This window comes from Stenella coeruleoalba, assembly GCF_951394435.1.
Source record: "Stenella coeruleoalba genome assembly, chromosome: 1".
Lineage (NCBI taxonomy): Eukaryota > Metazoa > Chordata > Mammalia > Artiodactyla > Delphinidae > Stenella > Stenella coeruleoalba.
In genome coordinates this window covers 102,603,482-102,726,319 of record NC_137169.1, presented here as the reverse complement: position 1 = coordinate 102,726,319, position 122,838 = coordinate 102,603,482, and the positions used below count along the sequence as shown (strand labels likewise).

Below are 122,838 nucleotides of genomic sequence, written 5' to 3'. Positions count from 1 at the left end.
TTGGGGAGAAACAGTCCAGCATGGATAATGACACACCAGCTGTGCCCTCCTTCTGGAGTAAAGTTTGAGGCTGGTGTGAAGGGAGAAGAAGGTGCATTCAGAAAAGGCCGGTTTTCTTTAGGTCCTTGGAGATCTGGTATGATTCTAATAGGCAGAGAAGAGAGAAGAAAGGACATTCCACTAGGGAGGAATGAAATGTATAAAGGTACCGAGGCAGGGATGTACAGGCTGTATTTAGGGAACAATTAAAGGGCAGTTTACCTAGAATGGCAATTTCAAACTACCTCTCCAGGCCGTTAACCATAATATCAGTGGGGCTTGAAGTACAAGAATTTTTTCACCATTGCAGTTGGAGAAGGCGTGGGTCACCCCCCAGGCACCAAAATTTACTGTATCGGTTAGTTATTGCTGTATAACAAATAGAAAACTTCGGTGGCATACAACAGTAAAGATTTTTTATTTTTGTTCACAAGCCTATGGGGTCAGCTGATGGGAGCTGGATGGTCTAGGATGGCCTTAGCTTGGATCCCTCTGACAGCCCTCGAAAAGGCTAGCCTGGGCACATTTTCACAGTGATGTCAGGGGTCCAAAAGGACTGGGGGAAACACATCAGTACTTTTTAAAGCTTCTACTTGCACCATGACTGCATGCCTTCTACAAGCATCCCTCAGATGAAAGCAAGACACATGGCCAAGTCCAAAAGCAAGAGATGGGTTAATGGACTCCATCTCTTTAGTGAAGGGAACAGCAAAGTGGCAAGGCAAAAGGAGAGGTAGAGAACGGGGGCCATCAATGCAATCAATCTGCTACGTGCACTGAAAAGAGAATTATTTTAGAAATAAGCATTGACCACAGAGACAATCATTGGCAATACTACAGAGGACGCTGTATTCCTGAAATACATACAACTAAGTAAATGCTATGCAAGTTCTCCTTCTTGGCTGTTGCCAAGTTTTTTTTTTCTTTCTATTTTAGTGGCTCCATTTCTGCCAGAATTTAACATTGACAGGGTGATGTCGCTTCTTTTCTGGAGGGGAAAAAAAGAAGCTTTCTGTTATCAAGGGGAAAAGAAAAAAAGAAGAAAGAAAAAAATAGAGCCAGTGAGAGAGACAGTTATTCTATTACCTTGGGAACCACTGCAGTGCATTGCAATTTTATCGGTTGAAAGGAATGTAAAAATAGAGTTCCTGATTCAGATGGAGGGAGAAGGCCAGTGCTGGACAAAGCAACACAAGGATGTACTAAAGAAAAAAAATCCTTTCTGAAGTTCCTAGAAGATTAATGAAAAGTGATGTCTTTTTTTCAGGTTCGACATGCTCAAATATTAATTCCATAAAATTATAGAAATTGCAAGTATCGTGGATTCCTAAGCATTCAGGCCCAAGAAATATTTAAACGGGTACCTTTTACATGTCAGGTTCTGTGCAAGGCATTTTCACATATGCACTGTTATAGAATAACTCACATCACTATGTGATAGGTATTACTAATACCATTTTACAGGTGAGAAAACTGAGGCTCAGAGGAATCAACTAACCTAGCCAAGACTGTATGGCTAGGAAATGGGTGCATTCTATGGCTGCCTTCTTACTTGTGGCTCAGTGCTCTTTCTATTCGCTTGCCATTCGCAAGCTTTCAGAAGGCAGAATGTGTAGGACAGTGAGTGACTGCAGGATGGAAAAGAAAACCCCGAAGGGGTCAGCAGGAAGCTGATCAGGATTTTGCCCCTTTTTCTACCCGAGCTCCTATAATTCAGGTCAAAGTGATCGATACCCCACAGGTGTGGGACTTGCCAAGGTGTAAGGAAGCCCTGGGGCTAAGCCTCGTTTCTCTATGTATGGAACACCAAGCAGTGACACCACAGGAAGGGATCACAGCGAGCTCAGTCAATCCCTCATAGAACAGTGGAAGAAACGGCGTCCTCAAGCGGGCCTGGTTACAACTTGGCCCACCAAGCTGTACTTCCCACCAGCCTGGCTGTACCAGGAGCTGACAGTTAGTTAACCAAGGCTAAGAGCTTTTCCACGTGTGTGGTAACTCCTCCTGTCTGTGGGGAAAAGCCTGAACTAGATTCCTGTGGGCAGAGGCAAAGGCCAGAGCATGGGAAGAGGGGTGGAGAAGGAGGTGGGGACTAGAGGATGGTGGCAGCAGAGAAGAGCAACAGATGGGATTCCCGGGCCATTTGCTGTTTCCGAATACTCCCTTGGGAAGAGCTACTTCTTAAATTCCCTATTAGGGAGCGGCTGACAACGAACTCTGATTTTAAAAAAAGGAAGGGAGGGCTCAGAATAGGTCCCAAAGAAAAGAAGGAAGGAGAATAGGAAGTTCGCTTTACCTGGGCTTCGGGTACGGGTGAACCCCTGAGATACAGTTGCCCCCTCATGGCCTCCTTGGCCCATAAAGCAGCTCAGGTGCCTCCTACCCTATTAAATAGCCACATTTTCACCCTAGTTTCAAACCGGCCCCTCTTCCTTCCCCTCTTCAAATGTGGGACAGTTTCCCAGTGTTCTGTATCCTGCTTGGTTTCCTAACTTGCTGGTACTTCGGCCCACCACGATCTGGGCTTGGTTCTACCCAAACATCCAAGGTCACAGCGGCGGACACTGCTCAGCTCTCCCTTGATTTGGTCCTTCTGGGGCACAAGGGAGGACCGACCGTTGGCAAATCTGCTTGGAATTCTTTACTACCACCTCTGATACCACGCTCTGGCCGGGATTTTCTCTCTCCCCTTTGGAAGTTCCTTCTCAGTCGTCTTCTCGGTGGACCCCTTCTCCAGGCTCCTGTCATCAGCCCTTTGCTCCCCTCGCTGCTTCTGCCTCTCATGCCCCACCTGTATAAGGACAATCACCAATCTGTCTCCACCCGCAACTTCTCCCTTAAGCTCCAGGCCAATTATCTAGCTGTGTCGAACGTTCCCACTTGAAGGTCCTGCAGAAAACTTAAATTGCGTCCAAAGCTGAGATCACTGTTTCCTTCTTCACTGGTATTTTCCACCGTGGTGACTGCACCAGCATCCACCCAGACCCACGGCTGGCCTCCACACTCCATATCTAGTTATAAAGTCCTACCAGTTTTTCCTAAAATCCTTAATGAATGCATTCTACCTGCTGCTGTCGCAATTGAGAGCTGCGATTTTTTCACCTGGATTAATGCAGTTCAGTTCATCTTCCAACCTTGTCTGCACCCCGGCCCCTTCCACCAGAGTAATCTAAAGTGCAAACAGAGCCATGCACTGTCCTGATTAAAGGTTTTCAATGGCTCCCCCAAACTTCTAGACGATCAAGTCCAAACTCCTTGACTTGACCTTTACGAGCTGACCCTTGAGAACTCTCTCCTACCACCTCACCCTTCAGACACAGAACCTCTGTATTTCTCTGAGCGTATCTTACCATCCTCTCTCTTTAACTTTGTATATGCTATCCCCTCTGCTTAGAGCCCGCTCTACCTGGTATATGCCTATTCATTAAAAAAGTTTTAAATCTAGGTTTGCACCTCCTATGCGAAACCTTTCTTGACACCTTAGAAAGTTCACCATTCCCTCTTCTATCTCTGTCAGTGAACTCCTATAATTTTACTTACTATATGTAATAAAGTGACTTATTTACATGCCTCCCTCTCCTGCAAGACCATGAATTTCCTAAGGGCAGGGGCCAGTTCTTACTCATCTTTCTATCTCTTCAAAAAATACTGAATGGCTAAAATAGTCAGGCACTGTAGCTGGTATAGTGATTTAGAACATGTACAGACTTTGGAGTCAGAAAGACCTGCATTCAAATCTCGAGCAAATTAGTTTCTTTAAGTCTCAATTTCCTCATCTATAAGAATAGGGACAGTAACAGTAGAAACTCATAATTAGAGCTGTTAGTTGATCAATTAACAGAAAAGTCAGGTGAAGACAGGAATCATAAAAAGACACTTAAATTTCTTAACAGTTTTATTTTCACCTCAATCATATACATATATATTTGTTCACCGATCTCTTAACACAGGCCCAGGTCTTTCCTTTGAGTATAGGTCTGTTGTCTGGAGTCTCCTCACTTTTTTGCATAAAGCAAACCTATGTCTTTTGCTACAACTTTCAGGTTTGTTTTATTTTTATTTATTTATTTATTTATTTTGCGGTACGCGGGCCTCTCACTGTTGTGGCCTCTCCCGTCGCGGAGCACAGGCTCCGGACACGCAGGCTCATCGGCCATGGCTCACGGGCCCAGCCGCTCTGAGGCATGTGGGATCTTCCCGGACCGGGGCACGCACCCTTGTCCCCTGCATCGGCAGGCAGACTCTCAAGCACTGCGCCACCAGGGAAGCCCTGTTTTATTTTTTATTTTATTTTTTGAAGTCTTTATTGAATTTGTTACGATTTTGCTTCTGTTTACGTGTATTTATATTTGCTGAATGAAAACTGTGGTGTGTGCTTCGGTGAATGGAATTTCAGGGTCTCCCTGTGCACAGCCAGTGGGCGAAGGTCACCTTAAATGACTCTTTCTTCCCATTTGTCTGTCGATCCCCAAACCAGTTGCTTTTTTCCAGTTGCTTCCCGGGTGCCTGTACATAGTTCTTCTTTTTATCAGAGCACTCTCCTGTGTTCTGCTTTAACAGACAACGGCTGTATGAGGAAGACAGTATAAACAGAAAACTGGATTTCTATGGCCTAGGTTTTGTGCATACAGAAACTGCATGGTATTTAAATTATTGTTCGCCTCCAATGATGTATGCAGTTTCTTTAAAAACAAACCCAAAAAATGTCTTAAAAAAAACATTGCTTCTGTTTTATGTTTTGGTTTTTCTGTCATGAGGCATGTGGGATCTTAGCTCCCCGACTAGGGACTGGACCCACACCCCCTGCACTGGAAGGTAAAGTCTTAACTACTGGACCGCCAGGGAAGTCCCCCAACTTTCAGGTCTGATTTCCTTAAAATGGAGTAAGAATTTTAAAAACACTTGTGAAGCCAATGGAGTACAGATCCTCCCATGTTTTTATGATTTGTCTCCCCTCAATCTTTTATAGTTGTTTTGCCTGGACCTAAACTGATAGCATTTAAAAAACAAAAAAAGCGATTTGCCTTTATCTAGTCCAGAGAATTCATCTTATTGTATCAACGCCTCTTTCTTTGGCACTCATATTTCATTGGTTTACATAATATTCAATGAAATGATGTAATCATAGTAACCAGTACTGGTGGCACAAATAGGCTGGAGAATAAACAGAACAGAGAGGACCCAGATGAGCATCACCCCCCCGCCCCCCAACCCCAGTGGAGCTGAGCCACCCAGGTGTATAAGCCCCCAAGCAGTGAGTATATTAATCATGTCATTTTGTTTCTGGTTTTTGATGTTTTGACACCTAGGATCTTGCTGATCCTGGAGAGACTGCCCCTCCCAAGGCTGGCCAGTTCCTAGAGAAAGGAAATCATTCCGAGTTGTCTGTAAGCACGCCTTCCATGTGCAAACCAACCAATCTGGAGTCCACACACCCTCCACCCCCTCCATCAGGCTCTCATGCTCAGGACCACTGTTCCCTGCTCTGATCACCCCAAGGCCAGGAACCAGATGTGTTGGCGGGGTGGGGGAGAGGGGAATAGCTGGTGTATTAAGAATATGCGGATTATGACCTGCTGAACGAGGAGGCACCAGCCACCCACATGGGGTCAGCAAGTAGCTCCCTCAGCATCTGAACTCCCACCCGGAGGAAGTGAAACCCCCGGGTCCTTTTGATTGAAGTTGCAATTTCAATAAACTTACACAAAGTCACAAGATTTGTTACTTACAGATCCCAGAAACCAGGGTCGGGGTTGCCACTGAGCAGGGGGAAGGGCAGTGCTCCGATGTCCCAGGTGTCCAGCAAGCAGGAGATAAAAAGCAGGGTAACAAGCACCTATTACATATAACATGGTTGGGGCAGAGGCTGCAGGCTCAACTCAAAATGGTTATTTTAAAAGGTGCCCCAGGAAAAGCAAAGTGGGAACTTGGGGTGGGAATCCTAAGCTCAGGTCCTCATCTAAATGTCCAGGCTCTGGCTGTGAGCAGGGCTATTATACTGTAAAATCCTAGGCAGCAACTCAAAATAGCTGTTTTCTCATCACACCAGATAACTAGGGATACTCCCTATGCCCCAGAACCTGCTGAAATTATCCAAACTAGTCAATCCTAAGCCTGCTTACCCTAAGTTGCCCATTCCTTCCTGTGAAAACCCCAACAAAGACTATTACCCATGCTTCACCCTTGCTCCCTCTGCTGCCTGAGGGACCCTGGTGCTTTCCCGTGTGGCCCCCTTTTGTGTGGCATGACCCTCCCTCTTGGGATCTGTGAGTGTAACAAACTGTCTTTTCAATGGCAGTCATCTCTCGATCTGCTGGCCCTGCCTCACCTAAATAATAATAAAACCTGTATTTTTTTTTTTTTTTTTTTTTTTGCGGTACGCAGGCCTCTGTTGTGGCCTCTCCCGCTGCGGAGCACAGGCTCCGGACACGCAGGCTCAGCGGCCATGGCTCACGGGCCCAGCCGCTCCGCAGCATGTGGGATCTTCCCGGACCGGGGCACGAACCCGCATCCCCTGCAATGGCAGGCGGACTCTCAACCACTGCGCCACCAGGGAAGCCCTAAAACCTGTATTTTAAAGCAGTGTGCTACACACACTGGTCTGTGGGTAAGAGGACATGGAGTGGCTGTTACTTGGAAGATCTAGTTACATGAAGAGCCGGTAAGAGGTCTTCTGCTGTAGTCACCTCAGGGTGACCTGAGGCACTTGCCCAGGTGTACGGCACATCTAAGCATCTTAGTGTTAGTTAGCTATTATCACAGTGGTGAGGGGTCCCTGCCCTCGGGGCACTTGCAGACAACCAGAGCATCTGTCAGGGGTTCCTCTCCTAGCCTAGAGGGGCAGAAAAGGCTCCCTGGGACCTGAAGGAGAAGTAGGAGTTGGAACAGGTGGAAAGAGGGTTCTAGAACGAGCAAACAGCAGGTGCGAAGGCCTCTAGGAAAGGACATAAGTGGCAGGTTTTCTGTGCTTAGCACAATGCCTAGGCCACAGGAGGTGTGCAAGCAAATTTCTGTTTTACTTTTAATATAAACCGAGGCAGGAACAGGCTCAGCAATAGGTATGGGACTGCTAAAGACCAGCTCTGACTGTGTCAGCCTTTTGATGTGAACAGAGTCCTCCATCTTCATGGAGAAGTGTGTAGTGTCGGCCTATTCTCCCGGCAGAACGTTAACGGTGCATTTATACACCGCCAGTCGCTTCTATCATGCCTGGATCAGGGCCAAGGTTACGAACCGGGACACAGACCCAGCCCCTGAAGACCTCGCGAGTGAGGTGGTCCCTGCCCGGGACACACATGGGGAAGCCCAGCCGAGGCTGAGCGGCTGCTCCAGGGGCCAGCAGGGAGGTGGGGTTCCCGGCACTTCCTCCTGTGCAAGTCCCTGTAGCCAGCGGCCTGGGGAAAAAGCACTGTTTTTATATAATACGGGGACTAGCACCTTCTGGCCTAGTTCGGCTGCAGACCGGGTCACGAGTCAGAAAAGCCGTTCTGTCCCAGGCACGATATGGTCACAGAACTTGGGTGCGTTTCCTCATCTGCAGAGAGGAACAACCTCTAACTTCTCTCTTTCCTGACAGGAGTCCTATAAGGTCATGGGAATTCACAGAAAGACCAAGAGACCATCCATCAGCGACAGGATCCTAGCCCTCACCTTTCCACTTGCTGGGAATCTCAATACTGATCCTGTTAAATCCATTTCTTCTTTTCTCTTTGGAATATCTACAATGTTTTCATAGGATTCCAAGAGATCAGAAGGTGCCCGAGCTGCAACGGGAATTCAGTCACAGTCCTTCATGCGGAGGAGATAAAAGGGTAACAGAGGCGGAGATCAAGTGCCTCACACAACTTCAATTTAAATTAAACTTCGTTTAATGAAATAAAAAACAAATGGTGCATTGCATAATATTTTGTGGTCACAGTATAAAACAATACAATTAGTTCATATAACATTGGATATGGACAAAAATACACAGGACCCTTTCTTTGTCTACGTAAAATTCAGCAGATCCGTATGTGCCACACTAAAAAAGAAAGAAAGTCAACTTTTTTCTCCTAGTTATCTGCACACAATATTTATCACTGAGAATTTGGTCAAACAGCGGAGGAGAACTTACCCAAATCCTATAGTTCCCTTCTTCCTCTGTTGTCATCGGTGAAGCTAAAAAAAGTTTCTGAAAGTAGCAAGTTGTGTAGTATTGCTTATTTTTCCTGCTAGAGAGGCTCAGTCTTTGGCTCACAGATGTCAGTGACAAAATCATGGCTGCAGGCAGTCTGCAAAGCAAGAAGCAAGAGCCACCAGGGAAAACAGACAAGGGTCTGGGCAGGAGGGGCCACCTTAACGAGGATCTTAGGGAAAGCCACGTGGATAGGAGGGGAGAAAACACACACATAAATAAACTTCTAAATTAAGATTTAAATCCAGTTGGTGAGTCAGAGTTCCACCGTCCCATGAAAAACCTGAAAAGTTGTTAAAAAGTCAGAGCTTGGATTTTCTTTTTTTAAAAAAGTGAAAAGTGTATGTAAACATTATAAAGTAAACAACTGAAAGTAATTTTGAGGCTTCTATCGGAACATAGCTCAGGCTCCTTCTGGGGATATGTTTATGATTAGAAAATTAAAAAAAGCCAAACTTTTTATCGTTTGTGTTAAGCGGTGCAATTTCATCTGTGTGAATCGTGGCTGCGTCCTTCCATTCATACCAGTGCTTCTGGCAGGAACCTTTTCCAGAAGAGCATTTAGGGGGCCCTATTTGGTACAACAACCGAGTACGTCTCGCACTTTGAACGGGACACACATTCCAGCCAGTTTATGCCCCTAGAAGGAAGGAGGCCCTTGGTACAATGCCCTGGGATTTCTCCCCACTTTGTACCAGCTCAGTGGACAGAGGGTGGGGCTAGGGGGGCGGTCAATGCCTTCACAACCCCAGCCTTGAACTGCAACAGCAGTCTGAAAGGAAAAGGTACAGTGTGTGAGCACGTGTTACCTTTCCTGCCAATAAGTGTCAGTTGTGGCCCATCCGTGGTTTTACGTACACCTGGGGCCACCTGGTCACGTCCAAAGCCAAGTACCCTTTCCTCCTACCAAGGGCCTGTACTACAACAATCCTGAATCTTCTTTTAGGAGGCATGATAACTGCAAGGGCTCGAAGGGCACTGGCTGTTCCTAACACAGCACCTGTTTCTATTTCCTGTTTGCACAATCACCTGTGACCCACCTCCTCTGGAGTGGCCCAGTTAGGAAATGACATGCAGGAAACACCCAAATCTAGTGCCATCAAGGCCTCCATCCCTTCCTCTAGTCATCCGTGCTCTGGTGGGGCGGACCTGCTGCCCGTGTTCCCGCCACAGATGCTAGGCCTGGAATTCACTTGTGCTGCTTCCATTAGTGCAAAATCTAGTTTCTATCACGTGAGTGGTCCCCTCTGTGGGCAAAACCAAAAGGAAAAAATTCGGTGGAAACTTGCCTCCTGGGGGTGACTTGATGATAAGTGCAGAACGAATCGTGGGTGACAGAGGGAGGGAAGTGGAGGGGAAGGAAGATGGTGAGCCCGAGGAGTTGGCTGTCTGGCCCATTGTGACAAAGAGCTGCACATGAATGGCCATCATTTTGTATTACTTTATTGCTCAAAACAAATGGATCTTTTTCCCCTTTGGAAGACAGAGCAGTATTAGATCCTTCAGAGCCAGGATAAAAGCACAGAGGATTGCAATGTGGGGCGTGAGTCACCAGTGAGCCTCAGGAAACCCCACTGAGATGCTTCCGAAAAGCCAGCGCTGTGCAGGGGCAGACACTTCGGGGGGGCGGAAGATCTCTTTGGGTCCGTTGTCCTTCTGGTATGAGTGATCAGGCGAAACGGACTGTTCTCAGATCTACTTTGTAGGCTGTTCACATGGCAATATAAATTGCTGGGTTTCCTTTGTGTTCCTCATAGGAAAGCAAACATACCACAAAGTATACCCTTTCTCACTAACCCCCTGCAAGGGATTTTAAAAAGACTTGAAGGACTGAAAAGGTCATAGAAAATGCACGGTTCTTCCAGGTAATTTCTGATTCCGTGAAGTCAGTCTTGCAAGCAGCAATTCACCTCCACATTAAGGAGCCCACTCAGCCCACGAAGGATGTGGGGTGTCCGTGGTTCCCCCTGCAGACGCACAATGCCTTTGCCTCTCACAAAGGGCGGGACAGAGAATAGAGGTGGCTTCTTCCGCCTGACACACCCCTGGCACCACTGACCCTCCGGGCACGAGCTCCAGACATCTAACTCCCAGGATCCCCCTTCTGCAATCCCCAGGGCCCCCTGAGGCATGGTGGCCTCCGAACTACGGAAGTGACTGTCTGTTCCTTTCCTTGTCCCCAACCTCCTCTTCCTTGCAGGCCTTCTTACTGCCCTGGACAGAGGTGGCTGTGCATTTTTCTTCATACGCATTCTTAAGGCTAAGGTGGCAAGATAAGGTGCTTGGTGGAGAGCCAAATTCTCAATTCCAGGGCCATTTCAGCACTCGCACATAAAGTAGATACGAAAGAAATGGAAAGGGGGCAGAGAAGCAAAAAACCCAACCAGAACAAAATGCATCTGGGCTCGATAGGAAGTTACGGACTGCAGGTTTAGATTTCAAATGTGGTCTAAACCCCCTGAAAATAGGGGGTGGGGGAGGGTAGTAAAAGCCACACATTAGCCTTCGGCACTGGTCTGTGTTGTCCCTCGGCAGGGGTGGAGGGTCGCCTTTAGCAGCTCTCTCAGCACGTGCCTCCGACTCAGAAGCCGGCCCTTCCGTTCTCACCCGAGACAAAGAACTCTGAACGCCTTCACCCCTTCCTCACCACAACCCCTCGAAACAAAAGGTAGGAACACACACAAGCCAGAGATCTATAAACCAGTAGGAGAAAAAAATTAGACAGAGGTTAACCATTAAAAAGCCGCCGTCGGGAAAACACACACTCGATTGTTCTATCAGAAAGTGCTGTGGGAAGAAGAGCCGTGTGCTGGTAAACATGTCCGCGCTCAGAACTTGACATGCAGAAAAGAGAGAGCGCCGAGTCCCACCTGAGATTAGAGAGGACTGGTTTTTAGTGTAACACACATCACGTTAAAAGATCACTGTCCTCTTCTCGCCCAAACTGCTCCTCGAACGTCCCTGCATCCCGGCCTTTCCCGGCACCGGCTAGTCCATCTCCATGGACATGAGCCGGCGGCGCTCCCGCCTGGTCTCCTGGACCTCCTTCTTACAGCACCAGTGCGAGCTGCAGTACCCGATGAGGCAGGACAGGAGCCCGATGACCGTGGACAGGCCGACGCCGATCAGCAGCGGGTACTTGAAGGCGTTCAACACTGGGAGGGAAAGACCAGAGGCAACGGGTCAGTGATGCGAGGCGGGCCTCGGAGAAGTCCGCCGCCTCCCCTCTCCATCGCCACGGCGTCTCCACCGGGGATCTGACCTCGTGCATCCTGTACCCGGCACCTGGCGTGGTGCTTGAGACAAGAGCAGCTCGGCCATACGTGTCCAAAAAATGAGCAAATGTCTCCCCACCCAGTTCTGTGCGGGAAGGCAGCAGAAAGCCAGAAAAAAAAAAAAAAAAAAAGATTCTCCTTCAATGTCTTTGAATGTCAACTTGCTTTTTAGGGTTTTGGCAGGAGATTGATTTTTAAAAGTCAGTATAAGGGCACCACACATTCGGTAGCAGATGCATCCTTAAAAAAACCATACATAAATCAATTCTATGCATCAGATAACTGAAGTGTACTAGGGGAGCTATTTTAAGTAACACTATAGTAAATTATCTAGCAAAGTGAATAATCACTCCCTACTTGTTTAGTAAATCTGGGTTTTCATATGGAGTGACTGCAAGCAAGACATTTCTAAGAGGCAAATATGGTATAAATGACTCAGTTGCGGGAATGTACAAACACTGTTTAGATCCCACACCCTTAAATCCCACGTCCCCGTCCCCCAAAGTACCAGCACGCCTTGGGTGGAGGCTGGCACTGTGGTTGTTTGCCTGACATTTAATACAACAGCCCCAGGAGAGATTATTATCCCATTCAACAAGAGAGGAAACGAAGGATTAGAAAGGCTAAGTCACCTGTGGAAGAGCTGGGGTTCCAATTCCAGTCTCCGCCAAACTGACACAGCATCAGGGGAACACACTCAAAGGCTCCTACTTAATCCTTGGTGGTACCTGGACTTGAATTCTCTCCATGACTGTTTTCAGTTAACGTTTACTCTGACACTTTTTGCAGAGAAGACATGTTTCTCGTTAACCAAGGAACAACTGCCCACACTCTGAGAGGCCAGGGAGCAGAGGCGTGGGAAGGGGGCCCACTGACCATGGCGCTTTAGGCTGACTGTGGTGGTCGGTGTAGGCCAAGGCTGGGAGCTCCCCCTCCCATCCAGGAGAAACCCCCTTTACCAAGAAGCAGAACCAGTAGGAGGACAAGAGGGGCAGGAACCCACCTGCAGCCCCTCCTAGAGACCTGGACCCACTCTCCTGATCTGGTCTCTGCCCCTGCCTGGTGGTATCCGTGCCAACCCGAGGACACAGCAAAGTGGGTGTGTACAGAATTTAGAGAAAGCATCAAAAATCTTTCCAGTAAGTCTTAAAAATCATTTCCCAGTGGTAGCTCCAGCACACATGATACCAAAGCTGGGAAAACAGCAAGGGCTGTGTGTGCTCTTTCTGGGTACAGGCCCGGGCCAGGCTAGAGAGAAAGCAGGCACATTCCTCACAGGGTGGGAACCTGGATCCCGTCAGCGGCAGCAGAGCGTGGAGAGAAGACATTCCCCAAACACCAAGAGGGTTACTTGCGTGTCATTCTTACCATCCATCTTCACAGTTATAAAGATGGGCTTGGACTGGATCTCTGCCTCTTTCTGCCAGGAACCGGTGGGTGACTTCACCCACGGAGTCACGGAACAGTAGTAGTTGCCAAAGTCCTGGTCCTCGGAGCCATGCACTTGCAGCAAGAACTCTAGCACGCTCACGCGCTCCAGGCTGAGGTCGCTCTTCCAGTCCCTCTGGGCCGTGTTCACAATCCCCTTCCGATCCAGGGACGACAGGAGGACGGGAGCCTTGTCCAGGCCGAAGGAGTGCACCGCAAACCAGGTCACGTCAAAGGCCATGTCGTCTATGGATGACCAAGCCAAAACACTGGGGTCAGTGCCACAGGCAGAAGTACCAAGTACGGCTAACATGCCTGTAACCTGACTGTGGGCCAGCACGGCCCTACGTGCCTTGGGTCTCCCCAGATCCTCTCAACAACACCCCATGATGAAGGTACTGTCACACTTCCCGCTCTGTGGCGGGACCGAATAACTGAGGTCACACAGCAAGGAAGTCACAGAGCACGTGGCTTAACCCAAGAGTCTAGCTCCGGAATGCACCCTCTTCACCACGCCACTGCCCCTACCCAGATGAAGGAGCACAGCCTCAAACTGTCTCCTCCAGAGAACACGGGATGAAAGGCTGGTGGTGTGTGGTGACATTGAACGCTCTGTCTCCCAAAGAAAGCAGGGTCCTTTGGCATTTTAGGCAGAAGAACCCACGACAGGAAGGACACGAAAGTCATAAGGAATGACCTGAACATAAAGTGAATCGTACAAAATGGAGAGTTGTAAACAGTTTAGATTTTATTGTTCACTGTGATTTTTTTTTCCCCCTGAAGTGCTTAAGTTCAAAACAAGAGGAAAAAAATGTCAAGCTGAGAAAATTGAACACAGTTTAACAGTCCCAGAGAGTAATGCTGTGGAATCGTAAAGTACTCTGCAAAATTAAGATTCTAACAGCCTCACATAAATTAATATGGGCATAAGAGAAAGACGGCTTTGGCACAAGTGGTAGTTCTCATAGAACGTGGAAATAGAGTGCACATCCTAAACCTCTGACCTCTTCTTTTGACTGCTACCAAGTGATACCAGCTGTGTCAGGTCTGAGAGTCACCCAGCAAGCAAGAAAGGACTGGGAGGCCACAAACACTGCTTTATCTTACAACCGCTTGACGGGGCTTTCTGTACACATGTTAAGTAACATAATTTTTGTTAAACAAAAAGTAACATCCGGGCTTCCCTGGTGGCGCAGTGGTTGAGAGTCCGCCTGCCGATGCAGGGGACACGGGTTCGTGCCCCAGTCCGGGAGGGTCCTGCATGCCGCGGAGCGGCTGGGCCCGTGAGCCATGGCCGCTGAGCCTGCGCGCCCGGAGCCTGTGCTCCGCAATGGGAGAGGTCACAACAGTGCAAGGCCCGCATACCGCCAAAAAAAAAAAAAAAAAAAAAAAATATTAGTGTATTTTAGTAAAAATACACTAATAACCTCAAAAAGCATATTATAAGGCAAATAAATTACATTCAGATTCTTACATATTAAAAAAAGAATATAAGCAAAACTAGAAGCAGGAATTTTTTTTTTGGGCCACATCACATGGCTCGCGGGATCTTAGTTCCCCAAACCAGGGATCGAACCCTGCAGTGGAAACGTGGAGTCCTAACCACTGGACAGCCAGGGAATTCCCCAAAAGCAAGAATTTCTAAAAAATTATTCAAATGGTAGCTCCTTTTCAACTCAGTCTAAAAATGTTAAGGGCCACAGGCAAATCTCAACTCTACATGTGATGTCAGCCCTCTACTCTGAGGCACCAAAATATCATTTTTTCCTCCCCATCGACCCGCCGTGGCCCTTGACACAACATTTGATTGTTCCGAGGGTGAGGGTCATCTCTTGCAAGAAGACCAACACCCTGGGGGCAGAGGGAGTGAGGTCAACGTCCTCACACCCTCACAGTGCTCAGGCAGAGTGGGCCCCCAGATCACTCCCAGGTCCTCAGTGAAAACTAGCTCAGTGTCGCTGTCACCTGCAGGCGCCGGGTGGTTACTGAAGGCAAAGAGTCACAGCTGTGTCCCCATTACTTGTGTCCGGACTCTAACCCCAGTCCCGCTGTGCCGTACAGTGCGGTGGCCAGGCTGCAGGGTCAGGCTACCCGGGCTAGAATCCCAGCACTGGCTCTTGTTAGCCTAGTGACCTGGGTGAGTCACTTAAGTTCCCTGTGACTTAGTTTCCTTATCTGGAAAAGGAAATTACAATAGCACCCATAGTTAGTTAGCTTTATAAAATGCTTAGAACGGCACCTGGAATATAGTAAGCACTCAATAATAGTTGGCCACCATGAACATCCTTACCGCCACAGTTCAACATACACGGTCTGTACTAAGAGATGCTGTAACAGGAAGGGTACTGCCGCCTGCAGCAGATGCTCGTGCTGCTCTGCCCCAAACAGCTGGATCGCTGGGCCCCCAGATGCTGCAGGTGCCGGCTGCTAAGCTCTCACACCGGTACCCTTCTCCAGAGGACTGGCCTTAGCTGACAGAAGCCACCTCCCGGAGAGCCACCCCTGGAGGTGAAGAAACACTACCCCTCCCCAGCCATTCACTGTGGATAATGACTGACAAACTGGGGTGGTGGGGATATAAAAGCCCAGTTCCTTAGCTCAAGGAGGTCACACTCTGTGGTGCAACCCATGTTCTGGAGCTCCCCACAGGGAGTTAGACTTGTTTTGAAGATCTTTGCCTGGCTTCCTTCCCTGCTCTATCCTGACTCCCTCACTCCCTCGTTGTTGCCTCCTGAGGGCACATCTTCAATTAATCACTCGCACGCTTGTCTCAGGCTTTGCTTCTAGGGAACCTGACCTAAGACACCACCTCTAAAGGGCCGTGGTCTCCCCCTGCCCCTCCCCCTGCCTTGGCACTCGGCCCACTTGGGCCACATGTCCTTTCCGGAAGAGAATTCCTTCACAGCCCACAGGATGCGAGAGGAAAAACGAAATTACGACCTGTGTTTAATTATTCAGAATCTTCCACCCATGCAGTCTAAGAGTGCAAAGTTCTGGAAAATTGTGATCTGCAAGATAACAGCTACCTATAGCTTCTGCAATTACACTGGAGGGAAAGACTTATATTAAGGGCACAGCTGGTGACCCATCAATTTCCTGAGAAAGAGCATTTAAATGATTTATTTTTGTATATCTCTATAAATGAGCTTTTAAAATTTTAAAAAAAATTTATAAATGAGCTTTAAGGGTAAAAATGGTATTACATTATTCCAACTTTTGAAAAGGATCTCCCCTCCCGGTGAGAAAAGGATCTCACCGCCCCCTCCCGGCAGTCTCCACAGATGTGGTGGCTCAAACAAGACCTAGAGGCTCCTCCTTCCTAAGCCCCAGGACAGAGCTGACCCCTCTGTTGTTTTGGATGCGTGTTTTTCTTTGCCTTTCCTTACATCTTCCACAAACTCTTCTCCTTTTTCCTACCTCTAAAGCTCAACCACGTTCAAGTCCCCTATGAGAGTCAATTTCGGTATCAATCAACTCGTCCAGGGGTCAGTAAACTACAGCCTGCAGGTCCAATCCAGCCTACCGCCTGTTTTTGTAAATAAAGTTTCACTGGAACACAGCCAGGCCCATCTGTTTACATTGCTCTCTTCGGCTGCTCTCTCTCTACAACAGCAGAGTACAGTAGCTGCTGTAGAGATCATCTGGCCCACAGCGCCAAAAATACTTTCTACCTGGGCCCTTTACAGAAAAGGTTTGCTGACCCTGAACTAGCCACACCTGAACCTTCAACTGGAGTCCCTGCAGTAGCCAGACCTCAGGGGGTGGCGGCCCGAGCCCCTCTGCTGTTGGTCACACCAGATCCAATACAGCCCACCCTCACTTTGCTGACAGCCTGCCCTTAACACAGAATGTAGATCTGCTTCCAGTTTCCACCCCAGGGCCACACATCCCGTGGTCTCTGCACAGAACTTAGTGAACCCTGCACAATTTGGCCTTTTTGAGGCACAGATCTGTGTGAGGCCACGGCTCTGCTTATGATGGGGTGGGCAGTACAAAGACACCCAAGGTCAGAGCATGGGCATCCCCCAGGCGGTGAGTCAGGGTATCCACGGGTGCTTTAGGAGAAGGCAGAGGTGGCTACAGTCCTGCTCAGCAACAGAGACACACCTACATGCATTTAATGTTCTTTCAAACCCTGAGGGTCTACGAGTGAGAAGAACAGCACCGGGTACTAAGGGGGCCAAGGAGAAAAAGTGTAAGGCTGCTGGCCCACAACTGTTAGGTATCCTGTTGGCAGTACTAGTATTCTCTGCAAAGAAAAGATTTACAAAGATTTCCTAAGAATTTAAACTACAATAGCTCCCCGTGGTTACTGGCTACTCATTTCCTCTGCTCTGTATTTCTTCAGAGTGTTAATCGCTATCTGATATTATATCATATGGTGATTTCTTTCTTGTTTGTCTCCTTAACTAGGCTGCAAGCTCTATGAGGGCAGACATGGTGCATTTTGATCACTCCTCTATTTCCGGCAACTAGAACAGCACCTGTTTATAGGAGTTCACTAAATAGCTGAATGAATGGATGAATGAATGAAAGACAAAAAGCGAGGGAGCCAGACTCTGCCAGTGGGCTGCAAACGAGATTGAATCAGCCCCCGAAGTGGCCACTAGATCACCCTGAGAACACATTCAAATGTGTGGTTGTGTTTCCAAATCGTCAAACAGTTGCATCCATTAAACACCTACTGAATACTGCCGAGCTAGGCAGTTTGGGAATAAACAGCCAATCCAATCCCTGACCTCCACATCTGTGTAACATAGTGGTGATGATATGAGAAACACTTACAAAAAGAAATACGGGGAAGGGGAAGGATGGAGAAAAGTACCTGGATCCAGGGCTGCTCCTTCAACAGTGATGATACAAAACAATTTGATGAGATCTCCCCGGATGACTGATGGCGCGTCCGAGTGCACAGAGGCATTAAATATAGGACCTGGAAGAAAGCAATGCCACTTCGTGATCCTCTTTCACACTTCTGTTTAAATCCTGTTCTTGGTGTGCAAATGGGCATCTAAATGTGGGATCCCCTTCCTTGGAACTGAGCTAGAAATTCACAAAATAGGTGTCCTAAGATTGCTTTCCTTCTATTCAGAGAGACATGTGCATTAAGTATATGAGCTTCATCTTAAGATTACAACCATGGTCTCATTTGAAGGCCACCCACCTCCCATCCTGGTACAGCCTGGGCTGTTTCTAGCTGCACATGGTTCACTTCCAGGCCAGAGTGGCTCAGATGCCAGAGGGTTCAGGACTAAATCAGGGATGCTTTTGGTCCCGAAAGAGTGAGCAGCCTCATTGTATTGGGTGCTGGCGACGGGCCCTGCTATTAAGAGGCTGAAATCCAGTAATGCCAACAATGACGACATTTCTATAAAGCATGGTGGGAGCACTGAAGGCGATTCATTCCAATCTGCTGTGAGAAACTGAGGAAACATGGAAACTCCTTTTAAAAACTACCCAGGGACTTCCCTGGTGGCGCAGTGGTTAAGAATCCACCTGCCAATGCAGGGAACACGGGTTCAAGCCCTGGCCTGGGAAGATCCCGCATGCTGCGGAGCAACTAAGCCCATGCCACAACTAATGAGCCTGCGAGCCACCACTACTGAGCCCGTGTGCCACAACTACTGAAGCCCGCGAGCCTAGAGCCTGTGCTCCGCAACAAGAGAAGCCACTGCAATGAGAAGCCCGTGCATCGCAACGAAGAGTAGCCCCCACTCGCCGCACCCAGAGAAAGCCCGGGCACAGCAACAAAGACCCAACGCAGCCAAAAATAAAAATAAAAAATAAATAAGTTTACAAAAATAAATAAATAAACATAAAAACTACTCAGATAGGATCTGTCTTGCATACCTTTCTGAAACTCTCCCTTGATACCCAGTTTACTTTTATAAAAGACCCCTTTCCTTCTTCCAAAGGCCAGAGGATGTTTCTACACAAACCATGCTGACTCCTCATTGTATCATTGACTCACAGCAAGGCAGAGTTGTTCCAAGTTTCTAAGTTGTAAGGCAATGAGCCTATGCATGAGCAAGAAAATGTGAAGAATTAAGTCAAAAGAATTTAGGGCTAGAAGTTAATAATATTTACCATAGAGTCAGTTGGATGCATTTGAATGTAGGCATAATTATTATTGTGCTATTTCATAACTAGGCACAAATAAATGACTTAATAAATTAAAAAAAAATAGGTATGCCTTGTATGCAAGAAATCTGCAGCTCCGATCCCCTCCTTAGGCAGAGAGAAGGGCTAGGTACTGCATTCTGTTTTTAACCCCTTTACAGCTCACTTTTAGGTGACAGTGTTACATAGCTTTAGGCCAATCTGATCCTAAGAGCTTAATATTTACCATATGCCAATTCCTAATGTCTAGGAATAGGCAAACCTGAAGAAGATTCCAGAACACCAAAGCTAGGGGATTTCCCTTGGGTTTTCTGGAAAGCAAAGATAGATGGCCCTGGACAATGATTCTGAAACTCACTAGAAGCTAAGAATACAGGTGTAACTACCTTTAAAATCAGATTACCAGAAAGGAAAAGGTACTTTTTGTTTTAACATCCAAAAGAAATGACTGTGAGAAAGAGAGTAAAAGGTCATATGAACCAATGAGGCAAAAAATTGAAAAGACTATACTTTCATTTCAACGTGAGTAGTAAGATGAATTCATCAGATGGCTTTCTTAACACCGAGTCCATGAGTAATCCGTGTTTTGCTGGGAGCAGGGTGAAGGTCGGGTGTAGAACATGGAAACCTTAAGGCATTAGGCAGCCCTGGGCAGGTTCTGCCGAGTACTCAGATTCAGTCTAGGGCATGGAGAACGTAACAGAATGGCAGTCCCAGGACATGGGGAAAGGGATGAAAGCAAAAAGGACAAGGAAACTTTACCTACTTCTAGACATCACATCCTTCAATTAACTCGGCTCAGCCATGGTTCCCTCAGGTCCTTACCACCCTGGATTTGCTCTGTTTATAGCAGTGAGGTGGGAGAGGATTAAGCCAGTTGCTCTGAGTTGGCTCAGTGGTAATGACTGGGGGGACTTCATGCCATATATGGTCATCCATGAGGACAGGTTAGTAGCGACCATGGTGAGCAATGGGGACTGAATTTTTTTTCTCTGACTAGAAATTTCATGGTTATAAATAGAACTATACTATGGGGCTTTCTTAAAGTATCCAGACCCCTTCTAAGAGAACACAAGATAATAAAACACAAGGAGATCCTCATAATGGATTTAGGTTCTTATTTACTTAATTTGAAACAGCAGAGAAATTTGGACATATTTCCTTTACCTTATTTGGACAAATTTCCTTACCTAATTTGGACAAATTTCACTTTCTTTATATTTCCAAAAAAAATCCAAAATGCCTTCTAGGTCACAAGTTACTGTTCTCATTTCCCCTCATGGCCGTGGGAACAACAGAGCATTTGTGCCATGCTCACCATGCAGACAAGGACCAGGGAAAAAGCCTGCATTGTGAACTATTCACAGTAGTGGATTTCCTTCGAACGAAATGAACAACTCACTGTTAATGTGGGTCATTATCCCAGGCTTAGAAATATTTTTATTATGGTCAATTTCTGTGGTAATGCTGTTTTCTTGAGGGGATGTGTCTGGTTAACTTCACAGATGACAAACTACAGCACAGATAATTTAAGTGAACAACCAGAGTCACTACATGTCCCTGGATTCCTAGTCGGCAGAGTACATGGACCACTTAGCATTTAAACACAAACATTGACACAAACCATGCTCCAACTCTCGCCCCTAACAAAAGGTTGTAAATGACAGTATTTTTGTGAAAGCCAAAACTACAGACTGTCGGCATGTCCATCAACAGGATAATGGTTAACCAAATTCTAGCAAGTGTAGTCATTAAAGTTGGTATTTACCTAGAATTTTTTATAACACGGAAAATGCTTATCTTATAATGGTGGGGGAGGGCAGAAAGCAGTTCATAAAATTGCATATACAGCCTGATTTCAAAGTTATGAAGAAAACGTGCAAGGGAAAAATTCTAGGAAGACGAATACCACCAATTAACAGTCTCTGGTAAGATTATGGGTGATTCTTCTGTGTATTTTACTGTATTTTCAAACTTCTCTGTTAAGGAGAAAAACTTTATTATTCTTCTTTTAAAAGGCCAAAGTCCTTCACATCATCACATTTAAACCATATTATTCCTCCTCATACTTTGAATCAGTAGAAGTTACAACTCAGTAGGACCCCTTGGGGAACACAGTCCGCGTACCAAGAGGCAAGTGTCCTGAAAGCAGAGGACAGAGAGGTGGACACCAGGAAGGATCTCTTCGTTACATGCGTTTTACCGTGTGCTGCTAATTTTTAGGAAGTAAAGGCTCTCAGTATCAAGCCAATGTTTCCTTGGAGCTATTCGGGGCTACGGCATTGTGCTGGGTGCTGGATTTGATGGCAGCTTCTCTTAATTAAACTGTGAACTGGCCATGACAACTCCGTGGATTAAACAAAGCAAAAACCTGAGGCAGTCTATTCAACCTGTAAGCTACAGTGATTTCATCTGTTATGTGGAGATTTAAAGAACTGAGAAATAGATTCAATTCCCATTCCTCACCTAGAAATACATACGAAAGATTTTATGTCTCCCCTCTTTCTAAACACAGTTTTAAAGAAACATCAAATAACGAATGTAAAACAAATTGGAATAAAATCCTATAGGCAATAAAACAGATACACAGATAAAGGGCAAAAACCACACATAGTCATCTGAATCTCAATAGTCACAGAAAAAGCGTTTGACAACACCCAACACTTCATCGTGATAAAAACGCTCAACAGATTAGGAATGAAAGAAAACTTCCTCAACTCAATATTTGGTGTCTATGAAAAACCCACAGTGACCATGATACTTAAGGGTAAAAGATACTTCACGGGGAAAGTTCCCCCTAAGATCAGGAACAAGAAAAGGATGTCCACTTGTGTCACTACTATTCACCACTGTACTAGATTCTAGCCAGGGCAATTAGGCAAGAAAAATAATTAGAAGGCATTTAGTAAAACTGAATAGAAGAAATAAAACCATCTCTATTTGTATCAATAGATCACATGATCCTATATTTAAAAAGCCTAAGTAGGCCGGGGGGAAGATGGCGGAAGAGTAAGACGCGGAGATCACCTTCCTCCCCACAGATACATCAGAAATACATCTACACGTGGAACAACTCCTACAGAACACCTACTGAACGCTGGCAGAAGACCTCAGACCTCCCAAAAGGCAAGAAACTCCCCACGTACCTGGGTAGGGCAAAAGAAAAAAGAATAAACAGAGACAAAAGGATAGGGACGGGACCTGCACCAGTGGGAGGGAGCTGTGAAGGAGGAAAGGTTTCCACACACTAGAAGCCCCTTTGTGAGCGGAGACTGTGGGTGGCGGAGGGGGGGGAGCTTCGGGGCCGCGGAGGAGAGCGCAGCAACAGGGGTGCGGAGGGCAAAGCGGAGAGATTCCAGCACAGAGGATCGGTGCCGACCAGCACTAACCAGCCCGAGAGGCTTGTCTGCTCACCCGCCGGGGCGGGCGGGGCTGGGAGTTGAGGCTCAGGCTTCGGTCGGAGCGCCGGGAGAGGACTGGGGTTGGCGGCATGAACACAGCCTGCAGGGGGTTAGTGCACCACGGCTAGCTGGGAGGGAGCCCGGGAAAAGTCTGGACCTGCCGAAGAGGCAAGAGACTTTTTCTTCCCTCTTTGTTTCCTGGTGCGCGAGGAGAGGGGATTAAGAGCGCTGCTTAAAGGAGCTCCAGAGACGGGCGCGAGCTGCGGCTAAAAGCGCGGACCCCAGAGACGGGCATGAGACGCTAAGGCTGCTGCTGCCGCCACCAAGAAGCCTGTGTGCGAGCACAGGTCACGCTCCACATCCCCCTTCCGGGGAGCCTGTGCAGCCCGCCACTGCCGGGGTCCCGGGATCCAGGGACAACCCCCCCGGGAGAACGCACGGTGCACCTCAGGCTGGCGCAACGTCATGCTGGCCTCTGCCGCCGCAGGCTCGTCCCACATCGTGCCCCTCCCTCCCCCCGGCCTGAGTGAGCCAGAGCCCCCGAATCAGCGGCCCCTTTAACCCCGTCCTGTCTGAGCGAAGAACAGACGCCCTCCGGAGACCTACACGCAGAGGCGGGGCCAAACCCAAAGCTGAGCCCCTGGGAGCTGTGCGAACAAAGAAGAGAAAGGGAAATCTCTCCCAGCAGCCTCAGAAGCAGCGGATTAAAGCTTCACAATAAACTTGATGTACCCTGCATCTGTGGAATACATGAATAGACAACGAATCATCCCAAATTGAGGAGGTGGACTTTGAGAGCAAGATTTATGATTTTTTCCCCTTTTCCTCTTTTTGTGAGTGTGTATATGTATGCTTCTGTGTGAGATTTTGTCTGTATAGCTTTGCTTTCACCATTTGTCCTAGGGGTCTATCCGTCCGATTTATTGTTTTTTTTTTTTTACTATTTAAAAAAATTTTTCTTAATAATTATTTTTTATTTTATCTTACTTTATTTTCTTTTCTTTTATCTTCTTTCTACTTTTTCTCCCTTTTATTCTGAGCCGTGTGGATGAAAGGCTCTTGGTGCTGCAGCCAGGAGTCAGTGCTGTCTGTGCCTCTGAGGTGGGAGAGCGAACTTCAGGACACTGGTCCACAAGAGACCTCCCAGCTCCATGTAATATCAAAGGGTGAAAATCTCCCAGAGATCTCCATCTCAACACCAGCACCCAGCTTCACTCAATGACCAGCAAGCTACAGTGCTGAACACCCTATGCCAAACAACTAGCAAGACAGGAATACAACCCCACCCATTAGCAGAGAGGCTGCCTAAAATCATAATAAGTCTACAGACACCCCAAAACACACCACCAGACGTGGACCTGCCCACCAGAAAGACAAGATCCAGCCTCATCCACCAGAACACAGGCACTAGTCCCCTCCACCAGGAAGCCTACACAACCCACTGAACCAACTTTAGCCACTGGGGACAGACACCAAAAACAATGGGAACTACGAACCTGCAGTCTGCAAAAAGGAGACACCAAACACAGTAAGATAAGCAAAATGAGAAGACAGAGAAACACACAGCAGATGAAGGAGCAAGATAAAAACCCACAAGACCTAACTAATGAATAGGAAGTAGGCAGTCTACCTGAAAAAGAATTCAGAATAATGATAGTAAAGATGATCCAAAATCTTGGAAATAGAATAGAGAAAATGCAAGAAACATTTAACAAGGACCTAGAAGAACTAAAGTTGAAACAAACAACGATGAACAATACAATAAATGAAATTAAAAATACTCTAGAAGGGATCAATAGCAGAATAAATGAGGCAGAAGAACGGATAAGTGACCTGGAAGATAAAATAGTGGAAATAACTACTGCAGAGCAGAATAAAGAAAAAAGAATGAAGAGAACTGAGGACAGTCTCAGAGACCTCTGGGACAACATTAAACGCACCAACATTCGAATTATAGGGGTTCCAGAAGAAGAAGAGAAAAAGAAAGAGACTGAGAAAATATTTGAAGAGATTATAGTTGAAAACTTCCCTAATATGGGAAAGGAAATAGTTAATCAAGTCCAGGAAGCACAGAGAGTCCCATACAGGATAAATCCAAGGAGAAACACGCCAAGACCCATATTAATCAACATGTCAAAAATTAAATACAAAGAAAACATATTAAAAGCAGCAAGGGAAAAACAACAAATAACACACAAGGCAATCCCCATAAAGTTAACAGCTCTTCTTTCAGCAGAAACTCTGCAAGCCAGAAGGGACTGGCAGGACATATTTAAAGTGATGAAGGAGAAAAACCTACAACCAAGATTACTCTACCCAGCAAGGATCTCATTCAGATTTGATAGAGAAATCAAAAGCTTTACAGACAAACAAAAGCTGAGAGAGTTCAGCACCACCAAACCAGCTTTACAACAAATACTAAAGGATCTTCTCTAGGGAAGAAACACAAGAGAAGGAAAAGACCTACAATAACAAACCCAAAACAATTAAGAAAATGGGAATAGGAACATACATATCGATAATTACCTTAAATGTAAATGGATTAAATGCTCCCACCAAAAGACACAGATCGGCTGAATGGATATAAAAACAAGACACATATATATGCTGTCTACAAGAGACCCACTTCAGACCTAGAGACACATACAGACTGAAAGTGAGGGGATGGAAAAAGATATTCCATGCAAATGGAAACCAAAAGAAAGCTGGAGTAGCAATTCTCATATCAGACAAAATAGACTATAAAATAAAGACTATTAGAAGAGACAAAGAAGGACACTACATAATGATCAAGGGGTTGATCCAAGAAGAAGATATAACAATTGTAAATATTTATGCACCCAACATAGGAGCACCTCAATACATAACGCAAATACTAACAGCCATAAAAGGGGAAATCGACAGTAACACAATCATAGAAGGGACTTTACCACCCCACTTTCACCAATGGACAGATCATCCAAAATGAAAATAAATAAGGAAACACAAGCTTTAAATGATACATTAAAAAAGATGGACTTAGTTGATATTTATAGGCCCTTCCATCCAAAAACAACAGAACACACATTTTTTTCAAGTGCTCATGGAACATTCTCCAGGAGAGATCATATCTCAGGTCACAAATCAAGCCTTGGTAAATTTAAGAAAATTGATATTGTATCAAGTATCTTTTCCAACCACAACGCTATGAGACTAGTTATCAATTACAGGAAAAGATCTGTAAAAAATACAAACACATGGAGGCTAAACAATACACTACTTAATAACGAAGTGATCACTGAAGAAATCAAAGAGGAAATAAAAAAATACCTAGAAACAAATGACAATGGAGACACGACAATCCAAAACCTATGGGATGCAGCAAAAGCAGTTCTAAGAGGGAAGTTTATAGCAATACAATCCTACCTTAAGAAACAGGAAACATCTCAAATAAACAACCTAAACTTGCACCTAAAGCAATTAGAGAAAGAAGAACAAAAAAACCCCAAAGTTAGCAGAAGGAAAGAAATCATAAAGATCAGATCAGAAATAAATGAAAAAGAAATGAAGGAAACGAAAGCAAAGATCAATAAAACTAAAAGCTGGTTCTTTGAGAAGATAAACAAAATTGATAAACCATTAGCCAGACTCATCAAGAAAAAAAGGGAGAAGACTCAAATCAATAGAATCAGAAATGAAAAAGGAGAAATAACAACTGACACTGCAGAGATACAAAAGATCATGAGAGATTACTACAAGCAACTCTATGCCAATAAAATGGACAACCTGGAGGAAATGGACAAATTCTTAGAAATGCACACACAACCTGCCAAAACTGAATCAGGAAGAAATAGAAAATATGAACAGACCAATCACAAGCACTGAAATTGAAACTGTGATTAAAATCTTCCAACAAACAAAAGCCCAGGACCAGATGGCTTCACAGGCGAATTCTACCAAACATTTAGAGAAGAGCTAACACCTATCCTTCTCAAACTCTTCCAAAATGTAGCAGAGGGAGGAACACTCCCAAACTCATTCTATGAGGCCACCATCACCCTGATACCAAAACCAGACAAGGACATCACAAAGAAAGAAAACTACAGGCCAATATCACTGATGAACATAGATGCAAAACTCCTCAACAAAATACTAGCAAACAGAATCCAACAGCACATGAAGAGGATCATACGTCATGATCAAGTGGGGTTTATTCCAGGAATGCAAAGATTCTTCAATATATGCAAATCAATCAATGTGATACACCATAGTAACAAATTAAAGGAGAAAAACCATATGGTCATCTCAATAGATGCAGAGAAAGCTTTCGAGAAAATTCAACACCCATTTATGATAAAAACCCTCCAGAAAGTAGGCATAGAGGGAACTTTCCTCAACATAATAAAGGCCATATATGACAAACCCACAGCCAACATCGTCCTCAATGGTGAAAAACTGAAAGCATTTCCACTAAGATCAGGGTCAAGACAAGGTTGCCCACTCTCACCACTCTTATTCAACATAGTTTTGGAAGTTTTAGCCACAGCAATCAGAGAAGAAAAGGCAATAAAAGGAATCCAAATCGGAAAAGAAGAAGTAAAGCTGTCACTGTTTGCAGATGACATGATACTACACATAGAGAATCCTAAAGATGCTACCAGACAACTACTAGAGCTAATCAATGAATTTGGTAAAGTAGCAGGGTACAAAATTAATGCACAGAAATCTCTGGCATTCCTATACACTAATGATGAAAAATCTGAAAGTGAAATCAAGAAAACACTCCCATTTACCACTGCAACAAAAAGAATAAAATATCTAGGAATATGGAGACAAAAGACCTGTATGCAGAAAAGACAAGGAGACAAAAGACCTGTATGCAGAAAATTATAAGACAATGATGAAAGAAATTAAAGATGATACAAATAGATGGAGAGATATACCATGTTCTTGGATTAGAAGAATGAACATTGTGAAAATGACTCTACTACCCAAAGCAATCTACAGATTCAATGCAATCCCTATCAAACTACCACTAGCATTTTTCACAGAACTAGAACAAAAAATTTCACAATTTGTATAGAAACACAAAAGACCCCGAATAGCCAAAGCAATCTTGAGAACAAAAAACAGAGCTGGAGGAATCAGGCTCCCTGACTTCAGACTATACTACAAATCTACAGTAATCAAGACAGTATGGTACTGGCACAAAAACAGAAACATAGATCAATGGAACCGGATAGAAAGCCCAGAGATAAACCCACGCACATATGGCCACCTTATCTTTGATAAAGGAGGCAGGAATGTACAGTGGAGAAAGGACAGCTTCTTCAATAAGTGGTGCTGGGAAAACTGGACAGCTATATGTAAAAGTATGAGATTAGAACACTCCGTAACACCATACACAAAAATAATCTCAAAATGGATTAAAGACCTAAATGTAAGGCCAGGAACTATCAAACTCTTAGAGGAAAACATAGGCAGAACCCTCTTTGACATAAATCAAAGCAAGATCCTTTTTGACCCACCTCCTAGAGAAATGGAAATAAAAATAAAAATAAACAAATGGGACCTAATGAAACTTCAAAGGTTTTGCACAGCAAAGGAAACCATAAACAAGACCAAAAGACAACTCTCAGAATGGGAGAAAATATTTGCAAATGAAGCAACTGACAAAGGATTAATCTCCAAAATTTACAAGCAGCTCATGCAGCTCAATAACAAAAAAACAAACAACCCAATCCAAAAATGGGCAGAAGACCTAAATAGACATTTTTCCAAAGAAGATATACAGACTGCCAACAAACACATGAAAGAATGCTCAACATCATTAATCATTAGAGCAATGCAAATCAAAACTAAAATGAGATATTATCTCACACTGGTCAGAATGGCCATCATCAAAAAATCTAGAAACAGGGGCTTCCCTGGTGGCGTAGTGGTTGAGAATCTGCCTGCCAATGCAGGGGACACGGGTTCGAGCACTTGTCTGGGAAGATCCCACATGCCCTGGAGCAACTAGGCCCGTGAGCCACAATTACTGAGCCTGCGCGTCTGGAGCCTGTGCTCCGCAACAAGATAGGCTGCAATAGTGAGAGGCCTGCGCACCGCGATGAAGAGTGGCCCCCACTTGCCGCAACTAGAGAAAGCCCTGGCACAGAAATGAAGACCCAACACAGCCATAAATAAATAAATAAATAAATAAATAAATAAATAATTTTAAAATATCTAGAAACAATAAATGCTGGAGAGGGTGTGGAGAAAAGGGAACCCTCTTGCACTGCTGGTGGGAATGTGAATTGGTACAGCCACTATGGAGAACAGTATGGAGGTTCCTTAAAAAACTACAAATAGAACTACCATATGACCCAGCAATCCCACTACTGGGCATATACCCTGAGCAAACCATAATTCAAAAAGAGTCATGTACCAAAATGTTCACTGCAGCTCTATTTACAATAGCCAGGAGATGGAAACAACCTAAGTGTCCATCATCGGATGAATGGATAAAGAAGATGTGACACATATATGCAATGGAATATTACTCAGCCATAAAAAGAAATGAAACTGAGTTATTTGTAGTGAGGTGGATGGACCTAGAGTCTGTCATACAGAGTGAAGTAAGTCAGAAAGAGAAAGACAAATACTGTATGCTAACACATATATATGGAATCTAAGAAAAAAAGAAAATGTCATGAAGAACCTAGGGGTAAGATGGGAATAAAGACACAGACCTGCTAGAGAATGGACTTGAGGATATGGGGAGGGGGAAGGGTAAGCTGGGACAAAGTGAGAGAGTGGCATGGACATATATACACTACCAAATGTAAAACAGATAGCTAGTGGGAAGCAGCCGCATAGCACAGGGAGATCAACTTGGTGCTTTGTGACCACCTAGAGGGGTGGGATAGGTAGGGTGGGAGGGAGGGAGATGCAAGAGGAAAGACATATGGGAACATATGTATAACTGATTCACTTTGTTATAAAAAAAAAAGAATACAATTACTTTTTATTAAAAAAAAATGACCACACAAACAGTGTCCTCTGGGCTGATGGGACTCACTATGTTTAAAAACACTGATTAGGGGACTTCCCTGGTGGCACAGTGGTTAAGAATCCACCTGCCAATGCAGGGCACACGGGTTTGAGTCCTGGTCCGGAAGATCCCATACGCCACGGAGCATCTATGCCCGTGCGCCACAACTACTGAGCCTGCGCTGTAGAGCCCACGAGCCACAACTACTGAAGCCCACGAGCCTAGAGCCTGTGCTCTGCAACAAGGGAAGCCACCACAATGAGAAACCCTCACACCGCAACAAAGAGTAGCCCCTGCTCGCCGCAACTAGAGAAAGCCTGTGTGCAGAAATGAAGACACAATGCAGCCAAAAATAAATAAATAAATTTATATTAAAAAAACCCACAAGTACTAGTACTTCTAAAGAAATGTTTCAACTCCACTATAGGAGGAAGACTCCATCTAAATCTGGAGCAGACACGTGATGACTTGAGAATTTCTGAAATACCTGTCTACCTTTGAAAGAAGCATAAAATTTTAAACTCTCAAGATCGGAAAGAATGTAATGGTCAAATACTGTGACCAATCAGCTTGTGTTTTAAGTCCTTCTCTCTATATTCGCCAAATGTCACCACCAGCCTATGAATCACGCCTCTGATGATAAGAAACTTGCTTCTTCCTCAAGCTTTAAGTGCTACACAGTCATTCCTTATAACGACCAACTTGAATCCAAGACTTTTTCTGTATTACAAGTGTTGTATTCATATTTGTATTCTTAGGACCTAGTAAAACATAGGAACACAAGTGCTCAGTGAAGTTGGTTTTATCAAATTGAAAAAATTTCCTTAGGTCATATATTACATTGCAGTCTAGTTAATTGTGCACAAATTTTATTTTCCCAGCTGGATTGTAAACTCTGTGAGGAATGACATCTTGTTTTATACATCTTTGTATCCTCCGCATCCCCTAGTATGGTATTACGCACATAGAATGTCCCAAATAACTATTTGTTGAATTTAAAATGTGAATGAATGAATGAATAACTGAATGAATAAATCTTATTACTAAGCCATTTTCAGGGACATAGTTTTATACTGCTCTTCAAAGCTAAGGACAAACACTTATATTCCATTTCTAAGGCTTAAAAGAATGACTTCAGTTACAATTTTCTTATACCTAGAAGTTTCTACACAAAGAAGCCTATTAGATTATGGAAGAATACTGGTACTTACTCCTTGTTAATTTTTTTTTTTTGCATTTTTTAAAATTGAAGTATAGTTGATTCACAATATTGTGAGTTTCAGGTGTACAACAAAGTGATTCAGTTATATATGTTTTCTTCAGATTATTTTCCATTATAGGTTATTACAAAATATTGAATGTAGTTCCCTATGCTATATAATAAATCATTGTTGCTTATCTATTTTATGTATAGTATCAATAGTTTGTATCTATTAATTGTATACTCCTAATTTATCCCTCCCCCTCTCCCTTTCCTCCTTGGTAAACATAAGTTTATTTTCTATGTCTGTGAGTCTGTTTCTGTTTTATATATAGATTCATTTGTATTATTTTTTAGATTCCACATATAAATGATATCATAAAAAAAAAAGCCTAAGTAGTCAACAACAACAAAAAACTATTAGAACTAATAAACAAGTGCAGCAAGGTTGGAGGATACAAGACCAATTTATAAAAGTCGATTGTGTTTCTATACACTTGCAATGAACAAATTGAAAAGGAAATTAGGAAAGCAATTAATTTATGATAGCATCAAAAAGAATAAAATACCTAGGATAAATTTAATGAAAGAAGTTCAACATCTGTACATTGAAAACTACAAACATCACTGACAGCAATTTTAAAAGATCCAAATAAATGGAAAGACATCTCATGCTCATGGATTAGAAAACAATATTGTTAAACAGTAATACTCTCCAAACTGATCTACAGATTCAACACAATCCCTATCAAGGTCCCAGCTGTCTTTTCTGCAGAAATTAATGAACTGATCCTAAAATTCATCTGGAAATGCAAGGGACCCAGAATAGCCAAAACAATTTTGAAAAAGAACAAAGCTGGAAGGCTCACACTGATTTCAAAACTTGCTAGAAAGCTACAGCAATTTAACAATGTGGTTCTGGTATAGGAAAAGACATAAGGATCAACAGAATAGAACTGAGAGTCCAGAAATAAACTCTTATATTCATGGTTAAATGATTTTTGACAAGTGTACCAAGACAAGTCAATGGGGGAAAGAACAGACTTTTCAACAAATGGTGCCAGGACAACTAGGTATTCCCATGCAAAAGAATAAAGCTGAATCCTTTCTTCATACCACACACAAAAATTAACTCAAAATGGATCATAGCCCTTAATGTAAGAGCTAAAACTGTAGAACTCTTAAAGGAAACCATAGGTGTAAATCTTCACGACCTTGGGTTAGGCAATGTTTTCTTAGATATGACACCAAAAACACAAGCAACAAAAAGAAAAAATAGATAAATTGGACTTCATCAAAATTAAAAACTTGGGTGCTTCAAAGGACACAATTAAGAAAGTGAAAAGACTACAGAGTAGGAGAAGATATTTTCAAATCACATATGTTGTTAAGGGACTTTTGTATTCAAACTATGAAAAGCTCTACTAGCCAACAATAAAAAGACAAATCAATTTAAAAATGGGCGAATGGTTTGAATAGACATTTCTCCAGAGAGGATACACATATGACCAATAACTATATGAAAAGCTGCTAATCATCAACAGTCATTAAGGAAACGCAAATTAAAACCACAATGAAATACTACTTCACATCCACTAGGTTGGCTATAATAAAAATGATGGAAAATAATAACTAGTGAGAATGTAGAGAAACTGGAACCCTTACACACTGCTGGTGGGAATGTAAAATGGTGCAGCTGGTTTGGAAAACAATTTGGCAGTTCCTCAAAGAATTAAAGAGAGTTACCATATGATCCAGCATCACTCCTAGGTGAGAAATGAAAACTTATGTCCACACAAAAACTTGTACGCTAATGTTTATGTCAGCATATTATTATTCATAATCGCCAAAAGGTGGAAACAATCTAAAGGTCTATCAACTGATGAAGAGCTAAACAAAGTGTGGTATATCCTCACACTGGAATATTATTCAGCCATAAAAAGGAATGAAGGATTGATACATGATATAATGTGATGGACCTTGAAAAGATTTTGCTAAGCAAAAAAGTCAGTCACAAAAGCCCACGTATATGCTTCAAATCATATGAAATGTCCAAAAAGGCAAATCTATAAAGATACAAAGGAGATTAGTGGTTGCCAGGGGCTAGGAATAGAAAGTAGAGGGCGTGACTACTAACGGGTACAGAATTTGCTTTCTGGAGTGATTATAAAGTTCTAGAATTAGATACTACTGATGGTTGTACAATATATATCTGTGAATATACTGAAAACCACTGAATTGACACTTTAAATGGGTGAAATTTATGGTATGTTAACCATATCTCAATAAAGCTATTATTAGAAAACAAACAAGCAGATAGATACACAACAAAAGAAGCGTGTGTTTCCTCTGCTCTTTCCAAATCTAAGGGTTTAAATCAATATTTACTCTTAATTAATCTACACATTTAGAGATTATTAGATGCCAGAAGATTTTTTCATTATACACTATAAAAACTTACAATAATACAAAATATTAATAGAAAACAAACTTTACTAAGGTATAGTTTACCTTTAATATAAACGGTAATAATTAAATTCAACAAATATCTTGCATTCATTGTATTGATCAGTTAATACCTGAATCTTTACAGGTGAGTATGAATTTACTATTCAGAAACTTCTAACTGGAACCCAAGGCACATTTAGTGAAAACATTCAGTATTAAACTCAAAAGTGATGATCCTTCACTTTGATATTCTAAATAAGATTGGGAATCAAAAACTTTTAAATCTCTACCTGCTGAAACACAGATACACACACAGATTTGTCAAAGGAGCTTAATCAATTTCACAGATGAACATTTCCATTTCAGAATATGTATGTATGCTATTAAAAAAAAGTGGAACTTTCCATCTTCTGGCATAAAAACATTTTACTTACCAAAGATAAAATCATTCAGAATGGACACCAAAATGCTCATTTTAATTAACCCTCCCATAGGTGAACACCACTAATAGTTATTCTTAAAAAAACAGGTTGACAGATATATTCACCCATACCACCACAGCTCTGGAGACTGGACTAATTGGAAATATTTTTCTAGTCCAAAAGCAAGGTAAAGCATAGCCCAAAAGGTTGGGATACTCATCCCCTGTATGGAAATACTGCTCTGATAAGTTGGGCCAAGAACAGTACCCATCACCTTCAGTCCTAGGGACCTCAAAGAGTGAAAGCCACAGGCTGGGTAAGACTTGGGTCTTAGCTTTGAATCTTCCACTCTTGGCAAGTCATTTAACCCCTCTGGAGGCTCAATTCCTTCTTATCTTTATACTCCATCCACCATGTTCCTTGAAGGATTTGATATAGGTGTGTGTCAGCTGATCTATTTTTAAAAATGAGGGTAGTATGTTCACATAAAAACTTGTACACAAATGTTCACAGCAGCAGTATTCATAATAGTCAAGAATTGGACACACTCAAATGTCCATTAGCTGATGAATGGATAAATAAAAATGTGGTATATCCGCACAATGGAATATTATTCAGTCATAAAAATGATGTGCTAATGAGAATTTATTTTGCGTTAAACGCTACAGTACAAAAAGAAGGGGATATGTGGTTTTTTGGTGTTTGATTTTCTTAAAAAACAGTAAGTAGTATTTGTAGTTGTGAGTTACATAGGTTTATGTGGAGAGAGCACAGTTTGCTATAGCCACCAAAAAAAAAAAAAAAAAAAATTGTCTTCCCAACACGTCCCAAGCACTTTGGGATTCCTAAACTTATTTTCTGATATAGAAAATATGATATTTACTGGCATTTTTTTGCACTTCTCAAGACAAAAATGGCATTAAGTAAAAGTTACATGTAAATTTGATTCACAGGTACTTAAACACTTAAAAGCTGCAACTGAAAGAAAAGGTCCCCAATATTCAAATAATTATATTTTCTTTTTCTGACTACATTATGGAGTTTATACCTCATTTATTTCATATATGTTTTCTTTAAAGCACTGTTCCTTTTGACATTAAAGTTTTCATTGTACTACATTTTTCATGTAACACAAAATCCAGGACTGCATTTTACAGTGCTTTTTCCCTCACACTGCTGCTTAAAAAAACAGCTAGCACTGTGAATTTATAACATGTCAAAGATGACACAGAAACTACATTTATTTTTGTTCTTTTTAAAACGCTGTGAGCAACATTTATCAAGATATTGTGTTAAAAAAAAAAAAAAAAGATATTGTGTTAAAGTACTGGCATTCTCTAGGTACTAAATAAAAGGCTGCAACTCTCTAACATTAAAGTATATATATGTATACATATGCATATATATATAGCAACAAAAAATTAAAAATAAATTTAAAAAAACAATGAAGTACTGATACATGTTGCAACATGGATAACTCTTGAAAACATCATACTAAAGTGAAAAACGAGGGGATGCAGCAAAAGCAGTTCTAAGAGGGAAGTTTACAGCAATACAATCCTACCTCAAGAAACAAGAAACATCTCAAATAAACAATCTAACCTTACACCTGAAGCAATTAGAGAAACAAGAACAAAAAAACCCCGGGCTTCCCTGGTGGCGCAGTGGTTGAGAGTCTGCCTGCCGATGCAGGTGACACGGGTTCGTGCCCCGGTCCGGGAAGATCCCACATGCTGCGGAGTGGCTGGGCCCATGAGCCATGGCTGCTGAGCCTGTGCGTCCAGAGCCTGTGCTCCGCAACGGGAGAGGCCACAACAGTGAGAGACCCGCGTACCGCAAAAAAAAAAAAAAAAAAAAAAAAACCCAAAGTTAGCAGAAGGAAAGAAATCATAAAGATCAGATCAGAAATAAATGAAAAAGAAATGAAGGAAACAATAGCAAAGATCAATAAAACTAAAAGCTGGTTCTTTGAGAAGATAAACAAAATTGATAAACCATTAGTCAGACTTATCAAGAAAAAAAGGGAGAAAACTCAAATCAATAGAATTAGAAATGAAAAAGGAGAACAACTGACACTGCAGAAATACAAAGGATCATGAGAGACTACTACAAACAACTATATGCCAATAAAATGGACAACCTGGAAGAAAGGGAGAAATTCTTAGAAAAACACAACCTTCCGAGACTGAACCAGGAAGAAATAGAAAATATAAACAGACAAATCACAAGCACTGAAGTTGAAACTGTGATTAAAAATCTTCCAACAAGGGCTTCCCTGGTGGCACAGTGGTTGAGAGTCCGCCTGCCGGTGCAGGGGACACGGGTTCGTGCCCTGGTCCAGGAAGATCCCACATGCTGCGGAGTGGCTGGGCCGGTGAGCCATGGCCACTGAGCCTGCGTGTCTGGAGCCTGTGCTCCACAACGGGAGAGGCCCGTGTACCACAAAAAAAAAAAAAAAAAAATCTTCCAACAAACAAAAGCCCAGGACCAGATGGCTTCACAGGTGAATTCTATCAAACATTCAGAGAAGAGCTAACATCTATCCTTCTCAAACTCTTCCAAAATATAGCAGAGGGAGGAACACTCCCAAACTCATTCTACGAGACTACCATCACCCTGATACCAAAACCAGACAAAGACATCACAAAGAAAGAAAACTACAGGCCAATATCACTGATGAACATAGATGCAAAAATCCTCAACAAAATACTAGCAAACAGAATCTAACAGCACATTAAAAGGATCATACACGATGATCAAGTGAGGTTTATCCCAGGAATGCAAGGTTTCTTCAATATACGCAAATCAATCAATGTGATAAACCATAGTAACAAATTGAAGGAGAAAAACCATATGATCATCTCAATAGATGCAGAAAAAGCTTTTGACAAAATTCAACACCCATTTATGATAAAAACCCTCCACTAAGTTGGCACAGAGGGAACTTACCTCAACATAATAAGGGCCATATATGAGAAACCCACTCTCAATGGTGAAAAACTGAAACCATTTCCTCAAAGATCAGGAAGAAGACAAGGTTGTCCAGTCTCACCACTATTTGAAATTTTTCTTGTTTCTTGATGTAGGCTTGTATTGCTATAAACTTCTCTCTTAGAACCGCTTTTGCTGCATCCCATAGGTTTTGGATCGTTATGTTTTCATTGTCATTTGTCTCTAGGTATTTTTTGATTTCCTCTTTGATTTCGTCAGTGATCTCTTGCTTATTTAGTAATGCACTGTTTAGCTTCCATGTGTTTGTATTTTTTACGTTTTTTTTTCCCTGTAACTGATTTCTAATCTCATAGTGTTGTGGTCTGAAAAGATGCTTGATATGATTTCAATTTTCTTAAATTTATGGAGGCTTGATTTGTGACCTAAGATGTGATCTATCCTGGAGAATGTTCCGTGTGCACTTGAGAACAAAATGTAATCTGCTGTTTTTGGATGGAATGTCCTATAAATATCAATTAAATCTATCTGGTCTATTGTGTCATTTAAAGCTTCTGTTTCCTTATTTATTTTCATTTTGGATGATCTGTCCATTGGTGTAAGTGAGGTGTTAAAGTCCCCCAGTATTATTGTGTTACTGTCGATTTCCTCTTTTATAGCTGCTAGCAGTTGCCTTGCGTATTGAGATACTCCTATGTTCGGAGCATATATATTTATGATGTTATATCTTCTTCTTGGATTGATCCCTTGATCATTATGTAGTATCCTTCCTTATCTCTTATAACATTCTTTATTTTAAAGTCTATTTTATCTGATATGAGTATTGCTACTCCGGCTTTCTTTTGATTTACATTTGCATGAAGTATCTTTTTCCATCCCCTCACTTTCAGCCTGAATGTGTCCCTAGGTCTGAAGTGGGTCTCTTGTAGACAGCATATATATGGGTCTTGTTTCTGTATCCATTCAGCGAGCCTCTGTCTTTTGGTTGGAGCATTTAACCGTTCATATTTAAGGTAATTATTGATATGTATGTTCCTATTACCATTTTCTTAATTGTTATGGGTTTGTTTTTGTAGGTCTTTTTCTTCCCTTGTGTTTCCCACTTAGAGAAGTTCCTTTAGCATTTGTTGTAGAGCTGGTTTGGTGGTGCTGAATTCTCTTAGCTTTTGCTTGTCTGTAAAGCTTTTGATTTCTCCATCGAATCTGAATGAGATCCTTGCCGCCTAGAGTAACCTTGGTTGTAGGTTCTTGCCTTTCATCACTTTAAATATATCATGCCACTCCCTTCTGGCTTGTAGAGTTTCTGCTGAGAAATCAGCTGTTAACCTTATGGGAGTTCCCTTGTATGTTATTTGTCATTTTTCCCTTGCTGCTTTCAATAGTTTTTCTTTGTCTTTAATTTTTATCAATTTGATTACTATGTGTCTTGGCCTGTTTCTCCTTGGGTTTATCCTGTATGGGACTCTCTGTGCTCCCTGGACTTGGGTGGCTATTTCCCTTTCCATGTTAGGGAAGTTTTTGACTATAATCTCTTCAAATATTTTCTCAGTCCTTTCTCTCTTTCTTCTCCTTCTGAGACCCCTATAATGCGAATGTTGTTGTGTTTAATGTTGTCCCAGAGGTCTCTTAGGCTGTCTTCATTTCTTTCCATTCTTTTTTCTTTATTCTGTTCCACAGCAGTGAATTCCACCATTCTGTCTTCCAGGCCACTTATCCGTTCTTCTGCCTCAGTTATTCTGCTACTGATTCCTTCTAGTGTAGTTTTCATTTCAGTTTTTGTATTGTTCATCTCTGTTTGTTTGCTCTTTAATTCTTCTAGGTCTTTGTTAAACATTTCTTGCACCTTCTCGATCTTGGCCTCCGTTCTTTTTCCGAGGTCCTGCATCATCTTCACTATCATTATTCTGAATTCTTTTTCTCCACTTCATTTAATTGTTTTTCTGGGGTTTTATCTTGTTCCTTAATCTGGTACATAGCCCTCTGCCTTTTCATCTTGTCTATGTTTCTGTGAATGTGGTTTTTGTTCCACAGGCTGCAGGATTGTAGTTCTTCTTGCTTCTGCTGTCTGCCCTCTGGTGGATGAGGCTATTTCCACTCTCACCACTATTATTCAGCATAGTTTTGGAAGTTTTAGCCACAGCAATCAGAGAAGAAAAAGAAATAAAAGGAATCCAAATTGGAAAAGAAGAAATAAAGCTGTCACTGTTTGCAGATAACATGATACTATACATAGAGAATCCTAAAGATGCTACAAGAAAACTACTAGAGCTAATCAATGAATTTGGTAAAGTAGCAGGATACAAAATTAATGCACAGAAATCTCTTGCATTCCTATACATTAATGATGAAAAATCTGGAAGAGAGATTAAGGAAACACTCCCATTTACCACTGCAACAAAAAGAATAAAACACCTAGGAATAAACTTACCTAAGGAGACAAAAGACCTATATACAGAAAACTATAAGACACTGATGAAAGAAATTAAAGATGATACAAACACATGGAGCGATACACCATGTTCTTGGATTGGAAGAATCAACATTGTGAAAATGACTATACTACCCAAAGCAATCTACAGATTCAATGCAATCCCTATTAAACTACCAATGGCATTTTTCACAGAACTAGAACAAAAAATTTCACAATTTGTATAGAAACACAAAAGACCCCGAATAGCCAAAGCAATGTTGAGAAAGAAAAACAGAGCTCGAGGAATCAGGCTCCCAAACTCCAGACTATACGACAAAGCTACAGTAATCAAGACAATATGGTACTGGCACAAAACCAGAAATATAGATCAACGGAACAGGATAGAAAGCCCAGAGATAAACCCACGCACATATGGTCACCTTATTTCTTTTTATTTATTATTTTTTTTTGCAGTACGCGGGCCTCTCATTGTTGTGGCCTCTCCCGTTGCGGAGCACAGGCTCCCGATGCGCAGGCTCAGCGGCCATGGCTCACGGGCCCAGCTGCTCCGCGGCATGTGGGATCCTCCCGGACCGGGGCACGAACCCGTGTCCCCTGCATCGGCAGGCGGACTCTCAACCACTGCGCCACCAGGGAAGCCCTGGTCACCTTATTTTTGATAAAGCAGGCCAGAATATACAATGGAGAAAAGACAGCCTCTTCAATAAGTGGTGCTGGGAAAACTGAACAGCTACATATTAAAGAATGAAATTAGAACACTCCCTAACACCATACACAAAAATAATCTCAAAATGGATTAAAGACCTAAATGTAAGGCCAGAAACTATCAAGCTCTTAGAGGAAAACATAGGCAGAACACTCTGACATAAATCACAGCAAGATCCTTTTTGACCCACCTCCTAGAGAAATGGAAATAAAAACAAAAATAAACAAATGGGACCTAATGAAACTTACAAGCTTTTGCACAGCAAAGGAAAACATAAACAAGATGAAAAGACAATCCTCAGAATGGGAGAAAATATTTGCAAAGGAAGCAACTGACAGAGGATTAATCTCCAAAATGTACAAGCAGCTCATGCAGCTCAACATCTAAAAAATAAACAACCCGATCAAAAAAATGGGCAGAAGACCTAAATAGACATTTCTCCAAAGAAGATATACAGATTGCCAACAAACACATGAAAGGATGCTCAACATCACTAATCATTAGAGACATGCAAATCAAAACTACAATGAGGTATCACCTCACACCGGTCAGTGTGGCCAACATCAAAACATCTACAAACAATAAATGCTGGAGAGGGTGTGGAGAAAAGGGAACACTCTTGCACTGTTGGTGGGAATGTAAATTGATACAGTCACTATGGAGAACACTGGAGGTTCCTTAAAAAACTAAAAATAGAACTACCATACGACCCAGCAATCCCACTGCTGGGCATATACCCTGAGAAAACCATAATTCAGAAAGAGTCATGTACCACAATATTCATTGCAGCTCTATTTACAATAGCCAGGACATGGAAGCAACCTAAGTGTCCATCGACAGACGAATGGATAAAGACGACGTGGCACATATATACAATGGAATATTACTCAGCCATAAAAGGAAATGAAACTGAGTTATTTGTAGTGAGGTGGATGGACCTAGAGACTGTCATACAGAGTGAAGTAAGTCAGAAAGAGAAAAAGCAATACCATAAGCTAACACATACATATGGAATCTAAAAAAAAGAACCTAGGGACAGGTCAGGAATAAAGACGGAGACATAGAGAATGGACTCTAGGACACGGGGAGGGGGAAGGGTGAGTTGGGATGAAGTGAGAGAGTGGCATGGACATATATACACTACCAAATGTAAAATAGCTAGCTAGTGGGAAGCAGTCACATAGCACAAGGAGATCAGCTAGGTGCTTTGTGACCACCTAGAGGGGTGGATAGGGAGTGTGGAAGGGAGACGCAAGAGGGAGGAGATATGGGGATGTATGTATATGTATAGCTGATCACTTTGTTGTAAAGCAGAAACTAACACATCTAACACATTGTAAAGCAATTATACTCCAATAAAGATGTTAAAGAAAATAAAAAATAAAGTGAGAAAAGCCAGACACAAAGGTTACATATTACATTCCATTTACGTGAAATGTCCAGAATACGCAAGTTTCTAGAGACAGAAAGGAGATTAGTGGTTGCCAGGGGGTAGGAGGTTGGGGAGCTAAAGGGTGTCAGCTAAGGGTGCAGGTTTCTATTGGTTGTCATGAAAATGTTCTACAATTAACTGTGGTGATGGTTGCACAACTCTGTGACTATACTGAAAACCACTGAACTATATATTTAAATGGATAAATTGTATGGCATGTGAATTATATTTCAGTAAAATTGTTTAAAAACATGAAGCCATTGGATCAAAACCCTAGGGCCCCTTCCAGCTCAATCTAGGATTCAACAGGGTTCCCTGCTCACCTGAGGTTTGGAAGTCTATCTCAATAGGATTGGAGAGACTGGTTGCTGCTTCTCGCCACAGGCTGCCCCTAACAGGAGACCAGGCTGTCACCATGCAGCGGTATAGCCCTGCATCCGAGACCTGAGTCTGGTACATTCGATAGCGAAATTCATCTTCCTGCACTTTCTCTAACACAACGCCGTCCACCCGCGATGCATCTGTCCAGTTCTCCAGCTTCACCACAGAATCCTGGTCCAGGGAGATGATGTACTTGGTTTCGTTAGGACTGGAGAGGTCCCCAACAGGCTTCTCAGCCATGATGAGAACCGAGTAGCGTGGCGATTTAATATTTTTGGAAGACACTTTGCAAGTCATCTCAAATGTATTTCCAGCAGCAAAGAAAGGCTTGGGCTGCCTTGCCTTCACCACAAGCACGGAATCTGCAATGAAGTACCAGAAAGACATGATTTCTAACAGGATTAGGTAAATGGATATGCATCTGAAAGCACAATGTCAGGGAAATAGGAATTTATTTGCAAATTGCCGCACAGTAGCGTTTAAGAAAATCTGGAAACTCAGAAAAGTAATCACGTGTGTCAGTGAGCAGGCTGAAATCCACCACGCTGGAAGAGGCAGAGCAGTCTGATTCGATTCAATGGGTGTGAGGGAAGAGGGGATGGATGGGTGAGAATTTGTTTTTAAGGATTTTCAAGTCCTTGAGAAGTTTCACCCAGAGAGAGGATTTGGGAAGCTGCTGGTGCCCCCAAGGGTGTGAGGGAAAACTCGCTTCTAGTGAACTGGGGAAGACAGGGCTCTGGGCAATGCCATTTGCCTCTCCCTTCTGAGGCTCCACTGGGTTCAGGGAAAGTACACTTAGCCTAACCAGCCTGCTTGGAAGAGCAGAGCAAGGGAGCAATGGGTTCTCTCTGTTTCATCATATGATGGTAACATTATAAAACAGATTATTACTAAAGTGACTGGAGCTTACACTTGTAGATCCAGTCATTTCCACAGAGATGCTATATTAACATTTTGAACCAGTGTCCAGGGCTACTAACTTAAAGTGTGTGACTCCCTGCCTCTCCGTCAAAAAAAAATAATCCCTAAGCATATACACATTAGAATTCATCTGTATTATAACAGCTCAGTGTCAGGCACTTGGAAGGTACTTAAATATTTGTTGAACGGATGGATAAATGAATTAAACACAACTCTTTTATCCTTTAATGAGATAATTCTATAACCCATCTGGTACCAAACAAAATTTTTATGTTGGGGTTATTTTGGGAATAGTTGTTCCAAACCTATCAGGAGGACATGTATGTTACGGCGTCTCTCCAGAACCACTGATTCCTGAGGTTCCACTGAGCCATTCACATTCTTTCTTGGAGTTTAAATTTGTGAGATTAGAAGAGATCACTAAAGGTTAGACAAAAAGAAAAGTCCAAGGACTATGTCCTCAGGTATCTAATGTCCGAGGATCAGGAAAATGAACAGAAATCAGCAAAGGAGGCTGAGAAGAAGACTTACGAGGTTGGAGAAAAGCCCAGAGGGTAGTATCCCACAAGCCAAGGAAAAGCCAAAGTATTTCCAAGAAGAGGGAATGATCAACTGTGTTAAGTCCTGCTAAGTCAAGTAAGATGACTAACAACTGGACTTTGCAATATGTCAATCACTAGTCATCTTAACAGCTGGGGCAAAAGCCAGATTAGAGCAGAATAGAGAACAGGAAGAGAGAAAATAGAGACACCGAGGACAAACGAATCAAATTCTTTGCCTATCAAAGGAAAGGAACAGAAATGAGTGGGCAAGGGGTATGGGGAACAGACAGATGGAGGGGGAAGCAAGACCAAGATTAGTTTAGCTTTAATTTAAAAAAAAAAAAAAACTCACAACAAGAGATCTAAAATAGGCCAGTGGGAAACAATGGGAGTGATGTAGAAAGATAGGTGTGTTTACAGGATAGGTTGTTTGGAACTGAGAGGATGGAGAGCTCTCAGTCATCAGAAGTGAGATGTCTAGTGTAGGGTGTGAGCTTGGGAGTGAATAACCAAATAGGACAGAGGTCATAATGACTAGAAAGGAGGGCAGGGGCCTGAGAATGAAAGGTTTCTCAACCTTAGGTGCAGCTGGGAACCACCTTGGGAGCATCTGACAATTCCAATGCCCAGATTACACGGAACCTCAGGCCAGTTAAGACAGAACCTCTTGTGGGACTCAAGCATCAGTAGTTTTTAAAGCTCCTCAGGTGATTCCAATGTGCAGCCAATGTGCCCCAGCGCCCATACGGATAGTGAAGCTAGCAAGACAGCAGGAAAAGCAGAGAGCAGCTGCGAGACAAAACTGAGCATCTTCAAAGAATGCGCGAGGAGGACCCAGGAGTTGACAGGTGACGGCAATGAGAGGAGGTGGAATGATCTGATCACAGGAGATGTGAAGTCGGGTGTTTTTAGGGAGGAGGGAAAAGAGCCTGGAGGCTGCAGTGAGGGACGAGGAGGGCACCTGACTCATCTAGGCCCGGTTACGCTGTGGGAGGAAAACACCACCACTCAGGAAGGCTCCAGGGGAAATGGTGTCCTTGGGGAGAGCGAGGTGGGTCATGTTTACTGTGAGGAAGAGAAAGGACTATTCAGAGATGAGGTCAGGAAGCAGGAGATTTTGCCAAGCTCTAGAGGGCCCTGTTTGGGGTTTGGGGATCTCAGAGGCGTGGCAATGAGGCGACAGAAGCCATGTGGTGGGCTGTACGGTGCTTCACATCCAGGGCATGAAGGAGGACCCGGGAGGCCTGGCCTTCCTGCAGTGACGGACTAGACCAGGGATAAAAGACTTGACAAGTCTGACATCCCAAGGCACACAGGGCTCTGAGCATTCGGAAGGATACACATCAAAGAAACTGTTTCCCTTAAGTTCTTGTCAGCTCTCCCCAGGAACACTCTCTCTGAATGGGTGACTGACCTCTCCGGGGCAGGTGCAGTGGCCCGGGGCTGCCCGCTCATTCTGGGGCATCTGAAATGTGCCTGCAACCAGCGGGAACTCATGGACCTGGATACACTCTCAGAGGCGTGTGCAAAGTTTGGCTTCAGATCACCCAGTGGGGCCATAGGTCGATGGCGTACACCAGGCACCCTGTGAGCTCCTACAAGATGATCTCCTACCACCGACCAAGCCCCAGCCCTCTTGTTAGACTTACCCTTCTCAACGTCGTCATCGTAAAGGGGTTCGTGCTGAGGATAAGAGGCACAGTCACTGGAGTGTGAATTTCTTGGATCCCTAGTGTACATGGAAACCTGCAGAGTGACTGTGCATCTGAAAATGCACAGTGGGATGACTTAAGCCAAAACAAAACAAAAATGTTCATGAACAAGAAGGAAGTGCCTACCTTCTGATGCCCAAAATATGCTGACAGGTTTGGAGAAGACGTCCTTGCTCTTCACCCAGCTGTTGTTACGCTGTTTGGTCCAGGCAGACACAACACAGTAGTAACTGCCCCTGTCCTCCTCTGTAGTCCTTTGGATTCGGAAATTGAACGTGTCTGTACGCTCCTTAGAAAAAATGAAGTCTCCATCCTGGGCCCGTTGCTTGCTCCTCTCTCCATACTTCAGCGTCCAGTCCCCGTTCATGACTGCGAGGAGCTCGCTGGCCACTACGTCATCGCTGCGCCGGTTCACCCTGTGGTACCAGGACACCGTGAAACGGACACTCGCCTCGGTGCTCTCCACATTCACTATCCGGCATTCCAGCTCGGTGAGGTCGTCTGAGAACTCAGGGACCTTAGAAGCATTCAGGTACACCTGATAGTCTGGTTCTGAAAGAGAGAGAGGGGCCAGGATTAAAAAAAAAAAAAAAATCAAATCAGACAGAGCAATTTACCAAGAATTAGCAAAAGGAACAAGATAAGCACTATTGTTGTCCTGACAATTAAATGCCCATTCTATTCGCTACAGTGATAGAAATGGAAGTCTTCATGTTGTATGGGAAGGATCCTCTGAGTGTCTGTTACCGCAAAACCTTGCACAACTGCAAAACCTTGCAAAACCCACTGTCCCCCCTCAAGAAAACCTCCCAAGGCCAGAAGCCAAATGTCCCCACTCAGAGTCTTGAACTTTCCAGAGGGTGAGGCCAGCTGTTAGTTTCCCCAGGAAGTTGGAGTCTTCTGAGAAGAATCTCTTAAGAAGTTTGGTGTCCATGCTCTACCAAGACGTTCTCTGGCATGCCAAGCAGTGCCCACAGACCTCCAAAGCCCCCACTGGCACAGCACTGGAAAACCCAACCTCAGAGTACATTCTAGCTCTTGAGGCCAGTCAACCCACCGTGTCGTGGGTTCCTGCCATCCTTGGCTTTGACCCAAAGGCAAGGCCCTCAGGTCATCATTCCTCCTGTGGACGGCCATCCTCCAACTCCCCAAACGGTATTTTTTTCACTGACACACGTAACTCTCCCATTCAATTCTGCCAACCTTGAAGGCAGCTCACTGTGATCCTGGCTCCAGTAAAGCCCGCTCACTATGACCATCCTGCTTTCTGCCAGGTGTAAATTCTGATGAGGGAGGGAAGGAAGCCAGCGAGTGCTCTCCTAGTGTCCCCACTGCCACTGTCTCAGTCCTGTTATTTTTCACTTGTATAGAACCCCTCCTCCTGTGAGGTTCACTGTTTGCATTTAATCCATTTCTGCAACTCCACATTTCAAAGCCTCCCAGGAACTGGTATGAGGACCCCCTTCACTGCTTCCTTTCTTCTACCAATACCTCCTCTGCATGTCACATCTAATTATCTGAAGTTCTCCAGTCACTGCAGTCTTGCACCACTGGGTGACCTGTTAGCGGTGGCCTCTCCTCTTGACTGCCCTGCAAACTTGCTCTCATTCTTCAGTGTCACCCCCTCTGCGCCCCCTTCCTGGACACCCTTTCTCTGTGTTCCCATAAACTGTGTAGGTACTGTTGTAAAGCAGTTACTACTCCTTGCTTGAAGGTCTTGTCCCTAAGGTTCAAACATACAGCCGTGTATAGAGTAGTCACTCAATAAATGTTTGCTGCCTTGATACTAAGACTTTTGGAAAAAAGCTACATTTTTCTCCTGTAGCGCTTTGCCTGCTAGGAGACAAATGATTCTACCTAAACAGAATTTTCCATTTGCCAACACTGTATTCACATCACCTCCATCAAACAGTTTAGTTTTATTTAACGTTGCTTTTATTTATGACTCATAAATTATAAACTGCTGAGGTCAAGGAACTGTTGTTTTGTGATTTATACTTCTAACGAAATGTATAACATCATGACTTCCCCAAGAATGACTCAGTGGCCAGGAAATGGAAAGAACTCAAACTCCTAATTCCCTCAAACGTCATCTTCACAAGCATTTAATTGCAAGTGAGCCTGGACCCTGTTCCATAAAAAGCTGAACCAGGGCTTCCCTGGTGGCGCAGTGGTTGAGAGTCCGCCTGCCGATGCAGGGGACACGGGTTCGTGCCCCGGTCCGGGAAGATCCCACATGCCGCGGAGCGGCTGGGCCCGTGAGCCATGGCCGCTGGACCTGCGCGTCCAAAGCCTGTGCTCCGCAACGGGAGAGGCCACGACAGTGAGAGGCCCGCCTACCGCTAAAAAAAAAAAAAAAAAAAAAGTTGAAGCAGCGCAGCTCTGCCAGCTGATGGGAGAATGTCCTCAGTGATGTGGACATTACAGAGAAATATGCTAGAATGTCATCTGCGACCTCGTTTCACAGGTGAAGGTGCCAAAGATATACAGCTTGGGGGTTTCCTGGCCCTGGGCAGCGTGCCAACACACACGCTGCCTCTCCAGTGACTGCTGACTGTGGAACAAACACTGAAATGTATTTACACCATCACACGCCTAAGACGAGGTATTCCCAGCTTAGCCCGCATCCAGGGTTTCAGACCCTTTCCTCATGTGGGACTTCAGCACAGCAGCTAGAGTGAGGACAAGGACAACCAAGTTCATGTAATGTGGAAAGGACAGACTTGAACTGGTTGTGCGCACAGCAAGACTGCCCTCCTCAGTCCTGTCAGGACCAAACGGGAACACCAGACCATCAAGAGTCCAGCAGCTCGCTCCATTCCGAGCACAACGCGGAGACCCTTCGCATGTGTCACATTAACCTGAACAACAAACTGTGAAGCAGGAAAGAGCAGTGGTGAGGAGCCAGGGGTCTGGAAGTCAGACTGTATTTGAATCCTGGCTCTGCCTTCACTTGCTGTGTGACCTTGGGCAGATTACTTAATCTCTCTGGTGCCTCATCTGTAAAAATGGGGAGAATAACAGTAACCACCTCACAATGTTATCATGAGGATTAACAGTTAAAATAATACACGTGAAAGTGCTTAGACTGGTGCCTGGTCCGTGTATGTGTGGTGGGGGTGTGGGGGGTGTACTGGCAGAGGTGTGTGCGGAGTGAGGTGAATTGGGTTGTGAATGTGTTATTCTTGAGATGCAATGGAAACACCAAGTCAAGATGCTAAGGTCACAGCTCTGTGCCAGTGTTTGAACCTGGAGTCTAAGAAAGAGCTGGGGCCAAAGCAGGGGAACAGACAGACACACACACACACACACACACACACACACACACACACACACACACACACACACACACACACACACACACACACACACACACACACACAGCTGAAACCTCACTCCAAACACACACAGCTGGCTCCTCCTCCTAACTTTCCAACTGCTACTCCTGGTACCACAGCCCACCGTTCACTCTCCCAGTCCCCCCTCTTGAAAGGTGTACCATATCCCACTCTCTTCAGACGGTGCCTAAGTCTCACCATTCTCCCTCCTCAGCGTCTCTTCCACTTCTCACATTCCAGGCCTCACACACAGTAGGTGCTCTATAAATATCTGTGCATAGAAGTGAAAACCTCACGACCACCATTCCCGTCCTGGCCCTCTGCCACCAGCCAAGACTATTATAATAACCTTCCGACCTGCCTCTAGGCTCACACCACCACCAGGTCATCTGTTCAAGAAGCTTCCCAGTAGGTGGCTTTTCTCTCACCTACTGAGTGAAGAACACTCTCCCCAGCCTGGCATTCAAGGCCCTGCAGAGTGTGAGTCTAAGCCCTCTGTCCAGCTCCACCGCCCATTGCCCTCTTGTACACGCTCTAGACTCCGTGCCGGTGGCGCCTGTTACCACTCCCTCATCACCTCCTCTGCTTCCTCCCGCCTGTTGCCTCTGCCTCAGCGCCCGGGACACCTGCTCAGTAAGGCGCTGAGTAAATGACTGAGCCGATTCCCCCCTTCTACTCCCTCCTCTCCCCCTTGACGGATCTGTTTAAATCTATGTATCCAAATGCGGAGAAAGGAGAGTACAGGGGTTGCAGTGCATGTGCATCTAGTTACAGGAATGCCAGCTCGGCAGAAGCGCAAAATCTCTTCATTGACTGGTTTGTCTCCTTGTTCTCTGTTAAAACTAAATCTTAGGCCCGCAAAAGGAGGATCCTAATGCAAAAACAAACACGTGGATTCTTGTGGACTTACAAGGCATAAGTTCCAGGGATTTAAAGGATGTGCAAAGGTCATCTGAACGATCCCCCAGCCTTGGAGGTCGCCTTCGGACTTACACTCCTAGAAGAGACATGACTCCACTACGTCAGAATGGTAGGCGTGTGAGTGGGTGCCTATTTCTTTTATGTTTTGGTGCATGTATGGAAATCTTCCTTTATTGTTGTTTCACAATTTTAAAACTTGTTGCCAGAGGCTGGGCATACTCCTCAAGGTCCGTCGTGCACAGACCTCTTCAGGTAGCCTCTCCTACTGAACAGGAAGCCTCCTGTGAACTCACCAGCCTGTCCCAACTCTCCTTCTTATTCAGCAAACATTCAGAGACCCTACCACCCGCCAGGTTCCCTGCTCTCTGAGGACTTTACTTGAACATTGCCTTGAACTTCAGTTACAGGTCTGTCTGCCTCATGGACCTTCTATAGGGCTCTTCTCAGGGTCTGGGACCCACTGTTTGATTCATCTGTGTGTGCTATGTATGCAGTGCCTTGTACATAAAAGACATTAACACACTTGCTGAACTGGACTAAATTTAATATTTTGCATAAAAATGCTCATTTTCAGCATAAGTGTTACACGACTGATTACTGCTATATTCTGCTTGATCTCATCAAGAAATCATCTAAGAATGTAATAGTGGTTATGTTTAAAAACTGCTTATCAGTTAAAGATGCATACTAAAGTATTTAATGGCAAAATGACATGATGTCTGGGATGTGTTTTACATTCTTCCAGAAGGAAAAGAAAAGAGGGGGCAGGGGAAAGAAAGAGAGAGAGAGAGTGTATGTACGTGTGTGTGTCTAGGGGAGGGAGAGAGGTGAAATAAGATTAGCAAAATACTGATAACTGTTGAAGCTGGTGGTTTGTTCTACTTCTGGGTAAATTTCTACTCCAAAAGTTTAACACAAACAAACAACCCGCCCACAGCGTAAGCCCTTTTACAGAATACTGAGGCCAGTCTAAGGCACGACATCACTAACCTTCCAAGAAACAGGGATCTCTCCCTAATCTAGCTCCCAGGACGACCTGCTCATTTACACACCACCTCCTGCAGCTGCGGCCTCCCATACTGTAAGCCCCACCGAGAAAGACTTTGTTTTCTGATTATGGGTCATTAAACGCCTTTGTTATAACTTCCGAAACAATGAAAATGTTCCGAATCATTGGCTAATTTGTAAAAGCAGATATTTTGTGCCTACCACATGCAGGGACCTGAACCGGGGGATTTCACAGATTACCTCATTTATTCACTCTCACGACAATTCTGTAAGGAAGGTACAAGGATACTAATAACTGGCATTTACGGAGGGCTTCCTGTATGCCAGGGACCAGGCCATACACTTTCCTTGCATGCTGGTTTAATCTTCAGAACAACCTTATATGATAGATACCATTTTCACGTACTTTTCCTAAACCAAACCAAACCAAACCAAACCAAAACCGAAATCAAAGCCCAAAGGAGGTTAAGTTCAAAGACGAAGATCTTGCACAGCGCGTGGGGGGTGGGGGAGCAGAATCATAGGAGAGGCTTTGGCTCCGTGGCCTGGCTCCCACTAGGGCCGAATTGCACAACCTCATTACACACCCAGTTATTCATGCTTCTCAAAGCCAGCTCCATCCCAGAAGACAAGAGGGATGATAACAGCTGAGGCACTGATCCTGAACTGTGTACAACAGGGCCATGTTCTAATGCCCCCTTTGAAGTTTAGTTAACTTGGGGGAGCTAATTAGATGAACAGGCTGCAAGCACGAGTCAGAAGAAACAGGAGGAAGAGGGCCCTTTTTTCTACCGATGCCAGTTTTATTACCCTGAACTGGGCAGGTACTTTAGATGCAGCTGAGCGAGTTGACTAATTGTCAGAGTTGCCACTATCATCACTGGTATACCACAATTAAATATTCTCTGGGGGGCTTCCCTGGTGGCGCAGTGGTTGAGAGTCCGCCTGCCCATGCAGGGGACGCGGGTTCGTGCCCCGGTCCGGGAGGATCCCACATGCCGCGGAGCGGCTGGGCCCGTGAGCCATGGCCGCTGAGCCTGCGCGTCCGGAGCCTGTGCTCCGCAACGGGAGAGGCCACGACAGTGAGAGGCCCGCGTACCGCAAAAAAAAAGAAAAAAAAATTCTGCAGATCTAAATCTTATCTTCTGTAGACGGCAAAGAACGCTCAAGTCTCTACCAAGTACTTAGCAGATTAACAGCTCCTTTTAAAGAAAAATAATTACCTTCCTCGCTGGCACAGGGCTGGAAGAGGGGACGGTCCGCAAGTGGGGAAGAATGCAAATCAGGTGCCTCAGCCCGAGTAGCACCGCTCGGCTCTGCCGTTTCCTGCTCCTGTATCTGAAGCCCGTGGAACCCTCTCCAATTAACACCACAGCAGTCTAGGACTCCGGGCAGAGAACTCAACCATGAACTGATTAGTATCCAACTCTTGCCAAGGGCTCATTTAAGACATCTGATAGCAGAGAGAGATGGCTTCACATGCAGATTAGCCAGCCATTCCTCCCGATTCTCCGTAGTTTTCGCCATATACTAAATTGGATCGACACAAAGCGACATTCGTCCTCCACAGTAACTCAGCCTCTTACAAAAACTCCTTCACACACTTAAGATTTATGCCTTCAGCTTTTATGGGGAGTGGATATAAGAAACATCCATTTGAACAATCACTCAGAGCGTTTGTAAAAGAACAGTTGAAAGCACTGTCCATTATGCTATCGAATGCCCCTTAAATAAAACAAGCGCATGATAAATTCAGCGCCAAGAAAAAGTTTGTCTCTCTTTTGTTTGTTTTCCATCATCAGAGGAGGGCTGTATAATCCCCTCTCTTTTGCCTCAACTCTCCAAAACTTCAGAGGCAAATTCAGTGCTCAAATGCAGTCACTAATCCACCCCAACCATCTTGCAATACCTATTCTTTGATTTTTTTTTTTTACCCCTTTTGATCTTGATTTTATTTTTGTGCCTCCTGCTTTAAATTGGACTTCGTTTTGCAACCCAACTTAAATCTTTTTGCCTTCAAAAGTAGGGCATCCATCCTAAGTAAAGAGATTTTTTTCTTACCCTCTAAAAAATTATAGTCCTCCCAGCTGCTACAAGTGCTCCTGGACTTGACAGACCCATTCACGTCATTGCCCTGATGTCTCTGGTTAACACGATGGAACGTGAGAAGACCCCAATCAGCTTCAATCCCTCATCTACTCAGTGCACCCAAGCAAATGAGGACAAGAACGACCCAGCTTTTAGGACTCTATGCTTTAGAGTTTCAGGAGTGAAGCTGATCCCCAAAGCCAAACCGTTTCCACATAGGATGACAATACTCGGGACAGACTCCCCTCAAGATGAAAATACTTGGGACAGACTTGACCTAGGGCCATAATTCTGTCCAAGCCATTCTAAACATTTCTTTGGAAATAAAAGGAACAAGCATTAACCGCTGCATAGATTCTACTTTCCAAAGATGATGCAGTAACGTTTCCCATCTCACATGTCCTTTTTGAAATGTGACCTTGCTGGTCTCCCATTAAGAGATGGGGTCTCTTTCTCTATCCCCTTGAACTTGGACAGACTCTGTGATGGCTCTGACCAATAGAAGACAGCGGAGGTGCACTGTACCAGTCCCAGGGACAGCTTTCAACTAGCCAGGCACTTCTACTTCCTGCGTCCTGGCAGCCAGCCGCCACGTAAGAAGAATGACTGTCCTGAGAAGACGGCGCCATGAGAAACCCAAGCCACATGGACAGGGCCTGGATGAGACACCACATGGGGACAGAGAGAGATGCCCTGGAACGTGGTGACAAGTGCATGAGAAAGCCATCTGGAAGGGGATCCCCAGCCCTAGCTGTCCCAGCTGTCACCATGTGCATCAGAGATGAACCCCATTGAGTTCTTCCCTAATTCCTGACCCTCAAAATTGTGAGCAAAATGAAAATCAGTGGTTTTCAGGTGGGGATTGGGACAGTGCCTCACTCGCACTGTTTGCAGGGATCAAATATTTAATGCGTGCAAAGCCCTTGGCCTAGTCCCTGGCACGCAGTAAGTGTTGAGTACACAGTAGTTATTATGTTTAATATGTCAGGTAGCAAAATTGAGCATTTTGTGTAATACCTGCACAGGGAACTGGCTTTCTCAAGAGCTCTTCTGTGACAACATTCCACAGTCACGCAACGTAAGATGACCTATCTAAATAGACCACTTCCTGTCTTATTGCCACCTCTCAGTTAGCCTCAGCAGGCCCCAATTTACATGTGGCATGGTATCCACGTGCATACGCAGACACGTTGTAGATCTAGAGCGAATCACACAGTGTCAAGCCAGGCCTGACCACTGCTGAGCGGAGAATCCAATTGGGAGGTCCTGGAGAAAAAGCCTACTGCTGTACTCAGGCCCAACTCGCCTCCTGACAACTGTCCAGGGAGCTGTAATGGTATGAGGCACAGGCACAGGGAAGGAGGAGAGATTTAAGGGGAAGACAGGAGAAGAATACCACTTACACTCCTGACAGGTTTGCCCATGTGCAGTACCTCTGAATGTTCTGAGCTGAACTTATTGCTTTCTTTGCAATTCTTCTTCTCCTATGCACATATGTTAACATATCCATGTGTTGGCGCTGGTTTATCTACCCATCAGGCCAGTGTTTACTGAGTGCCCATTACGTGCAAAGAACTGGGAGAGATGCGGGGTCTGGGGCCTTAGATCAGCCAGGGAAAAGCACACTGACAGCTTTCGCAACAACCGTGTTGGATCCTCAGAATAATAACCAAACCTTTTCCCACAATTTAGTCTCTTTATTTCTTCCCACTCTCTGGAGAACACAGCCACCAACAAATCCCTTCCAGCTAAAAGAGCCCATTCCCTCCCCGAGTTCCCCTCCTGCTTCCTGACAGTCTCAGCATCTCTCCCCCGGGGTAGGCTGGGATCAGCGCGTGAGGACTTCAAAGAGGCCGTCTAAGTCGGTGGGGGAGGGGTGCGGAACATCCGCGCTGGGATCTGACAGCACCGCACAAGGCACTGAGGACCAGGGCTGTGAGACACATTCAGCTCCGGGGCTGAAAACTCTTCTTCTGGTGCTGACAACATCTGTTTTATTTTGAAGGTTGCTAAGGAGAGTTCTAGCTGGGCTAACGTTGTTCCAGTTCAGTACTTCATGATGAGTTTCTCGCACGGGGTTCAGAAGGCAGGAATAAAAGCTCGCCAGATGAACCCGCTCCTTTCACTTTGCAGATATTAAAGAATCACTTTGCTACCAGGGATGACTAACACCCCGCCTGGTCTCGCTCAGAATTGGACGGACCCTCTGCTTACTCTCTTATGACTCGTCTTCTCCCTGCCCCCTCTGTCCCCACTTGCCAACTCCCCATCTTTGCCAAATAACAGCTTATTAGGAAGAAACAGACAGTGAATGTGCCACTAGCCCAGGAGAAGATTTCACTGCAGAGACAAGGAAGAGCTGAGAAATGAGTTGGGGCTCACGGCGGGGGGACGTTTAGCATTAGACAAAGGAGGAAATGATTTCCGAGCCTTTGAAGATCTGTTTTACCTCCTAATAGAGCAATGCCAAACGCCTTCATGCGGGCTCGGAACAGTCAGGGGACAGTAGAGAGACCAAGCTCAAAACAGGGAAGAGGCTAACAGGCAGGCCTGTCTCCATCTTTGCAGTAATGGACTTGGGAAGCGAAGCACTCCACACTCCACCCGGCCCCATCCTGCCTAAGTCCACTTGCGATTAATTACAAGATAGTAACAAAATTAGGAAAAGTCGGCCCTGGAGGGCAAGCATTCAGGAAAATAAGAGATGGGGAAGGTGAGCCTGGTAAAAAAAGAAGAGGGTGTGACAATGACCTTCACATATATGACAAGTAACAATGACATGGGTGGCAAGGAGGGCAACAGTTGAGGGCCACTCTGCTCCTCCCTTGGGAATCGGACGTGAGGAGAGAGCCCTCCAAAAGAGCAGGGGAAGCAGGAAGCCCCCTGGATTTAACTGGTATCTGTAAAAAAAAAAAAAATTCATTTGGGCCTTCCAGGGCATTCGGTGAAAAAAACGTGTTCCATTAACTAAAGGAATTCTTTTTCTTCCCTGGGCTTTAGAAAAGCCCCAGCTCCTGCCAGAGAGTACCTAGGAGTCTAGGCAAAGGAAAGGGAGAATGGCAGTGTTCTCCCTCCAACAGAGATCTATTTCAAAGAGCCATTCAGCAGGGCCCCCGACCCTGCAAATCTCGACAACAAAAGGAATATATATCCTCTCAGAGGAGGGTACTGAGACAACTGAGGCCACGTTATCTAAACATTTCCCTTGCCTGCCAGATTCTATTTCAGCCAGTTTGGCTTTCTCCCCCAGCTTGGGATCTATGCAGGAGAGAGTATGCTTGTCCTGATATCAAGAAGGCCCAAGCAGTGCAGAACACGCAGCTCCCTTACTCCTCTCCGTATCCCAGAGGAGGGATTAAGCCAGAGAGGTGAAGAGCCAGCCCTCCGAACCACTCACCTAGCCAGGTCACAGCCACAGCACCTGGGGCCGACATGGCCTCTGCCACCTTGTGCCAGCTCCTGTTGTGCCCGGGTGTCCAGAGCGCCACGTGGCAGAAATAGTAGCCAGCGTTTTCTTTGCTGACATCTCGAACCAGTAAATGGTAGGAGCGCGCATCCACGTGACTCAAGGCCATGTGAGGAGAGCTGTGCACCAGGGAATCATGGTCCAGCCGAGCCAACACATGGGGGCCGGGCAAGGTGCTGTCAGGCGTCCTGCTGAAGTACCACGTCACCGCGGGTCGGACGTCGTCCGCTCGGTCCGTTGTAATGTTGCAGGTCAGGTCCAGCTCCTTTCCTTCAGCCACAGACACATTCCTGGCCACAGCGGCTCGAAGCACTGGAAAATTGAAAACAAGGACATCTAGATAATCTCCATCGTATCTGCTGCTTCCACCCCCGTCCCCTTAGATCATCTCTTTTTACCTTCTTATTTGCAACATTCAAGTTAGAAGGCTTTGTACAGTTTTGAGTGCTTGAGAAATGTACTGAATAAATGAATGAAACATACCATATTTCTTTTTCTTTCATTAAAACAATAACAGGCACTTATATATATATGCTTACTCTATGCCAGGCACTCTTCTGAGTGCTTTATAAATTTCATCTTCAAAACGACCCTACGAGGTAGTACAATTATCATCTCCATTTTACTGGTAAGGCAGCTGAAGCACAGAGAAGTTAACTAACGTGCCCAAGGTGCCACAGCTAATAGGTAACAGAGCTAAGATTCAAATCCCGGCTGTCTGCCTCTAGGGACGCTGCTCTTAAGTGTTACACTATTATCACGTACACTATCATTTTGAAAACAAGTCTGCTGAACATTACAAGGCTAAAATTATACTTTCTCCATATGCACGACAGGCCTTGGGTGACTTTCAGAGAAAAGACAGCTCAGCTCTGGCCGGGACATATTATCAGTTGGGGGCCAGGAGCTGGAGGGTAGGAAGTGAGGGTGAAACCATCTTCTGGGTAAAAGGGGGCAGGGAGGATCCTAAACAGAAGGACTGGGAAAGTGAAACCAGACAATATGCCTGACGAGTCAAGTCTTCCAAAGGCTATGCACTTAGAGCATCATTTATTCTGGTCCACACACCCGCCTTAAAGTCAAGAGTAAAGCATATATTCTAAAACCAAACCACAATGATTTCTGGATTACCCATGCCACTGCCCTCTCTGTGTGGATAGTTAAAAGTAGACTATATTTAGACGAAGCACTGAAGGATCTGGTGTCACGGTCTCCAGGCAGATGTGGTTTCAGCATTCCCCTGTCAAAGCTTTTTACACGGAAACATTTTAGTTTATTCAAGGGATTTTGTGCAAAGAAGTTGAACATCTGTAATCAGAGTAGAAAAACATGCAACACGTGCTAATGCTCTAGGAACAACTGCTTAGATGATAACTAGCTGACACCTCCCAGGGGATTCAAGTGAACGCACAGCAAGGTCCTGGTCTTCCAGCAGGAGTCACTCAGCACCAGCTGCGGTCCCGGGTCAGCTCAGCGACAAAGGCTGTCACTCAGTTCAGAAAAGACGCAACGCCAAAACCCATGCCCTTTGGAGTAAATGACTTTCATATAAATATTTCCAAAGGCTGATGATATTTCCAACAAGTGTTTCAGGCCAAGTTCAACATCTGCCTTGATGAAGGCAGAAAATGAGGTGGGCATAGTATTAGAAAAAGGAATTTGAAGTCTAATTTCTCACCTCCACCCACCTTCTTCCACATTCCTCCTCCTCCTTCAACCTTTAAACGAGCCAAAAATAATAAGAGATATCTTTTGAGGGGAGTCAGTATGGAAACTGCTGCTCCGAGCCTGTGCTGCGGTTTGAACCTCCCCACGTACAAACCGTGGTCAGGGATCCCAGAATACTGCCAGAGTCCCTCTGTGCCGGCCACCACTACTGGCGGTAAAAGAAGGCTCAGGAGGGAGCCAGCTGAGGAAAGAAGAAGTGGGCAATATGCAGCTGTGGACAGTATGCATGGAGAAGACAGATTCTTGCGTTTAGAAATACTGGCAGAAACATCTCTTTAGCAGTATAGTTCACTTTCTAATTTCTTTTCCCTGCAAGTGGCTAAAAATCTTGTCACATCACTAAGCATAGTTGTCACATGTTCTATGGGATTGGAGGGTTCACTACTGGGACAGGATGAAGCACGGTGAAGGGAAAAAAAGAATCAGTTCTAAGGACTCGTCATGCAAGAGGGGACCTCAGACTAAGCCTGGAGTGATGCAGGTTTTCTCCTACTGGATGTAACTGAACCTATAAATTAGACACCAACATCTGCATCAACCAGACCACTCCTAATATAGGGGGGTTTACTGCCACCTACATGACCTACAGCCCCACCATTTAAGTAGCTCTGTGCCATTTATCATAACAATGCCATAAGAATACTTAAGAAGCTAGCTATGGACAACATTCGTAGCAGCACTATTTACAATAGCCAAGATATGGAAGCAACCTAAGGGTCCATCAACAGAAGAATGATTAAAGAAGATGTGGTGTACAAATACAATGGATTATTACTCAGCTGCAAAAAAGAATGAAATAATGCCATGTGCAACAAAACCTGTAGGGTATTATCCTTAGTGAAGTCAGTCAGGCAGAAAAAGACAAATAGTGCATGTTTTCACTTATATGTGGACTTTAAAAAATGAAACAAACGAATCAATATAACAGAACAAAAACAGACTCACAGGTACAGAGAACAAATCAGTGGTTACCAGTGGAGAGAGGGGGAGGGGGTGGGGCAAGATAGAGGAAGGGGATCAAGAGGTACAACTACTAAGTATAAAATAAGTAAGATACAGGATGTAGTACACAGCACGGGAAATATAGCCAATGTTTTATAACTTTAATGGAGTAAAATCTATAAAACTATTGAATCACTATGTTGTACACTTGAAACTAACATACTATTGTAAATCAACTACACTTTAATTTAAAAAAAAAAAGCTAGCTGTGGAGAATGCAGGTGCTGAAAATGAGAAAGACCATCACTCTAGTGTGGTGGTTCTTAACCTGGGGTCCACAAAGAGAATTTAAGGAATCTGTGACATGGACGGGAAAAACAAATTGTCTTTGTTTTACTAACCTCTACGGGAAATATAGCAGCTCCTCTCATTATGAAACTAAGCAACAAACCAGTGTAGTAGTATCTGTCCCTGGGACCTTGTTCCCAATAGACATCACAGATATTTTCACATCACCTGACAATTGTTGCAGACATCTTAACATATCATTTATATTCATCACTTATCAGAAATTACAGTAGTTGTTAGGCCTGCCACTATATCTTATTATTTAATGCAATAATAAAATATTATATTATTATATAACAAATTTGTCTTAAAATATTTTGATTACTCTTCAATGTAATTGTTTTCCTTTGTCATCCTCCACATGGATTTTATGAATTAAAACATATTAACTCTGAGAAAAGGTTTGTGAGCTTCAAAGGACTGTCAAAGACGCCCATGGCACAAAAAGCTACGAGCCCTCAGGCTCAGGTGAGAGCCAGATGCTACCGCCTGCCTAATAGACGCAGGGTGTTCAAGTCTTATAACTATACTCTGGGTTTTGTGGCTTGTTTGAAACGAAAAAAAAAAAAAAAACCTTTACAACTGAAATTCTTGTATGAAAAAATAATTCTCTGCCAAGCTGAAATTCTTAACCCTCCTGCCCCGTTAAAATAGTTGTTCGATGCAAGCTGAATATCTGTGGTTTCTTAGGTCAGATTCCTGGCAGATCACTTCCGAAAAGGCAGGTGACCTGAATCCATCCGGAAAGTGATTTCTGCAGCCAGGAGAACCAAGACTGAGTGTGACCTGCAGCCCCTCTTGTCGGCAAGAGCACCTCCAACCTCACTGACGGCCACTGTCACTCAGTGGCCAGTCAGCGCTGCTTTTCCCAAATCCAGCTCCTGTGTTGTGGTGTAAACGCAGGGTAGAGTGCTCAGGACAATGCAGCTTGCAGAGGAAAAACACTCCCCGTGTGTATCGTTTCCTGCTTTCCTTCCAACCTCAGCAACAGAGCGACCACACACTCTTGTTTATAGTCAGGAAATGAGTCCAGCCAAGGTCTTCCCAGTTTACAGAACAGGGGGCAGCAGCAACAGCAGCAGAGTACTCTGAGATCTGGAGATGTCAGACTCTCAGCAAACCAAGTCTATCCAACCATCCACAGCAGTGACATCACCCTGAGATGGGCTCTTTTCACCTTCTCTCTGCCAAGCCAGAAGCTCCATGAGGCCTGGGAACGATCCTTAAGCATCTCTGACCCCAGAGCCCAGGACAGAACTGAGCACACAGTAGGTTCTCTACTGATGCCTGTTGGAAACTGGCCTGTTTTTCTTTCCTATTTGTTTTTCTTTTATTTTTATGGGTTTCCGAAAATGTATTTTGCATTTCCTTAATTACTTCTCTTGCAGGAGTAAGAAGGGTTTTGTTTGTTGTTTTTGAAAAGGCTCGTTCACAGATGACAAAAACTTCTTGCATATAGACCCCACAGCTGAATGCTTCTGGGGTATGTGGCATAGAGGACATAAGAAGAGGCCCAGCCCTAGGGAATCCCTCACCTACAAGGGGATGTCACATCTGAGGGGACCTGAAAGGCAGGTCTAGAGGACCCAAGTCAGACGAGAGGTTTGGGGATGAGCCAGACGCGTCCCCAACAGCTGTGGGGAAGGGCAGATCCAGAGATCTAGGAAACACTAAACAAAATGAAGCCAAGGGAGCGGGCTGGGGGCAGCTCCACCCCAAAGCCCCTCTGACCACCAGGCCGGACCTCTCCTGGCACTTAAAAGGACTTAATCTTTCAGTCACAAAATACTCAAAGTATCTTATGCAACCTGCAGCTTCCCAGGGGTCTCGGCATTTGACACAAAACAAATGCATCCTCCCCAAACCATTAACACCACCCTACTCCGTCACCCGTCAACGCGAGGCCTCCCAGGAGGAGCAGAAATCTTGTCAGAGAAGAAAAAGGCTCCCGGCCGAGTTCTTTACACCACATTGCCCTGAATAACATACAGTCTAAAACATGCAATTTCCAGAAGCTCACCTGTTGGCTGGATCACCACGGTGCCCACATCCACGGCTTTTTCTTGAATTTCTTGCCAGTTACCCTGCTCTCCGATCCACTCGCTGACGATGCACCGGTAGGAACCCTGGTCGGAGGCCAGGGCCCGGGACACAGAGAGGCGGTACCCGTCGCTCCCCACGGTGTCCAGGCGCACGTCCCCGCTGCGGTAGCGCTGCTCGTAGCCGGGGCCGGGCCGCAACCTGCCCTCGTGGGTCAAGGAGAGGATGCTCCGGCGGGCGGGGCCGCGCCACACCTCCCAAATCAGCGCCAGGTGCGTGTGCAGCGGCGACGAGGTGGAGGCCGAACAGCGCAGCTCGAAGGGCTCGCCCTCGCGCAGGCTGGGGCCCGGCGAGGGCTGCGGGCCGGCGGCCACGCGCAGAGCATCCGGCAGCACTGCAGGGAGAAAGCGGAGCCGTCAGCACACCGCCACCCCTGCCACTGCGCAAGTGCCCAGCACCGTCCGGGGCTTGCGGCGCAATTTCCTCCTCCCCTCCCCTGTTCTAAAGCCCAGATGGGCACGGCTGCCCATTGCGCTTCATCTATGATCTCAACTTTCTGACTTGAAAAAAGAGGAGACACTAATAAGACCCCTGGCTAGAACGAGGTGGTGCAAATTCCCTTCTGGGAGCTGTGCCTTGGAGGTCTACTTCTGCCACCCTTAGGCAAGTCACTTTACCCCTCCGTGCCTCGTTTTCCTCAACTCTAAAAAGGGATGACAACGAGACCTATCTCCGGAAGTTGACTGAGAATTAAACCAGTTATAAGGGAAGGTGCCCAGGACGGTGCTTGGCACTCAGCAATTACAATCAAATAACCAGCCGCTACTGTCCAACACTCCATTGTTAGGACACAGGCTAGAGTAGAGAACCAGGGGTATCTTCTAGGAGTTAAGGCAGTGTAATCCGCAAAGCACAAAAGCACAGGAGAGCTTCCTGTGCCTTGAGGCCTGGGGAATGTCTAAGAATGACTAGAGTGAGCAGCGGGTATCTGCAGGGTAGGAACCCATCCAGGAAAACTGACGCCTCAGCTATTTAACTATTAGGACCCACTGGGGAAAAGCTGGGCTCTTCCATAGTCTAGAAAAAGGGGGCCTGAGATCAGGGAAGTGTCGGTGACTGCTCTTGAGGAAGGGAAGCCACACGTGAAGTAACCAGCGAGGAGGTCCCTACCAAAGGGCAGGGACGACCTCTCAGGCTTGCCTACCGGCTGGCTGAGAGAATCCCCAAACACCACTGTGCATCATCTCCTTGGGTTTTCCTGCCATCCCACACTCAGAAACGAATTCAGTGTCCTTGAGAAGGGACTACTCTAAATAACAGAAAAAAAAAACTGCTACATGTTTAGAAGGACACATCACAAAGACCTATCTCTTGCAAATGAATACAATGACCTTCTACTATACACATCAGTCTGTGAGTCCAGCTAACATGACTCAGTTCCCAAGACCAGTTATCCCTGAGGCCATGGATATATAGTTTGAAGAACCATGAAGCTGAAGGCCAGAGAGACACTAGACCATGCATGGCAGCCACGAGAGGCTCCACTTGCGGCCCGGCCCGGCCAGCCAGTCTCTTTCACGGCCATCCATCTGCTTTCCTGACCCCAGGAAAGCCTCTTCTTACTCCTGTCTTTCAAAGACTGGAGAACAAACAGAAAGATACTGGGCAGTGGGGGCGGAGGGGTAGGTTCCCCCCTGCTGCCTCCAACTCCTCAAGATGAGAATTACACATGGAGACGAGGGTGCATCTGACCTAGTGGAGGTGTACCGTGTGTGTGATGGCTACAAAAGCAATGCATTATTTAACTCCAACGCAAGAATGTCTTACGGGACTTTTTTCTCAAAAACATATTTGGATTTTGTAGAGGAATGAGAAGAGGTAATGGAAGAGGTAGATTGGACATTTTAATACCTGCATAATGGGCATGGCCGTTTTATTCCCTCATGAGTCTAATGGGGGAACAGTATCTGGACAATATGGTAGCAGTCCATAAATCATTACAGAAGGAATGAATGCCTGAACCAACCCCTTCTTTCTATATCATCATGTACATCTTCTGCTTTCCTGATCATTAATTACACTACTACTCTGATATAATTCTTTTTGGAACAAGGCAGGATACACATAAATGCATACTTAAGTAATAATAATAACAACACTAAAAATGTTTCTATTTTGCTAGCCCCAAATTAAAATTGTTTGCTCTTGCCCATTTACTAATTAGCTGTATGATTTTAGGCAAGTCATTAACCTATGCTCTTCCATTTCCTCATGTGTAAATTTGGGAAATACCCTGCCCTCTCTTCTTCATTGGGTTGAGAATTGAATTAATCAAACAGAACTTGGAAAATGAAAAAACAAACAAACCCAAACATTCCAGATACATAAGGTGTGATTACTTGCACAGCCAGGCCAATAAGGTTGCAGTGACCACATCACTCTTTCTCCACATATGACCCCTACAACTTCTAAATCATGAAGGGTACAAAGAAAGACATGAGCTTTTAAGTATCTGTTAGTCCCATAAACCTGAACATCGGTGTCATCATGACCGTCACCTCCTCGTCCCTAACCTGACTGTTTACTATGGCATTGCTCTGAGGCTTTACATGTCCTAACTCACCTCGACCTTTACAGAAGGTTTTCCAGAGGAGGAAGCTGAGGCATGGGACATGCCCACGGCCACAGAGCTGACACGTGGGAGAGCGAGCCATGGGACTTACTGAGCGCAGGCAACCTGGCTCACAGCTGGGGTCGCCATCACATACCACCCTGCCTCAACTCACCAGCCACGGGAGGGCTCACAATCACAATGGAGTGAAGAGAAAGGGCCCTCAGAGGCCACCCGGCCCATCCTCTGCCTTTAATCAGGTAAGACATTATTCCTCCATCGGACAGAGGTGGCAACAGAGACCCAGAGGACTTCAGTTTCTGGCACAGTCCCGCACAGCTGAGTGGCAGAGGAAAGTCCGGTCCTCCAGTGCAGCAACCCCGCCCCCCGTGAGGATGTACCTTTAACTTGCACTGTATCCTCATAGTTGCCCTGGACGGTGGCATCCGTGCTGGGGGTGGAACACTTGTAGTGGCCTTGGTCTGAGGGCTGGACGTTCTTTATGTGCAGTTCCACGGCGTCGTTGGCCGTCCGCCGCAGCACGATGTCACCCCTCTGCAGGCGCTCACGGTACAGCTGGGCGGGGAAGCCCACCTCCCAAGTGCTGGCGAGCTCCACGAAGCTGCTGCCCGAGGCCAAGAAGCTCCAGTCAAAGTTCTGCTCGCTGGGGCCGTCGTAGTCGCTGACGTTGCAGGGGATGACCAGTTCAGTGCCCACCACCCGCACCAGACTCCCCGCGGGGACCCTCACCACACGCCCTCGACAAAGAGCTGCAACAACAAGAGGTGAAAGGCAGGGCTTGAATCCAATAAGGTCTTCCCAGTATAAATGTGGTAAAACTGTGGGCGCTCTGGCTCCCAGGCACATGGTGGAAACGTGACATCGACCAGCTGGGGAAATGTGACACTGACCGGCGTGCTGCCAGTGTCTGTGCAGAAGAAGGCTGAGCCCACCCCAAGGACCCCAAGCCAGGAATACCCCCCTGCGGTGAGTACCTCTCATGCAACCGTCTCCTAGGATATCCAGGGAGGAAGAGAAGCACTAAAAGTAGGCTAACCATGAACTTGAATAGCTTTCTCCCTCCTGTTACTATTTAACCTACTGTGATCACTCAACATAAGGCAGAAATACTTTAGGTTTTGTGTGAAAGAAAAGGACACAGCTAATCAAGTATTTACATTTCTTCCCACCCAATGTCAACATTCTTCCCTAGAGACCACCCCCGGGGGCTCCTGAGATCTGATTTACAACGATGGCTGCCAATTTTTAAATCCTAGAGCAGCCTGCTGATAAAATGATTTAACTCTGGTTATCTGACATTGCCTATAAATTAATTTTAAAATATGACGACTCTACCAAGTATTAATTTTCTATTTTCTGGCTCATTTCCTTCTCTCTACTCTTCACCCTGATCTAAATTCAGAAAGAGGATAGGGAAGCACAAAGGGAGACAGTGCCTGCTCTGGCTGGTTGCTGGGCGTTGGGAGGAATGCAGCGGCTTACTGGGGATGAGAGGCCTGGTGGACAAAGCCTAGAGTTCACTGGCATTCCCTGCCCCAAGTGCAGACCTCACAGGCCTCTGGGATGGCCCTTAGGGACCGTCACCTGTGTGTCCTTTAAGATCGCTTCTTTGGGGGTGGGATAGGGAGGGTGGGAGAGAGGGAGATGCAAGAGGGAAGAGATATGGGAACATATGTATATGTATAACTGATTCACTTTGTTATGAAGCAGAAACTAACACACCATTGTAAAGCAATTATACTCCAATAAAGATGTAAAAAAAAAAAAAAGATTGCTTCTTTGCAATGAACTTCAGCACATTTTTTTGCAGTGTGTTTATTATCTGTGTTAGCATTTCAATTCAGACCAAATGAACTTGCACGGCTCTTTCCTGATGTTCTATGAATAGGTACAGCATTAAGAGATACAGGAGAAAGCATGGGCTCTGAAATCAAGGAGACAAGTTTAAACTGAGAGACCTCTCTTAGCTTTGGCTTCCTCTACTATAAAATGAGGAAAGAAGGAGTCACTGAGTTGATGAAATAAAATGGCCAGCTGAGACTCTGCCATGTAGGAAGAGCTCGATAAAATGGAACCTCTATTATTTATTTTCAGTTCTGTGTTTCTGTCATTTGTTACGGGTTGAATTGTGTCTCCCTACCACCACCCCCCACATTCATATGCTGAAGTCCTAGCCCCCAGCACCTCAGAATGTGATCTTATTTGGGAATAGGGTTGTTGCAGATGTAATGAGCTAAACTGTAATGAGGTCATACTGGAGTAGGGTGGGCCCCTAATCCAACGACCAGTATCCTTAAAAGGGGGGAAATTTGGACAGAGACAAGCACTCAGGGAGAGTGCCATGTGAATATCAAGGCAGAGATTGGGATGATATGTCTATGATCTAAGGAATGCCCTGCACCCCCGGTCCCGGGAATGCACACTGGGGCTGAAACAAGGTCAGAGTCCTCCTTGCTCATTTTTGCTGAAGCTGCAGGAAGACACTTTCACCTCCTTTGGAATCAGGGTACTGCAGAGCTGCTTCGCTCTGAAGCTGCATGTGGGCAGCCCTCCTGACCAGGTGAGGGAGCCGTCTACAGCAGAAGAGACCCAGGTCAACACTGGGACCAAAGAGGTGCAGAGAATGTGCCCTCATGACTAGATGGCATCATCTGAGCCACTAGATCTGCCATACCTTCTAAATCATTCCATATGCACACACACATACACACAAACGAACACATATGCACATGTGCACACACTCACACACACACACATACACGCACACGTCTTCCCCTGGACATTTCAATTCCTTGCAATTCTACTCACACCCACTTATATTCCTTAGGATAATTTCTGTCACTGGAAACTCAGGGCACTGAAATAATACCCAGCAAGCAGCGAGGTCATCATCACTACATTTCAAAGGAAACAGGCCATCCTTTTTACATTTAATTTCAGAGATGACTGGATAATTCTGACTCTCCCAAAGAGACCCTTCAGAAGGAAACTTCAGGACTTCCCTGGTGGCGCAGTGGATAAGACTCTGCGCTCCCAATGCAGGGGGCCAGGGTTCAATCCCTGGCCAGGGAACTAGATCCCACATGCATGCTGCAACTAAGAGTTCCCATGACACAACTAAGGAGCCCGTGTGCTGCAACTAAGACCTGGTGCAACCTAATAAATAAATAAATAAATATTTTTTAAAAAGAAGAAGAAGAAGAAGGAAGCTTCATGGTGGAGACCCGTAAGAGGGAGCACAGCCTAACGCTTATCCTCCTTGAGCCCAGTTTCCATCTGTGAAATGGAGACGCACCCTTGGGGCTGTGTAAGGATTAACTGAGCCACAGAGCACTCACAACAGTGCCCTGCACGCAGTAAGGGTCTGCGGTTACCTGCTTTGCAGGCCGCCTCTAGAATACACCTGATCACAATCATTCACTTTGCTTCCTTGACAGGTTTACAAAGGAATTTCCTAACATGTAAACCTTTGCAATTTCTAGCCCTTGTCAAGAAGTTCACCAGGGTTAACAACCGGCTCAACGGGGCCCTTCGGCATGAGGCTACCTTCCTTGTAAGGTGTCTGTCTTTATTCTTAGTGAGTGGAGCTCAGCAAACTGAGCCAGCTGCTTGTGTCAGCTCTCCAGTCCTGCTTCCACAGTCACCCAAATCATCTTTTTAACGCACAAATCATATGTCACTTCACTGGTCAGAAGTATCTCATGGTTCCTCATCACCTACAGGATACACTCTATCTTCCAGACCCCCCACTGCGATGCCCCTGGTTCATGCCACCTTCCCTCTCACCTGAATTATTGCAACAGCCTCCCAACTGGCTGCCTGCCTTCCCTCTGCTCTTGCCCTCCACTCTCAACACAGCCAAGCCATCTTTTAAAAATTTAAGTGCATTACATCCTTACTCTGCTCAAAGCTTTCCAATCACTCCCCATGTCACTCAGATAAAAGCCAAGTCCTCACAGAGGCCACCAAGACCTCACAGGACCTGGCCCTCTTTTCTTCTCCAAGCTCCTCCCTCCACTGCACTCCAGCCGTGCTTTCCTCCTAAGACTCTTGAGCAGACAGACCTATTCCAACCTAGGGCTTCTGCACATTTTCTCGGTCCGGAGCACTCTCAGACGTAAACCCCGCTCCATCACCAGCTTCACATTTCATTCTAGTGTCGCCTTATTAGTGAGGCCTTTCTTGACCACTTAAAATTGTACACACCCACCCTCATTCTTGCCAAATTTTCTTCTTATCACTTACCACTAATATTCTTTACGTGTATCCCTATAGTTTTACTATTATTTATTATCTGCCATCTCCCACCAGGATGCAAGGTCTAAATGAGCAGTGATTTTTATCTGTTTTGTTCACTGCTGAATGCCAGTGCCTGCCTAGAACTGGGCCTGGTACATAGTAGTTGTTCAATAAATACTTGCTAAATAAATGAACGAATAGAAGACACACAAGATCCTTCATAGTCTGGTCCATGGCTACCATTCCAGCTTCATCAGCTACCATTCTCCCAGCCCTTAGTCCTTAGACTTCAACAAAACAAATGGCCCTTCAAGTCTCTGCAAATGCCATGCTCTCTTGGGCCTCACAGCCTCTGCTTCTGTGCTTCCTTCATCTGGAATGCCCTCCCGGCAATCTCTCAGCCTCTTGCAAGAAGCAGCTGTAGCACCACCTCCTGTGGGAAGGCTTCCCCATCTCCCCTGGGGTCACTTAGGCACTCCTGCCTCAACTCAACCTGCAGAAGTACCTTCGACTCAGGCTATATTACAGTGCCACTGGAAAAAGCCAAGCAGATAGGAACAGATGCTTGAAAGATCAAATTCTAATCTAAAAAAAATATAAACCCGAGCAGTGCCGTACATGCAGAACTGGGATGGCCCCTCATCTGTGCAAAGCAAGATTCTGAAGTTTAGTTAACAGAATTTCAATTTGCTACCAGCAGTCTGCTATCTAGCACATATTTCCTTTAATATTGTTAAATAACAGCTAATGATATTTAAAAAATAAACACAACTTGTAAAACATAGAGCATATGGCTCTTTCCAAATCAAAAAGAATATCTGCAAAGCCACACATTACCGATTTTAGTTGAAACCTCTTGTAACAGTTGACTAAGGGGAAAAAAACAAAAATTTTCCTCTGGTTTTCCAAATTCTACCGGTATTTCAAATGAAGAGTCCCAAACACTTTGGCACCTGAACTGTGTTAGGTTAGCTTTCTATAAAAATGTCTTTACTAAGAAACAATTTAAATTTGTTTTCAGGGGTCAATATAAGAAACCATTATATGAAAAGCATTTCTTTATTAGTTTTAAAAGGACTATTGAGGCCACTATTGTGTTGTTCAATGACGCAAGAATCCATACGACAAAAGTCTCTTAAAATTTAGTACCAGAAAAAAAATACCAGTTGATGGACCATTGTGTGTTCTTTCCCCAGCAAACAAGAACTATATAGGCGTCTCTCACAACCCAAGTACCTTTGATACTCAACACAAATTAGGGTACCTTAATAGCACATTTTGTGCAGTATATTAAGGCACTGATGCTAAACCTCTCTCTCATAATCCCAATTACTAAGTGGCCCAGCACCACATCACCATGCCCTGGTGATGCCCAGACCCTCTTAGATAGGTCTCAGAACCCTGCACTGCTTCCTAATTCCTGTTTTTAAAATTTCTGCCTAAACCTACCAAAACAAAGTAAAACAAAGAACACACAAACAACCCTGAATACAACTGTTACTGCTTCATCACCTCTTTTACCCGTATTCCAACTTCCAAGTCCTGTTTTCCCCAACATATATAAAATTCATGTGTCCTTTTGTACCTTAGCTTCAAGGAAGTCTAGTACGAAATATGATGGTGAAATATGGAAACCATTCACAATCTAAATTTCTAATGATTATCTCTCTCCTCTACCTCTACACCTTCCTGTGCCTTCTCTGTCACCCTTGTACTTTTGATTTCTTTACCCTTAGTTTAAGGTTTATTGCATGTACGTGTGTATTTCACTGTAAATTGCCTCAGATATGTTTTTCGGGAGGAGGGGAGATAAGTGAGGTATAAATTTCAAAAGACTAATAATGGAGATGAGATACTTTCTGCTATGATGGACTAGCTTGTATCAGATCAACTCCCTGCCCTCTGCCCCCACCCCAGAACAACTACAAAAGATGGACAAAACACAAGAAACAGATCATTGAATGCACTGGTGATCGATCCAGGTATCCGGGACTAAGGGGCCAAGATCACAGAAACACCCCAAGGTGGGCCTGACAATATGCACTGCTTTTTCTCTTCAACTATTTGCCAATTTTAAGTTGTGCAGTAAAAGGTAGTAGTTCAGAACTGCCAGTGCCTCATGGGGCCAAGAAGACAGCAACTGAAGTTCAGGGCCATTAAGAAAGTCATAGTCTAAAACAAGCAAACAAACACAAAAAGAAAGTCATAGGCTGAGGTGGGGGGAGTTGGTGGGGGAACATTGGTAAGTGTCCGAGAAGTTAAACAGAAAATAAATATTAAGAGGTTAAGCAAATTTTTCGACCATCTCACAGTACTGGGGAAACAAAAATTGGAATTCCGAGTTTACAAAAGACGGTGGACAATAGTAAACACCCCAGACTGAATTACAGCCCTGGAAAGGGCTATGCCTTTGGAGTAAGAGCAAAGCTGAACAAACAACCAGCTCTCAAGAATACTGAAATCTTGTCTCAAAACATCTCAATTCCTCACTGGATTACAGTGAGCTTCTCTTACTGTATTAGCCTGCTAGAAAGAAAAATAAAAAAATAAAACGTAAATCTTCTTGTGAAGAAGATAACATCACACAGAGCCTCTACAATTTTTCAATATTCAATCAAAACCTACCAGACGTTCCGTACAGCACCAAATGACTGAAAACAAAAGACAACAACCCAGACAATAGAAACAGATGCACAGGGATCCAGATATTGGTGTTATCACACGTGGACTTTAAAATAACTATGATTAATTTATTAAAGAAATAGACAACAGGATTTCACTTCTTAACTTTATTAAAATAATCAGATTAAAATCCTAGGACTAAAAAAAAAAATCTAAAATTAAGAACTCAATAAATGGGTTTGATATCAGATTAGATGCAACATTAGTCAGTATAAGATATCCAAACTGAAGCACAGGGTGTAAAAAAGATGAAAAATGCAGAAAAGAGTCTAAGAGACACATGAGAGATGATAAAAAGGTCAAACACGTGTAACAGAGTCCCAGGATGAGAAGGAATATGATAGAATTAGAATTAATTTCTGAAGAAATAATGGTTAAGGTATTTCTTAAACCGACAAAAGACGTCATGCCACAGATTCAAGAAGTACTATATATCTAAAGCAGCACAAATACAAAGAAAACCACACCTAGGTGCATCATTGTAAAACTGCTAAAGGCACGGAAGGGAGCAAGAATTCAATGATACCTGACTTTCAATAGAAACAATGCTCTTAAGACAATGGAATGACATCTTTTTTTTTTTTAATATTTATTTTATTTATTTATTTACTTGGTTGTACCGGGTCTTAGTTGCAGCATGTGGGCTCCTCAGTTGAGGCATGCAGGCTCCTTAGTTGTGGCATGCGAACTCTTAGTTGCGGCATGCACGTGGGATCTAGTTCCCTGACCAGGGATCAAACCCGGGCCCCCTGCACTGGGAGCGGGGAGTCTTAACCACTGCACCACCAGGGAAGTCCCTGGAATGACATCTTTAAAGCGATGAAAGAAAGTAACTACCAACAGCGAATTCTACACAGAAAAGATATCGCTAACAAAGGAAAGCAAAATCAATATGCTTTCAATCAACTCTCAATCAGGGAAAGAGAATTAATAAAAAGAAATGCTAACGAAATACCAAAATGATATACTAAAGGGAGTTCTTCAAATAGGAGGAAGATGACCCCAGATGGAATCATGGAAATGTAGGGAGGCATAAAGAGCAACAGAAAGGGTAACTGTGTGGGTAAATCTACTGAATGGTGACTATGTAATACAATATTAGTAATGTCTTCTGGAATTTAAAATATATGCATAATTAAAACATATGACAACAACAGCACAGAAAGCAAGGGAAAGAGTGAAATAAATGGAGCCTAAATGTTTTCTAAGGTCTTGCATTTGATAAAAGGACCATCAGTAGACACTAATAAGTCGACAATGTATGTTCTAAACTCTAGAATAACCATAAAAATGAGAGAGTGGATAACAAACTAATGAGAGGGGGACAATAAAAAATACTTGATTAATCAAAGAATCTGTAATTTCAGCTAAAATCATATAAGCTTTTCTCAAGTATTTACTTTGTAATGTGTTCACTTTGATTCATCATCAAATTTCTCTCCACAACGCTAGGATAGAGTAAGAGGAGGAATAATAACGTACTGCATCTCTCTTATATGCCAGACCACCCCTATCACAGAACCAAGGAAACTGAGACTCAGAGAAGTTAAATAACTTGCTGAAGGTCATAACAGCTATGAAGTGAGGGACTCAACCCAGGTTTATCTGGCCCATGCACTGCACTGTCAAGGCAAAGATGGGCTGGGCTGGTTTTGTCTTCAACTGCATTGTTGATACTAACCATATTCTGTTGATTTTGTCTTTGCTCTGAGTAGGAAGAAGCAACGGCTTGAAATTCCCTATAAAATACTTCCAATTCTCCACGGGCAATGTGAACCAGATAGGTAACAAAGTAACCAAAATGAGTTACTAAGGGAAGAAATATATATTCTTGGCATGAACTAGAGGAGAGACATCCCGTTTTTAGAGAAACGGGATTGTTAAAAATAACTTCCAGTTTCTTCAAAAATTTTTTTCTGATAGACTGCCTTCATTATTTTAAGTGATACTAACTCTACATCTCACACTTTCATGTTCAAAAAAGGTGAAGAGAACTTCATTCTAAAAACATATGGGAAGGACTTTTGGAAGCCCACCTCTCTGACTTTTCAGCGGTGCACATAATTAACATGCAAGAGGTAATTGTTTCCAGATTCCTATTTGCCTACCTCTGAAGTCCTCCAGAAAATAATTAAATGCCTTCAACTTTCTTCCATCATGTAGAATGGATGGAGATAGGCAAGAAAAGTCGGGCAAGTTTTTCAGTGCAATTATTCCTGCAATGTTTATTTCAACAAGCACTATTGGCAACCACGAGGAATCATTAAGAGAGACAAGCTAATGAAGATGAAACTGTATTTATCCACCCTCTTCCACCTCCTTATGAGATCCATGGGAAATAGATTTTATTCCCTGGGTTATCATCAATATTATTCTAAATCAAGGCCTGTAGAGTACAGCAGATCTGCAAAGGATTTTTGCAATTGTTCCTATTATTGCTCCAATTTTATCACCTCACCGAGCTGCCTAGAAGCAAACAATCTGATTTTACAAACGGAGCCATTTGTAAGATAAGTATTGTAAGTTACTGAATCCAGTAGAACAGGCAGAACGGAAATACCGAAACCGAAGAGCTTGTGGTATTTCACTCTGCCTTGTAAAATGACAGCTAAATCCCCCTTCTCCAGTCCTTACAAGGCCTTTAAGAGAGACCAGGGGCCTATGGATTTCTATACGAAGTTCCCAGTCCACACGTGATTTAGAAGTGAATACACAAGAAGGTTAAACCTGTAAACTCTCACAGAGCCTTTATTGCAGTATCTGACTTAACGAATGCAAAACCTTTGTCTCCTCTGCTGGACTGCCGCTGAGAGGTCTGGCAGGAAGGGATCATGCCGGCTTTCATCTAGACAGTCCCTAAGTGATGAAAATGCAGCAATGTACACATTAAACAAGTTACAGCCAGCAGAGAATGTGTAATGAAGTCACATATGGCAGTACTTCAAAATCCCATCCAAACGCCAATAAGGTTCTACTAGAGCGGGCCTTAGAATCATTTTTTAAAAAAAGGTTCAGCTAAGACCTCAGAGAGATAAACTAGACAAATGCAGTATGACTCATTTAACAAACAACTACTGAGTAAGAAGCCCTCGTGCTGGATGATATGTGAGAGAGGAAGGTAAATCAGCCTTGGACCTTCTTTTAAGGGACTTACGGTATGTTGAGTCATAAGGGGCACGTGAAAACTCTAACAGGAGGAACGATATATAGTAGCCAAAAAGAGGTACTAGCAAGTGCTGTGGGGTTCCTCAGAAAGTGAGGGTGCGTCCCTCCAAAGGGATTAGTGAAAAGCTTCATGCAGTGTCAACATTTAAATCGGGCCTTTGAAAAATGGCTGGGGAGTAGGGTTTGGGCAGGGGACACTGCGGAGGAAGATGATCAGAGTTAAAGGGAGGAGCATAAGCAAAGGCCTAGGCGGGGACATGTGGGGAGTGGTGAAGAGTAGGGCGAGCAGAGCAGTGCAGTTAAGAGCAGGCTGGAGTGGACACACACACGCGTGGTCAGTCGGGAGCCCTCTATGAGATGATGGGGCCGGGGGTTGGGGGAAAGGTTGGTACAAGAATCAAAAGAAGAGCAAGGGCAGGGAGTGCCTGGTGGCGCAGTGGTTGAGAGTCCGCCTGCCGATGCAGGGGACACGGGTTCATGCCCGGGTCCGGGAAGATCCCACATGCCTCGGAGCGGCTGGGCCCGTGAGCCATGGCCGCTGAGCCTGCGCGTCCGGAGCCTGTGCTCTGCAAAGGGAGAGGCCGCAACAGTAAGAGGCCCACGTACGGGAAAAAAAAGAAAAAAAAGAGCAAGGGCAGGAACGGAAAGGCAGCAGCTCTAAGAGCCATGCTGGAAGAAGAATCCATTGATAGACCCGAGATGAGAGACATGCCAAGGGAAGCTGAGCGCTGCCAAGGAAACACAGAGGAGAAAAGTAGTCAGTGAGATTCAGACAAGTTGAAAGGTCCGCCAGGCATGGAAACCCCCAGTCCAAAGCTATCTGAGCCCCAGATAAATGTGGAGTCACATGCTTGGAGAGGAGATCTGGTGAAGATATGGGAGATGTGGAGGTCCATGGGGTCACCGGGGGACAGAGTACAGAGAAGAGGGAAAGGGACAAAATCACAGTGAGCTCCTATTATTTAAGACACAAGCAGAAGAAAAAGGGCAAAAAGGAATAGTAGCCAGTTAGGAAGAAAACCAACGGCTTACGTCCTAGCAGCCAAGGGATGCAAGAATCCCAAGAAGGAAAGGCTGGAGTGATACCTACTGTTTTATTTAAGGACACACCCATCTACTTGCTCCTGGGAGGCTGCGAGCCCCTAAGGCAAGACCTGGTTCCTATACTATCTGCATCCTGCACAACATCTAGAGTAGAATCCCATTATGCTTCAGTTTGGAAAAAATGAGCAACCATGTCAAACCTGCAGAAAAGTCAAGGCAGACAGGTGCTGTGAAAAGACTTCTGCACTGATGACCACGCAACCACTGGTAACCTCCACAGAAGCGCATTTGCAGTAATGTGGTATGGGACTTGGAGAGTAACAGTCAGGAGAAAGGAATAATCAAGATGTAAGTAAGAGAGCGTACAACCGTGAAAAGACCCCAAAGCAGGCAAGAGGAGATGAAGGGCACAAGTGGGCAGTTTATCCTGGAAAGTCAGCCAGCTGGTCCTCTCAGCACCTTCTACGCACTGCGGACATTCGGCCAAGAGTCCCTGCTCAAAAGAAGCTTGTGTTCCAGTTAAGGGGAGAGTGGGGAAACAAGTCCAGAGCGCTGATAAATGCTATCAAGATAAAATAGGCCAACGAGCTGGTGGCTGGGGATGGGGGATGGCTGCTTTTAGCCAGTGTGGTCAGGAAAGGCGCCTCTGAGCAGGTCACCTATGAGTTCAGACCAGAATGAGAAGGAGGCAGGGGTAGAACTCTGGGGTAAGACTGCTCCAGGCAGAGAGACCCGCAAATATAAAAGCACTAAGATGGAGCAAGCCTGGTGTTCAAGGGATAGAAGAAGAGATCAGTGTGACTGGATTATAATGAACGAGGGGGCAGAGGCCTTGGACTCTGGTTGAAATAGGAAGCACATAAAACTAGGGAATGATAGAGCCTGCTTTATTGTAGAAAGCCCACTGGTTGCTGTGTGAAAGACGGATTACTGTGGGGCCAATTTGGAAGCAAGGACACCAGAATGGAAGAAGTTACGGCAGACCAAGCAAAAGATGATGGACGTTTGGCCTCAGCTTGTAGTGGTGGTGATTCTCAGGAGTAGTCAGATGCAGGATATATTTTGGATATAAAATGAAAAGACACACTGCCATTTTGAATGTGGAAAGTGAGGAACACAGGAACTGGTATGATACAGGCTCTGGCTTGAGCACCTGGGTGCATAGTGAAGCCACTAACTGAGAGGGGAATGTAACGGACAGGAAGGAATTTGTATCAGGCAAGGCTAGAGTTTTCTTCCAGCCCTTTGAAGTCTGAGATGCCTGCTGGACATGTGAGTGGGGGTACAGTGGAGTAGGCAGTAAATTTATGTGCCTGGCGCTCAGGGGGGAGGTCCAAGCAGAGACATTCATTGGGGAGTCATCAGCACATAAATGGTATTCAAAAGCCACAAGTGGCATGGGATCACATAGGGACAGAGTGTATACATACAAAGGAAAAAAGAGCCAAAGGTGGAGCCCTTACCTTTTTCAGAATTTAGGAGAAAAGGATGGGTAAAAATATAGCAAGGTTTTGAGGCAAAAAGCTTGAGGAACCTTAGGTTGGTCTCCAGTGTCTCAGTAAGTAGCAGAGAGGGGTTTAGATCCTGGAGATTGTGGACAAGGTTTAGAATAAGAATTAGAAGGAATATAGTGGAAAACCATCACAAAACTAACACAAGGTTCACTGAGGCAGTAAAGACACCCTAACTGGTAGGAAACTCAGGTGGGCAGGTTGTAGGATTTTCCCCAGCAAGATGATAAAGCTCAGACTTAGAGACTACGGTTGGTGTGGGTTACTCAACTACAATATGAGGACTGGCAAAGAAATGTGGCAGAGGGTCCTTAACAAGCTCACTGCTGGCATGCTGACCACCAGGATGAGAGCCCAGGAAGTGAAAGCGGCTTCGGAAAAAAGGTCAGGGGGATCACAGTGAGGATGAAGAATAGGTTCAACACATACGAGGGAATCTGAAAGGAGGAAGGCAAAGCACTTGTGGTCACACAGGGAAATATCAGAGTTGACAATCAAAAGGTGACAAAAAATTTTTTAAATTTTTAAAAATTTTTTAAAAATTAAAAAAATAAAAAAGTAAAAAAAAATTTTTTTTAATTTTTAAAAAGTAAAAAAAATTTAAAAATATAAATAAATAAATATTAAAAATAATAATTTTAAAAAATAAAAAACTTAAAAAATTTTTTTTAAAAAGGTGAAAGAATTCAGAGTGATGACATGGTCCACGTGTGGCCATTAAATCTCACGAAGTGTGTTATTTTCTCAGGAGCTAAGATGACCATAGAAGGCACTTCCTGAGTCCTTGCTGACCTGAGCTGGCTGCAGAAACACAAGGAAGGGACAATATGACTAACAGACCATGGGGGTGAAGAAGGGAGGTACAGAGATCTAAACCTTGCTCTCACTTAACATTTACACGACAGTTTCTGGCTCTGGTCTGCAGTCATTCATATCTGCAAATCTTCTTTTAGCCTTCATACCAGGAGAGGAGGGAGAGTAAGCATCTGTTTCCCCAGGTCAAACAGAACCTTGGTGATAGAAGGCTTCGCGCTCCATGGGAACTGACAGGCTCTTCAGTCAATGCAACTTTCCTTAGCTTTTGCTGCTGAGATAACCATGCCCTCTGGCACTACAGACAGGAAAGGCAAGGAAGACAGGAGATACAACTGAGGAACACAGCTGCAAGTCACTTCTTAAAGACTGGATCATTAACTAAGTGAACTTCTTACCACTGAAGCACTAGATCACCTAACCAGGATGTCGCTCCAGTTCCATGGCCTTTGAGAGATCCCAGGAGGCCAGTCATGCCAAATCCTTAATTCCACATTATGAAATCGTGCAGGTTTGTATTGAGTCAACATGGCCAAGTTGGAACTACACTCCCTGGAAACCTTCTCCCTGTGCAGTTCTGGGTTAGAGTTGGACAAAAGAGACGTAAGTGTGTGTGAGATTTGGGAGGTGGAAAGGAAGCAACAGCCATCATGCTCTGGTGGTCGTCAGGGTTCAAGGCAGCAAGAGACAGATGCACAGGTGTTGGTGGGCTCCAGTGTGTTCTAGCTCTTCTTTCTGCTCTGGGTTTCTTCCCAAATGCTATCTTTACTGACCAACTCGGATCCAAGACCACCAGATGCTTGATTGCAAACTCATAGGTGGTAGCTATAAATAGGCAACTACCCTTACACAGGCTCTTATGCCAGACCCCCCCTCCCAGTCCCGTGTGCCCCACTCGCAGTCCCACTCTGCCTGGCTTCTCGATTCCTCTGCCAGAAACAGCCTGTCCGCCCCCACTAGTGCTTCGGAGGGACGACTAGTGGCTTTTCCTTGATCCCTTTTCAGACCTTCATTTCCCCAGCTCCTCCCAAAATTGTGTAGTCTAATTCCTCTACTAAATGGCTTATTCCATAATATTCACAGCGGCTCTGCTCCTCTGACGGAACACTGATACATAAGCCAAGTACGGAGCAGAGAGCTTCGCCCTCGAGGACCCCGTAACTGACAAAACCCACCTTACATTTACAGCATGGCTTTAAGCGTTTTCAAATCCTGTTCACATGATTTAATACTCAACCCTGAGAGGATTAAATAAGGAAACTGAGGTTCCGAGAAGTCAGGTGACCAAAGAACAACACAAAGATGCAAAAGCCACTTCGTGCCAATCTGTACCGGTGGGTAACCAAAATAACTCAACAGAACACGAAATGATTCAAACGATTCTCTGTCCAAGGATCAGAGACAGAAAAAGCTGAGGCAAGATCCAGCCACAAGGATTATTTTAGAGTGTTCTATAAAATTAACAGCTGCTAGAGGCCCCAGCGCTGCCTAGCCCCCCTCACTACTCAGCCATTTTCAATCCTCCCCATGTTTGAACAGGCCAGCAGAGTCTGCCAAGTTCTGTGTGAACACCTGGTCCTCCTTTCAGTCTAGGTGAAGGAGAATGGGAGCTTCACATGAGTTTAAACTTGCATCTGGGCATGAACGCACCTGAGCTGTTAGTAAAATTCTCCCCGACTCCTTCCCTTGAGGAACTTTGTCCTCTTTCCCCCAATTTTACTCTTTTCTATGCCCATTTTCTGCTCTTCCTTTGCCTTGTCCATCCTTTCTCCCCAACAAGGCCTTAAGCCTGCCCTTGATACTTACAGACACACTGCCAGATGCCATGGGTGGTACGGAGGTCTATGCCAGCTTCCCCAGTGAGGCCCAGTGAGGAGTACAGTTTGTTAGTTTGACTTGAACAAAAAAAGACTCTGAGTTCACATGCCCTTCAAGGAACAGACCCTTGACTCCATTGATCCAATATTTCATTCCTTCACTCAGCAGCTCTTTACAGCACACATACTGGGTGCAGAACCACATCATCAGGTGAGTCGATGAGCCGACACCTAGCCAGGTGTCAAAGTTAAAGACGATGGAACAGTGTGGCAGCCTCATAGAAAAGTGGGGGGAGGGATAAATTAGGAGTGTGCGATTAGCAGATACAAACTACTACATATAAAACAGATAAACAACCGAGTCCTACTGTACAGCACAGGGAACTATAGTCAATATCTTGTAATAACTTATAATAAAGAATGTGAAAAAGTTATATATGTATAACTGAATCACTTTTCTGTACACCAGAAACTAACGCAACACTGTAAATTAACTATACTCCAATAGAAAAAGAAAAAGGAGGGCTTCCCTGGTGGCGCAGTGGTTGAGAGTCCGCCTGCCGATGCAGGGGACACGGGTTCGTGCCCCGGTCCGGGAAGATCCCACATGCCGCAGAGCGGCTGGGCCCGTGAGCCATGGCCGCTGACCCTGCGCGTCCAGAGCCTGTGCTCTGGACGGGAGAGGCCACAACAGTGAGAGGTCCGCATACCGCAAAAAAAAAAAAAAAGAAAAAAAAAAAAAGAAAAGAAAAGCTGGGAGGAGATGAGTCCTCCAACAATGAGAATCTTTTAAAATATTAAGTTAATAAATGACATGAGGGACTTAGGGAAGACAGAACCAGAAAAAATAGACATTCACTCAGGACATCAGGCTTAAACTCCTTTAGGTGACATTCCAGGCTCTTCACAATCTTACGACTCTCTCTCCAGCCTCAACCCTTTCCCTCTGAAGCCCCTACGACTTAACCCTCCATTCCAGCCACCAAAAAGTTTTCTTCACACGCAAGCTTTTGTAAACAGGTGTATTTACTCACGCTCTTCCCTCTGCCTGAAACAAATAACCCGTGCTTTCTCTACCAGACAAAGCCTACTGACGGCTCAGACTTAATGAAGGCCATCTTGTGGAAACCTTTCCTGATCCGGCCCCAGCCCCAAGCAGAGTTCAGAATGTGCCTACTGAGGGTCGACTCGGCATGGACACTGTGACCATCCCAGGCTCATTTGCTTGTCCGCCGCCCTCGCGGGACTGTGAGCTCCATGGCGGGGCAGAGGGCTCGCTGCTCATCACCACATTCCTAGCCCAGCAACGTGCTTGCGGATGCAATGGCTGGGATCACTCCTATCTCAATGAACTTCTGCAAACTGGAATTTTAGAGCCAGAACTAATCTTTGGACCATCATCTAAATGGGTTAACGGGAGTTACTTAAATCTCATTTGTATCAGGAATTGCCCCTCATTGATGAATTTTCAAAAAAGCTCTTCGATAAGCTCATCACAGAAAGTGAAAAGCATACGGTTTGAGCAACTGTAACGCACAGCATCATCAACCAAGAGACCAGTTCTCAGCACCCCAGGAAGTGATAACATCTCGATACTCCAAACCCCACATTTTGCCACATGCGTTTTATTATCACCCTTTGGGGCTAGAGAAGCCAACAACTTGGGTGCTTTGGATCCTTACAAAGGTTTCCCAATCCAGACAAAGCACTAAAGCCTAAAAGAAATGCATATACAGGTAGAGAGGACACAAGTAGTGATACAAACAGGTATGGAGAATTGTGTCAGCTGTCCCACCTTTTCTGCAAGAGCTCCTCTGTCTAAACTGGCCCAGAATGCTCTCCCTTTTCATTAAAGTTTCAGCATTTTTTTTCTAACAATCCTTAGACACTTCTGGGTTTTTTTTGGTTTTTTTGGCTGTGCTGCGCAGTCTGCAGTATCTTAGTTCCCCGACCAGGGATCGCACCTGTGACCCCTGCAGTGGAAGCTGGACCGCCAGGGGATCCCCCTTAGACACTTCTTCGAGGCCACCTCTTTTCCTGGGTATATGTCATGCCTCCACATAGAGACTGGCAGCTACAGGATTCGGGTCTGTGACTATGTCCTCATATGCCCGGAGCTCGAGACTAAAGCCTGGCACAGGGTGATTAATAAGGAGTAGTTACAACCCAGGCCAACAGCGAGACAAGGCACATGCTGCAGGCAGCAGCCCCCTGCCCCTTCCCGCAGACGTGGCCAGAGCTGGCCACTTATGAGAAGAGCGATGGCAAGAACCCAGCCACCAGGCACGTGAAGCCTGCACTGGAACCGAAGAAGTACGCTTCCCCACGCTGTGAGCCACTGACACGAAGCCCAGGAAGGAGCAGATGCCAGTCGGGGATGGGAGAGGCTGTGACGACCCCACAAAGGGAGGAAGGGGTGGAGGAGGTAGAGAGTGAACAGTGAGAAGCATGAGTCGTTTGTCTTCCACACGAGCTGGCAAGGAGAAAATGGAGAAAATCACATGAGGAAGAATGAGGACTTTCTCATCCCTGCCTTTTCACGTGTGGACTCCATTTCTCCTCCCCTACCCCATCCCACCAACCTGTCTTAGAAATGAAGGCACCTGCAATCACTTCGGAAATACTACGGTAGTAACAGAAAAAGACAGTACGCACACAAACGAAAGATAGTGAGGACACACAGATAACCTCTGTCCCCTTTATGACTTAAGGCCCACAATACAGACTTTATATGTGTATTTCATACATGCGTTGTATATGTCATATACATTATACATGTACACATGAGATATACAGGTGTTTTCTAAACACATCATTTAATCATTCAATAACTCAAAGTCCTAAGACACTCGGGTAAACAAAAGCAGACCTGGCCCTGCTTTCATGGTGATTACAGTCTGGGGTGAGACAGACGCTCGACCTAGTAAACAGAGCATTATAAACCGATGGCCATGCTCTGAAAGAACGGGTCCAGCGAGAGCCCAGGACAAAGGAATGGACACAGCTGTGTGCTTACCTTACAGGCAGCCGCCCCCCAGAACGCGTGCTCACCTCTCCCAGGAAGTGAGGCTTGAACTGGGCTCCAAAGAGTCAAACAAATAGAAGTAACTCCAAGACAATCTATAAACACGAGAGGGGCAATGTGTACGCAGATGACATAGTTGTTTCTAAGGGCATAGAGTGAGGGTTGCTTGGGAAGACTTCAAGCGGAGTCATCGAAACTTAATTATGGGCTTCTTTACCCTGAGGTCCAAATGGTGTCAATGAACGCCCTGGAGAGAACACAGAGCTTGCTTTACCATTGCCATTTCCGTAGGACCAAACATACCTTGCTGCGGGATAACTCCTGTTAGGCCTGTACAGGGGGGTACAACTGGGCAGTATATACCACCTTGCTGCCTCTGTGACACCCCGAGCTGTGGTAACAGAAGCACTGTCCCCAGTTACTTACAAGCTGGGTTCAACACTAAGCTTTCTGGGACTCATATTGATGTTCGGAAAAAACTTGTTTGCAGAATAAACTGTTATTAAAGTGGGACTCTGATGACCACATGATTGCATAAACCTTGTTTCCACAGAAGAAATTCCCCATCCTTCCTCTAAAACTTATGCGTCTCTTATTTGGTGACGGTCTTTTGAAGAGATGCTCTGATAAACTACCTAAGGGGAACATCAGCAATGGTTTTGTGAGCCATTTTCCTCTTAAGAAACCACCAACAATAGGATTATGGCCCGACTTATCACCTTAATTTAGCAGGCTAGCTTCCTGCGGGCCCCAGCAGACCTCGCCAGCCTCACGCGTGTGGGTTCTTAGCTTCTCTGTGGGTGCCGGCAATGCTGCTGACAACTTTCAGGGTGATTCTGATCCCGTTCTTCCAACCTCCCTGACCCAGAGTTTGATACCCACACTCCCTGAGGTCTCTCTTACTGTTCCAGCTTCAGTCAGCGAATCCCCAAATGGAACACCATCCCGCGCACGCTGATTCACGCCCGCCTCTGAGAAACGGTGCCGGCCATTTTCCTACCTGAAACGCTTTTCCTACTCTTGGCTCAAACCGCCTTCCAGACCCACGTGCTCCACGGAGCCTTACGATAAAGCAGCTCCCGGCCTGTTTCATCCCTATGATTCTGACAGCTCCATACGCACAGCTATCCCATAATGCATCCACTCAGATGTTTAAAAAAGCACCAACAACCCATCCTGCTGTTCAGTTGTAACTGGTTCGGTTTCCATTTTGGACTCCATTTCCTAATTCCTTTGTCCTCTTTCACAGTGTCAGAAACATGGTAAAGGGTCTCTAAATGCTGCTGAAGTACTAAAAAATAAGGCCACAAGGAAAAGCAGGAACGTCATATATCAATAGTTGGGCACAGCGTATTTATTCGCAACTGTGTTCACTTCGACCAGCGTGACCGAGTGCCTGCCACGGTACTATGGTCTTAACTTGGAACATACTGTATGGATTTCCCAATCAAAGATGATGGACTATAATGCCTTCTAATAAATAAGAAAATATATGGATGTGCCAGCCTTCAGAAAATGGAAAACATGAACAGCTGCGCCAAAAGTGGTTTGGGTTTGCTTTTTTTAAACTCCTCACTGCAGCATAAGCCGACAGCAGCACACTGGACAGACACCAGATCAGCCAACATTCTGTTCTGAGGACATCCTAGAGGGGCAGTGCAGTTATAAAGCACTATCCACCCCTTGGCCCCCAGAACAGCATATGACAGCAAGCCACCTCAAATGCAGTGGAGAATTCACTCCCAGAGTGTTCTCGATGAGCCCCCAGAAGACCCACGTCCAAGACATGGGTCAAAACCAGCATCCACACGTGCACCTCAAAGTAGCCAGAGGGCTGGGCAGCAGCCGGCATGCAGTAAGGACTGAGCTCATAACACACAACCAACAGCATGGAGGTGTTCCAGAATGTTTCCTTTTCACTGTGAATGTATCCAACATCACTTGCGCCCTCCCCTTTCGGGCTAAGAGAATGAAAAGGAAGGAAGTCCCCAAATGCTAGAACACATCGCTTAGCCGATTAAGGCTACTGATGGGCAACGTCGGAATTTCAACTCTCCTACTCTACAGGAAGGCGGAAACTCCAAAGTGGTGTCAACGTTTGGACCCAGCTAAAGGTGTCCGTGTCTCTTCTCGCTGTGGTTTGGGGTGTCAGGAAAAGGAGAACCGTGGTGCATAACTGTCTACTGGTTCGACGTGAGAGCTGAATGGGGAAGAAAACACAAGTCACATTGCTGAGGGCTGAAACTGGATTACTCAACCGCAACTTACTTGTGGCTGATATCCTCAACGAAACTTACTTAAAAAAAAAAAAAATCAGTAATAAGGAACAGTCTGCCATCTAGAAACGCTTTATTGGTTTTACTGTTTTTGTGATTTTTTTTCCAGAGGTCCATCAAAAAATGCAGTTAGTGGTGGGGATACCTCGGTAACCTAGAGTACTGTGAGGAAAGACGCCAGTTTCACCACACGGGATGGGCTAGGAGGAGGAAGCAGTTGCTGCTGCAGTGACAGAACAGCAAACAGCTCCCAGAGCCCTCAGAGGCACCAAAGCCCCGTTGCAGAGAGGTGCCAGGCAGATGAGACAGAAGGCGCAGGCTGCACACAGGAGTGCTGGGCAAGATGGGCGAGGAGCCAGGGCTGGACCAAGCGGCCCATCTGGACCACAGCAGGGATCAGCATGAACTCAAAGAATTCTGGAGATGGAAGGGGGCCTTGGGATCAGCTAGCCCAGCCCCTTACCTTACAGAGGCTAAGAGCTATTCAGCAACTTGTTCAAGGTCACAAAACTAGTGAGTGGAAGATCAAGGGTCAGAATCCCAGCCTCCTGTTTTAAAAGACAAGGACACAAATGTTATCACATCTTAACTGACTGTATCAATCCCTTTCTATGTTTTCCAACATGTATTTGAATATCTGTACTAAGACAGAGAGCAGTCTAGTGTATTGCGGTTATGAGCCCAGACTCTGCAACCAGGACATCTGGGCTTGAACCCAAGCAGCTGGACCACTTGTGTGACTTTGAACAAGTTACTTCACCTCTCTATGACTCAGTTTTCTCTTCTATCAAATGGAGGTCCTAACAGTACCTACCTCATGGGGTTATGAAGCCTACTAAATGAGTTAATATATAGAAAATGCAGGGCCTGGCACCAAATAAGTGTTATATAAAAGATAGGAAGGAATTTTTTTTTAATTTATTAATTTATTTATTTTTGGCTGCGTTGGGTCTTCGTCATTGGGTCTTCATTGCTGTGTGCAGGCTTTCTCTAGCTGCAGCAAGTGGGGTCTACCCTTCATTGCGGTGCCCGGGCTTCTCATTGCCGTGGCTTCTCTTGTTGCGAAGCACAGGCTCTAGGTGCGAGGGCTTCAGCAGTTGTGGCACACGGGCTGAGTAGTTGTGGCTCGCAGGCTCTAGAGCTCAGGCTCAGTAGTTGTGGTGCACGGGCTTAGTTGCTCTCCGGCATGTGGGATCTTCCCAGACCAGGGATCAAATCCGTGTCCCCTGCATTGGCAGGCGGGTTCTTAACCACTGCGCCACCAGAAAGTCCCAGGAAGGAATTTCTTAAGGAGGAAATAATCCTCATGTTGGCTCCTCCCCGGCCTACCTGCTCCCAACTCCCATTCATCCTAGTCACAGGTTAAGACCTTTTCCCTACAACACCTGGGACTAATGCTTCTAAAACGTCACTGCTTAGTCTCCTAATCCCTTCGGCCAGACCCAGTCAGATGTTAAATTGGCCAAAATGACATGAGAGGTGAAATCTTTGGCTACTACTCACCCAGCCTACTACCCCTCGGATAGGCACTTCCAAGACCCTGGACTCAGAAGTTACCTCTTTTGACCCTCACCTCCTACCTTTCTGGCCCACCCACTCCCTTGTGCCTCTGAATCTGCTTTTTTACCCTCATCCTGTCCTCCAGGCCCTCAAACCTTCTGCAACTCACCAGGCCTTCCAGCCTCTCAGCTGCCTGTCCCACCTGGACTCCTTGGCCAACTGTCTCCATGATGCTGTCAGAGCTTTCTACAGATTCCCGCACCCCTCCTCTCACGGCAAGATCACACCATGTCCCTGCCTTGTTCCCCGGATGCTGAACCTGGTGGAAGAAAGTCATGAAACCAGGCTGAGTACCTCCACTACAGACCTAAGCTAGCCCCACCCTTCATGGCTAACTGACCGCCTACCACATTCCCACAGAGCCCAGCCCGTCCCACTCTCCTCTAGTTCTGACGCTCTGAACATGGCCTTTGCCTCAAAATTCACCAAGGAAGCCCAGGCCACCACATAACCCATGTGTGAAGCACTCTACCAGACAAGCGTTTCTCAAAATTTAGCACTCGAATCCCCTGGGGATATGGTTAAACCACAGACTCTGATTCAGCAGACTGGACTGGGCCCTGAGATTTTTCCCAGGTGCTGCCGACGATGTTAGTCCCCAGACCCCACTCTGAGTAGGAAAGTTCGAGGGATTTACATACGTGAAGTTTAATGTGCGCATTTTCCTAGACACATTATTTTTAATCTTCATGACAAACCTGCAAGAGAAGTAACAGTCCCTTTTTACGTGTGCAGAAAATAAGATTCCAGGAGGTTAAGAAACCTGTCCAGTTTCACAGTGCTGAAGGGTAGGACTCAAATGGAGGGCTGATTCCAAAGCCTGAGCCCTATTTTTTCTCTCCATATGTGATTTTGAAGAGCAGAAACAGTTTAGAAACACACAGGTCATGGTTTATTTGTAATATAAACTACTGAAATCTTAGCTGATGAAGATGGGAGAAAGATGGGTGATAAAACTGCCCCGGAGTCCCCGTGCTGGAGATTCCAACTGACAGCTGAAGGCCTCAATGCAGCTGTCAGGGAGAAGGTTAATTCCACCAATCAACGTGGACGAGGACACCCAGAGGAACATGGGGGAAACTTTCAAAAATGTATACAGAGAATGAAAGGGAACATATAGATGACCTCCAGCTGATATGTCCGGGGATTCTGTGGCCACTCGCAGGGCTAAAAACGCGGACAGCACTGCAGAAACCATGTGTCCTACAGCACACGGCTCCTGCCCTATCCCCCTCCACCTCTCCCTTCCATCCTCTCCACAGCCTCCAAATCCAAGGCTTCCCTTTCTCTCTCTGGGTTTCGTGCAGCATTTGACTATTCCCTCTTTAACAAATCTACCTACATCCATCTCTGCTTGGCTTCTGATAGAGTGATCTCCTGGTTCTTCTGCCATCCCTGTGACTACTCCTTCTAGAACTCTCCCATTTCCTGTCCCCCAACTACAGGCATTCCCATGAACTCGCTCTTGACCCTCGCCTCCATCATCCGGGTGGTGCTGCACCTTCCGGGGATACCATCCACCACACATCTAGTGCATCCTGTCCCACCGGTGGAGGGCAGATCTGAGTTGGCTCTGTTCGCTGCAGAATCCCCAGGACTCAGAACAATGCTTGGCCTAGAGCTGCAGGCACTCTCTCAATATCTGCTGAATAAATAGATGAGCTACTCGCCATGTCACTGAGCTTCTCATCTTCAATCTTCAAACTGCCCATCCTAAGGCCAGGCTGGGGTTCAGGGGCTGCGGTTCCCCAAGTAAGAGACAGAACTGTCAATTTCCAGCCAATCACAGCACACATAGGAAATGGGACTAGCTGTATGGCTCTCACGGTAGACAGGGCTTCAGGTTTCAAGGCTGCTCTGACCTGTGGGCTCCAGGGTCTGAGGGTGTCAGTTGTCCCAGTCAGTGCTTTTGAGATCTTGGAATATTTTCCTCCACACCAACTGTAGTCTTTGTGAAGCAACAGAATGAGACCCAGTAATTAACTCTGACACACCTACAACCCACCTGAACCCCATGTGGGTCCCTTACCATAGCTCACAAGCTGGGAGGTTCTAGCCCCGTCCAGCCCTAAGTAAGAACAAGGAAGTAACAAGATTATTAGTACGTTCTTGGCTTGGTGTCACTTGTAAGGTCTGAGAAGTGACCCATCTGTCTGCATTACTGCCTCTATTTCAGTAGCATTCCAAGGTAGCACCCATCCTGAAATGTGCCTTGAACCCTTACGCTCAATTCTGTTCTCCACGGTTCTAAGCCAAATTTATCCTAGACAGTGCGACAGTGGCCAAACACTGTTTCCCCATTCCCCTGAAATACCCTGAGGGATGCAAATGCTTTCACATTCGGCACTTATAAAGGTGCAAAGCAGGATGCAATTAAGGTCCCCAAACATCACACTTAAACTTGAATCGGGCTGCTTAGTGACTGCCTAATCCTGCACAAACACACAGGGAGTGTTGTGGAGAAATCAGCCTTTGAAGAACACAAATGTGCCCACGGCGCCAGCATCTCTAGTCTCCTGGAAATAGCATTGCTGGTCCACGACAGTGTTAACTACTGGGTCTAATTCTGTTGCTTCGCAAAGACTACAGTTGGTGTGGAGGAAAATATTCCAAGATCTCAAAAGCACTGACTGTGCCAACAGCAGTGCTTTGCCTTTTCCAGAAGATAAACTACAGAGAATTTTTGCCGGTTCAAGTTATTTTCCCAAAGCGAAGGGTCAAAGGGCCTTGCTACCCTGCCTTTAAGAAACCAAGGCAATTAAACAGAATAGCTATGAACTGCCCTGACAGCTCCCCCCAACTTCATTCGATAAAGTGAGACGCAGACACGCTGACAGACAAGCACACACCTTATTTAACGGCCAGACACTGCACTAGTATGGAAATGTACGTTCAACCTGTGGGGTAGAAATCAGCTCAGCGGCTCGGCACAGAAACAAAATAGACATACAAATGCCGACTAGCACGACTACCTTGTAAGGAATGATCACTGACAACTAGAGTTCCTATTCAGCAGGCTAATAAGAATAATTACAGCCGGGGCAGGCATTAATCAGCTTGGCAGATACAGGAATTCTGTTAACAAGGCTAAAATGAGAGCCGAGCACTCTCTGAAGTCCACAGCACTTCAAAGACGGTTGCGCTGGATGGATTGACTGGGGTTCCTCCTGCCAGCCTTTCTCCTCCAGCGCTTTCTGGAGGAAGCTGCAATTTGGTCCCTTTCCTCAGAGCAGGGGTGGTGACGCCTTAGGGGTTGCAGAGCTGTCACATCTATGAGGTGCATCCTGGCACTGCCCCTCCCTTCCGGAATCGTGCCTGGGCTGCACTCATCCCTTCCTCTTTTTAACCGCACTTTTGCTTTCAAACCAGTATTATACTTTTTCGTCTACACTCATCTTGAGTGATACACAAAATAAGACGATGGCGAACATCGGTCAATCTTTCCTTAGTTGAGACCAAATTTGGGTCCCGTGATCAAATTCTGGCTCAGCCATGGAGTAGCTGTATGATTCTGGACAAGTTATTTAACTTTTCTGGGTGTCGGTTTCCTCATCTGTAATATGGAGAAAATAGCAGTACCTTTCTCAAAATGTTGCCGTGAGAATTCAATAAGAAAATGTCCGTAAGAGCCTGACGCTGGGTATGCACACTATAAATAGCAGCTGTTATTACTCTGTGCCTGTTAGGTGCAGAGCCCTGTGTAGAAGCTATGAGAAAAGACCAAACAAAATATTCAGTATACGGACACATGTACCTTATCTATGAGTGGCTGTGCCTGGGCAGTGGGAGGGTGGGCACATTCATCCTTTTACCTTATATCCTTTATAAGTGACACCGAGACTGCAAGCTGTCCCCCAGATCTGTTCTTCTCTTCTTCTACAGTAGCCAGCACACGGCTCCCACATTCCTCTGCATTTCCCGGCTTCCCTTGCAGTTAGTGTGGCCTGGACTAAATCCTCTGCCATGGAATGTGTGCAGAAGTGATGGGGGCCACTGCCGGGCTTAGCCCAGGAAGACTACATGCTCTTTCCCCTTTACAGGGCTGGAAGGGCGATGGTGACAACCCAAGTGATCTTAGAAACTAGGGGCTGGGGCTTCCCTGGTGGCGCGGTGGTTGAGAATCTGCCTGCCAATGCAGGGGACACGGGTTCGAGCCCTGGTCTGGGAAGATCCCACATGCCACGGAGCAACTGGGCCCGTAAGCCACAACTGGAGAAAGCCCTCGCACAGAAACGAAGACCCAACACAGCCATACATACATACATACATACATACATACATAAATTTAAGGGGAAAAAAAAAAGAAACTAGGGGCTGAAGACAGCAGAACTGCCCATCAGCCTGGGAGCCAGAATGCCTGTGTGCAACAGTGATCAGACCCAACCATTTCATCCGAAACATCCCCAAGAAGAGTTAGGAAAGACACTTCCATTGTTTGAACCACTGTTCTTTGATTCCATTTGTTAGAGCAATTTAGCCTACCCAATACAATAATACATTACCCTTCTATGTTATTTGGATTTTAAAACATAGATGTAATGTTTTTGTTGTTTAAAAACTACTTCGATGGATTTCCAAGTATTTTTTTTAAAAGACACACATTAAGAGAGTATCTTAGTGACTTCCCTGGTGGTCCAGTGGTTAAGACTCCACGCTCCCAATGCAGGGGGCCCGGGTTCGATCCCTGGTCAGGGAACTAGATCCCACATGCCGCAACTAAAGATCCTGCATGCTGCAACGAAGATCCCACATGCCGCAACTAAGGCCCAGCACAGCCAAATAAATAAATAAATTTTTTTTAAAAAAAAGAGAGAGAGAGAACCTTCATCCCCCTCCACAATCTTCATACCTTCCTCTCTAATTCATGCTCCACGCTAGGACTGGCCTCCTCAAACACATCACCACGTTGTATCAATCTCACCCTGCAAATTTTCAATGGCAACCCATGACCCACAGAAAAATGATATACACGCGCATTCATTCAGTCAGCCAATATTTATGAAACACCTACTCTGTGCCAGACACTCGATTAGTAAGAGGAATACTATAGTGAACAATACCAACCTGGTCCCTGCCCCATGGGATATAATCAGGGTGAGGATTTAGACCAGGAACAGATAATCATATACAGAGAGATAAAGAAGTGCTCTGATGGGAGAAGCACAGGCTGTGTGGCAGTACCCACAGGCCAACAAGCCCACCCACATAGTGAAGACTTCAGCACTGCAAGAATAGCCTTCAGAATCCATCCCAGACCCACTTTTCCAGTTTGCCCTCCTAGTATCCCTCCTCCCACCTTCACTTACATGGAACTTACATGCCCTTTTTGAATGAACCAGGCACTTTCATCCACACTGGATGCCTTTCCCCAGAGCCTGGAAGGCTCTTCCATCCTTTCTTTCAAAATACTAATTATCCTCAAGGCTCAGCTCAAATGTCATCTCTTCAGCAAAGTCAACCCTGACCCCAAGTCAAAATTAACCATGCTGTTCCTTGCTTCCTACCAGCACTTGGTTGTATGTCAGGTATTTCATTCCGGCTTGTAGTTGGCTGCTCTATTAACTGTCTGCCCACCCCCACTGACCACTCAGTGAGACACTGGGTCTTGATCATTTGTCTGGGACACTCTTACGGACACACTGGGCATTCAAGAAAGGCTGTATTAAATGGATGGATGAGACGAGTCAGACATGGGCAATGGAAGTGAAAACCTGCTTTATGAAGCTGAGTGGGTTCTGTTGTGACTGTGATAGGTACACTCATTTAGGGAAGCTTTATGGAGGAAGTAGTTTTAGGGGGAAAAGGAAATACACAGGTAAGAGGAGAGAAGCGGGAGAGGCATTCCCAGGTCATGGGAAATGGAAAGGCCAGAAGATTCACATACATTCTATGCAAAGGATAGCAAACAGGTTCCTTAGAATGAAGCATCTGAATCAGACAGAAGACTAGAGGGGAGAGAATACAAGGGGCAGAACATCCTCAGAAGGAAATCATAAGGGACTCATGAGCTAAGGTGGGACCTCCAGAAACGATCCTTCGGGAAAACGATGAACTTAGAAGGGAGGCTGGAGGAAAAAGTCAAACAGGTACAGATGTCAGATCTGTGTGGGGAGCTGTCAGAACTCGAGCTAGGACAGTAACTTTAGATACGGGAAGGACAGGGAAGACGCTCGAGTCTGCACTATGGGAAAAGGAACAGAGTTGGGCGACAGTGTGAACATAGAGGTCAAAGAGAGTGACAGCAAGATTATGCCCAGGTTGCAATACAAGAGCAAAGATGATCTAGCATATCAACACATTGGGTTTCAGGAATCAGTACAGTGCTAGAGTAGTGGTACCACAGGGAGGGCCTCCTGGAGGTCACACGGAAGCCACACCAAGTGAGATTCGGTACAGCAAGCTATCAGGTGAACATGAAGTTCAGGGACTGTTAGGGGACAAGGCATTGGCTGGTGACACCACACACACTGCCTGTGTGTAGTTGACATGAGATGTCCAGCCAGGGCAGGATGTACTGGAATACCTCCGAGACTTCCCCAAGCTGTACTTTCCCCACTTCTATTTTTGCTTTTGCTGGTCTCTCTTTGCCCCCTCTCCCTTTTTCTCCCTCACCATAGTTACTCACGGACATTCTTTTAAATTTCTACCTGGCCTCGCCCTCTTAACTAGTACAGGGGCTGTGAATTGCACAACTTTGGGGAGGGCCATTCACACAGAGGACGAAGCGAACAGCAGCTCCTAGAGTTGTGCACTCAGTGCACGATCTGTGCAACTAGTAGCCGTGGCCCTGCTTGACCCAGACACATCAGCCAATTATGTAATGGGTGTGGACTACCACCAGCAGTGTGCAACAAACGGAAAACTTACAAGGGCCCCAGAGTGAAAGGAAGAGAATAAAAGCACTAGGACCACAGAAGAGATGCTACAAAATTAGGTGAAAGATCTGGAAGCTTTCTGCACCTGGCTGCAGCTAAAGCAATGTGTCTGGGTGAGCTCTTTTAGGGACGGAGTTCCAGAAAACCCCTCAGACATGAAGGAAAAAAACACAGCAGCAGCTAGAAAGCCTGCCCCCCCCCCAACAGCAGCAGGAGTCATGGGAGTTGGGACAGTGTGCAGCCTGGTGCCAGCTGGACGGGAGTGGCTGTGGAAGGTCTCCACTGGGACCCTCTGACCGTAAGTGCAGAGTAGTCATTTACCCTGGGTGCAGCTGGGACAGACACCACACACCATGTGCTTTATAAAAGATTCAGCTCTGCCTTCTCTAGCGGTGTGGAAGAGAACCCCTGGTCAGGTCACAGAATTCCTTCTGTTCTGGTTGACACTGACCAAAGGGCTTCAGGAAGAGCAAAGCTTTTAAGAGTCAGCCTTCCTGATCCATGGTGGGCACTTAATCAGCAGATTATTTCTGTGGCTGATAACTACTTGGTTATATTAATATAACCATATTACACGATGTGAAGATGGTGTCTGTGTGTATGGGTGAACGGAAGATGGAGAGGGGAAAAAAAAAATCACACCAAAGATTCCTTGGGTTGGGGGAGGGCGCTGGGCCAAATAATCTAGAGGCACCAAGGTTGAGAGAGGGTGGAAAACAGGGGACAGTAAGGGAGAAAAAGTAACAGGTAGGAAAAGTTGAAGAAGCCAAGGTTCCCAGGTCTTTGTGTGCAAATATGCAGCGAGGCAGCTTCAGAGGAGCTGAAGGAGAAGACTGAGGCAGAAGAGCTAGCCACAACTAACATGACAGAGGGACCCGTGCACCGATTTTTACTGTAGCGCTCGGGGCCACCCGGTGACCTTCGCAGAAGGAAGTTGGCGGATCCTCTCGCTTCCCTGGAAAGGCAGCCCGGCGCGGGGGAGTGTGTGTGGAGTGCGGTTCGGCCGGTCTCGGCCATGGCGGGGCAGATCAAAGCCGCGGATTTCCGCTCCCGAGCCGGGGACGCGGGCCGGGACCGCAGGCACCTTCCGGGCCGGGAGTTCAAGGTGAGCCGGCCGCGGGCGGCTAACAGGTAGGGAGGGCCCGGGGAAGCCGGCCTGGGGCCACTCCCCCCCGCACATGTGCGGGCGAGGCTCGGCCTGGAGCACGGCGACTCGCACCCCGCGCGATTCGCGCCCGCTCCCCGCCGGGCCCCGCCGCCCGCGGATCCCGGCCCGCTCTCCCGGGAGTGGCCCCGGCACCGTCGGCGCCCCAGGCCGCGCGCGGCAGCCGCGCCCCACAGGTCCCCCCGCGCCTGGCCGAGCCCCCCGCGCCCCGCCGGGCCCCGCGCGCACTCACCCAGCGACAGGAGCGCCAGCAGCAGAGGCCTCGGCGCCAGGCGCCCCATGCTCGCCGGGCGGGAGCGACTCTCCCCCTCCTCCTCCTTTCCCGCCGCCTCTCCTCCTCCTCCTCCTCCAGCTCCGGCTGCTCCAGAGTCAGCGCTCCTCCGCCTGGGCCGCGCGCCTGCTCCGCTCTCCTCGCGAGCCGAGAAATCCCAGCGCTAGGGCCGACGTGCGCCCCTCGCTCCGCTCCCGCCCGCCCGCCTCCGCCCTCCTCCTCCAGCCGGCCGGGCACCGGGAGCCGGGCGCCAGGGCCGCCCCGCCGAGCCGAGCGTGTAGCCCCGACCGCTTCCCGAAAGCAGGAGGGAGGAACCGCAGCGCTCGCCCGCCCGCGCCTCCCATCCGGCGCTTTGCCAGCAACAAACACAAACTTTCCCAAGCCCCTCCCCGCTCCAGGTAACAGAGGCAGGGCCGCGGCCACCCGCTTAAAGGGGAGGAGACGTCGAAGCCCACCCAGCTCCCCCCTCGGGGCCCCCGCCCCGCGGCAAACTTTCCTCCGCCCTTTAAAAGTTGGCCTTAGAAAGACTCATCTGGAAATCCCATCGCTTGAGCTCCATTCCGAGCCACCCCGCGTTCCACCACTCTGGAGTCACCCACGCGGGGCTCCAATTCCCTCAGCTAACTCCCCGCACCTTCACCCACTTGTCCTGAACTAAGCACCCCACCAACCAGCCGCTTGGACCTGGCTAAATATTATTCAGATATGACTGAAAGAGATGTAAGGACTTTCTTTGTTTTTAAATATTTCTTTATTTACTTTAGTTATTTATTTGGTTGCACCAGGTCTTAGTTGCAGCAGGCAGGCTTCTTAGTTGAGGCATGCATGTGGGATCTAGTTCCCTCACCAGGGACTGAACCTGGGTCCCCTGCATCGGGAGTGCGGAGTCTTAACCCCTGTGCCACCAGGGAAGTCCTGAGAGGAAAGGACTTTAAAGGCTGCGGATTCTCGCCTCCAAAGAGCAGAGGCCTTATTGTGTGGTGCCTTGCCCTGGGATTCACATCGAAGTGTCAACACCAGAACCCAGATCTCACAGGCTCTGCTCACTGCCCTGAGGCTGGGTGGGCCTGCCTCGCCTCTCCTCACCCACCTCCTTCCTTCTCAGGGGTGCCTATGGCACTGATTAACACTCCCCACAAATAGACCCATGGGGGGAGGGGGCAGACCCTGGGAACCCGTGTATTAATAGCTACAGTACTTCATATGGAATGTACTCTTTAGACTTTTTATTTATTGCTTTAAGTGGACACAACTGTTTGCCAATAAAGATTCTTTTCTCCCCCCATAATGGGGCTTTGTGCTTTTGATTTGAATACAAAAGGCCCAGTATTGGGGGAAAAAATTAGTGTTCATTGTTTAAAACTTCACAAGGATAATTCAAACATACAGGGAGCAGAACTGGTGCCCCCGCCCCCCAATACCACAGCCTTTCATTAATATATGCAAAACAAATCACAGATGTTAATGGGAAACTGCCCCAATTGGGGAGAGGAACATTGCTTTTACTCTGATAATCATTATTTCCACTAACAAGTGTTTCTTATTTCCACTAACAAAAGTGCCTAAATTTAGCCAGGTATGAACCCTTCTGCAAGAGACTCTTAAAAATTCATACCTGGTGGGACAATAATGTGAATGTACTTAACGCCATTGAACTGTACACTTTAAAAACAGTCAAAATGGTAGATTCTATGTTATATATATTTTAACACAATAAAAAAATTTTATTTTTTATTATTTTATTTTGTTTTTGTTGGGGGGTCTTCACTGATGCGCGCAGGTGCGCTGGCTTCTCATTGCAGTGGCTTCTTTGGCGGAGCACTGGTTCTAGGCACACGGGCTTCATTAGTTGTGGTGTGCAGGCTCAGTAGTTGTGGCTCTCAGGCTCTAGAGTGCAGGCTCAGTAGTTGTGGCACACGGCCTTAGTTGCTGGCATGTGGGATCTTCCCGGACCAGGGATTGAACCCATGTCCCCTGCATTGCCAGGCGGGTTCTTAACCGCTGTGGATTCTTAACTGCTGCGCCACCAGGGAAATCCAAAACAAATTTTTTTTCAATTCATTTTTGTCACCAAGCCTTTCTTCATGCCATTTACCCACCCTACAATTCCTTTCAATTTCCCATCCCATAGAATTTTTCAGGCAAATTTTTCAATTTAATTCAATCAACCTTAAATGCAAGCCTAATATTAGGCCTTGGGGGATGCTGGAACTACAGAGAAGAGTAAGGCCTGGCTTCTCCAGAAGCTCAAATCTTTCCCTTTCTTAACTATGCACAGTGCTTAATGTCTGAAGCACACATTCTGGCACTTGGTCACGATTGGTTTAGCACATACTATGGACTGAATGTCTGTGGACCCGCCAAATTCATATATTGAAGCCCTAATCCCCAATGGTGTTTGGAAGTGGGGACTTTGGAGAGTAATTAGGTCCTGAGGATGGAGCCCTCATGCATGGGATTAGTGCCCTTATAAGAAGAGACATGAGAGATTATATCTATGCTACGTGATGATATAGCAAGAGGGCATCTGTCTGCAAACTAGGAAGAGATTCCCTCACCAGGTACTAAATGGACCAGCACCTTGATCTTGGCCTTCACAGCCTCCAGAACTGTGAGACATAAATGTCTGTTGTTTTAAGCCACCCAGTTTATATTTGTTATATCAGCCCAAGCTAACAACATACACATTGCTCCCATCTCTGTCTAATAATGGAAGGGCCGAAGAGACGGTCACATGCTCATTTTACATCTCTCACATCACTGCAGAGTCGATGTTTGCTAAAAACTCTTCTGTTGAACAAACAAAGTGCAAGTCTGGGTGTGTGCCTGGCATATGGTAGGTCTTTAGTAAATATTTGTAGAATGAATCAATGCTAGGCACTGGGCTAGAGCCTGGGAATACAGGGGTAAATATAACAGTTCCTGCCCTTGAGGTGCTTACAGTCTGTGCATCCTGACTTAGTAGGCGTGACAGCATTTGCAGTTGTGACACAAGGGAGTGGTCTGTCCTGGGGAAGCTTGTCCAAAAAAGCTCAGAGGGCATGACTGTGAACCAAGTCTTGAATGATCAGCAGGTCTTTAGCTGTGAGGTGGAGGGGTGATCTTACAATAGATGTTGTATATTTAATGTGATAGTGATTCTTCTCCCCTCCCTTCCCCACACCTAGATGTTATTAAGTTAATGGTGCATCTTACAATCATGGAAACAACAGTGGTTAGTTGAAATGGAAAGAAGAAATAAGACTGTCCAGGCAGGGCCAGTAGACTGAGGACTAAAAATGGGTGGCCTGTTGGTGGTGGGCAGTTAACTGTGTCATGAAAGTCAGCCCAAGACAGCTGTTGTTGTAGCAGAAAATGAGGCTAAATTAATAACTCCAGATGCTTGGTCATAACACCACACCCTTTGCATAGCCCTGACTACCAAAGGATAAAATATGTTTCGAACTAAAGGAACAGAGCACCTGAAGCAGACCAGCACAGTTTGTTAAGTCATGACTCTGGAATCTGATGATACTCTTATTATGAAAGATATTTATTTGCCAGAGCGAGTAACCCCCTATACAGGTAAGGCTTCTGCCCCAACGAACTGTTCTCAGTTTGCTTAGTCTGTAAGCTTGCCTGGGGCAGGAAGCCTCACTCTCCAGCAACTCTGACCCACACCCATCCCCAAGGAGGTGAGTCCCGCCTCCATGGGATTCCTGCCACATCACAGAGACCCTCAGAGGCTCTGGTCACAACAGCCAGCCATTACTGTCTCTTGATTACACGGATCTGTCTGCAGACATTACCCCTGAAAACTCCATGAGGGTCCCACAGACTCATTCCTAACAGGTTTTCCTTCTGAGATCAGTAAAATCACATTGTTTAAAGTTGAACATGGAAACGTTAAAAGGTCCCATGGAATGAATTTGCCGATTTTGCCGATTGTCCTAAGATTCACCCAGACCTCATGTGTTAGCTTTGCCACCTCCACCAGCCCATACTCTCTCTCTCTCTCTTTCTGTCTCTCTCTGTGTCTCTCCAGATGACCTGGATGCTACTTTAGCAGAATGGCCAGCAAAGGCGTGTGTTCAATGGCAACATTTCATTACACTAATCAATTTCATTAAATTGTCCTTGAATTGTTTCCAGGTGTCTATTTCCCCTATTGAAGTTAAACAGGGGATTACTAAAAGTAATTACGAAGTAATTACTAAATTTCAAAAAGAAATTTAAGATTTAATCATGGAATTAGAGAATGGAATTAAGAGTTAAAAAGGGAGGGGTGGTGAGAGGAAGCCTTCATTTCCTGATGAGTGAGAGTCATTCGGTGCTGGTGAAGCCGTGAGGGAAGTTGTGGAATGCCCATCTGACAAGCTTCAAAAACAGTAAGGGGCCTTATCTGTTTGAAATGGGTTAAGCATGGTCCTGCCGAGGGCTGTGCTCTGTGACCTCTGGCCTCAAAGACCAAAATGGGAGATAGTGAGGAAAGTGTCCTGAGATGCCTGGAACTGCCCCTGATTCCTGGCCAGAAGTGACTTCCAAGCATTTACTCCTGCAGGGACACTGGGGTGAAAATGTGAGAAGAAAAATAAGAAAATGGAATGAGACAAGTCTTTTGCAATAAAAGCTTTCTACAAAAGTGAGGCATTATGACTATATTAAGCGTATGCATAGCCCTTGCCCTAGAGGAGTTTATAATCTAGTTTAATGTATCAAAAGACCTGGAATGCTGTAAAGGAAGGGGAGAAGATTGATGCCAGAAGAGCAAAGGAAATTGAAAGGGAGGTAAGTAGATTAGAGAGGCACCAGTTATTGTGTGTAATATTGTGCCAAAATACTATCTTCCGAGCTGAAAATACCTCCGACAATGAATAGAGACAGCAGAGTCCATTACAAGAAGGAAGTGCAGCCACATCACAGAAGTTGGAAATAGTTAGAGGGAGCTCGGGATGTTGGGGGAGATGATTTACCGAAAGCTAGGGCTGCCGAATGTGATGGTACCCAAAGGTGCCCACCTGGCCTGAACTTGTGCCCTGGAAGGTACTGTACCCCAGTCTTCACACAGAAGCATGGGTGGGGGTGGGAGTGTCCCCCTTCCTTCCCCTGACCATTCCTCCACCAGCCTTTCTCACCCAACTTGAGCTCTGCTTGAGGGTTCAAATGGAACAATGCCTTAAGTTCTAGGCACTACATCTTAAAAACACTTGCAAACTAAAATGCATCCAGAGTAGAGCTACTAGCTAAAATACAAGATGCCCAGTTGAACCTGAGTTTCAGAGAAACAAAGAACACTTTTTCAGTATAAATATGTCCCAAATATCATATGAAGCATACTTAAACTGAAAAAGTATTCCTTGTTTATCTGCAACACAAATTCAGCCGGACATTCTACATTTTTATTTGCTAAGTCTGGCAACCCTCATCCAGAGAGGAGTTACCTTATATGGAAATAGGTTCTTCTGGAAGACTTGGAGAAGACAACAGGGAGCTCTGAATAGTTATCTTCAGATTATGGTGAAGTTTTGCGTTTCAAAGGAGGAATAGACTTGCTTCGGGTGTTATGTTGAGTCACTGGGTAAAAGTTGCTAAGAGACTGAATTGGCCTCATTTGTCATTACCAGTTAGTCATCAGTGATGAGAGGAGCTCTGTTATTTGGTGTTATCCTCTCCTCTCTAAAAAGCATTCAGTGAAAGGTTACATGCCTACCTGTAAGGGGGGCCATGGGGGAATTACTGTATTGGGTGGGGCACTGGACTAGCTGCCTTCAAAGGAAGTCCTTTTCAACCTCAAGACTGTGTGATTTATCTAAATCCAGGCAACTCTCTTTTCTAGTTCCTCTTCCAAAGTTAAGTCTTTGTCTCTGTTGTTTCCTTTTCTTAACTTCCACCTGTTTGGGCTGGGCTGGTGTGTGCCCTTGCAGCATTAGAGAACAGGGCACGGTCAGATGTCAAAGCTGTCATTATCAAAGGATAATACCCCTGCTACCTACCTACGGTACTGCTGGGGACTCAGATTAATGATTGCAAAACCAAGCTACCATTTTTCGTAGATATCTCCCCATTTTTATCCATTTTGTAGCTCATAATGGCCCTCAGCAAGTCACTGAGCAGAGAGATACATTTTTGCAACTTTGTCTCTCCTGGAAGGTACGTGGGGCATGGCAATTTGCAAGCCAGCGTCAGGGATACTTTACTGAGTGGCTTTCCTTTCCCTGGGGCAGAGGCCGGTTTGTAGCCCCTGCTTCAGTAATTCTTTCTGGCCTAAAATTGTTGTATCCGTGCTTTATGACATAAAGCCTCTGTGGCTGGCGTCCATCACCCATTTGCCTCTAAGTTAGAAAGAATGCAAAGTTACTTTCTGAGGAGAATCTTGGCGGCCTGCCCACGAAAACCCTGGTGGTCTGCTTCCCAGCCATGGTGGGTGTGCTCGTGTGGCCCCAGCCTCTCACAGGAGGATGTCAGAGCTGCTCCAGGTGGGCTGATTGATGGCTAGCGCAGTATTTATGGAAGATTACCGGCGTCAATGCAGTCGGTACGTTTCTTTAGGTACCCTGAGATCTACCCCTGAATTATGAAGGAAGCAGACCATCAGTGAGCTTGATATCTGGCTATATCCTATCGGCACCCCCATAAAGTTGCTTTCATGGAATTGCATTTTGTCACGATGTGCCATCAGTCTGTACTGAGGGATGTCCTAAGGAACAGTCCTAAGGACAGGTTTACAGATCCTCTTCATCGCATTAGGCAACAGCCTCTCTACTTAGGACCCAGCGAGAAATTTTACTCTGGTCTCAGTACTACAAAGAGTTGTGCTTTTCCTTAGCGACTGGTTTCTTTTTACCTAATGGACTTTGTAAATATTATAACTGGCAGTTTTCCTTTTTATGGTAGTGGTTAGAAAGCTTATGGTCAAATCTGTGGCCTTCATCTAGCAGAAAGGAATAGGACTTCCAGCATAAATTTTTTTTTTTTTTTTTTTGCGGTACGCGGGCCTCTCACTGTTGTGGCCTCTCCCGTTGCAGAGCACACAGGCTCCGGACGCGCAGGCTCAGCGGCCATGGCTCACGGGCCTAGTCGCTCCGCGGCATGTGGGATTCTCCTGGACCGGGGCACGAACCCGTGTCCCCTGCATCGGCAGGCAGACTCTCAACCACTGCGCCACCAGAGAAGCCCCAGCATAAATTTTGAATTACCTCACTTCCAGCTCCTCCTTCCCTTGCCACCATAATTTTCCCTTTCCCTCATTTTATCTTTTTTCATTTGCATTTCTTTTATTCTGTTCAGGCAGTGACACAATGTAGGAAGCAGTTTCCTATCCTCCCTACTGTAAAATTCTATTCTACACCTCCTGCCCTTCAAGAGACATTTTAAATTCTAACTCCTCATTTGCAGATTAAATACAATGAGGTAATAATCACAAGAAACGAACTCTGCTTCCAGGCAGAGGCTGGAAGGTGATTCGCCTGTGTCAGCCACCCTTGAACTCCGAGTACTGTTGGGATGAAGAGGGCACTGAAACCCATCAGAGTCTTCGGAGCTCCTGAGAAATCACATCGTTTCCAAGAGAAGCAGGCAGTGGCCTCTCCTCCGCTAACCCTCGAAAAGTGTGCTGTTCCTTCGTCTTCACTGATTAGCAAATATGAGAAAGAGCTCGCTCTCTCCAAGCACACAAGGGTTGGAGGGTTGGAGTGGTCTGCGAGTGTCCTGGGCAGATGGATGGTAAGTGACCCCAGATTCTATGCAGGCAACCGCTCAACCGCTCAGTGTGACGGTCCTGCCAGCCCTGAACTGCTCTGCTGCTTCTCACTTCTTAGCGTCTGCTGCCATCCTGTCCTCCCTCTGCAGTGCCTCTCACACTGCTACATGTAGCCACCCCTTAGGTTAGGTTGCCTTGAAAGCAAAACCTGAGACCCTGACTTGGGTGTGAGTGGCTGATTTGGCAAGTGATCTCAGAAAGTAGTACTGAGGGAATGGTGGGGGGGCAAGTCGGGGAAGGAAAGAGAGAGAATAAAGACTGTGTTCTCCAGGGGGCCATCTGTGTCCCATGTGCCTCAGAACTGTCCCCCAGGAACAGAAGCCTCAGGCATTGGCCCTCTGATTGTCATGTCTCAACAGCTGAGGTTGGCCCCCAGTGACATTAACTCCCCTGTCTGCAGCTTCTGGGCCCAGAGTCCTGATGCAGGCAGGTGGAAAAACACGGGTGTGCTTGGGCTGGGCCACTGGCAGCATGCACTGAACTGTCCCCCTTGGCTGCGTGGAAACCATGGGAGCGGCCCAGGGCTGTGTCTCGGGGCATCTACTATGACTACCGCCCTCCCTGTTTCCCCAGGCTGCTGTCCTCACCATGCCTTGTGCATATCTCTAGCTCTGTATTTAATGCATGTGCCGTATAGTTGCACAACTGTCCTGCATGTACATCTGTCTCCCCCACCAGAATGAGAGTAGAAGCTGTGTTCCACTCACCCAGCACCCAGCACGGTGTTCGACACATAGCAGGCCTGCTTAGTAAATGCTTCCGCTCCAACTGTTAGTGTAATTTTATCCCTTATCTATTGAAGTGCCTCATAAAATTTTATTTGAGGAAAAAATAATCCCAAACCACTATCTACTCTAACCCCCTCATTTTACAGAGGAGGCATCTGAGGCCCAGAGAGCCCAAGTAACTTGTCCATGATATCACAGTATATTAAAGTGATTACGGAGTATTAAAATGATTTCATCAAGTACGCCAAGTGCAGACAAGGGAGCCAACTGGAGTTACAGTGTAAATTATTAGCACTTCAAACGGAGGGTATGACCACCTCTGTTCTGGGTTTCCAGGAGGAAATTGCTTAAAATAAATTTACTTGGAACGTTCTTGAGATCTGATTAAAGAGGTGAATGGCTCAAGTGAGGCTCTGTCTTCTAGGAGAAGAAATTCATCCTCTGTAAACACATTTGCAGGTAACGTACCAAGGACTTTGAATCAGAAGGAACTCATTTAGCATTTCCTTCCACCAGGCTGTTCATCTGACAGTGGCAGCTATAGGAAGAATGTTGTGTTTGTTTTTAATAAAAAATGAGGTGTGAATGGTACTACTATCTTAATAAACTGGAAAAGCCTTCTGCCAGCCCTTGCCTTTGCCCATGCTCCCTTCCTACCTCTAGACCATCCTTCTATTGCTGTCTTGGGCACATGTTTGATATACAGAATGCCACGGGTGGTCAAAGACTATGATGAAAACAAGAAAAATAAGATTTGACCACTTCTCACTGCATGCTAGTATTAAAAACAAAACAAAACAAGAAAACCTGAAACCCGTTATTTTGTGGGGAGGGGGGTTGTCACGTGAGTCGTGAGAACTAGTCATTCCTGCCAAATAAGACAGTTAGGGGGCTTCCCTGGTGGCGCAGTGGTTGAGAGTCCGCCTGCCGATGCAGGGTACACGGGTTCGTGCCCCTGTCCGGGAGGATCCCACATGCCGCAGAGTGGCTAGGCCCGTGAGCCATGGCCGCTGAGCCTGCACATCTGGAGCCCGTGCTCCGCAGTGGGAGAGGCCACAACGGTGAGAGGCCCGCATACCACAAAAAAAACACAAAAAAAACAAACAAAAAAAACAAACAGAGAGTTAGGATTTATGCGAACAGACCTACTCGTACTAAACTTTTATTTGCCCAGACATGGGTCAATATTATTCTAGAAAAGAGAGGCTGGTGTAGCATTTCCATGGTCCATGACACTATGACAAAAACAAAAAAGAACTTGGTGAGTGTAAGGCAGACACCTTCTCCTCATCTGTGTGGCCCATTCTTAAAAGTTTTCCTTTGGACACTCATCTAAGCCAGAAGCACCAAAAATCAAATGATGAAGAAAGCAATGGTGCTGGTTTTCTTCAGGCGATGTACGGTAAAAGTTAAGAGACCTGAACTGGAGTCACACAACATAGGTAAACTTTCAGGCTCTGCCACTGACAAAAGCTCTCTGACCTGACCCAAGTTATTTAAACTCTCTGGGTCTTTTTCCACATCGGTAAAGTGGGGACAAAAATACCATTGTTTGCGGGATAACTGAGCAATGGTAAATTACACATTTCTGTGGTAGAAGCTGTTGGTGTGTCACTCAACGGTGAGTGCCCCCACCTCTACCTCCACCATGACAGACACCCAGATGCCACCAGAATGTGTGTCCCATTCCACCGTGTGGAGTTATCACGGAGAATCAACTCTCCTGCCGGGAACTGTATTTCCACTCCCTTTCCATCTAGATGTGAGTAAGTATGAGCAGAAATTCCATGTGTAACTTTGAGGGGAGCAGGTTAAGAAGTAGTTCTGTGGCTTCTTTATAGCCTCTTTCCCCCATCTGCTCAGTGGAAGCAGACACCTAAGGTGACAGAACCACGAGATGGGGAAGAAACATGAGTCCCCGAATCTCTACATGAAGGAAAGCTGCCCACGACCAGGAACACCTGCCTTGTCCTGTCATGCTAGGGAGAAATTAGCTTGGAAGGTGTTCAGTCACTGAAATGTGAGGGTTTACTTGTTACAGCTGCTACAGTTACTCTCAGTAATATACCTCCCTTCCTCTCTTCTAACAGAACTTCACTGTTGCTGAGAAGTCCACCCACTTCTATTGAACCATATAGCTCAAGGGAGACTGCCTCCCTCCCCTGGCCCAGCGGGTAACTCCTGATCACTCTACAACATGAGCTCTCTAAAGCGCCAAGGCTAAGCTTCAGAAATTCTATTCCCTTGTCAGTGATTAGTTTAAGCATGAACACGTGAGCAAATTCTGGCCAATGAGAGGTTAAAGGAGGTCTTCTGGGAGGGGTTCTTGGAAAGGTCTTCTTTTTCTTATATAAATATAGCTACTCTAGCTTTCTTACCATTACTGGGTTTTTGTTTTGTTTTGATTTTCTTTTTATTATTACTTTTAAGCTTTATTGAGGTGTTAATTTTCATATAATAAAATTCACCAATTTAAATATACAGTTTGATGAGTTTTTACTAATCTAGACAGTCATATAATCACAACCACCACAATCATAATAAAAAATATTTCTACCTCCCCAAAAGTTTCCCATGCTCCTTTGAGGTCAGTCTCCTCCCTCTATACCCTGTCCCTGGCAACCACTGATCTGGTTTCTATCACTATAGTTTTGCCTTCTCTAAAATGTCATATAAATTGAATCATACAGATATAGTCTTGTATGTCTGGATTCTTTCACATAACATAATGCTTTTGAGATTCATCATGTTATATGTATCAGCAGTTCATGCATTTTTATTGCTGAGCAGTATTCCATTATAGATATAACACAATTTGTTATCCATCAGTTGATGCATACTTGTGTTCTTTTAAGTTTTTGTCTATTATGAATATAGGTACTATGAACATTTGCCAGCAAGTATTTATGTGGACATACATTTTTTTCTCTTGGGAAAATGCCTGGGAGTGGTATTACTGGACCATATGTTAGGTTTATGTTTAAATTTATAAAGCACTGCCAAACTGTTTTCCAGATAACATTTTGGAATATATTATTTGACATTCTTACCAGAAACATATGAGAGTTTCAGTTCTTCTACACCCTTGTCAACACTTGGTATTGTCAGACATTTTTAACTTAAGCTATCCTAGTGGGTCTGTAGTATAATTTTAACGGGGTTTTAATCTGCATACCTCTAGTGACTAATCATGTGGAGTATCTTTTCACGTGTTTATTTGCCATCTGAATATCTTCTTTGGTGAAGTGTCTATTCAAATGGTTTGCCCATTTTTAATTGGGTTATTTCTCTTCTTATGAATAGCTTATAGAAGTTCAATATATGTTTTGAAAACAAGTCCTTTACCAGATACATGTTTTGCAGATATTTTTTTCAGATTCATGTTTGCATGGTATATCTTTTTCACCTCTTACCTTTACCTATCTGTGACTTTTTACTTAAAGTGCAAGTTTAGTAGATTGTATCTAGTTGGGTTGTGCTTTTTAATCTGTCCTGACAATCTCTGCCTTGTAATTGGATTGTTTGAAACATTTACATTTAATGCAACTTCAGTATGGTTGAGTTTAATTCTATGATGCTGTTTGTTTTCTATTCATCTCAACTGGTCTTTTCTTTTCCTGCCTTTATTTGGATTGAGTTTTATTTTGTTTTTAAGTATTCCATTTTATCTTTTCTTTTGGCTTTTAGGTATACCTCTTTGCTATTCTTTTTAAAAGTGGTTTCTCTGTTTACAGTCTGCATCTTTAACTTGTCACAGCCTGCCTCATATAAATAGAAGAGGTTACAACACTACTTCCATTTCCCTTTCTCCTCCCTTGTGCTATTGTTTTCATTAATTTTCTTCTACATTTGTTATAAATCTCAGACTACATTATTGTTATTTTTGGGTTACACAATCAATTACCTTTTAAAGTAATTTAAAAATAAAGAAAAATGTCTCATATTAATCCACATGCTTACATTTCCAGAGCTCTTCATTTCCTTGTGTGGTTCCCAATTTCTATCTGGTATTGTTTCCCTTCCACTTGAAAAACTTCCTTAACATTTCTTGTATGTGTACTACTGCAGGTGATAAATTCTCCAGTTTTTATTTGCCTGAAAATGTCTTTATTTTGTCTTCATTTCTTGAAGGAACAATTTCCCCTGGATGTAGAATTCTAGATTGTAAGTTTTCATTTTCTTTCAGCACTTTAAAGATGTCATTCATTGTTTTCTGGCTTCCTTGACAAAAAGTCAGCCTTGTCAGCCTTATTTTTGTTTTCCTGTATACTATATATCTCCTTCTGTGGCTACTTTAAAGATTTCCTCGTTATCATTGGTTTTCAGAAATTTTATTAAGATGTGTTTTGCTGAGATTTTCTTTGTATTTATCCTCTCTTGGGTTTATTAAAATATTTAAGATCTGTGGCTTATAGTTTTCATCAAATTTTGAAAAAATTTGGCCACTAGTTTTTCAAATGTATTTTTTGCCCCTGCTACCCTTTTTGTCTTTCTGAATTCCAATTATATGTATGTTAGTCACAATATTACCCCATAGGTCACTGTGGCTCTGCCCATGGTTTGAAAAACATTATTCTGTCTGTGCTTCAATTTGGATAGCTTTTATTGCTATGTCTTCAAGTTCATTGATCATTTCTTTTGCAGTATTGATTTTGCTGGTAAGCCCATCCAGCAAATTTTTCATTTCAGATATTGTATTTTCAGCTCTAGAGGTTTCTTTTCATTATTTTTGCAGTTTCCATTTATTGCTTCATTATCTTCATGTTCTATCTTGAATTCTTCGACATATTTATAATAGCCGTTTAAATTTTTGTTCGTTTGTGTTTTCTTTTGGCCACACCACATGGCTTGCAGGATCTTAGTTCCCTGACCAGGGACTGAACCCAGGCCCCAGCAGTGAAAGCATGGAGTCCTAACCACTGGACTGCCAGGGAAGTCCCTAAAATTCCTTTTTTGAAAATTCCACCTTGATGTCATTTTTAATCTGTTTCTACAGACTGTTTTTTCTTCTGGTTAAGAGGCACATTTCTCTGCTTCTTTGCATGTTCAGTAGCACTTGGATGCTAGGCATTGTGGGTATTATATTGTTGAGTATCTGGATTTTGTCATCTTCCTTTAAGGATTGATAGGCTTTATATGGGCAGGCAGTTAAGTTACCTTCAGATAAGCTTGATTCTTTTTTTTTTTAACTATTAAAAACTTTTTTTTATTCTTAGAAGTAATGTATGCTTATTATACAAAAGTTGGAAGTCTAAAAAGTATAAAAAAAGGAAATAAAACAACACAGAATATAATTATCCAGCAATAACCACTATTAATATTTGTATATTTCCTTTCAATGTTTTTTACCCCTTAAGGATAAATTTCATTAAAAAAATACAGAAACAATATTATAATGAATAAACAGCTCTGTTTCCTGCGTTTTTTTTTCTTTTTTTTTTTTTTGTGGTACGCGGGCCTCTCACTGTTGTGGCCTCTCCCGTTGCGGAGCACAGGCTCCGGACGCGCAGGTTCAGCGGCCATGGCTCACTGGCCTAGCCGCTCCGCGGCATGTGGGATCTTCCCGGACCGGGGCACGAACCCGTGTCCCCTGCATCGGCAGGCGGACCCTCAACCACTGCGCCACCAGGGAAGCCCTCCTGTGTTTTTTACATTACATTTTCTCATGTTATTAAAAGTCTTTTATAAACTTTTTTAGCCTTTTATTTTGAAATAATTTCAGATTTACAGGAGAGTTGCAAAGGTAGCACAGAGTTCCTGTGTCTCCTTCTTCCAGCTTCCCTTGATATCAACACCTTCCATAACCACAATATAGGCATACCTCACTTTATTGCACTTCAATTTACTGCACTTCACAGATATTGCATTTTTTTACATACTGAAGTTTTGTGGCAACCCTGCATTGAGCAAGTGTATGGGCGCCATTTTTCCAACAGCATTTTCTCACTTTGCGTCTCTGTGTCACATTCTGGTAATTCTCACAATATTTCAAAAGTTTTCATTATTATTATATTTGTTACAGTGATCTGTGATCAGTAGTCTTTGATGTTACTATTGCAAAAAGATTGCAAATTGCTAAAGACTCAGATAATAGCATTTTTTAGCAATAAAGCATTTTAAATTATGTATATATATATATTTTTAGACATGACATTATTGCACACTTAACAGACTACAGAATAGTGTAAACATAACTTTTATATGGGCTGAGAAACAAAAATTTCATGTGACTTGCTTTATTGTGATAGTCGCCTTATTTCAGTGGTCTGCAACTTAACCTGAAATATCGCTGATGTAGGCGTGGACATTTTATCTTGAGTTGCCTGCCAGATTTAGTAAACAAAAACACAGAACACATAGTTAATCTTGAATCTCAGACAAACAGTGAGCAATTTCTTAGAACAAGTACGTCCTAAGTATTGCATGAGGCATGTGTGTATATGTATACACACACACACACATATATATTTTTACAAAACAGATTGATTCTTTTGAGGATTTTTTAACCTTTGCTAAGGCAGGTAGCCTTTAGGGTTAGTTTAGCCTTACTATTAGCCTTACTGCTAAGGCATGACCCTTCTGGAATCTCTACTAAATGCTCAGGTATACAGAGAAGACTCTCCGTTCTAGCTGGCTTGAATACAAACAGCTGTCATTCCTGTGTGAACAATGGGAGTCGTGCAGCTTCATGAGTTGTTTTATTGTCCAGCCTTGTACAGTTTTACTCTTGAGTTTATACAGCTTAGTATTCGACCAAAGACCAAAGTTTCCCCTTAAACAGATCACGGGGGGTTCTTTCTCTCTGTAGCTTTAGTCTCTCTAGCACTCTGCCCCCCATTCCAAACTCCACATCCCCAAATTCTGATTGTGTCTCCAAAGCTCAGAGTGGCTGCCTGCTCTGCATGGGTCCCCTTCCTGCTCTGTAATCCAGAAATGTCTGCAGGAAGAAAGCCAAAGCAATGGTAGGGCTCATCTCATTTTTTTCCCCTTATCTTGGGGCTCACTCTGCACTGCTTGTGAACAATGATGGAAAACAGTTTTTTCCTATATTTTATCCAGCTTGATAGCTGTTTATGACAGAAGGCAATTCCAGTATCGGCTCCAGCTTGATGGCCAGAAATGGAAAAGTTTCTTTTTTCTTATTAAAAAAACAAAGCAAAACACATACACACATGGTGTCTTCTTTCTTGGGTGCTGCCGTGCTTGGTTGTGATGATGGTTGTGTTAGCCAGGTTATAGGTGGGAGAAAAGCTGGCTTGCAGACAAAGCCAGTATGATAAGAATGGTAGGGACAAAGTGGGAAATTACCCGGGTCCTTGGTGACGTGGTTGATCCACTGAACTAATCAACCCAGGAAACACTTCCCCGCCTCCTTGGAGACATATTGCTATGTGAAAAAACTTTTCTTCTTAATTTTTAAGCCAGTCAGTTTGCAATTTTTGTTATTTGATGTCAAAAGTATCCTAATTAATACAAATTAATGTACTAATAAAATAGCTAATGTTCAGTCATTGTTAGTAAGTAATTTAAAAAATACAGTTGTAAAGCACTGTGTGCTAACTAGCTCATGTGCTGAGAGATTTATGTATATTATCTCACTTAATATCATGGTCAACCTAGCAGGTAGTTAGCACGAACCCCATTTTACAGATGCAGAACTTGAGGCTGAGAGAAAAGCACGTTTTTCAAGCTTACAGATTTAATCTGTGGCACTGCCAGGATCTAATCACAGGCCTCTCTGACTTCAAAGTTACACTGTTAGTCTTTCTAATATTGGTTTTTAAGTCCCTGAACTTAATCTAGACCATAGTTCTTTTCATTAAAAAGGAGAAAACCAATCAATGATAAAAGTACCTTTCAGGGCTTCCCTGGTGGCGCAGTGGTTGAGAGTCCGCCTGCCAATGCAGGGGACACGGGTTCGCGCCCCGGTCCGGGAAGATCCCACATGCCGCGGAGTGGCTGGGCCCGTGAGCCATGGCCGCTGAGCCTGCGCGTCCGGAGCCTGTGCTCCGCAACGGGAGAGGCCACAACAGTGAGAGGCCCGCGTACCGCAAAAAAAAAAAAGTACCTTTCAAGATGGGAATCCAGGACACCCAAATGTTAGCTCAGTTGGGGGAGAGAAAGTTCTAATCTAGTCTCGGGTCCTAACTTCCCCTGCCTGCCCGTTTCTGAGGATAAAGTTTTGGCTGCTTTCTGCTAAGTCAGCACAGCTGGCTTAATCTGAATAAAGACCACCTGAAGCAAGCGAGCACCTGGGAATTAGAGTTCGGTCCCCAGCAGCTAGAGATCCAGATGTACAGCAAGGCTGAAACAGCAGCCAGGGAGTATCATCAGGGCCACCTGAGTTGAGGGAAGTTTTCAAGTCAGAGTCAGGGCCACAGCAGGTGGGAAACAGAAGTTGCTGGGAGAAAGCCAAGTCCCATGTCATGGCCCTGCTATCAGGAACCTGAACGGTGCTAATTTAGAGATGCTGGAAAGAGCCATGATCCTTAAAGCTTACTCTGTCTGTGCTAGGAATGCCAAAGTCATAGTTTTAAAACTTTGAGGGATGTAAAAAAATGGACTGCATTCTGGTGGTATACAAATAGAGTAAATCCTTTAGGAAACTCTTTCCTCAGTCACTTAGTGGAAATGAAGTTTCTGAGAGCTGCTATCAGCAGAGAGGAAGAAAGAGATAGAGAGACAGAGAGAGAAAAACTCAGGAGCAGGGCAAGAAGATGGACAATACTGAAGCAGGGAAGCAAGACTAGAGCTGGCCTCCAGTGGGTCAACGGCACTGAATCCAGTCGATCCTTCTGCAATGATCGACTCTAGGCAGACTCAAGACAAGAACAGGGGGTGGGGGACTTCCCTGGCGGTGCAGTGGTTAAGAATCCGCCTGCCAACGCGGGGGACACGGGTTTGATCCCTGGTTCAGGAAGAGCCCACCTACCGCCGAGCAACTAAGCCCCTGCACCACAACTACTGAGCCTGTGCTCTAGAGCCCACGTGCCACAACTACTGAAGCCCGCGTGCCTAGAACCTGTGCTCCACAACAAGAGAAGCCACTGCAAGGAGAAGCCTAAGCACCGCAGTGAAAGTAGCCCCCGCTCGCCGCAACCAGAGAAAGCCTGCATGCAGCAACAAAGACCCACACAGCCAAAAATAAATGAATAAATTAAAAAAAAAAAAAAAAAAAAGACAGGAACTTCCCTGATGGTGCGGTGGGTAAGACTCGCACTCCCAATGCAGTGGGGCCAGGTTCGAGCCCTGGTTGGGGAACAAGATCCCACATGCCGCAACTAAGAAGCCCACCACGTGCGTGCCGCAGCTAAACGTGCTGCAGTGAAGATCCCGTGTGTTGCAACTAAGACTCGGCACAGCCAAAATACGTAAATACATAAATAAATATTAAAAAAAAAAAAAAGAACGGGCATGAGGCTGAAAAAGCACATTTCTGTTCCTAACTAGTGCCTTTTCCAAAAGAGTTGGGCAATAAACTGGAGTGAGTCATGGAGTCATCAATAGAAAGGAGGGCACTTGGAGGGTTGGAGGGAGTGTGTGTGTGTATGTGTGTGTGTGTGTGTGTGTGTGTGTGTGTGTTGAGGGGAGTGAGCCACAAGACAGAGAGAAGGACGGAGACTCACCCTTCTCCCCAATCCCAAGAAACCTGAACATGATAATAATTTGGGTAGAACTGCCTTCAGAAGTGAGGAGGAAACAAGAGACATCTAGCATGACAGACTGAGTAAAAAGAGCAATAAAAATTGCATTAGCTATGCAGGAGAACATGGAAAAATGAAAACAGTGAATTTGCTGGTGGGGGAGGGTAGGATTATGGATGATTTTTTTAAAGTCTGTTATTTCAATAAATAACTTTTTAAAAACGGCATCCTCTGTTTGAGAGTCAGGATTTGGTCTGGAGTCCCTGTCTTGGAATTTACTCCCTGCCGGAGGGGCTGGTAGCACTTTAAATTGATCCTGAGAACAAAGAAGGGAGACTTTGCCACATTTTAATGGCCTCCAGCTGCTAGACCAGCCCCACCCAGGCCTTAGCCTTGGCCACACCCTCAGAACGCTCTGCTTTTGGGCAGTCTGTGCTCCCTGAGGTTTGGCTGTCTCTGATGGAGTTAGATCGGCTCCCTGGAAAACGTTACTGCCAGTGTCACCAGTTGCAGCCGACATCTTGCCTTTGGCATGAGGACCCTTGCTGGCTTCACCCTCCCGGGCTCTCCCGCAGGGAGGTAGTGGGCCTCTCTTCTCTGCAGCTGCAGGGTGGGCAGGGAGACTTGCTGGAAGGCCTGGGCTGGTCGATCAAGGAGTACAAAGGCCTGACAGTCCCCATGCCAAGTGGTCCATCCAGCCCAGGTAAAACGATGTGACATGTAGCCTGTCGTCCAGCTCCACCTTCACAGCATCTCATAGGGGAGGTTCAGCAAACTAACCCATTTTACAAATCACCAGATTTGAAGATCCCTCCCCCTTTCTCCCAGCAATTTAGATGCTTAAATTGCTTATCTCCTGTATTAATTACATTTTTTAACTTTTAAATTAAATGAAATGACTTTGAGTTTTCTCAAAAAATTAAAAATTACCATACCACCCAGCAATTCCACTTCTGGGTATTTACCCAAAAAAATTGAAAGCAAGTACTCTTACAGATGTTTGTGTACCTGCATTCACAGCAACATTATTCACAATAGCCAAAATGTGGAAACAACCCACACGTCCATTGACAGGTGGATGGATAAAAAAACATGTTATATACAAACAACGGAATATTATTTAGCCTTAAAAAGGAAAGGAATCCTGACATATGCTTCAACATGGATGGACCTTGACGATATCATGCTCAGTGAAAGAAGACAACTCAAAAGGACAAATACTGGGTGGGCTAAAATGTTCATTCAGCTTTTTCTGTAAGATGGCCCTAGTAGCACTTATTTGTCTTTAACTTCATTTGAAACAATTTTATTAGATTGCATGTGACAGCTTTCTTATCAGCGTGCATTTAAAAAAAGACATCAAAATTGGTGAATTTCTGTGTAGCCATCTTAATACTGAAGATGGAAGAAAAAAGCAACGGTTTCGGCATATTATGCTTTATTATTTCAAGAAAGGTAAAAACGCAACTGAAACGCACAAAAAGATTTGTGCAGTGTATGGAGAAGGTGCTGTGACTGATCGAACGTGTCAAAAGTGGTTTGCAAAGTTTCGAGCTGGAGATTTCTCAGTGGACGATGTTCCACGGTTGGGTGGACCAATTGAAGTTGATAGCGATCAAATCAGAACAACAATTGAGAACAATCAACGCTATACCACGTGGGAGACAGCCGACATACTCAAAATATCCAAATCAAGCGTTGAAAATCATTTGCACCAGCTTGGTTACGTTCATCACTTTGATGTTTGAGTTCCACATAAGTTACGCGAAAGAAACCTTCTTGACCATATTTCCACATACGATTCTCTACTGAAACGTAATGAAAACATTTCGTTTTTAAAACAAATTGTGATGGGTGATGAAAAGTGGATACTGTACAACAATGTGGAATGGAAGAGATTGTGGTGAAAGTGAAATGAACCACCACCAACCACACCAAAGGTCAGTCTTCATCCAAAGAAGGTGATGTTGCGTATATGGTGGGATTGGAAGGGAGCTCTATTATGAGCTCCTTCCAGAAAACCGCATGATTAATTACAAGTACTGCTCCCAGTTAGACCAACTGAAAGCAGCACTTGATGAAAAGCATCCGGAATTAGTCAACAGAAAATGCATAACCTTCCATCATGATAACCCAAGACCGCATGTTTCTTTGATGACCAGGCAAAAACTGTTACAACTTGGCTGGGAAGTTCTGATTCATCTGCCGTATTCACCAGACATTGTACCTTTAGATTCCCATTTATTTCGGTCTTTACAAAACTCTTTTAATGGAAAAAATTTCAATTCCCTGGAAGACTGTAAAAGGCACCTGGAACAGTTCTTTGCTCAAAAAGATAAAAAGTTTTGGGAAGATGGAATTATGAAGTTGCCTGAAAAATGGCAGAAGGTAGTGGAACGAAAGGGTGAATACGTTGTTCAATAAAGTTCTTGGTGAAAATGAAAACTGTGTCTTTTATTTCTACTTAAAAAACTGAAGGAACTTTTTGGCCCACCCAATATCTTAGGATCCTACCTATATGAGGTACCTAGAGTAGTCAAAGTGATAGAGACAGAGAGAAGAATGGTGGTTGCCAGGGGAAGTGGGGATGGAGAGTTAACAAATGCACCGTGTCAGCTGCGATGATGAAAATGTTCTGGAATGGATATTAGTGCTGATTGCACAACAGTGTGAGTGTGCTTAATGCCACGGAATTGTCCACCTAAAATGGTTGAGATGGTAAACTTACGTCTATTTGACTGCAACAAAAATTAAATGAAACGTATTAAGTAATTTAGTAATTCATTTAGTCAACGAGCATTTACGAGGAACTTATATGCCAGTGTTGTACTAGACACAATACAAAAAGAGAGTAAAAAATTTTACTGCTCCCAGGGAGGTCACCATCCAAAGTGCCAAATACAGTCTTGCCAAACTAGACTCATTTCCTTCCTAGACACTGTTAAGGGAATCCATAGATAGAAATCCATCTATTTCTGCCAGAACTTTTCTTTTCTCAAGTCTTAGTCCCCTCTACTCAGTCCCTTTCTCCCCTGTACTTACACATACCTATGGACCTTTACTAACACTTATAACATCATAATGTAATCACTGGCCTGTATATCTGTCTCATCTTCTAGACTCTGATCTCCCTGAATCACCCTGTACCTAGACCCTAACGTCAGAAATGCTGTATTCATGTGTCAGACGGAGAATGTGGGATAAGAGCCTTGCTACTCAAAGTGTGGTCTGAGGACCAGCTGCGTCAGCATCACTTGGAAGCTTATTAGCAGTGTAGACTCTCAGACCCCATCCCAGACCTATTTAATCAGAATCTGCATTTTTATAGGACCCCCAGTTGATCTGGGTGCACATTCCATTTGAGAAACCTGGGGTTAGAGGTTAATATATGTGGAAGGTGAGCATGTATTTGGGTGGGTGTGTTCACACACACTTTTTATGGGGTCTGACCACCCCCTAAGAAGACCCTAATTGGCAGCCTCTGGAAGCATCCCCTCTGATTATTCAATCTGTCTCTAGTCTCACCCACAACTTTCCTCCTAAACAGTGGCTGAACTGGATTTAAATAAGAAGTAGAAGAAAATGAGCTGTAATAGAGAGGATTCCAGCCAGCCTGGGTAAGGTTCCGCTCAGCACAATGGAACAGTTACTACTTCCTCATGTCAAATCTTATTACCACAGCAAAACTGACATGGCAAAATCCCTCGCATAGTAAAGATTTCTGCTTTCCAGCTGATTCTCTACTTCTTTCAAGGAAGAACTTCAAAGATTCATAGTATTTTTTTAACATCTTTATTGGAGTATAGTTGTTTTACAGTGTTGTGTTAGTTTCTGCTGTATAACAAAGTGAATCAGCTATATGTATACATATATCCCCTTATCCTCTCCCTCTTGCGTCTCCCTCCCACCCTCCCTATCCCACCCCTCTAGGTGGTCACAAAGCACCGAGCTGATCTCCCCGTGCTATGCGGCTGCTTCCCACTAAGCTATCTGTTTTACATTTGGTAGTGTATATATGTCAATGCTACTCTCGCGCTATGATGTTAAAGGTACTCAGTTAACGAACATTTGTTAAGCTTCTGCATTCATTCCTTCATCTCACAGGAGAGCAAACCAAATGCCGAGTGAGATTGGAGAAGTTTGAGCTGATTTGGCCCCTAGGATCAAGGCTAGACAGAAACTGTGAGCACCTGGCAGATTAATGAGTTGGTAACCCTTCAAATTGTTATTTTTTAAATATTTGTTCAACACTTACATGGGATTCCAAGAATTAACTGATCTTCTGTTAATAAAAATTGCATATAGAAACAGATCCTCTTGTTAATTTATTCCTACTGGCCAAAACAGAGTCTGGGTACCAAAAAAAACCTGGAAAAATATTTTCCATCTTCTGATGTTCTTATTCTCACTTCCATTTTCTTTTACAATTTTCTAAACAAGACAACTTCATGATGGGAATATGAAAGGGTTTACAATGTAATTAAGCACTATGTTTCCCTTATTTAGGTTCAGAATTCACCTAATTGTGACTTCTAGCTTCAGGTATGGTTGCATCAAGCACCTGTACGTGTCACTTCTGCGTACAATCCGCAGAGACAGGTCGCTTTGGCAGAGTGTTCTGTTTTGGTTTTTTAATTGAAGTATAGTTGAGTTACAATGTTATATTAGTTTCTGGTGTACAGCAAAGTGATTCAGTTATATGTATTTATATACGTATATTCTTTTTCATAGTATTTTCCATTACTGTTTATTACAGGATATTGAATATAGTTCTCTGTGCTATACCGTAGGACCTTGTTGTTTATCTATTTTGACAGTGTTTTTCAGTTTACTACTCAAGGGTGCTGTGTGTTTTGTGGAGACAGACCAAAGCATAGCCTATGCTCATGACTTCAGGGGAAATCTAAATTAAGTGACAATCGTTCCCATTTATAATAGTGGTGTTCTGTTACCCTGGGCAGTTGCTTGGCTGGATCTTATTCATCCAGCTCTGACTGAAATCTAGATATATCTAGGCATATCTTGAGGATTAAAGGGACAAGCTGCCAGGAGACTATTTGCATGAAGGGTCAAGGAGTGTCAGGGAAGAAGGGACTATTGGGAAAAAGAGGCATCCTAAAGCCTCAGCCCCACAAACTTGTCTCAGCACTTCCCATTCTCTCGTGGCAGCTCCATTTGCCCTAGGACAACAGCAGGGGCCTTTGGAATGTTTCCTGGCTTCTCCCCCTTCCTCTTCTCACTGTGTAAGGGTGGACCTGATCCAGAATGTGGCTCTGGCACTGAGGAGTAGCCAGCTCAGTGTTCCTCTCTGCAGGCATCCGCAGCAGAGCATCAGGGGACCAATGGGGACCAGAGAAGGAGAGAGGAGGATGGAGGATGTCACATGGCAGTTGGAAGGGCTTGTCCATGAGCACAAGTGAGCCTTCCTGGGGTCCCCAAAATAAGATCAGAGAGCCAGCAATAACACTATTAGGGTAAGTCTATTTATATCCTATGCTCATTTGTTCTGATGAAATGAACAATAAACTAGGAGTCAGGACCTTTGCTTTTTCCTACTCAGGTGACCATTGGCATTCAGTGACCTCTCTGATCCTCAGTTTCCTCATTTGTAAAACAGGACAATAATAACTGCCTAACCCCCTCCCAAGAGTATTGAGTTTCGTGTGATATAAAGCACTTGAAAACGTTTTGTTAGCTATAAACGAAGTAAGGTATTAACCAGAAGAGAGTCAACCCCCAAGGTCACAGCCTAAGAGAAAGGGCTGTAGACTAGGACGAGAGAGGCACCTAGGAACCCGAAGTGAGAGATTTTACATTTGTGCCGAGAGAACAAAGAAATGCTATGAGATCGCCAACTCCAGCTTGTTGGCGGAGAAGCTGAGTGTGAAGGGTGCTCCTTGGAATTGTGTGACAGAGAGCTCAGGTTCTTTGCCCCCCCACCATGTCTCTTCGTGTTGTACTAAAACTTGACTGTGTGTTTGAATCACCTGTACTAGACCTGATTGGACAGGACTGTCAGCGCTGGTATCTTCTGGGGGGAAAGAAACTAAGTAAGAGTTAGAAGCAACGGGCATAGTCTCTGAGCGGACATGCCTATCTCCGTATTATCCTGGGTGGTGGCAGAAAAAAAATTAATACAAGATTTCCCAGACCAGCATGTCATATCCTGTCTAAAAGAGGGCTTTCCCGGGCAGAGAGGAGGCTCACTCAGCATTCTGTAGTTATTGCCATCATGTCATGGTCTTGGGTTCGTTGATAATAGTCAACATACAGAGAAGCACAGGTTATAGCATGCAGTGCTCCAACAGGTTCTGGCCACACAAACCAAGCTGGTGACTTGAATGGTAGAAAGCCTTCCGTAAGAAATTAAAGTGGCCTCGATTATGTTAGAAATCACCGTTAGCCTCATCCGGGTGGATCCTATCACAGTGGAAAATTTGGGTGTTTTTCCAGGTTAGGTAGGCTGTGCTTTCCTTGGGAAGGAATACTACAGAATGCTGTGCTAATCACATTTGGACAAAAAGCATTGCAGATATTTCCGTGTTCCACACAGAAAGCCTCAGCAGTGAAACCAGAAAATGCAATGTTGGCAGGGACTGCTGGGGTTCCTGGAAAGCCATTCGGTGCAGACACCTGGGGCCAGATCCTTGGAGCAAAAGAGGTATTCCCTTCTTCTCCTGGGCAGTGATAGCTGTCTTGTGGTCCACTCCCCAAGGTCTAAACGGTTCAGCTGTCAATCAAACAACCTTCGGTCAGTCATCAAGATCCCTTTCTGCTCTAAATTTCTATGACTCTGTAATCAAATAGCCATTGCGCAAGTAAGTATTCAAGGCTCTATTCCTGGCACTGTGGAAGTTACGTGGTCTCTTCTTCCCATCCCCCATCCTCCCAAGAGCTTATCTATTTAAAAAACAGGTGAATAAAACTGTTCACATCTATTTAACATCTTCTACTAAAGCATTGCAAGCAAATTATTTTTCCAGATAATTGAAGCTTACTTACTCCGTAAGTGCCAAGGATTTATTTGAATCTGTTTTGATGGAAACCTTTTCAAAATGTATTATACAGCTCTCTGTTTTCTTAAAATGATAGTCTGAACATTATGTAGCCTTTCTTTAAGTTACTATTCATTTGCAACCATTTGTTCAACAAGTGTTTTGTATGTAACTAGTATTGGGCAGACACTCCTAACCCCTGGGAATATAACAGTGAGCAGTACGTAAATCCTGTCCTCCAAGTGCTTCCAGGTGATGGGGAGACAGACAAATTAGCAGGCAGGTGTTTTACAGAGAGCTACCACCATGATAGGGTAGGGGGAGAGGAGGACTTTATCTAATCTCGAGGTCAAGAAAGGCTTCCAAAGGGGCGCTCTTGTAGTTGAGAACAGAAATACCAGCAAAAATTAGTTGAAACAGAAATGAGAAATTGAAAGGCATCTTTAAAGAAGAGAGAATTGCAAAAGCATATGTCAAGACATGCTATGGAGGCTTGAAGCAAAATGCAGAGAAGATGGGGGGGGCGGGTTGGGGGGGGAATAGTAGGGGAGGGGATGTGACGTGATGACGCCCACAGGGCACCTGATGCAAAGAAGGCTTGAGTCTAGAGACATTAACAGAACCAGGACACGCACCAGGAGCTTTCTATGCCTTTGGATAGGAATTGCATCTTCATCTTTTCAGTCTGTGCACAACGTAATTTGATTAATTGGTGGACAAATGTTAATTGGCCACCTACTAAATGCCAGGTGTTGATAATAATAATGGCTAATCATGATTGCTTACTATATACCAGGCATATCACTAAGCACTTTAGAGGTTGCCTTTTTTAATCCTCATGAAATAGGCATTAATATTACTCTCATTCTATGGACGAGGAAATTGAGGTTCGAAGAACTTAGGCAGCTTGTCCACAGCCACACAGCTCATCTGGCCCATACCATGGCAGGTTCCACAGATCATGAAGAAATATCTAGGGAGATTTTTGCAGAAGTGCATGACATTTTAAAATGACCTCCACCATCATTTCTGCCCTAGTCTATAGATCAAAGCAGTCCCAAAGATCTCCAAATAAAGGGAGAGGAACTTGACCTCACCAGTGGATGGGAGGAGAGTATAATGTCACATTGTCAGAAGAGCATGAGGGGTGGGAGATATTGTGGCTGCCATGTTTGGAAAAGGCAATCTGCCTGGGGGTACCTTGGGAAAAGGTCCACAGATTGAAGGCTTTACCCACTGCATGGCTGGGCCCATCGTGCAGTGCATGAACTGCAGAAACACGTGCAGCAACCTCGGCCCCATCAGTTTTGCTTTGGGGGGGGTCCCTGACTGAGTGAATTACAGAGGGAGGGAGTGTTTTCTGGATCTCCATACTGAACCACCTGGAATAATTTTTACCTTGCATTGCTAAGGTCTTATCACCAAGGCTTGTGTGCACAGCTGGGTGCACAGCTAGTAATAATTCCAGTGATGTGATGGTCTCCAGTCTACCAAGCATTGTGGGAAGCTGCAAGCGGGGGCAGCTATGAGGGGGGCAGTAGTTATAGTGTTTGTTCCTGAGACTTGATTACACCGGAGTCACTACCTCTCCCCAGTAGGCTGTGTTTCATTGCGAACTACGAACATAGGAAATAGTTACCCTTGGAGAGCCTATTTAGGAAGGAGTATCCTGGAAAGGACTGGAATTTCTCTTAGTGAAGTGGTTGGAGGCTCAGTGTATCCAGGTATACATGACATCATTTGCTGGTTTTCTACCAGCCGAGACAAAGAAACAAGAAAGTGTTACAAAGCAAAACCAAACAAACAAAAAAAATACCAAAATAATCCCAGGAGTCTCTGGATGACCAAATCCATTTTATTGCAGCAGATGGCCAGAGAAGTGAAATAGTGGGACGAGAGCTCAGATAGGTAAATTGCAGAGGACCTTGAACATCAGGCTAAGGGGTTTCATCTTCTTATTTAGACTAGTCGCTTCCGAACATTTTTGATCATGCAATACACTAGTAGGACATTTTTTTTTTGAGCACTCCTTGAAATGAATACTCATCATGTCTGCACTAATATACAATGTACATTATACAGCCTTTTCAAGGATAGAATTAAGGCAGAGACCAGATAATTATTAAAGATACTTCCAATATTTTTTTCTGTACCCTGACAGATCAGCACACACATCTCATGTTGGAGGCCACTGGCTCAGACAACGGGAAATCTTTGAAGGGTCTTCTTGCTGCCGGCAGAGGCATGGTCAAGGCAGCACAGGAGGAAATCTAAGCTGCTGGAGACTCAAGCAAGAGGTGCTTGTTATCTCTAGACCTGGGCAGGCCCTAACCCTCTCTGTGGTTTTGTTACCAAGAGAATCTATTTATTATTCACGAGGGGACTCACCAGGTTCCCTCCTCACTTTTCCCATCTCTCTCCTTTCCCAGCTGTTCAGGGTTGGAATACTCATTGCATTGTTCCAGCCGCTGAACAAATTGCACGGAGATCTGTAGACCTGCAACATTTCAAATAAAGGAAAATTATGTCTCATTCTGTCAAAGCTTTTTCTTGACCCAGCCTGAAAAGATATCCGGTCTGCCTTCCTCTGTTACCATGTGATACGATTTCTCTCATCACCAAAATCTTGATAGCTCCCTTTCTCTGGCGGCTTGTGTTGGAACTTTGTGAATCACCCAGTGGGCCAATACTGCTGCTCTGCGTAGGAGAATATCGGATAATATTGTGTAATAAACATTCAGCAGTGTGAATACGCACAGCTATCAAATGTTAATTCTCTTGGCAGGCTTTAAAACAAGTACCAGGGACTTCCCTGGTGGCGCAGTGGATAAGAATCTGCCTGCCAATGCAGGGGACATGGGTTCAATCCCTGGTTCGGGAAGATCCCGCATGCTGCGGAGCAACTGAGCCCATGTGCCACAACTACAGAGCCTGAGCTCTAGAGCCCACGAGCCGCAACTACTGAAGCCCGCATGTCTAGAGCCGGTGCTCTGCAACAGTAGAAGCCACACAATGAGAAGCCCGAGCACCGCAGCGAAGAGTAGCCCCCGCTTTCCGCAACTAGAGAAAGCCCTCGCAGCAACGAAGACCAGATGCAGCCAAAAATAAATAAAATTAAATCTTTAAAAAAAAAAAAGTACCAGTGTGCACTGAGGTCATGCTTTGGGCTGTCTGGTCCTCTTGTTTGTCAGTAACCCTGGGCTGACTGTTGGTTGGAGTCCGTGGGCTTGCACTTTCCAACTGGTCATGGAAAGCCTGTCAGCCTATCCCCTTCCATTACTGCTGCCTTTCAGTGGATGTGGCCTATTTATTTCTTTATTTTTACTGGCTGAGGTTGGGAACCCAGGTTTAACTAGCTTTTCAGTCTAATGGGGAAGTGGGCTTGAGATGGGTGGCAATGATCAAGCCAGAGCCTTGCTGTGACTCTAGGGCCAGACTAGGGTGAGACAAGTGAGGTACCCAGGGCACACAGCTTGAGGAGGTATCGGTCTCAGTATCACTCACGTGCAGGGCCAGCGCCTGGGGGGGATGCCTCCTCGAATGTTGCCTTGCTCTAGGGGCCCCCTTTCCTCTCTAGACTGACTTAGTGCCCAGGATTGAGCTTTGGAGATATGGGAAGATGGATCAATTTTACCAGGGATTAAGCTGAATCTCATCTGGTCTAAGTGTATACCAGATTCTGAGGTTTTCCCATTAGTCCAGAAGGGCTGAGCCCAGATGGAGTTGGGAATGTAGCCCATCGTGATTCAGAGTTTTGAAAGTCTCTATCTAGGCTAGGAAAATGAAATAGCAGAGACTGGGGGAGGAGAAATAATCCATGTCTCTTGCATTTGCACACGTCGTCATGGCCCTTGGTAAGTGGACCGTGGCAGTTCCTCTGCTTGTGGGAGCATTTGAGTCATATGTTTGCATCCTGTTGGTTTAAGGAGCCTTAGTCTTTTGAGCTCTGACCAGTGGGCCATCTGTTACCGAGTTAAAAATGTTGCTTCTGCAAATTGGCTGCTCTGCCTGCCTGCTCAGCTTCTAGCCCATTGGCAGCAACAGTTTGAGTGTAATTCCATTCGCTCTTTCATTCCTTCCAGGTCCTTCAGTAAAGAATAGCACCTCATGAAATTCCTCCAGCTCACACACTTCTAACCTTTGAGTCAACCTTGAGGGTAGGTCAAAGGGTATCAAAATGGCT

General features: G+C 44.9%; 1 protein-coding gene across 1 annotated transcript; it reads right to left on the bottom strand.

Annotated features, from left to right (window-relative positions):
• Window positions 1-7,933: 7,933 nt before the first annotated feature.
• On the bottom strand, window positions 7,934-93,624 carry PTGFRN (prostaglandin F2 receptor inhibitor). Its single transcript, XM_079934298.1, has 9 exons — window positions 93,512-93,624; window positions 63,488-63,856; window positions 60,456-60,869; window positions 55,349-55,729; window positions 44,723-45,148; window positions 41,364-41,783; window positions 17,741-17,848; window positions 12,856-13,161; window positions 7,934-11,367 (listed from the first exon to the last, which is right to left on the bottom strand). Exons 1-9 carry the CDS (start codon window positions 93,558-93,560, stop codon window positions 11,201-11,203), a joined length of 2,640 nt encoding a protein of 879 aa, XP_079790424.1. The 5' UTR covers window positions 93,561-93,624; the 3' UTR covers window positions 7,934-11,200.
• Between the last annotated feature and the right edge of the window lie 29,214 nt (window positions 93,625-122,838).

Bases quoted from the DNA above. Each gene is read 5' to 3' on its own strand.
- PTGFRN (XM_079934298.1), bottom strand. From the start codon at position 93,560: ATGGGGCGCCTGGCGCCGAGGCCTCTGCTGCTGGCGCTCCTGTCGCTG. The intron at 17,849-41,363 runs GTGAGCAGGGAA...GCTTTCTTCCAG, and splicing joins GATAGACTTCCAAACCTCAG to GTCCTATATTTAATGCCTCT. The intron at 11,368-12,855 runs GTAAGAATGACA...TTTCCCTCCCAG, and splicing joins TATAACTGTGAAGATGGATG to TGTTGAACGCCTTCAAGTAC.